This window comes from Lipophrys pholis (genome assembly GCF_963383615.2).
Source record: "Lipophrys pholis genome assembly, chromosome: 16".
Classification (NCBI taxonomy): domain Eukaryota; kingdom Metazoa; phylum Chordata; class Actinopteri; order Blenniiformes; family Blenniidae; genus Lipophrys; species Lipophrys pholis.
The window spans coordinates 8,843,433-8,949,702 of record NC_137634.1 but is presented as its reverse complement, the minus strand read 5'-3'; the positions used below and the strand labels follow the sequence as shown (position 1 = coordinate 8,949,702).

General features: G+C 41.4%; 8 protein-coding genes across 10 annotated transcripts in view; 3 read left to right on the top strand and 5 right to left on the bottom strand.

Moving 5' to 3' along the window:
- The first annotated feature begins 534 nt into the window (after positions 1 to 534).
- npas2 (neuronal PAS domain protein 2) lies at positions 535 to 14,697 on the top strand. The gene is made up of 19 exons (XM_080484002.1): positions 535 to 581; positions 1,676 to 1,830; positions 1,933 to 2,024; positions 2,373 to 2,462; positions 2,838 to 2,958; positions 4,486 to 4,599; positions 4,715 to 4,833; positions 6,023 to 6,105; positions 6,218 to 6,324; positions 6,465 to 6,612; positions 6,771 to 6,855; positions 6,964 to 7,090; positions 8,732 to 8,829; positions 9,396 to 9,692; positions 10,275 to 10,475; positions 10,651 to 10,835; positions 11,037 to 11,129; positions 11,218 to 11,428; positions 12,245 to 14,697. Exons 1-19 carry the CDS (start codon positions 550 to 552, stop codon positions 12,473 to 12,475), a joined length of 2,589 nt encoding a protein of 862 aa, XP_080340128.1. The 5' UTR covers positions 535 to 549; the 3' UTR covers positions 12,476 to 14,697.
- A 2,029-nt stretch (positions 14,698 to 16,726) lies between these two features.
- On the bottom strand, positions 16,727 to 22,716 carry radx (RPA1 related single stranded DNA binding protein). Its single transcript, XM_080483695.1, has 15 exons — positions 21,714 to 22,716; positions 20,928 to 21,070; positions 20,566 to 20,758; positions 20,174 to 20,282; positions 19,548 to 19,648; positions 19,342 to 19,461; positions 19,149 to 19,244; positions 18,899 to 19,063; positions 18,649 to 18,806; positions 18,448 to 18,560; positions 18,312 to 18,356; positions 18,145 to 18,233; positions 17,831 to 18,067; positions 17,162 to 17,344; positions 16,727 to 17,071 (listed from the first exon to the last, which is right to left on the bottom strand). Exons 1-15 carry the CDS (start codon positions 22,285 to 22,287, stop codon positions 16,935 to 16,937), a joined length of 2,463 nt encoding a protein of 820 aa, XP_080339821.1. The 5' UTR covers positions 22,288 to 22,716; the 3' UTR covers positions 16,727 to 16,934.
- Positions 22,717 to 23,394: 678 nt separating this feature from the next.
- LOC308122257 (uncharacterized protein) lies at positions 23,395 to 26,454 on the bottom strand. Its single transcript, XM_080483980.1, has 3 exons — positions 26,209 to 26,454; positions 25,929 to 26,104; positions 23,395 to 25,664 (listed from the first exon to the last, which is right to left on the bottom strand). Exons 1-3 carry the CDS (start codon positions 26,369 to 26,371, stop codon positions 24,906 to 24,908), a joined length of 1,098 nt encoding a protein of 365 aa, XP_080340106.1. The 5' UTR covers positions 26,372 to 26,454; the 3' UTR covers positions 23,395 to 24,905.
- Positions 26,455 to 26,900: 446 nt separating this feature from the next.
- tbc1d8b (TBC1 domain family member 8B) lies at positions 26,901 to 39,799 on the top strand. 2 transcript variants are annotated; one of them, XM_080483787.1, is made up of 21 exons: positions 26,901 to 27,148; positions 29,172 to 29,282; positions 29,846 to 29,964; positions 30,113 to 30,338; positions 30,624 to 30,864; positions 31,130 to 31,337; positions 31,434 to 31,601; positions 31,697 to 31,858; positions 31,992 to 32,142; positions 32,355 to 32,569; positions 32,853 to 32,970; positions 33,063 to 33,348; positions 33,445 to 33,574; positions 33,655 to 33,753; positions 33,830 to 33,898; positions 34,014 to 34,254; positions 34,340 to 34,405; positions 36,520 to 36,567; positions 36,645 to 36,742; positions 36,825 to 37,263; positions 37,343 to 39,799. In XM_080483787.1, the coding sequence occupies exons 1-20, from the start codon at positions 27,022 to 27,024 to the stop codon at positions 37,257 to 37,259; spliced, it is 3,318 nt and encodes a 1,105-aa protein (XP_080339913.1). In that variant the 5' UTR covers positions 26,901 to 27,021; the 3' UTR covers positions 37,260 to 37,263; positions 37,343 to 39,799. The 2 variants fall into 2 exon arrangements, with proteins under 2 accessions (XP_080339913.1, XP_080339912.1); XM_080483786.1 differs by having other exon boundaries at positions 36,825 to 39,799.
- A 4,146-nt stretch (positions 39,800 to 43,945) lies between these two features.
- LOC308122135 (gap junction Cx32.2 protein-like) lies at positions 43,946 to 48,724 on the bottom strand. Its single transcript, XM_080483795.1, has 2 exons — positions 48,450 to 48,724; positions 43,946 to 46,737 (listed from the first exon to the last, which is right to left on the bottom strand). The coding sequence occupies exon 2, from the start codon at positions 46,684 to 46,686 to the stop codon at positions 45,568 to 45,570; it is 1,119 nt and encodes a 372-aa protein (XP_080339921.1). The 5' UTR covers positions 46,687 to 46,737; positions 48,450 to 48,724; the 3' UTR covers positions 43,946 to 45,567.
- Positions 48,725 to 50,513: 1,789 nt separating this feature from the next.
- Positions 50,514 to 54,433, bottom strand: gjb1a (gap junction protein beta 1a). Its single transcript, XM_080483881.1, has 2 exons — positions 54,282 to 54,433; positions 50,514 to 51,991 (listed from the first exon to the last, which is right to left on the bottom strand). The coding sequence occupies exon 2, from the start codon at positions 51,975 to 51,977 to the stop codon at positions 51,255 to 51,257; it is 723 nt and encodes a 240-aa protein (XP_080340007.1). The 5' UTR covers positions 51,978 to 51,991; positions 54,282 to 54,433; the 3' UTR covers positions 50,514 to 51,254.
- A 3,359-nt stretch (positions 54,434 to 57,792) lies between these two features.
- On the top strand, positions 57,793 to 84,768 carry ophn1 (oligophrenin 1). The gene is made up of 24 exons (XM_080483227.1): positions 57,793 to 58,552; positions 60,293 to 60,388; positions 61,505 to 61,566; positions 62,248 to 62,319; positions 63,957 to 64,058; positions 64,157 to 64,267; positions 64,470 to 64,574; positions 64,675 to 64,804; positions 64,881 to 64,981; positions 65,115 to 65,206; positions 68,092 to 68,170; positions 70,831 to 70,864; positions 70,960 to 71,022; positions 71,568 to 71,642; positions 72,761 to 72,845; positions 73,214 to 73,272; positions 74,760 to 74,865; positions 74,994 to 75,153; positions 78,419 to 78,566; positions 79,384 to 79,680; positions 80,378 to 80,522; positions 81,387 to 81,437; positions 83,331 to 83,379; positions 83,478 to 84,768. Exons 1-24 carry the CDS (start codon positions 58,399 to 58,401, stop codon positions 83,481 to 83,483), a joined length of 2,382 nt encoding a protein of 793 aa, XP_080339353.1. The 5' UTR covers positions 57,793 to 58,398; the 3' UTR covers positions 83,484 to 84,768.
- A 6,134-nt stretch (positions 84,769 to 90,902) lies between these two features.
- The window catches only part of ar (androgen receptor), a 22,739-nt gene continuing 7,371 nt past the window's right edge, over positions 90,903 to 106,270 (bottom strand). For both annotated transcript variants that reach the window (XM_080482784.1, XM_080482785.1), the window contains 5 exons: positions 102,303 to 102,581; positions 98,740 to 98,884; positions 93,947 to 94,077; positions 93,708 to 93,859; positions 90,903 to 93,161 (listed from right to left, as the gene is read on the bottom strand). In XM_080482784.1, the coding sequence (XP_080338910.1) occupies positions 93,003 to 93,161; positions 93,708 to 93,859; positions 93,947 to 94,077; positions 98,740 to 98,884; positions 102,303 to 102,581 (866 nt within the window). In that variant the 3' untranslated portion in view covers positions 90,903 to 93,002. The remainder of the gene's footprint in view (positions 93,162 to 93,707; positions 93,860 to 93,946; positions 94,078 to 98,739; positions 98,885 to 102,302; positions 102,582 to 106,270) is intronic.

The window sequence follows — 106,270 nt, the reverse complement described above, 5'->3', positions numbered from 1 at the left end:
GGACGACTGCCGATGTCTGATTGGTGCTAATCAGTGACTGAGCTCTCGTCTCTCCGCACATCCTGGAACCCGAGATGCATGTTAATACTCGCAGGCCTGTTATAAAGCACATACTTTGACAGGTTGTAGGAAAAAGCACAGGGGTGAATGATCTACTTCAGTTTAGGTCTCTCTGAGTTGTACTGTATGTGCTGGACTTGCTGTTTCACCCATCATGATTTACTTGGACATTTGAATACAGCAATTTTCTTTTTTGTCACCTGGTTAGTACCTCCTGTGCGTTCCTCGACAGAGTTTCAAACCAAATTACGTCCATCCATCCACCTTTTTACCCTCAGGGTTAGGTCATGGGGGGCGGGAGCCTGTCATAGTTTATGGGCGGCACTGAGGCAGGGCACAGCCGGTACACGTTTCCAATCCACCACAGACATTTTAGATTCACCAAGCATCCTAATCAGCAATAATCAGACGTTGATGTGATGTGAAGTTGTTAAAGATACATCTGTCTTTTTTTCTGTTTGCAGCACCAACAGCTGCGTGGACGATTTAATGGATGAGGATGAGAAAGACAGGATAAAAAGGTATTCAGTTCTGTGCGTGTTTTTACACCATTGTGTGTGTGTGTGTGTGTGTTTGTGTGTGTTTGTGTGTGTCACATCCAGATGTTAAACTTGTTCAGTTGCAATTTAGCTAAACTCGTTTAGAAAAGCACATATGGAAGGCGCACATATTGGGTGTTTGTCAATCATTAGTAGAATAAACTTGTGTCAAGACGAGGCTGAACTGTGAGAAAATAGCTTAATCTGTTTGATGAGGATAATGCAAAACGACACGCTTTTCAAAAGGAGGAGTAGTTTTTGTCTTCTCCTTTCTCTCTGGTCTCGATTAATATCACACGGCACTCGTAGACGTATCACAGTTTGAAGATGAACTCCGTAATGCTTTAGTTCCATTCTCATTTAATCGTCTTGTGAAGTTTTCCGGGAGTTATTTTCATATTGTCACAAACCGACTCAACGTCTTTGGCGACAACACAAATAAACAACTAAAAACACGGACGACTGATTAATGCAAAACGAAGAGAACAGGTTGCGAACCACAAGCAGACACATTGCTAGGTGAAACAGAAAGCCTCTCAGAGAGCAGCTTTTATTCAGCCTTGATGAACCAGATCAGATAAATTAGATGTTGACTCTCCCACGTCACAATATAAACGGCAAAGGTATGAAAAAAAGTGGAATTTTATGTTGTAACCAACAACAATGAAAGAAAAGGTTGTTTTATAGATGCGTAGTTCAAAATAGGACATATGTCTTGTGTTCTGTGAATATCTCCCTCCTTTTTTAGATTAATCAGTATTTTTATGGGATTATTCACCTAATCTGTTTTTATTGTGTTTCTTTTTGCACCATCTGTTTTTTTTTTTTTTTGTAACAAAGCGTTCCCACAGATTAAAACAAATCTTTTACATTTCATGACAATGTCGCTTTAATCTCCCCTCTAATTGCTCCACATTGTCCTGATGGATGATTATTATATTCTCAACCAACCGTTATTTCCTCCGTTTGTGGCTTGAGCTGGATAAATACAAGTTTATCCAAATTCTCTGTAATGAGGGAGTTTTTCCCTCGCATTTCCACCGGTGTCTGATTATTTTTGCTGTCGTTTGCTTCAGGGCATCCCGTAACAAGTCGGAAAAGAAAAGACGGGACCAATTTAATGTGCTTATCAAGGAGCTATGCACCATGCTGCAGGGTCAAGGTCATCCACGCAAAATGGACAAATCCACCATATTGCAGAGGACCATTGATTTCTTGCAGAAACAGAAAGGTGAGCAGCTGCTGTGTGCATACGACACGCGTTCTCAGTTTCATCATTTACATACAGCAAGTCTTGATCATTGTCTTTCCCTAAAACCCGCGTCTGTTTCAGACATCACTGCACAGAACGACACCTGCGACGTGCGGCAGGACTGGAAGCCTTCGTTCCTCAGTAATGAGGAGTTCACTCAGCTCATGCTGGAGGTAAGGCTCGGGAAGACGTGTTTGTAGCACGGGCAATTCATACTCGACTCATACTGATCAGAAAATAAGAGCAAGCTTTCTGCCTATAGCTAAAAACTCATGGAAAGATCATGTGTGTTTTATGTATTTTCATCCCAATTATTTTGTCAGTTATTGAATTGCACGTATTTTCCAGAAAGAGAGGCAGAACTCATACAGTTTCAATAGGCAGGTAGAAGAAAACAAAATCCATCGACATATAAATATACTTTTTGCTCCACAAATAGAAACGGTATGTGATATTTACACTGCTTATTATTGTGTAACACTAATGATCTCTCTGTACAAACTTTTTCCATCTTCATTCAGGCCCTTGATGGTTTCTTGGTTGCGTTAACTACAGATGGCAACATCGTATACGTGTCTGACAGTGTGTCCTCACTCATTGGCCATTTACCGGTAAGTGGCAGAGCTTGAATTCATCTCCTCATTATCGTCTGTCCACAACATACCGCCAACATAGATTTGAATAATTTCTATTTATTATCAGATGCAGGTCATTTACTTGTTTACCATCAAAGACCGGCCCGTATTTGACGTCACCTGATCTAATTTCTATCTCCATTTATAAAGAATATTGCTTTAACCTTTACATTTTAGTTTTTTTCATTGACATAAATGAGTATAACTTATATTATTCTGGACATAGCCGGGCTGAAAAGTGCCCTCAGCTCTGAGTGTATCTGCAGTAACTCCCTTTGTTGTGAACGGTTCTCCAGTGTGTGACGATTGCTGTGACGAGACTGACTGTCATTCTTTATTCTCCTCCACCAGTCGGATATGGTGGACCAAAACATCTTGAATTTCCTCCCGGAGCGGGAACACGGCGAGGTGTATAAGCTGCTATCATCCCACATGCTGATGACTGACCCCATTGCTGCTGACTTCCTTGACAGTGAGTGTCCTGCTGGGCGGGCTCGCTGCACACACTGTGTCTGGGTCATCGTGCCTGAGAGTGTCGGAAGCCGAAAGGTTAAAGCCTGTAGATTGTCTCTCAATTCTGGACATCAAAGGTTCCGTGTATTGCAGAAATACTGCACACATGACAGACAGTATCTTTTTTTTTTCCCCCCCTCAGATGTGGCATCAGTCTCTTTTTTTAGTCTATTTCAAAGAATTGTTTTATATTCAAAACCTACTTTACACTGTTGATATTAACCTTTAGTTTCACAACACCTCTGTAGACTGAACTCTTTTATATAGAGCAGGTTCCTGCATTGGGGTCTGCAGTTTATTGGATTGCTGATTAGTGTGTAACTATGTTTAGACCTTTTGCTAATAATAGGAGCAAGCTTAGTATGATAGTTAAGGCGTTAAATCACTGTTATGTTAACTGGGTAATCCAGAGCAATGTAGTATGGGAGGTTTAGAACACTGACCTTAATCCTGTGTCACTATTGGGCTTTTCTGGTTAAGACAGGGCATTAGTTGCAAGTATCTCACCCTTTCCTCAGACATTAATAGCAAACAATTGCAAAGTCATGCAGGCTGTGATCTATATCTCATCTGAATTATGATACTGAAATTAATCTTTTTGATTTATGATATTAAAAAATTTAATTCTGGTTTTATTTCCTAACTTCACTAATAATGGCAATTCTATTTATATATAATGCGATTTAATAATACAGGAACAAAGGCTATTGTAGTGTTACATCTCCCCTTGTGTGGGTCAGGGGTCCCCCCTTGCTTTTGATCTTTGAAAGGAAATAATGAAAAGAAATATTTGGACTGTAAAACTAGGTATTTTGTGAAAACTGTCATTTCTTTTCCTGAATTTGTTGTGAATACAATGAAGATGAATGGAATTTTTAAAATAACCCTTAATGCAAAACCATAAATTTAATAAAAAACCTCTCACGAGCCCAAGTAAAGGTATGATTCTTATTGCCTTTAACAATTATTTTGTCTAATTTTAAACAGCTTTATGAGGAGGGGGGAGCATCCTCCCACACTTAAACGATCCTCCCACCCAAAGAGCTTTTTGTTGATCTTGTAAATGTTCATAGTAGATTTTCATGAAATTCAAGTCTTGTGATCAGTGTACAAGTTAGTAAATGTTTTCACGCCACCGAATTCCTTTCGGGACGCTGGGGCATGTACTTATTAACTTTGCCTGTCAACACATAAATTAGTTCGGGTGACTCTTTAGACATGTCTTTAATTGCATTTGATGATTACATACCTGAATGATTTCCTCATAGCCCTTCTCAGCCATTGTAAAAACAAAAATCACTTCATTATCAAGCACTGAAATATGATTAATATAATATTATACACAATATGGAGCATCCAGAATATACTTTTATTCCCACTGTACACTACTATGCACACTGAACCATGTCATTAACAAGCTTGATGATGTTTTGCACATGAATTTGTGTATGATATTAACTATGTAAATTTAATCTGCTGTTCTCAGGTGAGGCACATATTGAATTTTGCTGTCATCTAGCCAGAGGTAACATAGACCCAAAGGAGCCACCTGTATACGAGTATGTTAAGTTTGTTGGAGATTTCAAGTTTCATAACAATGGTAAGAATTTGTTTTTGATTCTTTAAACATTTACTGAATTATTAACACGTTTCAGATCCTGTAAATGTAGCCTTTTCATATGAAATTATAAAGACAATTCTTGTTTGTCTCGCAGTGCCTACACCTTCTTGTAACGGGCTTGACCTGTCGTTACCAAGAAGCCTGCAGTCATCGCTGGAGGAGCAGGTCTGCCTCATTGCTACTGTCCGATTAGTCACTCCACAGTTTTTAAAGGTAAGGCTGGCTTGGATTGTAACACTTGGGTCTTTGTTTCTTAATCTGTGTTGCCTATGTTTGCCGTCGTTGCGTTGAAGAGAGAACGTCATGCAGCACAGAGAGCGGTCACGATGTGCATGGCAACAGTATGCGAGAGGAATGCTGTCTGAGGACAGACACACCGCGGTCCATACTGACTCCCATCGTGTCACACACACTCTCTCTGGAAATGTCTTCAGGCACACAGACTCAGAGAGTCACATTGTGTACCTTTCAGGTTATTACATCACAGCGAGACATCTGAACCAAGAGGCGCTCCACGGGTTGAAATCTAAACAACCATTACTTGAGAAGTAACCGCTGAAGCCTTTTTGTGCACTACACTTAGTGATTTGAGATATATATATATATATAATTTTCTTTTTACAAACTTGAAAAAAGGAATGCATTTAATGAAGGCTCAGGCAAGGTTTCCTTCTGTTGTTTGTTAGCACTTACAGGAGTGCAGTAATAATAATGGTGTGTAGCATCGGCGAGTGCCATTAAAATCCTGCTTGTTCAGAGGAAGCAGATCTATTGGACAGGCGTCAGCTCTCTCCTTCTGCTCAAATCAAAAATGTAAATGACAACAATGATTTCACTGATTGGCCAGATGGAGTGACTGTAACAATAACCTTCAGACTAAATTACACAAAAATTTATTTTTTTTCCCGACCCAAGACAAATAAATTAGTTTTCTATCGGCTGCCTTCGATGTGTGACAACAAAACACATTTCTTACAGTTTCTCCTGCACATTGCTTTCAGCCGTCAGATGCTTCTGTTCATATTAGATTTGCATATCCAAGGTTGCAGGCTTACAGCAAATTCTGAACTGGTAGTCTCTTTGAGGCTGACAAACAAATATACTAACATGATTGTTTTTGTCAGCGGTTCCTGACCTTTGTTCTGTGAAGCCCCCAAGAAAGGCTGATGACCCCCTTTCCAGTGAAGCCATTTAGCCGGCAGAAACAGTCACTCTTGCAAATATACTAAAGCATGTGCATGTCTAAGGCCTCGAACCCGAGCCTTGAACAAATCGAATGATTTGAAATAATGACTTTTCAGTTTGGTTTACGCAGGAGAGGGAAAAATATTTGGGAAATTGATAATTTCTCACTGTGCTGTGAAATTCTAACGGGACTTTTCCACCCTGTTACTTCTTTCAGGATTTGTGTAATGTGGACGATCCTTGTGATGAATTCACTTCCAGACACAGCCTTGAATGGAAGTTCTTGTTCCTAGATCACAGGTAAAAAAAACAAAAACCAAACTTTTAAATGCTTATCTTCTATATCAATCACTTTATCCAACGTATCCAAAAAAAACTTCTTGCTCATAAATGTCCATGTTTAATATTTCAGAGCTTCACCAATCATTGGCTATCTACCTTTTGAAGTTCTTGGAACTTCTGGTTATGATTACTATCACGTGGACGACTTAGATCTCATCGCCCAATGTCACAAGCAATGTAAGTATCTCCTCCACTTGGCCTCTTTCTCAGTAGAACCAAGGGTCCATCAGGCAAATGTACGAACTGTACTCGCATATGAAGCCATCTGTGTCTCCTCAGCACAACACTGATGTGCCCTTTCTTTTTCTCTTACTTAGTAATGCAGTTTGGAAAGGGCAAATCTTGCTATTATCGCTTCCTGACCAAAGGTCAGCAGTGGATTTGGTTGCAGACTCACTACTACATCACATACCACCAGTGGAACTCCAAACCGGAGTTCATCGTCTGCACGCACACTGTCGTCAGGTGAGCCTGATAATTGTTTCCCAATGTCCTCTGATGTGTGTTTGCAGAGAGATGTGTGCATTCTGTTACTTTCTTTGAATTGTTAATGTGTAGAAGGTTTGGGGGCAGAAGAAATAACAACGCGTGTCACATCATGCTTTGTGTCTGTTGTTGTGCAGTTATGCTGTCGTGCGTGCTGAAAGGAGAAGAGCGTTCGGCCTTGAGGAGCTGTCGCCACCTGAGATAGCTCCATCTTCAGTGAAGGTGAGAGTGACAAGCCCTGTAACGTACAGTATGTGACATCTCCAAGGCCGGTCTTGGCGTCACCGTTGAGTCTGCTGTTGTGCGCTGAGCTTCGCTTTGTGCTCGCAGGCTCAGGAGTTGTACTTGGACATCTGCTCCACATTGGACGCTCCTCGGGACAGAAACAGCGGCGCACGGTCGGTGTCCTCCCACAGTTCTCGGAAGTCCACCCACACAGCGCTGTCTGACTCCGCATGTGAGTCATCCCCTGTACCCTAAAGTGCTAACTCAAGCCCGCATCAGGTCATCAAGTACAGAAATCTTTGTCCTGTATGAACGCTGCCTTTTACTTTTAGTTTAAAGGGACTTTTCTTTGAATTGAATAGGCAGATTCCTCAACAGTGTCTATAAAACCTAAGTTTATGAGAAAATCCTCATCAATCCTTTCTTATGTGCAATCAGTGGTAAAAGTACTGCAACCAAGCAGACCCGACGTCATGTTACACCTACCTTGATTTATGTGGGTGACGAAAGCTTTCCAAGGCTAACTTTAGCGTGCCCTGTTTATTTGAGCTCCCAATCTCTCTGACTCGCTGCTTCTCCACCCACCACCTAATACCCTAAAACACTTCAGCTCCATCTGCATATTCATGAAGAATGCACAACAGCAGAGTCATCACAGGGGCTCCTTATGAAAAGTAAACCCTATGCTACAGTCTTCCCGGAGCCCACACACATACAGGCTTTTCATTCAGTTTTAAGGCATTCTCGTAATGCGGCATCTGTTTGTGGATGTCTCTGCTTTGCGTCTTTCGCCGTGTGTCGGCCAGAGTGAGACAATATCATGAAATGCATCACTTATTGTGGGTTTAAGTCAGCGGCAGAATGAGGTGGCAGTCAAGGGCTTGTGAATCAGCAGTATTGTTATACAATCCTAACAACAAAAAAAAAAAGCACATTTCCTGAGTTGCATTAGGTTTTGTTTATAAAAAAACAAAACTTTATCAATTTGAAAGGAAAACGCTAAAGAGAGTTTAAAGAAGAATCCATCTACTTGTGAGAAAACGTTCAGTACAGTCTCGCAGCGCTGGTCGAAACTGCAATTAAGTTACTTGAGGCAAGTTTAAAATGGAAAGAATTATTCAATATTCCCTCCAACTTGGACTGACAAAGTCTGAATCACTGACCAGTTGTTGATGTTTGATCGCAATGTACTGTAGGTGTAGAGCCTGAGAAATGGAAACAAAAGATATTTTAAATGTAGTTCAATCACTTTAGATTTCATTCTTGAATTTTAATGAAGTGAAAGTCTGCAGCATGTGAACATCACAAATGAGACACTATACTGGTTTGTTAGGACTTTAAGGGGGCAGGTCATAAGCTATTATCGTAATTATTATCTGCTACAATTAAAAATGAGTCTGAAAACACAGCTGATGTACTCACAAAGGTTTTGCCCAGGGGTGTGAAGCACATAGCCTGCGGAGCAAAAAATCACAAAGAACTGCTGTTTATAGTTCATTTCCTGAGGGCTTTACTGTTTTAGTAAGAGAAAGAGTGATTAAAGCTCACTCTTTGCCAGTGAAGTCGTTTTAGCAGGGTGAATTGGTATGAAATGTTAATGCTTGAAGGCTCCAGAAAGTGACAGGCGAGAAGTGACAAACTTTTCAACATTAGCCTTTTAATTCTTATTCAGACCTTTTTGCACTTTTGAATCACCAAAAAAGGACAAAGGGGTGGGGTGGGGGTGGGGGGTGGGGGGGGGGGGGGGGGGGGGGGGGATGTAGGTCTGACTGTACGGTGGAGGGGCTCATGCTTGCATACTTTGACACCCTCTGATCTCAGTGAAGGCATTCTTTACCGGAGTGTGTTTAAAGGTGACCTGTCTCTCCTGCAGCAGCTAACTCCTACACTGAGGCCTGCACACCGTCATGGCAGTCTGCTTCCATCGGGCCCGAAAAGACAACTGCCAGGCATCAACCCAGCAGTTCAAAGGTTAGTTTTTACCGTCCTTATGTTTGTAATCTTCTGTTTTTCTGATATAAAATGTTCAGAAAGAATACAAATCTGAATATTGTCTTACTCTACTATTATAAACCTTTCCCTTCTTTCCTTGTAGAATTTGGCACAAAGACAAAATTCCTTTGACCTTGTTCCCCAAATGAGCCTCTCCCTCTCTCCTACCTGCAGCAAGCACTCCACAATGGTTCGTGTTTGGACTTCCTCTCCTGCCTGTTGCCTTCCTCCCTTGTGTTTGTGTACAATATCTCACTGTTATGACTGTTGCTGCTGTGTTTGCTTTAATCTGCTGCCTGTGCTTTAGGCCTCTCAGTAAGATTTGTTAAGAAAAAACAACATCTGAAAATGAAATAAGTGGTGAAATTTCATCTGAAATGAGTTCTCAGTCACTCATTGCCTACGTGAATTCTAAAACCTATTTTTGTTTAAAAGTGGCTCAAGACTGAACCATTACCTGACTCATGGCAGCTGTTTAAACCTGGGTTTGTGAGTTCAGAAAAGAAAGTTTTTCTTACGTCTCATCCTGACTGTTCTCTTCCCAGCAACAGCAACAACCGCAGCAACAACAACAACCACAGCAACAACAACAACCGCAGCAGCAGCAGCAGCAGCAGCAGCAGCAGCAGCAGCAGCAGCAGCAGCAGCAGCAGGAGCAGCAGCAGCAGCAGCAGCAGCAGCAGCAGTCGTCCATGTATCAGCTGCAGCAGCCTCAGCTCGGCGTGATGAACCAGCTGAAGGAGCAGCTGGAGGAGAGGACACGCATTCTGCAAGCAGACATCAAGACTCAGCAGCAGGAGCTGCACGACATCAAGGAGAAGCTTCATCTTGCTAATCTACAGGTAGTTTTACCTCAAAAAAGTCCATTTGTTTTATTTCAGAGAGACAGATTGATGTTCTCTCTTGTACAACTTTAATGTGTTTTTTTTTTTTTTCTGCTTGAAAATATGCCTAATTTGATTAACACTGAGAAGGCCACAATCAATTATTTGTTTAGATTTTGTTTTGAAATGAAAATGCTCAATGCTTGTGATGTTGAGCTGTGATAGTGAAATAGTCCCACCTAGAGGTCAGATCTCATTACTACATGATCAGCATGACTTGCACTTACCCTGCGGGAGCCACAAACATTCACATAGACACTATTGGGTTAAGAGGCAAGTGGGCGACGCCTCCTTGGATTTCAACTTGTGTCAGCTGAAAATGTTGCAAAGCTTTTAGGTTGCTCAAGATGAAAGCTTAGACTTGTAATTTGGGTTATGAAGAGTGTGATTTCACCAGTAAGTCAAATTCATTGATTGGATCAATGTGTATTTAAATTAAATAAACAGGAACTACAAGAAACAGTAACGAATGTGAACCCATGAGGTTTTTTTTCTTTTTTAGACAAATGTTATGTTTGATATATTCCTGTGTGTGTTTAGATGTTGTTACAGCAGCCAATCCACAACGACTTTGGTCAGACGCAGCAGCAGCCTCAGCAGCAGGGTCCGGGAAGGCCGGTCCAGCAGAGCCAGTCGGGGGTCATCAGACAGCTCTCAGGACCACCAAAAGCACCTTCCTGTGGGGCTCACAGCTCATCCCCTCACTCACTCCTGAGAGAGAACAGCTCGCCCTCAACACAGGTACACAAGCTGAAAGTAACGTCCCGTCTAGGAAACTCTTTTACATTAAAGAGGTTACGCTAAAAGCATTGAGCAACTTGCAGCCTCAGTGTGGATTTGGATGCTGTTCTTGTTTTAATTCTCCTGCAGCAGCCCTCATCAGCTAGGTGTGACCTTCCTTTTGCTCCTTTCACAGGTCCAGCAGAGGATTGCCCGGAGCGGTCAGGCGCAGTCGGTGAGTCTGCCTGTGCAGACGAACACGAGCGTGACCATGCCTTTCTACAGCAACCCCATGATGTTCTCTCAGACCAACACAAGGCCTCAGCAGGAAGCAAACCAAAGACACTCAGACAGCCAGTTCACCCAAGAAGGACAACTAAGGTGAGAAACCTGGAGGCAATATTGTGTAACGCACCTTTCTTCAGCTGGTTTGTGTTTAAATTCCTATTTTGCAATGCACAAGCATCATCTCTAAATTTAACAGGAGATGTGATAAAGATGATTCTTACCCGTTTTCAAATACGGGCTTCTTGGACTCTCTTGAGATTGCGATCTTCCGCTGATAGAGTTTATTTCCTTCAGAATGCTCCTCAACCAACCAATGCAGACACTGGTTCCCACTAGCGGCGTCACCACGCAGCCTTCCCAGTGCAACATGGGCATCTCGCAAACCATGTGAGTCATTGCGTTGCACAAGCGTGTTTGTTTGTGATGCATCACCGGGCGGCTCCTGAGCTCCTTCTCGTCATCCCTCTCCGTGCAGATACACCTTGGAGCAGCAGATCTTAGCCCAGCCGTTCTCCATGCAGCAGGTCAACTGCAACGCCGTCCTGGTGCCCTCTCCAGTCTTCACGTCCCCCGTCATGATCCCACACAACAGCTTCATTACGCACCAGGCACAGTCAACCTACCACACTCAGCCTCAGGCCTCTCAGCACTCCCTGCAGCTCCAGCAGCCCCAGCAGTTCTTTCAGGTATGATGCCTATGTAGATTTAGTGATGCAGCATTAATAGTCCCGTAATAATAACAACTGCCTCTAGGTTTCCAGAAACATAATTTTTCACTTGAAGGTCAGTAATCTCAGAGGGATCCTCATTGTTTTTACCAGAGGCTTTATGTTTATTAAATTATGGTCATGATAGTTATTTCACTGCGTATGAATACCTTGTTACCACAGCAACAAGCTACTGTGCACATTTGCTCATGATCCAAAACCTCAGCTCAGTGATCAGGCCTGAATTGATTTGGTCAGATTTTACATCGGAAAAGATCCAGACTGTGCTTGTATTTTTATTTTTTTCAATTTTGAGTAGTTTTTTTGAATGCACAATAACAGTAACGTTCTGTTTCTTTCTGAGGCAGGGTACTGGTATTTTCACACTGGTTGCTTACGGTTGAGCTGTTTCCAAGTGTAAGGATGATCTAAATGACCTTTGTCATAGTTATCTAATCTTGATTAATATGCACATTGTGCTGATGATCTTTAAAAGTAACATCCACACTGGTTAGAATAATCAATTTGATAGTAGTTCCAAAACCTGTTGTGCCTGAACACTTACGACCTGTTTCATTTACCCGCTTGTCACAAAGAGTTGTGAGCAATTTTAGAAAATCCTTTTCCACTCAGTAGAACTCAGGTGTTGAAGAGGCAGAGTCCTCTTTACGTTAAAACAGCGATTTGATTGAGATTCACATCGTTCATGCTTCCGAGTCTCTGACTGGATTTATCTAATGAGCATGACAAAGTAATCCTGCCAGATTATAACCATACTCTCCTTTGTGCTTGCAGATGGCTCAAGGACTTGTGCACGGTGGATCTACTCCGGCATTCTTACACGCCACTAACGTCCCCCAGCAAGGCACTGTGGGATACATCCAGCAGCAGCAGCCGCAGACGCAGCAGCTGCCTCTGGCGCAGCAGCAGCTGGCGCAGCAGCCGCAGCAGCAACAACGGCAATACCAACATTCCCAAAATCAGACTGGCAGCGTTTCAGACTTTCGAAATATGCTGACTCGGTAGCACTGTGGACTTTGTCGGAGCACCGAGATACGCCTCTGTGATGGCAACGCGGGGGGACGCGGCACTCGGATGTCAAATTTGACATCAACGTCCGCTGCAGAAATTGCTTGAACTCACTCGTAGTGACGGTACTTTTGACGTGAGGCCGAGCCGGACCGTTCAGAGGAGGCCGGCCCGCACGTCACTGGAGTGAAACGTCAGGCGGAGGCTGCGCAGACCCCGACGTCGCCTCCCGGACCTGAACACAACCTCGAGGCGCTGAGCCGTCAGTAAAACTGCTGGAACAAGTGGATTATCAAAGCTCTTAAGAAAGCTCTTTCACGTGCTTACGTGTGGTCGTTTTCGCCGGGAAGAGTTTTTTTTTTTTCTTCTTCTAAGTATCTGTTTGCACTTTGGTACCAACCCCAATCCAAAAGTAGAATATTTATTTTTGCCTGTGAATTAATGTTCTCTTTTTCTAAATTAATAATAATGAGATTACTCTTCACCCCTCCCTAAGAGCATCACCATCCCCGGCAAAGGTTTTTACCTCCAATGAAAATGGTTAATCTGATAAAGGGATCATGTCCATGTGAAGTCCACATTTCAGTGAGCAGACATCAGAATGGTTTCCCAAACTGTGATTTATGGATGGGCAATTCATGATGTCACTAAGAGGGGCTTTAAATCTGCAGTACAGAGATGACCACCATATCAGAAATCAAGTTTGGTAAGAGTTTTGCATGTAACGTGAGCTGGAGTCGTGGGGAGGGCTGATCTCCTAATATTACGAAGGTCTTTCTAGATTTTTAAAGCCTCAATCTGGGACTGAAGAAGGAGTTGTTTGACTATCCCACTGCGTCTCACAAAGAATGACAATCAAGTTCGGAAGATGTCGTTTTAGCGATGCGCGCTAAATGAGCTAACCAGAGAGGAGGAAGAAAGGGAGGAGAAAATATTGTGCCTTCAGTCATGGTGCAGCCATGATGCGGTTTGATGGTCATGTCTGATTACGGCTTTAAAAATCCAGCTCAGGTCTGTTTGGAATACAAAGTTCTATTTTCATAAGGTCATAATTTATTATTTTCAACAAAGAAAGACGTCTAGATTTTGTACAGGGTAAATCACAAATCTCTAAACCCCAAGTATTTAAACTCTTTCTATATTGACGACACCTAAATCATTAAATAATTATATTTGCCTAGAACCTTATGAAAAAAACGATGTCATGTTTATTTATTGTACATTTGCGACATGGTATGATGTTAGGAAAGTAGCTTTATACACAAAATTGTCTTTTTAAGTTACACCTTTATAGGTCGACGCAGGTCTTTGTCCCATCAGTTTAAAACAAAACTTAATTTCAGGACGCCTCCTTTTGTAGGACAACACACTGCCGCACTGGTGTAGGTGTAGTGATCTGAATACTGCGCAGCCTGAACCGCAGCGCCATCCTGTTTGAACGGTCGAGAAGAAAGAAACACACCAACGTTAACCAAGAGAGCGCTTTCATGAGCTTTCTATCCCTAATGCATGGAACTATCACATTTCAGCTGCCACCTACACATTCTGGCCACTATTTCAAAGTGACACAATTTCTTTGCATTATTTAAACTTTTTTTCGATGGCTATCCTTGGAGATGATATTTTGAGGACATTATTGTGGTGAAATAATTTTGCTATATGCGCAACTGCTAATCAGCTCTAGTGGCTCCACTCACAACTCAAAGCATCAATTTTAACTTGAAAAGTAAACAGATGCAAAACCTTTTAAACCCTCACGTTGTAATCCTGTATTGTACTTGTTCTTTAAAGGTACACTCTGCGTGTTAAATGAAAATAATTCAAATGTAATCAACAGAACTTGAGGAAACGACAGTCATGACCCAAGACGTGCTAAGTTAGAGTAACCAAGTTGTCCAAGATAGAAAGGTGTGGTAATACCACTCCGTACCACAAGTTGGTGTAGAAAGTCACTCGACTACCGAAGGCAGTGAGACTGAGGACAGACTGGACAGCACAGCGGCTCATCACCACCTGGGGTTCCCCGGGTCTTGCATACTGTACTTTAAAGAATATGTTGCCAGATTGCAGCGCTGCGTCTACAGTGGGACAGCAGTTGTTTACAAAGCGGATCGGAAGCACATCAATGGAGCCAGATTCGCGGTTGAACAATGTGTTTGCAGAATGAACAATCAGACTGACGTAGAAACACTGTGCCAGTCAGACTTCAAAATTTCAGTAAAAGGAAGAATAAAAAAAAAAAAAGGCCCTGTAATGCTCTGTAAGACTTACTCGCTTTGACTTTAGCTCCTGTTCATATTGGATGAACCAGGCGCAAAACTTACATGTACATTCAGTGCCGTTTTACACTTTTCTATGTGCAATGTCAATTTGAAGAGAAGAATGTTAATTTATACTATTGTAACTGTTGCAGAACAGATGTACGATGTATATAGAGGTGTATAATAAGCCATTGTACCATGTAAATTATATGGAAGTATTTTTTTAACAAAAATGTCCTAACATTCCTTCAGCTCTCGATATCAGCAGTATCTTTTTTTTTTTTTTTTTTTTTCTTTCTTTAAAAAAAAAGGTACAAAATGTGTCCACTGAAGTCAATCATTACACTTTATCTGCATGGGAATGTAAAGCAGAGTGTTTTGCCATCACCAGTCAGTAACCAAACACAGATGCTCTTGAGTGGAGGGTCAGAAATGAAGTAGAGGAATATACATGCTCACAGCAGGAGGCAGCCAAACCTGCCCAGCTGAGTCGTCCACCGCTGCTAAATCTACACACACACAATTCAGCCAAAACGAAAAGAAGTCACGAGTGAAAACTGTGCACAGCCACCGGAGGGGTTCTTCGATGGTTCAAGCGAGTCTCAGCCTCCCTTCATGTATCCCCGCGCTTGGGGTCAGTAAAGGTTCAATTCAGCCAGCAACTCTGAGGTGCCATAGACAACTGTATTTATGTTTTCCTTTAATAGTCAATTTTATTTCAACTACTGATGAAAGACACTTTTTTTTGGGGGGGGGGGGGGTTCAGTGTTGAAGACTATCAGCTGAGTTCCAGTCGTTCATCCAGAGATTTTCCATCCATGCTTGTATACAAAGCGACTGTTGAGTTGTTTGCCTTGCAAATGTGACGGAGGGGAAATTCTGCTCATTAAACTCCACCTAAATTATTTTGCGTTGGACGTTAGATGATTGTTTTTTCGAGTTGCTTCACGGATTTGTTGTAAATAATCCACCCGCTCAGTCAAAACTGTTTTACTTCTGTAGTCGAGTTACAAAGCTCTCTCCAACCGTCGTGTCCGCACCTTTTATTTTTCCCCTTTTCGACTTTCAGAATGCGTTTCTTCTTCATGGGATTTTTCCATTGTGTGTGTGTCTGTTTTTTTTTTTTGGAACTTATGTGAATTTACACAATTTACTTGCATATTTTTGTTTTTCTGATTTGTGAAGTAATGACTCACTTGTGTGTGAAAGTGGGCAGTCAGATCAATGCTTTCTGTGTAATATTTCCCAGGATATGAACAAAACCAACCTGGTATATATAAATATATATATATATATAGCCATTTCTGCAGTTTCAGTGCAGAAACAAATATTGAATATATTGTATAATAGAATGTAAAAAGCAAACAAAGGTTTAGGCTACATAGATGTTATTTTATATGTGTAATAGATTCCATATGTATGTTACATGATTTCAAAATTAAAAGTAATTTTGTAACAGATAATGAAGTGTCTTATTAGAGGAGGTGAGGCTTTTTTGCATTCAAGTTAGTGTTGCACAGTCACTTGTATGGCTTGTTTTCTTTCTGTATTTACCATCAAAATAAGCTTTAAATATACCGTTAACATTGTTTTAAAAGAAATTAACAAATTAAGTTTACATTCTAAAATATCTTGACATTAATTATGATATATTGAATTATTTATAAATCATCCTGGATATTGTGAAATATTTGAAAATAAATATTTTTAAACATATGTATCGTCATTCTGAGAGAAAGCATGAGCAGTGTTTGTGAGAGCGAGTCAGGGGGTTATTTGATATGAAGGAGGAAGGTTTGACATCACCGCATAAATACCTCTAGCAAAAAAAACGATTTAGTTCCAGTTAAAGCAGCGAGTTTCCTTTTCTGTTTCACACTGGATTCAAACATGATTTTAAAATCCGTCCATCAGCTACACTTCAGTACACACAGCGGCAGAGAGGAGCCCTATAGAGTGAGGAAACATAACCTCATACGCCATTTTTCAAAATAATTCTCTACATCTTTATTTATAAATAGAGGATACACACTGCCTGGGTAAAAAAAATAAAAAATTTACTTGCAAATCATTTGTAGAAGAAAGCGGATTCTGCTGGTTACCATTCACTAGGATGAGAATAAAAAACAAAGACATTTATAAAAAGTCTTTGTTTCACTATATGATTCTTGACACTTTCTTCTCTCGTGTAGCTTTTAGTTGAAAGACACTTCAGAGACTTTGTACACTTTGTTGATTACAATTTCCACCTCATCTCCTCCGAGGTGACAAAGATCCAAGACGCACACAAGATGCGTGTCCTCCAGCTCGCCGGCAGTCGCCAGTATCTCGTCTGCAAGACAGAAAGCAAAAGTTCAACCTGAGTCTGATGAGTAACAGATGAAGCAGAGCGGGTCTGGCTTCTAGCGCGAGTTTGGTTTACTTGGCTCAGGAAGAGCTTGCTCGCTGTGGCTGGCTGCGTCGATGAGAGGGCAGAGGAAACCCGATGACAGGCAGGACAGCATGGTGTTGCCGTGGGGGTCCTGAGGAAGGCCGACAGTCCGGGGATCATCAGAGCTCACCACAGGAAAATACGCAGCATCGACGGCTATGCGTTTGTTAATGCCTGTTGGGAAAGATCGAATAAGGATTAGATATATTTTATATGTGTTTCTTATGTGTGTAGGCCCCATACGTTAGGGAGCATTAATACAGAAGGTGCAAATATTAGTTTAAAGAAGTAGGGCAATCTATATTAAATATAGCTGTAACATCGGTAGGCTTTTTCTAAAGGTGATTCAGACCTCAGGCTGGGTGACATAGTTTCCACTGACAGCAGGTCTCCACCTATGAGTGACTCACTGATGACGTAAAAGGAATATAATCACACAAAAGAAGGGCTGTAAGCTGTGGTTATTAGGGATGAATAAGACAGCAGTTTTTTCCCCCCTCTTTGATATGATTAGCTATGAAAGCCTCCATTAACCGAGTAAGTCAGGGTGTCTTCACATTTACTACATAAATAATCGGACACACTTTTTACGACCTCTCTCTTATTCCAGTGACGGGGGGAAAGAAGGCTTGCCTCAACAACAGACTGAATGCAGTTTACCTAGTATGGTTACTTGGTAGAATCCTGAGCAGTTGGTAGGCGGGACGGCGTCGGCAGTGTAGTCCGGGTGCCACCGCGTCGGCTGCAGGTTCCCCCACTGCAGGAGGGCGTCTTTCTCTTCCACTGCGAACCGTCGAGAGATGCTGTCCTGGTGGAGGCCGCCGCCAGTCAGATGTTCAGACACCTCTTGTCGCTGTGTTGCCCAGCTGCTGCTTTCCCAAGATAAAGCATTTGAGTCTGGTGGAAGACAAACACATTAGCATGACAGCAACCAGAAAGCACTCTGCAGTGGAGATGAAGCTCCGGTTACTCACCTCTGCTTTGATTTTGTGCTTCTACATGTTCTTCACTGGCAGAGTCACAGTTGTCGTCTTCGACATCTGCATTTTCATACACGAGTCTTCTGTTGGAGCAGACAAATATGAGCACAAAGCAGTCAAAAGGTTTCTTTAATGCAAATTTGCTCAATTATTTCACTTGCCTTTTAGCCGAAGTGCCACCATTATTCGAGGTCTGTGCAGCTTTTCTGGAAAACATGTCATGTTTTGTATACTTTTGTATGAAGAGTTAAACACCTCCACAATATTTAAATATGCAAGTGTGAAATCAAATTATACCCGATAAGAGCTCTTCGTTTCCCTCTTCCCCCTGAGCTGCAGTCAGAAGACGGGGAGGGTAAACGGCTGTCCTGCTCCGCCGCTGAGGACTCACTGTGTGGATCTGGTACTGCCTGCTCACACACAAACAAATAACTACATATTTGACCTTTTTTACCACCACCACATCAGGAATGATTCTTTTAAACTGATTTCAGCTACCTCTTCATCTTCCGGTTGATGTGAATGCAGGGTTTTCGGCCTTCCCATGTAGCGCACTGCTGTGATTTGTCCCTGAATTGCAAGTTTTTTATGCTCTCTGTATTGCAGCGACGACAACTCCTGCTTCAAATCCTCTGCAGAAACCAGGTCAACTTGAGCTGAAATGATAAAGGTATATTTTCAAAATAAAACAAAGACGAGGTATGTGAATGACTATCAATAGTGTAAACATAATATTTCCTCCACTCACCTGAGGTGTCTGCCACCTGAGTAAATGTTCTCGGGGGACGAGGGTAACAATAATGGCCGCCAACAGCCGCCTTCTGGAGCACGACACTGTCCTTCTGGGTTTTGGTCCACTGAATGAAGTTCTTCACTCTTGGATCACTCACATATGGCTGACCTTTGTGGCTGCCTGATGTGAACACAGGTGTTACACTCAACTTAAACGTTGCTCCCACTAAACTTTAGGAGCGGTTTCCTGTCACGGATGCGTTTACCTGTGACGAACATCTCTGTCTCGCAGCTGCTCGTGAGGAACGGCAACGAGCCCTCCACGTGGCAGACTCGCATCTGAGTGCAGACCAGGTAGGTCACTGAGGAGAGGAGAAACTGTTGCATCAAAGAAGCCAAGTGACAGGCTCGGTCGGCGTGCCAGCAGTGCTGTCGGATTTAAGTCGCCAGCTGACTTACTCGGACAAATCTGACTGAAAATGTCCACTTGAGAAGATGAAAAAAGCTCAAGGACAAAAGGGTGGTCAGATGTTCCATCCAGAGCGTGAACCCAGCGATATGTCCAGTATTTTTCTGGACCTAGAAAGTAAACACGCTCTATCAATAATTTTTTTTTTTTTATAAATTAAACCTACTTCAACTCATTTTATGCAACACTTTCTTACCCTTATTCACTTTGCTCTTGACTCTTTCAACACGACCAACAAACGTCACCAAACCAATGACATCACACGCTGCATTGTTGGCTAGTTTGTCCAACTCCGACCTGTAAAGAGTCACGTATAGAAGAGAGAGCGGTAACAATTGAAATAGAAACTCTATGAGTGTTTCTAGATGAAGAAGTAGGCAGAGATGGACTGGATGTTGGAGCAGGGAGTTTGTGAAACCATGTGAGCAGCCGTGGTTAAACTGGACTGAGTTCAAACATGATGAGTGTTTATGTGGAAGTAATTTTCACACATTAAGAAAATTCAATACAAACAGAATAATCGGGAATGAACTGTTTAGCGAGTTTTATTTTTGTGACATTAAGCCTTGTTAAAGAAATTGTGGATTCGATGGACTCCAATAAACACGGACAAAGAAGTCAAAGCATTTTGCAGCGATGCGATTTATTGTGGACACGCATCAGAGAAGAGACATATTAACTCCCACTGAGGAAGTTACTGTACATTCTATTGTCTGAATGGTAAACCAGAATATGATCTCTTGTTAAAATGATGATCATCTTTGCGTTTCTCTTCGGGATAAGAGAGCACAGTTTGGTGATAAAAGCAGTACAGTTCAGTACCTGCTGGTGAACAGGTAGGAAACATCCGGCAGCATCCACTCAGGCCGGACATTCTTTGGTGGGATCACAGTTATGATTGCAGTCGGGTTGTGACGATTCAGGCAGATTTCTTTAAAAGAGAGGAATGCAATTAGAAAAAAAAGGTGTCGCTTTGTTTCATTCAGACACAGCAAAAATGAGTACAAGCAATACAAAGCCTTTTTAAAAATAATAAAATTATTAGATTTTTTGTATGCATAACTAGTTATTAACTATTTACGTCTTTAAAAAATTCTGTTAATACCTGAAGACTTAGATAGACAAATAGAAGATGATAGTGTCTGATAATGACGCTACAATGTTTTCACACAGACTGTTGAATAAAGTTCAAAATGGAGGATTCATATACGTACCTACAGAGGTAAAGATCTGCATTCTGTGATGGTTCATTTGTGGTCGTGATCGATTTGAATAACTCTGCTTAATGGTGTAATTTTGGAGGTGCAACACGGTGCCAACGGTCAGTCTCTGGTAAAACTCTGGACAAAGTTCATTCCAAAGCACAAGAGACATTGTGCCACTCTGGTCAGCAACTTCTAAATACGCCTGGCGGGAGACAAAGGTGTGAGTCAAACACGTAAGACACTTGTCTTTTAAAAAAAAAAAAACAAGGAAGCCAAAATGCTTTGAAAACTAGAATGATGGTGGTGAATCTAATGAGATGAAGAAGAGATGATATGAAGGCTGAGGTCCATAATTATGTGTTCAATCTCACCTGGTAGGGGTAATCAATCTTGAGCCCAGACCTCCCATAATATCTTAATCTGGATTTGTGAATTATCTTCACCAGGAGAGGAAGACATTTCCATGGGTCCCTAAAGCCGGACTCCAGACTAGAAAGAAGAACAACTCTGGAAACTGTTGAAAGAAAATTTCACCAAATCATCACTGTGGTAATCGAAAGTGACTCTATCCTGTCAAACATATATTTGATCATAATGGAGGGGTGTGAGCTGGTTTCCTGCCTGCTAGGCACAATTCAATTAATTATGTATATAGTTTAATTTGTTTATTGATATAAAATGGAGGTTGCATATCGAGATATCAAAACGAGCCAGCCAGAGAATCCAATCCAGGGAAGAAATTAACTTGAATGTTTTTTTCTGACCTGACTCAGTTAGGATTAAATGGGGGCGTATATAACCCTTCAACAGAAATAACTTCCCTGCTGTACACAATTTAAAGGATTGTACCATAAGATATTTCAGAGAGTTAACAAAATGCTGAATTTATGTTGAGATACTACTTCAGAACAGTTATGCATCTTGGCTACTTGACATAACATAACATAACATAACATAACATAACATGTTTGTAGTGTCACTAACAGTTGAAATCGGGAGCTTTAATATTGTGCTTATGGGAACCTGACAGTAATTCTCAAGAGAACATTGAAAAGTTATTACTAATTAGCTGAAATGTCCTAATCTACACTGCAACGCCCACTTCAGTGATATAAATGTGACATCAACACAATGTAGGTCACAGTTCAGCAGCTCACCATCCAGCACTGTATCAGAAGAGGAGGACCCTGAACACCACAAGTCCCCTTCAGGGGCGTCGTTGTTCCACAGAGACAGGTAGTGTTTTCTGCTCAGCTGAAGGGGAGCATCCCTCTGCAGAAACACGCTCCCCTCCGTGCCTTGTTTCATCAGCATGGGCAGGGAACAAACATCGTTTATGGCGGACAGGATGGTAGACCTGTCACCACCACACCGGAGCTCCTCAATGCACATGTAGCCGTGTCCCAGCCGCCTCTCGCTGTACACAAACGAGCACTGCGTGATGCGGATGTCGGCCCCAATCTTCAGGATGTTTTTGTGCACCAGTTGATTTGAACGGGAGTGGAGGAAACATTTGGCCCGCCACACTCCGTCAGTGACCGTCAGGTCGTAGCTGTAGCCTTCGGCCTGCTCTGACAGGTACCTCTGCAGGGAAATGACAGCCACTGGAGCAGCTTCTTCAGCTTCGAGCCTCAGGCAATTTGTACAAGATAATCGATCCAAAATCCTCCGGAGAAAGGACGTCTGGGGGATATTAGTCACCACCGATGAGCAGGACGAGTTATCTTCCATTGTCGATCATTTGTTACTGAAGTGTCAACAAACTATCCCGCGTTAGCTTGTTAGCTAACTTAGCGTCGATTTCATCCGTTACATGCGTTAAAAGTTTCTCAAAGAAGCAGCACGTGTCTGAATATGGAAATAAATCTCCTTCTTGTAAGTCGTTCTCAAAAGAAGTTTATATTTTACAAAGAATGCACTTCTTTAGCGAAGCTAGAGCTACGGATGGCTAACGTTATAAACAAACGGATGCAGATTGATTACGTCACTATTCGTAACAAAACGTTTCACGAACAACACAGACTGGTTTAACAGACGCGATTAATGCACGTGTCTCCATAACGCATACTCCAGTCCGTCCTCAAAAGTTTGAAAGTAATGCGCTCGGTAAAGTCATGTTTTTGAAATCCGCGCTGGGACGAAAAGAGGAACTCTTGTTCTGACGTCATTCATGCGACGCATGCACTCTGCGCTTGCACGATACAATGGTGGCTGGGTCGTGCGTCAACGACGCCTCCATATTGGACCGGGCAACTTAATGTTCAGTTAAGTTCAGTTATTTGGATTAAAGTGTATAAATGCAACGCCCGAATTTCGGCTGATAATTGTATCGATAAAATAGCATCAAATATGTGGTTGTAGTGCAATATAGTGTATTCTCTTGAAATGTATTGGAGATACAGATTTGCAATAAATACTTTTGTAAATGCACCAGATCAGGACATCAACATGCAGCTCTTGCTTTACATCACATTTCACAAACTGTGTCCCAATTAAAAATAATTTTTACTCACACGTGTTTTTTTCTCCTCATTTTATCACTTGTTTACTCTCTTGTCGTGCATTGCTTTTAAAACAAATTGTGAATCCTGAATGAGTCATGGGCAGTGTTGGTGTTTAGGAACATTTACCTTTGCTATGTAGCCTCTTATTTGAAAGACTGAGATTTATACAGGTTTATGGATAGATGAATTAGTCAAACTGCATCAAAAATTGAGGAGAAAGTTAATTTTACTATGCAGGTATTTTCCATATGGAACAGCCTAGATGTTTAGTTTTTCCAATACTTTTCAAAGGGCTTATTATCCTGATGTAAAATATACAGATTTTTTTTTTTTTCACTTTAAACTTCTTACCTTGATGTTTGTTGTGCAACTTTATTACCTTTAATATGACTGACTGCAATTTGCATTTGTTTCTTTATTGTCTCACCTGAAATCGACTTCTCGGTTGTGTTTGCTATATGTGCAGTAGATGAGCGTCAGCAGGTCATTAGGTCATCAGTTTGGGAAAGCAGGCCGGTACATCAAAAGTGGTGCTGTGGACCGCAGTACCCCCACATCATTAAATCATCTTCCGGCCTGTCTGATGGTCGGCTCTTAACCCCACACATCAATCACAACTACATGGGAACAACAACAGCATGTAAAGTATAATGTTGTCTATACAAATGATAGAATCATGCAGCTACCGGTACTTCTAAGCATTAATACATTTGGCATGTCAGACACACATTAAAAACAATCCCATTTAAATTCTTGTAACTGTTTTTTAATGAAAAACTAAATTTATAGCACCGCACTTTGAACATCAGCAAAGCCAAGAGAAGGGTTAGTGTTATGTCTTAAAGTGAACCCCTGCAAAGTGAATCTGACAGGCCCACATCCCAGTGAACATTCTGGTCAGATCAGAACAGAACAACAGTTCACATAGCAGGCCTTCTCTGATTTCACTCAAGACAACATTTTATGTCATTTCACAAAGTGTCATCTCCCTTCTTGAACTTGAGGTAGCACTGTTGCAGGTGTTAATTTTATCACTGTTTTTGGGCAGAGTGGAGTGGAGATGAAGGAAGCCATTTCTTTTGTAACTTGGATCCACTGAAATGGAAATCTTCTACATTTTTATGATTATCATCCTCAGACAAAAAGGTAGAATAACATTATCCTAAAAATACATGCACCGGAGGTCCCTGAGCAAGACCCTTGCCCCCCCCCCCCCAGCTCCCTCCAAGTGCTGCTCTGTGTGGCTGCTACCGATGGGTTAATTCGGGAAGGAATTTCCCCTCTGGGTATTAATACAGTGCTATAAAAAAAAATAGGTGTCCAGAACATTAGCTCCTGGATGCAGCGCTTCATGGAAACTCATCCAACGCATTCAAAGCAACATGGCAGATTGCCTTCACAAGTAGGACTATAATCCAACAGTGCCTCACTTCCGTTTCCAAATCACCTTGGAAATTGCAGGAAAACTTTGAATGATTGTGAAGAGATGAGTGAATGTTAATACAAACCCCATTTCTTCACCGTCTTTCAGCAGAAAGGCTTCACTGCTCTCTTGTGGTGGAAACATGACATTGACCAACAACGTCATATGTTAACCAGCAAATAAATCTCAACGTGCACACTGCAAACGAGGATGTTTGGTGATGTGTCGGGTGCGATCGGTTTAAGTGTGATGGCGCCATTCGTCAGTGTCGGTTGGACTGAACTGGAATAAATGTCTGTTCATTCAACAGCAGGTGTCTGACGGAGAAATAATTCAGAAATCTACCGTCTGAGAGTAATTGTTAATGTGAAATATACTAAAGATCTTCAGTTTGAGTTAAACATCCCAGGTCATGTTAGTTTTTATGTCTGTGTCTCAAGCTTAGGACTCACGGCGCTCAATGAAGCAACACAGGAAGAGTCACTGAGAGAGGAAAGAAGAAGAAGTAGCCGGCGTGTTTCAGGAGCCGTTAGTGATATTTGTTGTGTTGTGCACGAGGAGGGTTTACTGCCTTCCCTCTCACTTTGGCCTGTCGGAGGGGTTGGTGAGTGCCTGGCAGTACCTCCATCTGCTGATGGCTGAGGTGGATGAAGGGTTGGACTGGTAGGAGACGAGAGGGAAAGGACAAAGCTTGATTGGTTCGGTGCAGGAGTTGGTTGTGATGTCACACTGGGGGAGGATGAGGAGGCTGGCGTCTGTTGTGATCTGGCCATGCACCGCTCTTGAGCATCATGCAGCAACTTTGTAATTGCCCACCTCAGTTGCCATTGCTCAGTTGGATCCGTTATCAGACGCAGCTCACAGGCAACGTGCTTCCCGAAAATCTCTTCGGCATCATTAAAAGAGTTGGATGCAACTTGCCTGAGGATCCGAAGTTTTTCTTCTTCAATTTGCACTTCCCTCTCTTTTGCGCTGCACTTTTCCACAGACTTGTACGCCCTTTTGCACGGACTTGCACGGCCCTGTTGTGGTTGTGGTTGGGGCGAAGGCACTGGACTTAGTGGGCCCAGAGTTGAGGGTGCTGAAGATGAGGGTGCTGGCGAAGGAACGTCCGGTTCATCATTCTCCGCGTCTTGCTCTGCGTTGATGTCTGGTGTGTCAGGCTGTGAATCGTGATTCAGCTGGATAAAGGACAGAAAAAATACATGTATGGACTTTTACATCAAGCATAATGACACACTCATGAGGTAATGCTGTTGTAGGAAACTCGTTTACGGATATGAATAGATTTAACTGGGACCAACTACATTATATGTAAAAACCCACTGTATTCACAAGAGACAATTTCACTGCAGCAGTCAATTGCTGAGCTGTTATATAACTATAATACGTGGAATACATAGTATATATGTGTCTTTTGTGGAATTAACAGACTATAGACATACTTCCAGAGTGCTGAAGGAGTGACGAGGTATTACGTGGGGTTTTAAAAACTCCATGTTCTTCAGGATCCATTTTTGGCGCGGAGTGGCTTCTTTGGGTCCACCTCCGCTCAGCCTGGGATGCAACAGCTTCCCATACTGGGTGCGCAAGGATGTTGCGTGAGTCATGACTTCACCAACTGCGGAGCACATCACTTGATTTAACCACCGAAACTAAGTGCTGTGGTCTATTTCCAGCGGTGTGTGTGTGCGTGTGTTTTGCCAACCGGTTAGGTTTACCAACCTGGAAGCTGCAATTTCGCCGCTATATTCTTCCAAGCTTCGTTCTTCTTGGTGCGGCTGTGGTAAAAGCGGGAGGAAACATCGAAAAGGCAAGGCCTGTCCTGCCACAACTCGACGAAGCGGTCTTCTTTACCATCCCACATACGTTTATTGTGTTTCGGCATTGTAGGTTAAAAAAGATAAGGGCTCAGCAAGAGCGTGTTGATAATAAAAACCGAGAGGATCCGCTTGTGAACGTGGGGTCAGTGTTGTTCCGGTGTCGCGCGGATAAATACGTCAATTCAAACTGCGTTTCCTATTGGTTAGTTAAGGTGACGTAGGCGCAGCTGCAGCCAATGTCTGTGGCTGCAGCCACGATCACCGGAAATATCAGACACGAGAGCCACGACCAAAGATTTCACAACTTCTCCCACGATCACAGTCTTTCGTCTGCGATGTTCTGTATTTTGGGGCTCCGGTTAATTATTATTTTTTTTGGGTGGAAAGTGATAAAAATGGATCTTTTGGTAAAAAAGGTTGCAGAACCCCTGGTTTAGTTAAACATATCATAAATAAATTACAACACATTTTTTAAAATCACTGCGCTAATTCATCATTCAGTTCTCTGAAGTTGTGGAGGCCCCGCCCACACTGCGTGGGAACGACTACCACTCCCAGAATGCCTCGCGGTTCTTGTCGACGTGGGAAGGCACTGGGAGGGATCCGGACACAAACAAATGTCCACGGCGTTTTTTCCTCTGTTGGGGCTCGCTGTGAAAAAGAAAACCGTGACATGTCAGGCGGATTTGAGAGAGAACTTCATGACATCTGAAACATGTGGCTCAAACCAGATGAGATCCTGCTGAAAAACGCCTTCAAACTGTGGGTGACCGAGAAGGATAACGAGTACTTCATACTGCAAAGGAGACGGGGGTACGGGGAAGGTGGAGGCGGCTTGACAGGTAACGACAGCCGTCTCGTGATCTCAACCCCCCCGGGTCTTTGTTTGGGACAGCTGCCTGTCACAGGCACACTTACAACATAATGAGTCATTAACGGGTTAAGTCGCCATGCATTCGCTGAGCTAACGTGCAGTGTGCCGTGCAAAGGGCGGTGCTGCTATGTAACCCATATTAAAATAAATAAATAAAAATAGGCTGATTGCAACAGGTACGAGACAAAATGACACGAGTTGGGTCTAATTAGCTGTTTTTTAACATCGCCTCTGCACATTGCCTTCTTATTTTGTGGTTGGTGACACGCACGAGGCTTCACCTGGTCATTTCACTGTTTGTCAATTTCTGCAGGAGGCACACACACCCAAATCTATTCTTGTAACATACTTCAGTTGAAACCTGCCATTGATCAAAAGCAGATTATACTCAAATCCATGCATATTACTTTTCAGGACTGTGCTGACCTGTTATTTGTTATGTAAGCCTTCACGTTTTGCTGTTGTGTTCAGTTTGTGTTTGTTTTACCTCTTGAAATCAATGCATTTGTAGCTTCACAGCAATGAGGGCAGCTGCAGATAGTGGCTGTAGTTAATATTTACATATTTCCTTCATTCACCCTTTGAAGAAAATATAGCAGTGAATATGCCCAAAGTGATGATATCCCATAGTTTTAAACCCTTTATTGATGAATCTATTCGGTGCAAAAAAAAAGAGCAATGAGAACTCTCATTTGAAAAGCAACAGCTGCTTAGATTTCTATTTTCACTAACCAAACAATAGTGATTATGTTTCTTTTGGTTAGCAAGTCATGCTTGTCAGGAGATTAGATTTCTTGTGGAGGTGGAGTCTCGGCTTTCTCCTGCTTCCTTTGCAACAGAAATATACATTAATATTTATATATATTCAACTTTGGAGAAGAACAGCATTGCTGTGTATGATGTTTACATCAAGGATTATATTTATGTATTTTGAAACTTACTGGTTGAGCACTGATGCAACCCTGTTGGTCTTCAGGTGCTGTGCTTATCTGTGACTTGCTGAATTGTCAGAAATTGTTTTTGCAGCATTCTCCCTTAAAATTATGCAACATGCAACCTGAATTCCTGCTGAGCTTCAATTAAATTATTGATTTTTCTAGTCCTGGTTCTGTGAATCTAAATGCACCGAATCTTTTAGACTATCCACTTGACAGTATAAGTATAGTATTGTAGATTACGGTTTCCAACTACAGACCAGTGTGACAGTCCTAAGGTAATTAATGGCTAATTAATGATAATGAGTAGTCTTCTAGATGAGGGCCAAAGTCCATATATCCATTGTGACTGGTTTAATGATGGTGGAGGTTAAGTACTACGAGATGATACACCGCATGATGCACTTGAAGACCTTTACAGCACAAGAGCGCTTCATATCTGAAGGGTCTTTTATGTGTTAAAGTCCTTCCTGTTCTTTAAAATGTTACATTGGCGAGAACCTGAACTCCCTGGACCCTGTTAGATGAGTGGAGGTATTTTTCTTTTCTTCGTGTTTTTTTTTTTCCATTTCTTGGCAGCATGCTGTTGGAACATGTGGAGAGTGGGTCAGTATAGTGCTGATGCAGTGAATGAGAGCGGTTTCACTGCAACCTTGTTAATTATTCATGGAGGGCATGTCAGAGAGAAGTTGTAAAGGTAACGGATTTCGCTAATTTTAGTTCTGACATTCGTTTCCACTCTCGGTATGGATTTCAACACCTGGTTTGGGTTCCGAATTTTGAAATAAATAAAGAGAAATGCTGAGAGATCTTGCTTAGCCATAGACTGACACCGACAAAATAGTGTAAATAATTAATGGTTTTCATGCTGTTAAATAGTTCAACACACATTATGATCATTTTCATTCACAAGTTGCTCTGCAGATGCAAGAATGAGTTTGATGAACAAAAAAAAAAAAAAACAGGCCTCAGACTTTTTAAAGTTTGTCATGTTTATCTCTGCTTTTATGTTGCATGGCTGAATGTCACTTGTTGAAATGTCTGTTAATGTTTCAGGCCTCCTCGTGGGAACTCTGGATACTGTGCTGGACTCCACATCCAAAGTTGCCCCCTATCGCATTCTGCACCACACGCCAGACTCCCAAGTGTACTGGTCGATAGCATGTGGTATGCATTTGAGTTTTCTTCTCATTCTTGCAAATATTTTATTACGACTATCGAAGAATGATCAAAAACAGTAAAACCCTGCAAAATTCTGACAAAGCTACTTTGTTGTTTAAAATGATGATGATGAGATTTATAGTGAAGCATGCAGTCTGTCTATGTGACCATGAAAGTGTGTGAAGTGGACGTAGTCAGATAACCTGTTGAAGAAGCCATTGGTATTTGCTGTGTCGAAGATTTTCATTGAATTTAACATAAAAATGTTTCCCTCTTCACTCCAGAAGGGACTCTTTGTTGACTTTCTGCTGTCACACGTCCCGATTGTTGGTGTGTTGTTGAGAAATCTACTTGTAATAATCACATTTCTTCTAATCAGATAACTACCTTGATCCGATACAGCATATCGCATTATACTGTTTACAAGATCACTTATCTTACAACTGGGGAAGTTGGATAATATCTGCTTTAAATGTGCATGTACACCGGCTTAATGTTTTTCTTTAAGCTCCAACATAATACGAAAGTCAAAGTTACTAAACTGAGCTTTGTTTGCACTTTGCTGGCAGGCGTCACCAAAGAGGAGATTGTTCAGCACTGGGAGTGGCTCCAGCAGAACATCATGAGGACGCTCTCTGTGTTTGACTCCAGTGAAGACATCACCAGCTTTGTACAGGGCAAAATTAGAGTAAGAATGAATGATAATCAATTGTTTTACATGGGTCTTAACATATCCCACACAGACGGATCGTTATGTTAAGAAACCTCTCAGTTTTTATCCATAAAACGATGATAATAAGGATTTGGTCTGCAGTAATTTTTCTGCCATGTTTCAGGGTCTGATTGCCGAGGAGGGGAAGACGTCCCTGGTGCTGGAGGAAGATCCCGAGAAGTTCAGAGAAGCACTTCTGAGGTTCGAGAAGTGGTTCGAGCTGCCGTCGGAAGAAAAGTTGGTCACATATTATTCATGCAGCTACTGGAAGGGCAAAGTACCGTGCCAGGGCTGGCTCTACCTCAGTACAAACTTCCTGTGCTTCTATTCGTACTTTCTGGGCTCTGAGGGTAAGCTTTTTGTTTTTTGTGACATTTGTTTTCTGTGCTATCACTTCCTGATGTTTTTTAGTGCTCGTGAAGATTCTTGTAACTAATAACAGTCATAATACAAATCATTGTTTGATTTTTTTAGTATAAAAATGCTCCTGGTAATGAAGGTTTCCTGAATTATTAAAAGGTCAATATCACTGATATCAGATGTCAGAGAATTTCATGCAAGTGGCAGATGTGAATTTTCGAATATCTGGGAACATTATTTTGCACTGACAGTTTTCATCTTCATTCCTCTCACAGTGAAACTGATCATCTCCTGGGATGAGATCTGGAGATTGGAGAAAACCTCCAATGTCATTCTGACTGAGAGCATCCACGTTTTGGCTCATGGGGAGGAACATTACTTCTCAATGCTGCTGCACCTCAATGAAACGTTCGTTATCATGGAACAGCTAGCTGACTACTCAATCAAGCGTCTTTTTGACAAAGAGGCTTTCCAGAGGGAGCCGGCTCTCTCAGACCCACTGCAAATTACCAAGAGGTACTTGATGTGTGCTGAACTGCACAGCTTCACATGCAACTGAGCAAATATGAAGTCTGACTTGAGATAAATGTCTTTTGTGTTTGTCTTAACCTCCTTAAAGTGCACATTGGGTCTCACATTACAATATACAAAGCCCACTGATGTACTTTTGTCACTGTAAATACACATTTCAGCTTTTTCTATAACTGACACAAATAATTGGCGCGATATAAAATGGAATTCTTCATTCATGGTGTTATCATCTGCTCTACTTTATCCACAGAGGCCTCGAAGCTCATGCAAAGAGTGACCAATTCCGAGCATTTTTCAGGCTTCCCAAAGAGGAAAACCTGTTAGAGGTGCACGAGAGCTTTCTGTGGGTGCCCTTCAGCCACTATAACACACTCGGCAAGATCTGCCTGTCTGAGAACTACTTGTGCTTTGCCAGTCAGGACGGCAGCCAGTGCCACATTATCATTCCGATGCGGGAGGTAATGTCAAATAAAATCAGTATGACTGGGTCACCAACATAGAACAGGAAGTCTTCAGTTGTGACTGCATTCTCTGCTAATGTTTCCTTCTTCTAGGTTGTAAATGTTGAGAAACCAGATTCCAGCAGCAAAGCATTAACAGTCTGTGTGCGTGGCAAGAGGGCACTGCGTTTCTCTGAGGTGCGGGACTACCAGCGACTGGCAAACACGATTCGTAGCAGGTGTGGGATCACTGCCAGCCCACAGCACTCTGCTTCATCAGAGGTAATATGTCTTTTCATTTTGCAGTTTTACTCCACGATGGTCTCCGTTGTTCATTCTGTAGTTTGCAAATAAAATGATAAATCTTTGTCACGAAGGTCATACGAGGCGAGTGTCAGTCACTCATAAACCACTTTGAAGACAATCCAGAAGACGTGACTCTGATGGTGGGACAGAAAGACAGCAGCAAGGCCGTGAGCACCGAAGCTCTCATGACTGTTTTCCACCCCCAGGATGTTGAAAACCTGGATCCCAAAATGGTAAAAAAGAAAACCAACATAATTCTTTCAATTATCTTGATGTAATTATAACATAGTGCACCTTTACTCTGGTTGTATTCATGTATGTGTCTGTCTAGAAATGCAATTCTTTAATGACCTCCCTGTTAACCAGCTGAAAGAAAAGATGAAGGAACAGTCCTGGAACATTCATTTCTCTGAGTATGGACGTGGTACGAGTATGTTCTTCACAAGAAAGACGCGAGACTTGATTGTTCGCGGAGTTCCTGAGGCTTTGAGGGGAGAGCTGTGGATGCTTTTTTCAGGTTCTTATACACCAAACATCACTCGTGTATAATCATTTACAAATTGGTGGCATGCACCTGTCGTTATTTGTTTTAAATGAAGTTTTGCATAACTCTGTGTTAGCCCTTCAAGTGCTCACTCATGAATCTCATCAATAATTAAGTAATTGGCAGTTAGGGTGGGAACGGCTGAGCATCTGTTTTTTGGATCAACTGTGTTTTGGGCTCTGCAGGAGCTGTGAACGATATGGCCACTCATCCCGGCTACTACTCTGAGCTCGTCGAACAGTCTCTGGGCACAAGCACTTTGGCTACAGATGAGATCGAAAGAGACCTGCACCGCTCACTCCCTGAGCACCCTGCCTTTCAGAGTGACACGGGGATCTCGGCTCTCCGCAGAGTCCTGACTGCTTATGCCTACAGGAACCCTAAAATTGGATACTGCCAGGTATGCAGATTATTTTTCAGGCTTGTTGTTAACCATCGGATGAGCACACCATTAGCGGTAAAATTTGGATAATTACTGTATTTAGCCTTAAGTTTTATATTTGAAGTGTCTTAGAATCTCACAAAAAACAAAACGATCATTTATTAGTTGCAGTTTCCTCAAGAACACATAAGAATATTTTGACACAGAGGAGATTCACTAGAATTAGTAATTTTGGTCAAATAGATGTCTGTTGTGATAAGGACTTGGTTTTTTTAGCAGTGTGTCCTTACCTTCTGTTCAGGCCATGAACATCCTCACATCGGTTCTTCTGCTCTACGCAAAAGAAGAGGAGGCTTTCTGGCTCTTAGTAGCTGTTTGTGAGAGGATGCTGCCAGATTACTTCAACCGCCGGATAATTGGTGAGACTGGAACCTTTTGGATTTAAGCTTTATAATTTTGGAACATGAAATTTACATTTTTTGTTTCACTCTTGTGCCAATATTCCTTTCAGGTGCTTTGGTTGACCAGGCTGTGTTTGAGGATCTGATCAGAGAAAATCTCCCCCAGCTGGTCGAGCACATGACAGACCTGAGCTTCTTCTCATCCGTGTCCCTGTCCTGGTTTCTTACCCTTTTCATTAGCGTCTTGCCCATAGAGAGCGCCGTGAATGTGGTGGATTGTTTTTTCTACGACGGGATAAAAGCCATCCTGCAGCTCGGCCTGGCAGTGCTGGACTACAACCTGGAGGCTCTGGTCGGCTGCCACGATGACGCAGAGGCTGTCACCATCCTCAATAAGTCTGTGTGAATAGAAGAAGAGCAGGATTGGACGTTTTCTGCCTTATCAAATTTGTAAATTCCCTTTTTTTTTTTTCCTCCTGACTGTTATTTTAGGTTCTTTGATAGCGTGACGAACAAGGACAGCCCGTTGCCTCCCACAGTGCAGCAAGCTTCAGTGGGCAATAATGACAAGACATCCCACGTCAAAGTGGATATCAGTGAACTGATACGAGAAGCCTACGAGGTATTACAAGATGTTATGTTTCAGTTGCTGGATCGACTTTGAAGATGTAGTTGATTCACTGCATTTGTGCTCTCTTATAGAAATACGGCAATATCCGTTCTGAGGATGTTGAGGGTTCCCGGAAAAGAAACAAACTGTATGTGATCCAGACTTTGGAGGATACAACCAAACAAAATGTGGTAAGTGTATTCAGATTTATAAATGTTATAGTACTGTTACCACCGCGTTGTGGTTTAATTTAAACTCCGTTTTCAGATTCGGGTGGTGTCCCAAGAAGTCAGATTTAATGCCTCACAGCTTGATGAGCTTTATAATCTGTTCAAAGTGAGTCCAAAACATAATTTGGCATTCAGCATTTTTATATATTTAAAAAAAAAAAAAAATCACCTGAAGTGAAGGAATAAAAACTAAGAAGTTTGTGTGTTTTTTGTTATTTCAGAGGCAGCATTTCCTCAGCTGCTACTGGACAATGAAGAGTCCCGCTCTGCTCCATCATGACCCCAGCCTGGCCTATTTGGAGCAATATCAGTTGGGTTTTCAGCAGTTCAGCATGCTCTTCTCCCTGCTGGAGCCCTGGGGTTTTTGCGCTATCAAGAGCACCCTCTCCCTCTGGTTCTTCCGCTTGATAGACGAGAATCAGGACGGCCTCATCAACTTTAAAGAATTCTGCTGTGCCCTCGGTGCGTCCATTCATTCGATGCATCTCACTGGTGCAGCTTATAAACCCCTATGTTATAACTGCAACGGCAATTATTCTCTTCACAGATACTTTATTCTGTGGATCTTTCACAAACAAGCTGAAATTTCTCTTCAAGCTGCACCTACCACCAGGTGAGTCATCTGCGGAGCAACAACACAAACTCATCTAAGGCTCGTTCCACAGTGGCATCTGTCTTGTAAACCACACAAAAATATTTTTAGCCTCTGACCCGCTGTCTTACTACGGTGGCATGACTGGAGCAAGTTCATAGTTCAAGTGCAGCGAATGCACTGACGGGAATGACACCCGAGCGGCAGGCAAACAGTAGCAGCTCAAACTGAGCGCAAAACACAAGGTCAATTACGTCAGTCTACAGGGCTTCAGAATATAAAACTTGTCATTTCAATAATCCAGTCCAGGACTCAGTGTTAGTTGAATGAGCACATTGCCTGAGGGGGAAAAAACTGTCTTTGAATGTGTGCATGATGTGGAGCTGGCTTCATGACGACGGTGGTAAGAATAGTCGACACCGAGTGAGTGAACTTGCCATGGCAACGCTGGTTGTAAGGAGCGAAGAGGGCATTTTGCAGGGGGCTATTTCTCCAAAAAGAGGACCCGAGCTTGGGGAGAAACTGCTTAAATCACAGCTGACAGCTTAGCAGCAGACGAGCACTGAGTCACCAGTTGTGAAGTGCCAGGACGATGAGCATCAAACAGCAAAAGCCTATTTTGTGTCTCATGGATAGTGTGCATAGCTTCAGCACCAAGGACAGGTCACATCCAAACGAGCGTGGAGGCTCAGTTCCAAGCCACGTTCCAGGCAACTAAGCAAAGCCGTGTTTTGTGTTGTCTTTATAAATAAAACGCTCTGGAGCGGGGCCAAACACTCCATTGATCAGTGAAATGAAATCATGTGCTATTTAGAGCTGAGAGTCTGCAGGTTTTTTTACAGCTGTAAAACGCAACACAGCAGCCATATTCATTCATCAGCTTCCTTCAGACAACTGTGACAACTCTGTTGCATTGCTTGTGTTGTGATTTGTCAGCAAGACAAATTTAAACTTACAAATAGAGACCTGCATACGGCGAGATGCCATCGAAACGATAGACGTGTGGATTATGATATGTAGTACAAGTGTGTTTACGTGTTGCGATTAGCGACCAGAAATGTGAACATCTGATATTGTCTTCCACTGGTGAAGGAGATAGTCCTACGTGGAATGTTCACTGACAGACCTCAGGCTGTGTGGCTAATGCACCGTGAACCTATTAGGCAAATAAAATGACACCGCTGGCCTGTGAGGGTAATTGTTTAATCCAGGCAAGTAAACTGACACGCATGCATGCACGTCATCCGGGCGGGGATGCGGGGAATCAAGATGGGTATATCACATTTCTAATAATAGCGGGGGGCGATAGTAGGATGATAATTGCCACTTTATATATTTTAGGTTCATTCATTCTCAAATCAGGGATTTATTTATTTTTTTTAATATTTTAGAATCTACAGTGCTTGAATCTTTGCATGAATGTAATATTTCTGGGTATTATAATGTTTATAGCCCTCTTTGTATGTCAGCAGCTCCCAACATTTTAGTATTAGGATTATAATATATTCTATTAGGCCTCTAATAGTTAGATATGTGACCTTTTTTTTTATTTTTCAAACTTGAAACCTCCAAGATTTCCTCAAAAAATCATCTCTGATATCTGATTTACACTGGTGGACACATCTGCTCTAAATTCATAATAGTGTACAATTTTAAACTCGTCTAAATCTAATTTTAACCACCCGTCTGGAATCCCGATTGAGAACCATCGAATTAGATTGTAGACTAAATCATAGTGTCAGCACGGTTTGTATTGTGTGAGCTTGACTTGTGATTGTGATTAACAAAACTCACAACTGAACTCGATGCTTCATCCAAAGTTAATTTCAGTCTTTGTGTGGATTTTTCTGTCAACACTCTCTTCTTCTTCTTCTTCTTCCCTTTGAGTGAACTTACAGTCTCTTTTAGCTTTCACAGGTAGTCCTTTGCATTTAAAGGAGCAAAGAATCCAGCAGTTTATTCCACTGACTGAAGACTCTTCTCACTTGAGTAGATTCACTGGTTAGCCTCTTTACTTTCTCTTTCCTTAAATTAAACCTTTCCTCCGTTTCCTACTAAACTCTGTAACAATACTGCTTCCACACATACCTCAAAACACCTCTACCATTTGTTCACAAAGCACTTTCTTTTTTCAGCATTTGAGCTTCCAGAAGATGGTGTGATAAGAAAAAGTCCTGAAAGAGGTAAAAATACCACTGAACATGCTTCGCACTTTTTATGGCCCTTTTAGTAACTACACATTTTTCTATTAAACCGACAGGGAGAGGAAAAGTGGACCTGCAGGCCTACCTGAAACAATGGCAAAATGAAATCCTTAAGAAGGAGGAAACCATCAAAGACCTACCGAGAATAAATCAGGTAAATCAACCTGTTTATGGTCTCATGAGACTATATGACTTTATGTTTTCACAGTAAAATGACCTCCTTCTTCTTCTCACAGACTCAGTTCATCCAGTTCTCCAAGACCCTCTACAACATTTTCCATGGTGATCCTGAGGAGGAATTGCTGTACCGTGCCGTGGCCCACGTGACCAGCCTCCTCCTGAGGATGGAGGAGGTGGGACGCAGGCTGCAGGAGCCGAGCAGCCCGCCTGCGACCAAAACGGCTGCCAACACTGCCGCTGCCTCTGCGGAGGAGTCTCCGACCGAAGAGGCCTCCGCCAGTCCGGGGAGCTCCAACACCTCCAGCTCCCACAACAGTCAGGACGCCGGGTCTGACCCGACAGAGACCGAGTGGTCCTTCTCATTCGAACAGGTTCTCGCGTCTCTGCTCAATGAGCCGGCGATAGTCAACTTCTTTGAAAGGCCAGTCGATATCCACCTGAAAGTGGGACAAGCTAAAGTTGCCCAACTCAAATTAAAGGCCACTAAGTGAGAGAGTACGTAGGCGAATCGACACTTTGCTTCTGACTCAAACCGAGGGTTTGTTGTGATGTTCTTTTCTCCACTTCCATACAGGGCTGAGGATGTTAGTGAAGCAGACGGTAGGATTCACGGCGATAGCATAAATCAAGAGGTGACGCAAGTATGCCAGGCAGAAGATATTCAGCACAGATGAGACACAACTTTTTTTTTTTTTTTTTTTTTTTTTAAGACACCGTTCTGTTTCAGACATGCATCAAATTATGCATTTTCAACAAAGAAGTTTATTTACATTTCAAGTAAGAGTTTACGTAAGCTAATTTTGTATTACAAAGCGCACATTTCATTATTTTCCTTTGCGAACAGAGGGATGACAGAAGAGCTCGTCTTTCCTCTCCATCTGTGATGTCCAGAAGTCCAGGTCCAGAATAAATGATTTGTGCAAAGTGGCAGTTTTAATCTGAATATCTTGATGTATACTGTCTTTCAGAATAGTCGTCACTGCTGAAACGTACCGTAAAGTTTTAGCGCGTCCTGATACTTTGGTGTCTCCTGCTTCTTGTCTTGAACATCGACTTCATGTAGGTAACACAAGCTTTTTAGCCAGTGCAGGCACAGATAAGGATCATTTGTAGTGTTCCTCCAACAAACCAGAAATGTATAGAGATATCTGACTGGAGACTTTAGATATTTTAATCGAGGCATAAAAGATTAAGTCAGTACTAACGTGGAAGAGCAGATGCTCTATCGTCTGTCATGCATTTATCGTGTTGCACACATTGTGACCACAGCATGACTTTACGTGAAACATGCTTTGTAAAGGTAAATATTCTCACTGCTGCTGCAGGTGGTTCACCTGCTTCCCCTCCAAATCTATCTAGAAGAGTGCTGTGTGTTACTTTCACGGTGTCTTTAATTGATGTATCGTTTCCTTATGTTTGGACGTGTAGGGTGTTTCGCTCTGGTGTAAGTGCAGCATTTTGTAAAAATGAAAAAAAACTAAACAATGGTCACGACAATAGACATTTGATTCTTGTATTTTTTAGACTTATGTTGGAAGTGTAATATATGAGCTTGTGGACTGTTGTGGACAACGCAAACCTTTTTGAAGGAAATTCAGTTTAATCAAATCTCAGGGTGACATTTGTGTAAAATGAAAAGGAGAAAAGGGATATTTTTCAACCTGGGATATATAGATATATATATATATATGAGTTATGCATAGCCTCTGTCTTATCTGTAACATCAAAATATAGAGCATGTGTAGCAGAGTTACAGGATTCGCCACTTTATGCCAGCGTTCGACAAACAGCAATTACTGCTTGCAACTGAACGCCACATTTGAAGGTTTATTAAATGCTGTTGTTACTTTTTTTTTTTGCCGGGGGGTCGGCATTTTATGCTTTTTAATTAACTTTTTGCGTCTGCCTTAGTGAGTAATTTGCACAGTTGTTTGAGAATCACAAGCAACGGATATGCTTGTATTTCAGCCAGATGTCCGAGTCGTTGGATACTGAAAGGTCAGTGGGCTGCAGCTTGTCGTCTCCAGGGGCCAAATTTGCTGATTTTTTTAAGCTTAGCCTCTGCTTATATAAGAAAAAGTGTGTTTGATGCTTCGTTTAAGTGCAGCTTTGATTTTTCTGTTTGCTGGAGTTTTGTTTTTTGCTCAGATGAATGTGTTATTTTCTTGATTATGTATTTTTTTCACCTTGTATCAGAGGGCCTGTCACAGCTTATTTCATGATGTGATTATTGAGGGTTGTATAAACATTCAAAAAAGAATATGCATTTCTCAGTGAAGATAAGAAAGTAAGATCTGTCACTGTGTCTATGACCAATTAAAACAAAAACAAACTCATCTTTAATGTCTTATTAATGTTGAAATTGAAGGCTTGATTACCAACTTTGTTGCAGTGTTGAGCTCAGTCTGGTGTTTACATCCAGTGGATAATACAGCAACTGTTTTCATAATTTGAAACATTTACATGTGACCATGGTTTGACTGTTTCACCATGACTCTTTACAGTCTTGAACATGGTTATACGTTGCAGCTGCAGAGGATCTGCACACATCCTGGATAGCCAATTTCTGTTCTTTCTGGAGATTTCGGATCATTTCAAGGAGTCAAGTCTGCGTTCAAAAACGTTTGATTCAATGTTTCTCCGCCAGAAATCCCGAAGGGTGGCGGTTAAAACAAACTCTTTGATGCTCAATATTTCCTAACCGTATTTCTAGAGGCAGTTTCTGGAAAACAGGGCTTGATGAAATGTTTTCTTTTTTCTCTTCTAAGTTTGTGGTTTTTCTCTTGGTGGGGAAGATAAATGAAAGGAGATGACTTTATAGGAACAGAGTGAAAAATCAGAGGGGTGGCAGAGTTCATCCCTCTGGCATGACAGAGCTGCTGCTATTAAGCATCAGACTGAACGCTGCATTTCTGTAAGCTTCATCAATGAATACTTGTTTTGTAGACTATATTAAGCTCAGACATTTCTTTTTTATTTGCTTGATTGTTTTTTTTCATTTCCATAATGATGTACCAGAATAAAGAATAATAATGGTAAGTTGGCCTTTTTCATTACTTTTTTCAACCTTTCCTATATATATTTTTTCTGTTGAGTTACATTGCATGTGAATTATTATTTTGAAACCTCAGGCTTAAATCTGCTGTGTTAGTTATTTAAAACAAAAGAAGCTTCCTCACACTATCAGCTCCAGGCAATACAATGAAGCTGGTGTTAAATGACATGCTCTTAATGCCGCATATCGGCTGTGAAATGAGTTTACAATCAAGTGACGAAATACCAATTTGAAATTCTTATTGGCCAGAAAGTGCCATTGTATGATTTAAAAAAAAAAAAGATTTTGTATGGCTGATGAATCATCAAATGATAGACCTGTACAGCTTCTTTTTCAGGGTGTTTATATGAGCCTGTGTGTTATCCCTGTTCAATGGTAAAAGTTGTTACAGTTGTTATTGGTCGAGGTGGGAGCACCGTCTCCAGTTAAATTTTTTTATATGCAGTTGACCAAACTGGCTTCAATGACCCTCAATCATTAGTCACTGGAGCTCAGATAAGCCTGTTTTTCCTCAGCACGCTGTCAATATTTATAAATTATTAATAGCCTGAAGCATTACTGCTCAAATAATGCAGTTCATTGCTTTCACTTTACCAAACACAACAATGATACTAAAACAAAACCATGTTGACAGGCCTTGATATCGCTGAATTCCCCTTTTACCAGAAAGTTAAAAAATGTATATGTATTTTATAACTCACACTTGGCGGGGTGAAACAATTTACTCTCCCATTTACTGTCACAGACTGTTCCCTCCCAACAGCTGACTTCCCCTCCAACAACAAGACCATAAATATCTGCAGTCTGGCATGTTCCCTTCCAGATCTGTTCCCAAAAAAGATTTAATGGTTTTCCGTCTCATTCGTGTAGCAACGTGACCCACATCCAGTTTAAATGTTTGTAAATATTGAACATTTCCATTAAGTTATTATGATGATGCAACAGTGCATTTTGAAGGTTGCAGCCATCTGGGGAATAAATGATGCGTCATACGTCGTTATACTTTGTCTGATTTAGCCAGACGAGGGTTTCAGGCGGGCACAGGAAAAACATGCAAACTCCACTCAAAAAGGTTTTACTAGCAAGCAGTTTCCAACCCGGAACTTTGTCTTGAAGCGTGAAGTAACATAACAACTACCTTTAAAACCTCCTAATCCAAGGGAGTGACTTGTCATTTTACTACACTGACGGCATCAATTAATTGAGCACGCAGCGAGAGATGAAATAAATATTCTGCCTCAGCGATAAAGATCAAAAATTTTAATGTTTAGCTGAGATGAAAGTAGAAAATTGTCGTTGCCATTACCGGGCCATAATTTGAGGCCCCATGGAGTTGCAACAGAGAAGCAGCAGAAATAGCCTCTATGAAAAAAACATGAGATATCATGTGCAGACCATTCATCACTTACAGTAAAATGTTCCCTCCTTGACTTGTCGCGCAGTCTGCGCCGTCCGTGTGATTTACGAGAAGCAGTGGGACTCTGTGACAAATGGGCTCTGCATGGAGCTCGCACTATTCTGGCTTCGGAGATTTGGTTGCACACGGTTGACACTCAGAGTTCACAACCTTAAACCCTCTCACCTGTTCAGTTAGGAGAGATCTGGCTGCCTTAGGGATTTAAGCAATCTGCTTCACCTGAGTGCAGTGAAATGCAGGATTTTGTTTTGGGATTACTCAAAATGTAAAATAATCACATAGAAAAAAATCTTTTGAAAATAAGAAAAGAAAAACCCTGAGCACCATCAAGCAACGCTACAGCGTTTCACTCAAAGGGCCCATTAGAGCTGTCATGCTGCGGGGCCATGAACAGATTATACACTGCATGATTGTTTAAACAGTGTGTCTATTTAAAGACAGCACTTTTATCGGATATTTGTTCATGACTTAATCAACAGCAAGTCAACATGACTTTATTGTTTTTTTTACACTGAAACGCCAACATCATCACAGTCATAGATGTGGAAGCACAGACTTTGCTCCCTTACCCCCCATTTCAACGCTCCTCAAAGAGTGCATGCTATTTACAGCCAGCAGAGAAGAAGCCTCTGAGGCTCAACCCTCACCAGTCAATGGAAGTGTATGGTTCGGAAACTGCTTCATCCACAGTCAGACTTTGTGCGCCTGATGCAACTGGTGGAAACCAAGCAGGTAATGGGAGAGCATCGCGACGCAGCTCTGGACGTGTCCACCAAGTAAGAAAACTGTAAAAGGAGGACACAAACTGACTACTTGATAATGCTTTGTAATAAAAAATTTAAAAAAAACTCATTGGGCAGCATGACGGTCCACTTACAGCAAGACTGGTTCAAACCCACTGGGAACTTGTGCCCATGTCTGTGCTATATTTGCATGTTCTTCCTGTATCGTCCCGGTATCTTTTATATACATAAAAAAAACATACTTTTGGTTAGTTGGTGACTCTGGATTGGTTATCTGTGGTACAGTTGATAAAATACGATGCCTACCGGCGTCAATATTAGAGGTTCAATCCCTATTCTCGGCCTGAGTTAGGGTTTTGTTTGTGTGTGAGAGTGAGACAGAGAGAGAGAGAGAGAGAGAGAGAGAGAGAGAGAGAGAGAGAGAGAGAGAGAGAGAGAGAGAGAGAGAGAGAGAGAGAGAGAGAGAGAGAGAGAGAGAGAGAGAGAGAGAGAGAGAGAGAGAGAGAGAGAGAGAGAGAGAGAGAGAGAGAGAGAGAGAGAATGGCTGAATCTAATGAATCACTAAGATTACTACTCTACTATACTACTATAACGGTGCTGGACTGGTAATTGTCTGGCATACCCTGTCTTGCATTCTGTTTTTGGTTTAGATGGGCTACAGCTCCAGGTGACCATAGTTTAGACAAAGTTTAGAAAAATGATGAACGGAGGATTTGGGGAAAAAAGTTCATGCAAATTTAACAATTCCTTAACAATTGATCTGATTGGCTTCCTCACATAAATGTCACGAGTTTTCACGCTGTAGCTCAGTTGTTAGTGAATTTATCTGGTATATCATTTGTAAAGGCTCACTGAAGACCACTGATGTATGTATGAAATGTATGTCAGAAGCATGTGACATGTGCCATGCTTCAACACGTTTTCATGCCTTTTATAATGATAACATCGGTATCTCGGTGACAGGTTTGGGAAAAAAAACTCAAGTCACATATGAGCAAATAAGAGACCTTTCCATTTTAAGTCCAGACACACTTTTGCAATCAAGAAAAGCTTCAACAAAAAAAGTCAAACAAGAGAATTCCAATTTTATCCCAGATAAGTAAAAACAAGCTCTTGTGTGCTTGGGGAGGGGCTAACTTTGTCTTTCCTCACTTTGGTTTCATCCCCTCCAGACAAAACGCACCAAAAAGTTGTATTTCAGAACCCGATTAAAGCAATGATAATAACTCTCACACATAGAGAGTGAAGCTCACACTAATCACCCTAAAGTCACTGCAGACACGTGTAATCCCAGGCAAACCAACATATTTTGGATGATGCTGGAGGGAATCTCACTTTGAATCAATCTGGTTTTTAAGCTGATGGGAAATATTTGCTATCAAATGTGTGCTGATTAAAATGTTTTGTTTGAAGTGGAAGTCAGGTGGACCGATCCTTAGACCTCTTACACGATAGCTTATCTTATAATTTCAATAGGTCATTCACGCTTATGTTTATGTTACATTATTAGTTGTGAATTTTCTTTCCTCAAGCCTACCAGGGCACCTGAAAAAATTGATTGTTTAAAAGCTGTGACAGCACAAATCTCTTTGCCTACGAGTACATAAGACCTTTAAAAGGCGTCACGCATATTTATACTCAAATTTTCTGAATTGATGCCCACTTGAACCCTGAAATTCTGATTCTAGAACTGTGACCATTTTTAGAGACATGGGATGAATAATGGATTTGCATGGCTGGACTTATTTGCGTCACAAAACCATCAACTTATTGAACTCAGAAGTAGATCAGCTGCCGATAAGCTGCAAAAAAGCTGCAAATGAGCAAAGCAAGAGACATCAGAATTTACCTGCGGCGTGTTTATGGTACGTAAAAAAATGAAATGAGATCATGTACAGCCCTTCAAGGACCGCAGTGTGTCTGAAAATTCCCCAAAGAGAAGCTTTAACAACCCATTTCTTTGCTACACGTCAAAACGGTTTAATCAAAATACACAGAAGTACGTACAATAATTGGTGTTTATGCATTTGAGCATATTGGAAGACCACTTTCATATGTTGACATTTATTGCCGAAGTGAAATATTTAGCAGCAACAACCCACAACAAGGCAATACAACTGGTAAGAAGTTTGTTTCTGTAACACTTTTAGGTCACCCAACACATTTTTGGTTTGTTCGATTCTTTGCGAGCATTTATTTAAGTAGAAGTCTCGTAAACAGAAAACACAAATCACTTTGGATGAAGGATAATTTCTGACATAGTTAAAGAGCAAGTTGAGTGTGAAGTCTGTGAATTGGCTCAAAAGAGTCACTTCCTTTGTTGTTCACTGCGATATGCAGCCGTCTAGAAGATAGTGAGATTAAAGTAAAATCTGTTCCAAGTGTCATCATGAGAAGCTCCTCTTTCTCTTTAAACATCATGCTATTTGTTCCCCCAGACTTATTTATGGATGTGAGAAGGAAATTGATTGATATGACTAAAATATTGCCCTGGGAATCATTTTTTTTTGGTATATGTGGCACGATCAACATGTCCTGTGACTGTCCCTGTGGGGCACAAATGGCGTGTGCCACAGTTAAGCACTCCCAGCGGGAGAGAGCAGTAACTCTGTTGAGTAGGTCATGTGCCACTGTTAACATCTTAAACTGTCTTTTGGGGCGTTTTGTTAACCACAGACTTGATTTTGTTTTGTCTCGAAGCTCAAACTGAGCTGGAACAGACTCAACAACCCGGGACGACTTATCGTCTGTTTGAGGATCATCATTCTGCAGCCACAGCCCGGAGATCAAACGGCATACAGTGGAGGAGCCCCCCACACTTCAAGCCCATCGAAAGCCGCTCAGGAGCGTGACCCAGAGCGAGTTCAACATTTTTCTGTGCCACTCAGAGGGTGATGCACCATGAATTTGCCCCTCAGGATCAGACTGACAACACAGAGGCCCACTGTAATGTTCTCAAGCATTTTCCAGACGAGCCACCTTAATGCTGGGGCAATTTCAAAGAGGTACTTTAACAACTACATAGACAAGAAATCCACTCACACTCACAAACAACATCATTGATCCGTATCACCCCCTTTTCCCTGCATTTGACTCACTGATGCTTGTAAACCTTCCCTGGAATGAAGTTCAAGCTGAAAGGCCTCAATTTTGTTGTGGTGAGAGAAATCTGTTGGGAACAATTACGTCTCATGTCCATGAAGAACGGAGCATCCTGAAATCGTTCCACTTGTGGCAGAAGTTAAAAAGTAAACAGAAAATTTGCTTTGAAAATAATTTTCATTGACTGTTCATTCAGTCGATGACATCCAAGTCTGCTTCTAATGGATCTTGGTAATACTTGAAAAAGGGCCTCTCACATTACACACTTTTAGTCTACTCAGTACTGCCTTTGTCTTCAAATCGTGTCCTCATGAACACCTCCACCACATTGACCTGATCACTAATAGGAAACGTAGCATTTATGACCATTTGCTTAGTTGTTTTGACCCTGATGTCACCCGCTCTCGCAGATTCACAGATTACTGTAATACACAGCGACATCTCTCAGTGGTCCTGAGTCTCAGATTAAACCCGTCCAGTTTCTAGATCTTCAGGTCACTCTGTTTGCTTTTGGTGCTTTTGCTGCTTTTGGTGCTTTGCTTGCTCGACTGACTGTTGGCGCACTGAATTTCAGCGGCCTGCTCAGACACGATGCTGGCTGTTTCCCTCTCCCTATAACGGTCCTCCTCCTCCCTTAAGCGGTCCTCCTCCTCCCTTAATCGGTCCTCCTCTTCTTGACCCTTCCTCTCCACTGCCAGATTGTCTCTATTCTGCTTGAACATGGCTTTGCTGGTGTACGGGTTAAAAGGAGAGGTGGGGTCTGTAATGCAGTACTTTGTGTTCGTAGGGAAAGGCTCAGTATGACTTGTAAAATAATTGTAACTCGGGACGAAGGGTATTACTGCGTCACTTAGGGGCTTGGATGACTCGTCTGAGGCCTTTGATTGTCTGTAACGAAGCCCATGGTGGCATTTTGTAAAACCTAGATGATACATTTCCACCAGGTTGAGCAGCAAGGAGATGGAGGCCACGGCCAGCATAAAAATGATGAAGATTGTCTTCTCGGTGGGTCTGGAGATGTAGCAGTTCACCACATTTGGACAAGGCCAGCGGTCACACGTGTACATTGGCTTGAGCTCGAAACCATACAGGAAGTATTGAGCCACAATAAAAGCCACTTCAAACAGGGTTTTAAAAATCACATTGAAGATGTAGGTCCGGAGCAAGGCGCCTTGCAAATGCACGTGGCCCTGGCTGTCCTTCACCGGGGCCTTCTTGATTTTAGAGCCGTGTGACTGCTGCTGCTTCTCACCGTGCAGGGCCAGGTCCTTCTCTTTCTGCTTCTCCTTGTCCTCCATGCGGACTAGATGAAGGATGTGGCCCAGATAAATGAGAGTCGGGGTGGAGACAAATATGATCTGCAGCACCCAGAAGCGGATGTGTGAAATGGGGAAGGTCTTATCGTAGCACACATTCTGACAACCGGGCTGCTTGGTGTCACACGTGAAGCCGGACTGCTCGTCTCCCCACACCTTCTCGGCAGCCGCTCCCAGCACCATGATACGGAAGATAAACAACACTGTCAGCCAGACTTTGCCCACGACGGTGGAGTGTTCCTGGGCACTCTCCAGCAGCTTCCCCAGCAGGTTCCAGTCCGCCATGCTGGTTCACTAAGTTACCTTCAGCTCTATTGGCAAAACCAAATGAGAAGCCTTCAAGGAGAAAGAACAATATTTTAGCAAGATGGAAAAAGAAAAAAAACATACAGTTATGTTGGAGGCTATGGCCAGAACATTTACAGTTATTTTTGACCAAACAGACACTGTTACAAGCTGTATGTTGATATCTTCAAAAATGTGTATTATTATACACTTTTGTTTTTGTGTTAGTCTGACTTGAACACAAAATGTAATTCTTCATTGTTCAGGGACACGCTACTAACCTACTGAGCTCAGCATCACGTGAGTAACAATCTCTTATATTTCTTTGTATTTTATCAAGCAGTTTTTCAGAAGTTTGTTTCAGAAGAACTTTTTTAATTACTGCACTATGTCATGAAATATGTCTTCACTTTACACATAAACACAAACATATGTGCACACCAAGAAACTTGAGATATATATGTTTTTATTCGGACCATCAGACATTGGATCCTCTCTGATCAACCATAAACTAAATGATATAAAACTGACATGTTGTGATTTATAATTAAAACAGTCATGTGGAAAAAGTCAGCACACTCCAACATTTATTTCACTTTAAAATGCATAAAATTTGAATCACAGGCTCAAAAATTAGAAACTTAACGCAGCGTGACATAAGGAAAACAGTTTGATTTAAATCTCAAACGTTTAGCCGCTGGTCTCTTTGCTGTTCATGTGTGGGCCGTCTACAGGCCACAATTTAAACTACTCTCTGCTACTACTCAAAATCCCCTGTTGGGGCTATTGGGACAGCACGAGATCCACAAAATGATTTCTTTACCAACCACAAAGTGTTTTAACAGAGTCTACAGAGAGCTTTTACGACTGTTTGTGTCAATGTTTATGTTTATTGGCAATCATGCTGCATGAATGGAAGGCAGAAAATTACGAGGTAGAAATAGTTTTTTTGATTTCTTACTTTCGAATAAGCCAGTAAATGTGCCGTACATTTCAATCACAGATATCACCGAGTGCAAAACTCATCAATCTAACCGTGATTGAAACTGATAAACAGACGAAGCAATAAAATCCAATTAGATGCGGCATTAACTCAGAACTTCCCTGGCACGCATATAATTAGAAATGCAGTATTTATTTATGCTGATGACGCAGTTTGCAGATATCCCTCATCCAAAGAGTTCTGTACTACAGAAAACCCAAATCAGATGAAATAACTCATCCGTCATGAATCCTTTATTTGTCTTCCTAAAGGTTGTGCCCGATGCAGCGTGTGCTGATAAAAAGGACCAAGACACAGCTGACTGTGTGTGAGCGAAAGCCCCGGAGCAGGCTCGCTCAAAACTCTCAGCCCCAGCTTAGATCTTGTGACACTGTACCCAACAGCACTCCCTGACTCCAGAATTAGGTTTCTAGTTTATATTTCAGGGCCTATTGGTTTCCACATGGCAAAGCGAAAAAAAAAAAAAGTAAAATTAAAAATAGTTGTACTTGTCCTTCAGAAACTGGTTGAGCAGTCGATAGAAGCACCTGTTTGAAACGCTTCAAAAGACTGCGAGCCAGTCCTGACGGAAACACCTTCACACAGTGGAAACTGGTAGAACTGTACTTGGTTCACTTGAATTTCACACACAAGGCAGCGCAAAACAAGAACAAATCGGTTTGTAGAAGTCGCACTCGAAAAAAGAAGTTACATTGTTTGATTAATAGGTAAGAAATCAAAAGTGCACACACAAGGTAAATGTTCCCAAACAAAGACATACCTAATAATGTTGCTTTCCATTGGAGTCTCTCAGTGATTGACCTTCTTTACTTCACAGAGAGAGAGGCCACGTTCCTGTGAGCCGCTGCGAAGGCTGCAAGCATCAAGATAAAGCCCTCTCTCGCAAAACTCTTTTCACTGGGGACTTTATGATCTAGCCTGTTGTCCTCCCTCCCACTCTGACCTTACTCAATCCCAAGCGTTAAAGAAACTGCCACAACTAAACCTCTATCTTGTCTTTGTGCAATCTCAGTGGAAACACTCGCCGTCTGGAGGGAAGTCTATGAAAGCGTCTCGCTCAAGAGGTGTTTCTGTTGAGCTGAGTGGCAGCTGAGGAGCCCAGTGAGGACGCAGGTTAGGCTTACATGTTAGTGTCTAAATATAATTCCTGGAGAAGGGAGTGGCTTTTATGTTGCCGGTCTTCGGGTGATCTGACCCTTGACTGTGTGGAGTAGCTTCAGACACCTCAGTGCCACTGTGAGGGATCAAAAACAAACAAGTTAGTTGGAATAGTGCTGGAACCAAAAGGCAACTTTGTCATGTTATTTACTCTGTACTTCTCAAAGCTCTTTGAGTTGAAGCAAAGTTTAGCGAAACTATTCATACATTCAAACTGCAGTACTCATATTTTGTGATCCTTTTTTTTATTCTTCCACCCGACCTTTTATTACACCTCAAAGAAATTAAAGTTAATAAATGTTTTTTTTTTTAAGTTAAAACTTTGAAAATGTTGACACATTACTGTAATCATGTAGTATTCTGTGTACTTTCCAAGTATAAATTGACCTTTTTTAAATCAATCACCAAAAAAGCCCAACAATTAATATTCCAAACAGTTTATGAACTGTATTTTTCAGGCAACATGTTTATTCTTTCAACAGAAAGTAACTTTTTTTATAAAACAGATGTATGGTCTGAACAATATTTCATCGGTTAATTCAATTGAAATGCATCTAGTTGATAAGCAGTTTACAATTATATGAAGACATTTTTTGAGAGGAATACCTTTAATGTCAGTTGTAAATATACTTGAGTGCTGATTTTCTGGAGTCCTTCCAACTCTGTGTCACACCGAGGCTTTATGGTGATTTTAAGGATAAATCAATTTTATTCCATAAGCGAGTTGAACAACTACTGTATTTGTTATCTCATAACTAGCTGAATTATAGTTTTTTTTTAATTATAATATCATAAGAGTTTATTCAACTATTTATTTCTGCTAAAATGTTAACATGACAAAAAGGACTACTTTGAAAATACAGATGAAAAGTTTGAAAGTTGTTTAACGTTGTGAGGACACTCAGTGGAAACTTCTAGTCTAAAAGTAACAAAGTAGTGGTATATGTACAAACTGTACTAAAGTTTTAGTGGCATTAGATACTTTCAAAAATACTACCTGAAATACAATGTAATTCCTGTAATGTGAATATTTTCCTCTCTAATCATAGCAGCTATATCGCTCTTAAAGAAAACAGCACTTTCATGATGTTGCTGATGATGTTTCTATAATTCAAAATGAGTCAATTTTACAATTCTTTTTTCACAATCACAACTGTTTCCATTAAAGCATCGATCTCTAAAACATCCTATTGGGTGACCACCCGGTGTGATAAGAATTCAAGCCATGCTTTAACTTTATCCCCTGGAAGTCATCGCCATCGTTAATCAGCGACTTGAACTACAAGAATTTGTTTTCTGTGTCCGAGGCTCCTCGTCAGTCTGACCTCAGTCGATGGCGGTGTGCGATGACGTGTTCCATAAAAAGAGAAGTGCCCTCATTCCGCAGACCGTGTCAAGTCCAGCTGTCGACGGGGTCAACTATTGCAGCCCACGCTCTGACCCCCGTACAACGCAAAGGCTATTGATAACCCTGTGAGAACTGTGGTGCCAGCATCATTCATTCATTCATTTTTTTTTTTTTTTTTTTTAATTGATCTTTTGCTCTGGTCGGTCAAAAATCCCATCAGATTTCCGTTATCATGCTGGAAGGAATCGAACCAAAGACATTTCACAAGTCAGTCCAGTCTGATGTTTCTCTTGTGTTTGTTTTGTTTTGTATTTCTTTAATGTGTCTTGTAAAAATCGCACAGTACATGTACTACAATTTTATTCCCTCGCACCCACGACATATGAACATCCAGCTTCAACTTAAATACACTGAAATACACGCAAACATGAAAAAGCTTTACACTTCAAGTTTTTGCTTTGTTTCTGTCAAATGGTTTTTATCTAAAGTACTGAATCTGGACAACGTGAACACGGTTACATGTAACATCTATGAATTGCAACATTGTGTATTAATGACATTGCACCAACAACCACCGAAGGAAAGAATGAAATCAACACGATTGAGGGACAGAAATGATACTGACATTAAACCAAGGGATGATCTGCATGACAACATTACAAACACGTCTCTGACACTATCTGGTAATTTCAAGTAGCGTGTGATAACGTCAGGCTTAACTACAGCTTATTCTTTTAATTTCATGATCAAAAAATGAAAGGAATCCATGAAAACTGAAAAAACGTCAACGATTATTGCTTCCGTCAAATGTTACATCATTTATCTTTAGTTGGTCAATTATCAAACTATTATATTGTGTCAGTGCATTTGCTTTTGGCTCTTTGTAGTTATCAACAACATTTAACTATTTACACACACTGGGTCTGGTTGCTTCTTCTTGTTACGAGGATTAAAACTCACTGGAACAATCACGATGACTTCATATTATGAGGAACAGACAAAATCAAAGTTTGAAACTGAAAGGTCAGGCATGCACAGATTTAATATCTGGATGTTTAATTAATATGAGCAAAGCTTCTGTTGGATCCAGGCCCCCATAGTCGAGTCTCCAGCCGTGTGCAAATGTTTACTGCAGGCCTTCCCCACCAAGAAGACGACCTCTGCGATGTTGAGCAGGATACAGACGCCGGACGCAGCCAGCATGAACACGGTGAAGACCGTCTTCTCGGTGGGCCTCGACACGAAGCAGTCCACCGTGTTGGGACACGGGTACGAGTCACACTTCACCAGCCGGATCATCTTGTAACCAGGGTAGATCATGTAGAACATATACATGAAGGTCACCTCGAAGATGATGCGGAATACCAGACTGATGACATACGTCCACCACAGCGCCCCTGTGATTTTCATCTTCTGGGTTTTGATCTGCTCCAGGTCTTTGGGATTGGTCCGCCCCGACAGTTTGTAAAGCCTCTTGTCGACGTGGCGGCGGTGGGCCACGTGCATGGCCACCAGAAGAGCCGGAGTGGAGACCAGGATGAGCTGCAGCGCCCAGAGGCGGATGTGTGAGATGGGGAAGAAGTGGTCGTAGCAGACACTGTTGCATCCCGGCTGCTGGGTGTTGCAGGTGAAGCCGGACTTCTCGTCCCCCCAGACGCTCTCGGCCGCCACCACCAGGACCAGGATGCGGAAAATGAAGAGGACGGAGAGCCAGATGCGGCCGATGCCAGTGGAGTGTCTGTTCACGCCGCTGATGACGGCATAAAATGAGGCCCAGTTCATCTTTGGTTCTGGGTCTGAAAAAAAAAAAAAAAAAGATTTACACATGAAAGTGTTATATGGTGTGTTTAAATTCCATATCTTACTAGGCTGCAGCATCTTGTGTTGCAAATATTCACTCGTAATCACACTATATTAATATCAATAATCATTCAGTCATCTGAAGTCAAGGGAAATGGATTTCAGGAGAGAAGTGCTGCCGGATAAGGATCCCAGACTGATACGGTGAAGTCTCATTTCTTACTCTTTGTCATTTACAAAAACAAAGTTTAGAATGGTTTGATACAGAAGTGAGACATCAATTCAATTCAATTCAATTCAATTTTATTTGTAAAGCGCTAAATCACATCAACAAACATCTCAAAGCGCTCTTACAATGATAGAGGACAACAGAACCCAACTAAACCCTTCCAAAGCAAGCAGCGATCAACAATAACTATGTCGCTATTTCACAACAAAAACCCATTTAAAGTCTTTCAACAAGTTCACAAAGCAACACATTTGCAATGTGCAGCACGGGATGCCACAAACTTTCAAACTTCCTGTAAATGTTTTGAGATAATCTGGAAACTTCTCCTCTTATTCTATTTTCGCCGTGATTTGTCAAAACCAAAAAACCAAGTCTCACTAACAGTATGTCAGCAAACTGCTGGCATATGAGTGAGCAGATACATATTATACACAATTCAATTTCAATGAAGAGGTTAAAAAAATAAAAGCTTTTTTTTTTTGTATTTTGTGTTAAAGGGGACAAAAAATATATCAAATTGTCCAGAAAACACCCTTATTTACAAAACTTAAACCTGCATCATTTTCTTACTTGATGCATTATAAAACATCATCTCTCGCTTGAATTGTTATTTTCAAATTATTTTATATGGAGAGGGGTTTAGGATGACAGTGTGAACTCACATGCAAACATAAAACCTGTTTTGATCAATATATAAATATTATATATTAACTATCAGCTCCTCATTGAAGGGTATATTTATTACTCACTTCATTTAAATATTTCAGCTGAATTGTTTAAAAACACGTAAATGAATTTATGCATTTTTATAAATTACCAACACCTGTCAGTTTACATAACAACCATTATATTTGGATTAAAGAAAATGAGTTTTTCTTGAATAAGCACTTTCCACAAACTGCCAAATTGTTTTCTGTTATTTTCAGTCATAACAAGCATTCTTCGTCATTTAATTTATTTATGTCTGGTCTTCCAGTCACAGCAAACTGAAAAGAAAGTTTCAAAAGAATCAATTGGCGTTGCAATGAAGACTAAATAATTCAGCACCATTATAAACAAAGCTGATCATTTCTATAATGCATTTATGTTTCAATGTAATTAAGCTTACAGATTTTTTTTCAGTGCAGCAACCTGCCGTTTATAAGAATAAGTACCGTGAGTATTCTGGGTCTTTAAAGTGTAGTTTCACACAAACATTAACTTGAAAGACAAAAATCATTTCAACCAATAATAAATAAAGAAACATATAATTTAGCTTTTGTTTAGTCCCAATTGAATTTCTTGAGTTTCATTTAACCAAATTTGTGAATTCCAAATTTCCCGACCCCAAAATTTCAATTTACACTTGATACACAATGATTTTTTTAAATTCTCCTCTGTGCTGATTCTTTACCGGTTGCTCTGTGATCCCTACATGTTTGCAGTGTCCTTCAAGCATATAAATGTCAGAGTTGTTACCGGGCTCAGCTGGAGGTGTAAGAGGCATAGGAGGCAGCGTGGAGGACAAAGCTGACCCGCTGGTTTGGCATGGATGTGAGTCCAGAGGGGAGAGGAGCCTCTCTGCCCTCCTCTGATTCTGGCAGCCCACTTAAGAGTGAAACACTGAGGTCTGGCACCATGTGTCATGTGACATGCTTTTCACCACTGACCATGGTGTAGCATGCAAAGGGAGCATCTTTTTTTTTTTTCCTCCAAAGAACCTGGGACTTTGAAACTCTCCCAGGCAGAAAAATGAGGTCAGAATAGGTGTTGATGAGCAGTGGAGGAGAACTCATGCAGATCTAGTATACAGCTAAAGAAAGATGGTAAAACTAGATTCTGAGACAAGTTGTAATTCTACACATCAACAAAACCAACAGGAACGGCAAAGATTTTAGCTTGACTGTCAGTTTTCAGCACACGTTGTTCAATTCCTCTTCTATTTTTTAAAACCTTCGACTCACACCATTAAAGTTTCTCACTTTTTTTTATACTTATCAGCAACAAAGTGAATTTGCAGAACACACATCCAGCCTCGAATCTCCATCACCAACGTGAAACATGTAAAATGATCTTACCTTCAGCAGCAGTTTTGCATTAGATACATCCAGAAACTTTTAAGTTGGCATTACCAGACTTTTTTTTTTCTCTCTCTCTCTCTATCCGTGAGACTGTGAACAAGAGTATCAGAGCACCATGACTTTGCATTGCTAATGATTTCTCTCACACTAGCCACTACCCTGCACTGGAGAGGTCATATGCTTCTGTGCAAAGAATTAGCATACAATAGCCCCATTTACTGCGTCCAAACAAACAGCTTCACAGTCCCGATCAAACGTTTTAATTTCTGTCCAGCTGAGGAATCCGTGTGTGGGGGGCAGTCTGTGCTTTTGTCCTTATTGTGCTGTGTGTCGCTGAGGAAGTGGAGGAGTTTTTGACGCAATCTGGAGTAAAACGCAAAGGTCTGCGACAAAGAATGGCCAGCGAAATCTAAAGATAAGAGGACAAGAGTTTATTATCATAACACTCATGTCTCTCTTCAAGTTTTTTCCCCCGCTCAACCTTTATGGTCCATGCTGTTGCCCACCAACCATTTATCCACTGATTATGCTGTCCTCTCCGTGTGTCTCTGCTGAGTGGGACATTGTGCTCATGCTTTTAGTCTGCGTGAGCTCTTCAGCTCATCCTTCTGAGAACTGTCTGCAAAATGTTGGTACAACATTACTCATCGACAAACCCTTTCTCTGCACTGGACACCACAACTAAGTACCGATCTTGAACCTGAAATCACATGTCAACCCCTCAAAACATGCGAAATGCTGTCAAAGAAGGAGTTTGATTCCAATGAAGCAGGTCGGACCCACATTAGTGTAGTGGTGCCATAGATGTCACACACACACACACACACACACACACACACACACACACACACACACACGGAAGCACCCCTGGAGGAACAGGGTGAACATGAAGGTCGCCATGAAAAGGTCGTGTCACTGTCAGCCGTCGGGGTCCAACCAGGAATCTACTTGCTTTGAGGCGGCAGTGCCAACCACTGCGTCACCGCGCCGTGACAGATCCCCATGCAATGCAATTACATTTGATTATATAGAATTTTCCACAGCTTCTAAAACTGTCACAGGATTTGTTTTGTTCTTTTTTTTTATAACTGTGTGGAGACATTTTTCCATGGTTGGCTGCATTGACCTGTGCAACGTGTTTTATGATTTACTAATTAAGTGGGAGAACCGGGCTGCAGTGATTATCAGCCATGGACACATGGATTAAACGACTAATTGCATTCTGGACAGATGTAATACAACGTGTGGATTCAACTAAAGAATCTAAAAGAGTGTGGGCATGCCTGCAGCCTGACTGCTGTCTCCTGCTTCATTGCAGTCTGCATGTTGACACCTAGTGTTCATCAGCTGTTACTGCAACAGACTGACAAGCGAATCACCAGCAGTGAAGGTTTAAAGATTTGACAGATTAATTATTGTATGAATTATATAAACATTAGGATAATAATGTGTCTAAAGTAAGAATGCCAGACAATGAGTTATAAATTGAAATCAGAGGTGGTACAAGACAAGTAAAAAATACCCCTGCTGATGGAATAAAGTAGTACTTTTGGTACTATTATAAATGTGTTTTATATGTAGTCAACCTTACTACATTTGTCCTCAAACCCCAGTAGACTATGGATGAGGGCAGGTTACACCCTGGACCGGTCAACTGTCCATACAGGGCAAACACAGAGACAACCATACACATGTTTTCTTTTTCTATATATATTTTTTAAAGTGTTTAAAGAAGAATGTGTCTTTACAGCAAAGCCTTGGGAAATTCAGAGAGGAGAATCTCTGGATTTAATGGAAGGCTGAACATTGAAAGTATGTCATTGTGCTAAATGAAAATCTTTTGCTTGCTTTATTGACTCTGAATATTATTTATAGGAACCATTATCAAGCAAACTAAATCAACATCTTATTTTTTTCATGATACTACGTTTCCTTCCATATTAAGTTTGAAAGACAACCTATTAGAAATATAAAATCTTAAGTTGTGAAAACTTCTGTTTGCACAGTAAATCAAGCTGTCAGGAAAATGTGGAGTATTATTCTTAGTGTCTTGTAAAAATGTAATACCGATCGTAGTGGAAGTGGAACGCTTCAGTAAATTAACATTATGCTGTTCACTCCTGAACGTCGCAGCATTTTTCAGTGACTCATCACTACACACATGTTAACACAGGCCTGCCACAAGAGGAACATGTTTGCAAATGTGACAAAATAGAAAAGGAAGTGCATGATCAGCGGCTACTCAACAGAGTGTCCTCATCAATTCTCCTCAACACTTCTGATAAGTTGCATGATCACACAAGTTCTACATTATTATATACATTTTGTGTTTTCAAATGCATGCAAGAGTCATATCGTGCATAAATCTATTGAAGCTGCTTGTGCAACAAGTCTGTGACTAAATCCTGAAAGCAGCACCACACCCAGTGACGTGCAGGTGTAGAATGTGCAACAGTGGTAAGGTCACATGGGTTTTGTGAACTGCTCAGCTGACTGTATTGCAGTGAGTCTGAGCAGTGTCACAAACTATACCGAAGACAATGTATTTCCAGCATTCATCACATGATATTATTTGTGGAGCTTTTTGAAAAGATTTGAAAAACAAAGTTGAAAAATGGTGCTCAGGTTGGTGTGGTAATTCCCCTGCTGGATGGTCCAGCTTTTTCTTTGGGTACCTTTCACATCATTTCGGCCTGAGGTTGGAATCCCAGCTATGGTGTTTTGGAACAGGGCTGGAATACCCACCTCTGAATAACAACAAAGCGAGAAGTCATCCAAACAGATATGTTGCATCGTGGACCCCACCACAAACATTTCTGAACCTAAAGAAAATACCAAAGAACTAAATTTAGACCTTGATTCCAGCTGTGCAAACACACAGAGATCCTGTGATGTTTCCTGGTACTTGGAGAGTTCCTGTGGTCGAAATGCAGCTGTGGATAAGACTCTACGGTGTTGTTATTGATGTAGAAAACACATTTGACAGAAACGAGAATTACATTATCAAATTATAAAGTTAGAAACGACATTTGGATATATTTGTGTGAGATGACAAATTAATCAATCTATGCAGCCCCTTTGTGAGCGTATGAGTCAATATCCCGAACTCCAGAATTACTGGTTTCACAGGTTCAGAGAAAAGTCATCTAAACCACATATACACTTCATTTAACTGAAAAAAAGGAACTTGGACAAACAAACCCTATTTATCTTTAAATGAATTTCACTTGTATAGTGCTTTTCCACTGCTTGAGCAGTCCCCAAAGTGCTTTATATTGATAATCACATTCGCCCCTTCACACACACATTCACACACAAGTGGAGGCGACTGCCATGGGGTTCAGTGTCTTGTATCTATCTATCTATCTATCTATCTATCTATCTATCTATCTATCTATCTATCTATCTATCTATCTATCTATCTATCTATCTATCTATCTATCTATCTATCTATCTATCTATCTATCTATCCAGCTATGTGTGACGCGGCCCCTTTAAGAACCTCCTGGGTGTGGAAAAAGGGGACGTTTTTTGTGCGTCTCTGGCCAACTGGTCGCGTCCCTTTCCTTTCGTGTTCCCGTTTTCAAGGGGCGATATGAGAATAAAATATTTATTTCTTCGGTTTTAAAGATCTATATGCCAACCAGTTCTTTTCTAATAGTTTGAGAGGCGTATTAAACACATAAAGAATTGCAGCTGGTTTTCGAACCAGGACAAAAGATAGACGAAGGTGTCACACGAGGGCGAACTATTTTGGAATGGAACGCGTCCAGGAGGGATTCTAGCCGCTCTTCTGAAAGCGACGCAGAAACGAGGAAAAAGTGCCTAAGAGATCCAGGATACGAGTAAATTTGACCGTAACCAGCGGGTCAGGCCAGGTTCAGAGAGGACTGGGTACTAGCGGAGCATCTCCACGGTCCGGGTCGGTTCCTTGTCCTCCCCCTTCCGGCTGCTGCAGGCTCCCCCGGACACTACGGTTTGTGCTCCAGCGGACAGATGGGAGAGCGGAGCCTCCTCAGCCGAGCTGGAGTGAGCCGTGTGCGGCTTTAGACGAGCATAGGCAGCGTGTCTTTCACAAACAAGTTTCCATTGTCTCCGACCCTCCTGCCAAAAGATGGGACACCCTCCTCTGGAGTTCAGCGACTGCTATCTGGACAGTCCCGACTTCAGAGAGACTCTCAAGTGTTACGAGGTGGAGCTGGACAGGACGAGCAAATTCCTCAAAGAAGTCATAAAAGACGGCAACAGCGTGATAAATGCAATCAAGGGTGAGCATGCTGACATATTGACTTTCCCTATCGACTTGTTTTTTTTGCATGTAAACATGATGGAGTGATGAGGATTGACAGCATCAGCAGGGCCCTGTGTGAGTCCCTGCAGGGCCAATGAGGGCCAGGAGAGCCTCTTCCAGGGAGGTGCTCCAGCTTCCCCTGGGGGAAGAACACCCACAGCGCCTCCCCTGAAAGGATCCGACGCAGATGTGCAAGGACGACCTGCAGACCTCCACTCCCAAAGCACAAAATCACTTGCATTTCCTCAGGATCTGCATCCTTCCACGTGTTGCTCCTCCGACTGCTTACTGTGCAATAGTGTGTGTCATCCTCCCAGCAGGGGGTCAGAATGACTCACGCACAAAGCCAGTGAGATTTATAAACGAGAAACAGATTGTCTTTCACAGATATTTTTTGATGATGAAAGTGAGAACTACCTTTGAACTGTGCTAAACCTTTAGACAGATGGAGTGTAATGTAATCCATCATGATGTATTACCAGGGAGACTCTGATTGGCTCCAAATATCTTTTGCAGCAGAGGTAAACAACCTCAAAGATACAGCTAGAGTTTATTTAGATCTACTTTCACTGTAAATAGAAACACAGGCTAACAAAATCAAGTTTGTGTGTTGATGTGAAGGATCTGCACCAGCCTGCGTCCACAGACAATCCGTCCTTCGTTCTCTAAGACGTTTTGTAGGCACCTCCTCCATGAACTGAAAAGAACTGATGCTGCTTAAAAGACAACTCCTCTCCTTATAATCCACTTTACAATAAGTGATAAGAATGTCCTTTTCTGCGAGCACTCTTGCAGCTTTCCCCCACCCTCACCACACTATGTACGTTTTTCTCCATGTATGCGAAACAGGAACTTTTTGTATGCATCAGGAATACATTTGTTAGCCCAGGTTTAGCTGATTGAAAATGAACAGTTTGGAGTGGGACGTCCGCTGAGGAGATATATTGAATAAAGGATGTTGCAGCTGTCAGGAGGAGGAGATGAAGATTAAATGGAGTATGCCTTGGAGTCAGGCTGAGATGGAGGCACGTCACATGAAGGGAGAAACTGAAGAAGAAGACGATCCCAGGGGAAAACACTTGTCTTATTTGTCTTGTTCTCCATTCCCCAACGTGCTTGGATGACAAGCTGTTCACCTCCAAAACAGAAACTGTCACTGTAGGTAATGCAGCAGAGGACGCGACAGTCGGTCTATATTTTAGTCAGAGGTCACGAGTACTTGTCGCTATAATAGGCTGCAACAAGAATGAAAGTACCATTTTAGTTGGATGTAAAAACGTGTGGGACTTCATGGGTCTTCTCACTCAAGCCCAGAATGTTGTTCAAACAAAAGTTACAAAACAAAAGAATTATAGTCAGTTTGTGGGAAAGACTGCACAAGCCAAGTTCCTCCTGTTAAATGCTCGACTTTATTGATGTGACAAACTGTTTTGTTTCAGTAATGGAAGCCAGACTCCACAGTTAGAACGTTTTGTGTCGACCACATGCTGACTGCTGCTCTGGCGCTAAATACTGCCAAGAAGAGTCCTTTATTCACACTTTACAAACACAATGTAAAGAGACAAAAAAAAATAAAAAAAATATTCTCTGCTTCATTTCGTGAGAGGTGACCAGAATTCATATTGAACAGTTAGTAAATGTATTATAATCATAGCTAATATTGTTTGACGTTCATTCAGATGTTTTTAAAATGACTGTGTCTTGTTTTTTTTACCAGCTTATTCTTTGGCAGTCCAGAAGTTTTCTCAGACCCTCAGCGTGTTCCAGTTTGACTTCATTGGTGACTCCCTTACGGATGATGAAATCAACATCGGTGAGAAACTGCAGACACAATGCCGAGCAGACAAACTACGCCGCAATAAATAAGTGTTAATGAACATACATTTGGAGGATGAGCAGATGGTCGTCAAAATAATCTTTTGGAGCTTCTGGTAAACTCCCATGCTGATAAATGAGGTGTCTCATCGGCTCCTCTCAATGCAGAGAGATATTAAGAGGAGTCCCATATCTCCACGCTCTGGGACTAAACTCCGTCTCTCAAGATGTCAACACAGAGCGGGTTTATTAGAGGACACATCCAGGATGTGGGAGCAAACGACCTGCCAGCATTCTCCACCTCAACCCCTTCGAGTGCCTTTGGGATCAGTGTTTGTGTTGCCGAGACTGACCGACACGTCCACGTTTACCGACTTGTTAAATGCTGGTTGTAGAAGGGGATCCATCCTACAGCGGCGCGTAGGAGCAGGCCGATGCTCGCCATGCGGAGACGCCAGGCTGTCGTAACTGTGTGGTTCTTCCATATACCAAGGCTCCTTTTTGATACATGAATAAAAAAGAGAAACGGCCAATAAGAGTTGTTTCTTCAGACGTGAATCGTCTGCCAGGATTTAGCACATTCTTCATGGGTGCTGCACACATGTTCAGCTCTGCTGCTCATCCCACAAATGTTCTTTTTACAAATGTGACATAAAGAGTCTTTCCTATGGTAAAGATTTCCTGCCAAAAAGCGTTGCTAGGATAAAGAAATAATAACATATCCAAACACAGATGTCCTCAATTTCTTCAGTAGCAAATTTACAATAGTGAAATAATTTTCATGAAGGTTTCAAATTAGTCATCCTAAACTTGTGAAAGCGTTTCACTACTGAGGTGCCAAACAGTTTTGCCCTATTTCATTTCCAGCGTCTCACTAGTAGTTCCTCACTGCTTGAATGTGAGGTAAAACGTAAACATAGTCGTATGTGAAGACAACTGTATTAAGTTCCATGTTTGCAAAAGGTAGAGTGTTTGTGTTGTGCTGCTTTTTTTGTTTATTTATTCATTCATTTTTTAATTCCAGAAGAGTTTCTCGTGTCAGACAGTTCAGATAACAATGTGCCAAGTCGTAAAGTCTTCATTCCGCTCGTCATCTTGGTATTTTCGTTTTCAGCTCAGTCCTTCCAAGAGTTCGCGGGACTCCTGCAGGAAGTGGAGCACGACAGGATGATGCTGGTGGGTTATCAGTTTCCTCCACACGGACTCCGTGTCCTCGTTATCACATATCAGAAGCTACTTTCACACGTCCTGCACTGACGATTGGATATTTAAGAAGGAAACCTATGACATATTATAGACAAACAACTTCCTGCGTTGGTTTAACAGCCATTGTTTTCTGTTAATCAAGTGGTGTTTTGCTGAGACGCACCAACACAGATGCTGATTGTGTGACTGTGTGGTTTGAACAGAGCAGCGCTGGTAATTATTTTAGTATCACTTCCTTACTTGGAGATCTTCTTCCCTTTTTTTTTTCTGATCGTGGTTCCATATTGCTACCATGGTGCCGCATTTCCTTTTTGTCTTTTGGCTGCTTTAATTGAGCGTGAGCAGGACGATGAGAACATTCCTCTGAGAAGCAGCTGACTCTCTGACTTAAGAAGAGGCAATTCCTGCAATCCTGTTCGACTGCATGTTCCTCGTGGCATTGTTGATATTAATCCAAAGGTCACCTGGCAAATCTGTTTTTTTGAGAAGTTTTCACTTCTGCATCTCCTGAGATTGATTCAGAAACCTTATTTACACAGCTCCCACTCCAGAGACTTTTAAACTCTCATAAACATGTTAAGGTTTGGGATTAGTAATTTGCATGCTGCAGTTCAGTGCAGTAACTGTTGCTCTGGTTTCCCTCTCATCCAGGTTCAGAACGCATCCGATCTGCTCATCAAGCCCCTGGAGAAGTTCAGAAAGGATCAGATAGGAGCAACAAAAGTGAGTTCCTTCTCTCATGGCTCCACACCGATGATGTGGCACATTTTTGAAACACCTTTTAAGTCGACGTTGGAAGCAGTCCAGTCGGTTCATGTCAGGTTCCGTACACAAGGAGTCGCAGTCTGACTGCACGGCTGAAGAAGATCATGTTTCTTCACTGTTGTTGTTGCATGTTGTTAGGCGTGTTAGTTTTAAGCAGGGATAATTATTTACAACACACAAGATGATAATTCACTGAAATACGCACTACCTGCATAACCCAGACATATCACACCACCATGGACAAAAAGGCTGTTTAATAAGAGATACTTACGAAATGACGCATATAAAGAGGCTAAAACTTTCTGTTACCAACCTGCTGATGCGTAGCAGCGCAGCTGAACAGGCTGATAATATGAACAGCTCTGATGAAGCTGAACACTATCATCTTATCATTATTATTATTATTGTCATTGAGGTTATTGCAAAGCTGCATTTCTCACATGGAGCTTCGCCGTGGTGCAGCGGTGACTTCCATTGCCTGGTTCAAAGTGAAAGCCAAGTGGCAGGTCACTCATGGTTAACCTGTTATTAGGGGTGTGTAGAGTTACAGCACACAAGAAGCATAACATTTTTTGAATTACTGGCATTGTTGTTGTTGTTGTGTTTTGCTTCAGTGCAGCAATCACGGACTTCCTTGTCTGGTTTCAAAATAAAAACCATCCAACGCCTCTCCCAAACCTAAGCTGTATGATTGTATCAACCATATGTTCAGTTTGGACTTTATATCCCCACATCGTCGTCTAAAAATGCCTCTGTCTCGCTATAATAATCTATCCTTGACATCTTGTTATAAAGATCTTTGTTTTTCCATATAGATCATTTTTCATATTTGTTATTATTGTACAACTCTCCAGTAACAATATGTGAAACCACATTAAACATCTTAGACGTAGTGAACACAATAATATCATTCATCCTTTAATTCTCTACATCAGTTGATCCAACTTGAGACCGCGGGATGCTGATGCGGCTGATGACGGGTTAAATCCTGGTGACACAGGTCACCAGTTCATCAACGTACAAACCCAGAGCCACACACTCACATTCACATCTGCAGTCAATTTCTTTACCGAGTCACCATTTCACCTCAAACAGATGTTTGATGCACATAAGAAAAGAAAAAAACACACAAACTCCACACAGAAAGACCCCAAAACTTCAATTCAATAATTCAGTCATTTTAAAATGTTTGTATGTGAATCTGCAAAACATTCACCGTGGGATTATTTATTTCTCTGTGCTCTGTTTGGGAACAAAAGGAATTACATAGGGAGTTCTTTTGAAATTCTTTTTAATGACAGTTATCGTGGAGGACGTCGGAATGAGAATATCTTGGAACAGCTTGGGTGGCTGTTGGTTGTATCTATAAATGTGACAGATATATATATACCTTAACAGAGACGACAAAACCCAATGCAGTTCATCTCTTCTCGGCCCTTTTAAGAACAAGTCTTTGTTTTTTACTGAACAATGAGCTGCATTAAAAGGTTTCGGGTTCACAAAATTAAGAGGCACATAAAGGTCAGTAAAAGCTTATTGAATGAAAAGCCTTGATTTAATCGTAATCTTTAATATTTATAATTCTTTCCCTGCAGGAAAAGCGAAAGAAGTTTGAGAAAGAGAGTGAAAAATATTACTCCCAGTTAGACAAACACCTGAATCTTTCCGCCAAGAAGAAAGAGAGTCAACTTCAAGAGGTCAAGTGAAGCGCAAGTCCATTTCAATAGTTTAGTCGAGAACTGAGAGCAATAATGTGTAACATTTCCCTTTTTTTTTTTTTTTAAATTCTCTAAAGGCTGATGACGTTGTAGAAAAAGAGCGTCTGAACTTCTACGAGTCGTCGGTGGAGTATGTGTACCAGATCCATCAGGTGCAGGACAGGAAGAAGTTTGATGTGGTGGAGCCGGTGAGTGCGGCTGCAGTCTCTCCATGCTTCCTCTTTTTCCCGCCACACACACCTGTGAAACAGGGGATCTGTGAAACCCATATTGCACACGGTGGGGGGGGGGGGGGGGGGGGGGGAGAAAAAAACTAATTTTTAATTGGCTGTGGTTACAATGTTATGACCGTTGACAGTTTAAGATGTAACTTGTGTTTGTGTTGTACAGGTACTGGCGTTTCTTCACAGCGTTTTAACGCTCAACAACCTGACGGTGGAGATGACTCAGGACTTCATGCCTTACAAACAAGAACTGCAGCTCAGCTTGCAGAACGTAAGCGTTGTTACCGGCAACGGATGAAGCCATTAGAGGGATTTCATGTCATTTAATCAGAGTAATCTGTCTCCAAAATGCTTTCTGATTTCGCCCACAGACAAGGAACCACTATGAGAGCACTTGCGAGGAGTTGGAGGAGCTGATGAAACGAATGAAACATCGATCGCAGGTCTGTAAAATGCAGACTTTCCTGCCAATGGAGGGCTATCTGTACTGCCAGGAGAAGTGTGAGTATACTAGATATAATAAATCAACTTGTTTGACGTCCCTCTGATGAAGTCTGTCTGTTTGTGTTTTCATCAGGGGCGTTGGGTATGACGTGGATCAAATATTATTGTAAGTATCACAAAGAGGGGAGGCTGATGGCCATGGTACCTTGTGAGCAGAAGCCAATCACGAAGCAGGTTGGTCACTCACAGGAGTTATGTGATTGTTAGAACAGCGAAACACAGTTTCTACCCGGTGGCTGCTGGCGCTGTTATCGCTGGGTTCATCACGCTCTCAGACCGCTTGTTAACTCGCTCTCTGTCCCCGCAGGGCCCCACACAGCTCACGCTGAAATCCTGCATTCGCCGCAAGACGGAGTCCATAGACAAGCGCTTCTGCTTTGATGTGGAGACTAACGAGAGGTTAGCGCGAAGCAGATCTGAGGCACAGTGCGACGAGGCTACCAAAAAGCCCTCTGGGGTAAACAGGTTCAGGCAGCGAGGTGAACAGGTGGTTTACAAGGACAGAGTGTGAAGGCTAAATGGATCGTAGCCCAAACAATCCCAAAGCAGTGGAAACAGATGGCAAACTCACTGGTTTCAGGGGAAGGAAAGCAACAAGCTGATATTTTCATAAGCAGGCCAGTCGGAGAAAAATCTATTTTAATAGCTACTTGAGCCACAGGCTGCTGCTGCTCTGGCACCTGACAAGAGTTCGTCTCCTGAAATCAGTGGCAGCGCTGCAGAGTTTTAAAGGTTTAAACGCAGCTTGAGTTATGCATTAACGCCAGACTGTCCCTGTGAGCGTTGAGCAACGTATCTGGGAAAGGAACATAATGGGGACCTGGCTGTTTGATAAACTGAAGGTGGCAGTGCTGGGTTGTGTAGAAAAATCAATGCTGTGAGCTCAGGATGTTTTAAAATCAGATACAGTATGTGAGTTCTCCAACAGTTTGAATTCTAGTTGCTATAATGCTAAAGATGATTAGTTTTATTAAGCAACAATAGCTTATTAACAAAGCACTATTTTTGCTAAAATCAGATATCAGTATCAAATCAACCCTCCTATTCAGGTTCTTGAAGCAAAAACATCTTAATGATGCAGGTAAAGAATGACATGATAAATTCATATGAATATTTATCTTGTTTGGGCTATACGCCAAATTTTCTCTTATGTTTTTTTTATCAACTTGATTACTTTGGAAGCCTCCAAGTTTTGAACTTCCTTTTACGTAGCATAAACTCAGGTTGTAGAACATGTTTTGGTTACTTTTGAAGGCGTCGTGTAGGTCAGGGGTGTCAAACATCAGGCCCGTGGGCCAAAACCGGCCGGCAAGAGGCTCTGATCCAGCCCACCAAACCACCAAGCAGATTGTAAGAATTTCAAAGAAAACAAATGTTTTTTTTTTGTTTGTTTTTTTTAAACATTTCTTAAGGATAGTGGACACAACACAGAGACCCGAGCTGAGATATCGATAATGCTACCATGAAAGCTTCATTGCATTGGCCTTAAAGTCGTGCTGTTAGGGTGAATGTGAAAACATGCATAATGCAACAGTTATAGGAGACTTTATTTTTTTTTACATTTTACTGTAATTTGCAGTAGAAGGTATCATTAAAATTGGCTTCATGTTGAGATTGTAGTCATTTTCTGTAGTAATTGTTTGATTTTTGGAAAATATAGACATTTTCATAAGTTAACTCTGCGCCACAACAAAGAAAAACCTTATACAATTTCAATTTAGTGGTTATTATGGCACTAATTTACCGGTCCAGCCCACTCAAGACCAAATTGGATCGTATATGTGGCCCCTGAACTAAAAGAAGTTTTACACCCCAGATGTAGATGTTACTCAGACTGCATGTCTGTGAGTTGAGAGGGATGCAGGTGGAAAAGTGAAGCTGCAAAGGAGGAGCGGGAGTGATGATGGAGGAGTTAATTTACCTGAGGTTAATCATGCAGACAAATGGACGGTGTACAAAAGACGAGCGTCAGTGGTGACGTGTGACTGTAGAGAGACCTACTGTGGCGTTTGGTTTGGAGACAGTGGCACCATGTAAAAGGCTGAACTGCAGTGGCAGAAATGAAGGTGCTGAGATTTTCACTGAGCGTGACCAGAATAGAATAGAATAGAATGGAATGGAATAGAAATACTTCATTAATCCCAGAGGGAAATTCTTTAAACCATGGATTAAAGGATGGATTAAAAATTAACCAATCAGAGGAAAAGCTAAGTTTGAGTTGTTTAGAGATAAATCCAGAGTCCAGGTGACTGAAGGGAACAGCCAAAAGACAAATAACAACCAAATACTTTATATTATATAGATATATTCTATCACATAAGGTTTTATATTTGATACTTGATGAGCACAATAGCAGAACAGGGGTACAGTGGTTAACATTGGAGCTCTACAGAAAGAAAATCCAGGTTTGAATTCCAACCGGAGCGCTAATGTGTTTACTCTGGTTTCCTAAATAAGTTTTCTTTATATCTTTGATAATAGTTTTCCTCTATAATAAAGAGTAACGGCGGTTAGTTTAATTAGTTACTGTAAAGTGTTTTAGTGATTGTCTTTCTGGGTGTAAACCCAAACTGCTCTGGCGACTTGCCCGGGGTGTATCCTGCCTTTTGTTCAATATCGGCACCGGCCGTTGTGACTCTTCCCTGGATTGGGTGGAGCTGAATGGAGGTGCTCGGATGGACAGATCTCAGACGTCAAAACAGGATTCAAACTAATTGCACAGTTGTTTCCGTTAACAATTGATCGAATAGCCTACACGCTTGAAGAGCTGGCACGCGACCATGTTGATTCTGCGTGAGACAGATTGCAGCTCGCGATGCTTGTCTAATTTATCTCAGTTCCATGCTGTTGTTGGCCGCGCAGTGATAAAGTGGTTGGAACTGATGCCCCGCCGCCAAGAAAGAGCCAAGTTCGTTTCCAGGGCGAGGCCTCTCTGTGTAAGGCTTCCTTCGTCTGTTTTCCAAAGTCGTACTTGTGGGGTAAATTGGATGGGAGAAAACCCATCTATGCACATGGAGAACGTGCAAACTGGGCATGAAAAAGATAAGATCAGACTTCAACCCTGGATATTCTCGCTGTGAGGCGAGAGTGCTCCACAGCACCATACGGCCCTCCTCTGGAGGTGTTCTTGTTATTTTCCCCACCGGTACGATAAATTGGGACTAATAACTGCTCGGAGAGGCTCTTCAGAGTGGTTGGATATAGTAGCAACGCTACCCCCCTTTATTCGAATAATTAAATTGCAACCTTTTTCCCTTTTAATGGGTTTGTTTCTGTTTCCATAGAAACGCACCCGTCACTTTCCAAGCTCTTTCAGAGGGAGACAGAAAGTTGTGGATGGAGGCCATGGATGGGAAAGAGCCTGTGAGTTTATTTCTTATCGTTATTTTTTTTAGTCTAATTTTCTCTTCAACATTTTACTGCTAACATGCTTTTGTTATTTCCTTAATTAATAATTGTTGGGGATCAGGAATTTGGTCTTTTGCAGATTTGTAATTAGATTAAAAGTGCTTTAGTCACCAAATCCATTTGTAGTGCCCCTGTAAGGAATAAATCACTTATGTCCCTGATGTCTTTTTTCACAGGATGTAGACATTATTACTTCTCTAATACAGATATATGAGAAATAGTTTGAGGCTTGCTGGGTTACATGAATTCATCAGTGCAGCTAAATGACGGGACGTAGGTAGTTAATGGCCTTTTTACTGCACAGCTGAATTTATACTGATTTTTTTCTGCATTTCAAATGATGTTTAACGGTTAATGGAGCCCTCGCTGCAGAAACTGGCAAGTTGTCTTATGTATTCATCAGATTTGAGGCAATAAAGCACTATAGTGCCTCACTGGCAAAAACCAGCACATTGTTAATTCTTCTGCTGCAGTTTTCCTTCTCAGACCATTTTTAGGATAATTTTTCTTGCAGTAAATAAACTTCCGGAGGATGTGAAAATACCTAAAGGCATGCTTTTTGGTGCCATCTTCCTGTGTAACTTCCCCTTTAACTTCTCTATGTTATGAACATTTTGTAAGTGTTTTGTTAGTGGTCTCTACACTATTTGCTCCAGTATTGTGAAGCCTGTAAACGGCAATCTAGCAACGTCACTCTTAACCTGCTGAGGCCTCAAGGCACCGTTGTGTGCATCCCATCGCCACTTATTTGGAGTGATATTTGTCTGCTTCTGCCTTTAAGCCTGGATGCAATGTGATTTCAACTTTTCACACGTACATTTCCTCAGAACACGATCTATTGACTGACAGAAACACACATCATTTCAAAAGAGAAAGTAGAGCTCAAGTGGTTTCGGATCTAAATGGGTCAAAATATTTTAGCCTTCTTCACTCCTGCCACACAGCAAGTCCATTGCCCGGTTTGACTCCAACCGTTGGAGCCTTTATATGTGAAGTTTGCATGTTCTTCTTTTGTTCCATATGTTTGCCTGATGACTAAGATTTCTTTCCATATTCCAAAACATGCATCTGCGGTTAATTGGTGTCTCTATGTATATATTTTGCCCAGCCGGAGATCTGTTTTCATTTTGCTTTTCATACAAAGATAAGCATTTACATTTTATATTTATATATGTTCATACACTTATTGACATGGAGAAGATACCTGGGCTTAAAATATAATTTGTTTCAGTTGGATTTTCACCAGTTAATCCGTCAGTCAACTTCAGTTGTTTGTAGACATAAACTAGTAAACGTCATATTTTTGATGTTCAGACCTGTTGTTACCCCCCTCCCGTCTTTTCTTTCTTTTCTTTTCTTTTTTTTTTACTGTTGTCTCACATTATATTGACACTGAACAAAATAGCCAAAGAGTAAATTAAATAAATTAGCCCAGGTTTTTCTACAATCAAAATAATGGCTCCACGCTGCCCGGTTAGACATGCATTAGTTGTAATTTCTGTGATCAGGACTACAGAAAGCCCCACATCCTCTCGGTACAAAACTGGGCTGACATTCTCCATTGCAGTCTCCATTTAAAGTTAATTCTGGTAAATGTTTATCAGATCCCAAACTCGAGAAGTTCCATTAAAACTTTTGCAAACCATGTGGCAATAAGGGGAAAATGCGCTGCACGGACTTCTCCGAAATCTCCTCAGCAACTGGACATTTTGACAATTTTCTTGTTAGTCGCAAAAAAAGGAAAAAATGAAATCAAAGCAGTCATTCAGATGCGGGGTCTCAGTTTTAACTGTTCGTAATGCCTTTCTCTGGCAGCGCCATTATGTCTTCATCCATATCTCAGATTTGTCAGCCCTGAAGTGTAATGCTGAGCCACTGCTTCATTCTGACTCGTTGAAAAAGTAACTCCGTGGTTCCAGTGAAAGTACAAAAAGCAGAACAAACTTCACTTTTCTCACAAAAGATGAGGGGGATTAAAAAAAAATCTGGACGTGCTGGGTGATTTAAGAGCTGTTGTTCTTTTCTCAGTTGTAAAAAAAAAACAAAAAAACGATTAGATTGTGGTCGTCCACTCTCCAGCCGACTGTGACAATAAACACTCGTCCTATTTAAGAATCCTTGAACAAGACTTTACTGTGTCCAGCCGCTCTGTGGCTGGCCCCGACCTCTGACGTCCATCAGAGGGGAGGGCAGGGAGCTATTTTAGGGGCAAAACTGAACAAAGCTCTGTCACATGTGGGTTTTTTTTTCTCTTTTTTTCTCAAATCAGTAATGAATTGGCTGAAGTGAGATTGTATTGTTGGCCTGAGTTCTTGGTGACTGAGCCTGTAGTCATGGAGCAAAACCACTCAATCAGATTAAACACATCCTCTTTCCCGCTCAATTTTCATTATTCTTTAAATTTTCAACTCACATGTGAGTTTAAACCCTGGAAGCGTCCACTCAGGATGTTGGGTTCAGAGGAGCAGATTAGTTTCCTCCAACCACCATCAAGTATTTATTTCTCCTCTCATTTAAAAAGAAAAAGACATGTCCATTAATCACGGTGCGGTTGACGTTTTTTTCCACAAGCTCCATGGTCTTCACTTTCCTTTTTACATTTGTTTGCATTTCAGATTTATCATTCCCCGATTCACAAGCAGGCTGAAAGTAAGTCGGTCACCATGTCTGAAGGTGTATCACACACACACACACACACACAACAAACACACATCTCATCAGCCATTTCTCTTAATTGTTTGCAGTGGAACTGAATGAAATTGGATTCAAGTTTGTGCGAAAGTGCATCAACTTCGTTGAAACCAAAGGTACCTTTTCTCTGAAGCCCCACACTTTCTTTGCTTTATTTATCCCACTCGCCCTTGAGGGGGCAGGCTTGACTCACTTGTTGCTCTTCCTGCAGGTTTCTCTCTGGTAGAAAAATCTCTTTATTCCAGTCCTAGTAAAAAAAAAAAAAAAACACGCAATTTCTGAGCGTTAACAATTCTGAACCATGACAAATCTCTTCTGCAAAAGACTTATTTTGGAAAGTCCTGCTAATCCCACTGACTAATTTCTGTCATTACTTCTTTCAATAAATTGAAGGGAAAAAAAGATCTACATCCCCAACTCGGTAACCTGAGCACATGCAACCTCAAAAAGAACAATTCCACAACCACATTGTTTCTTCATTATCATGATTCATCTCACAGAAATTCCTCAGGATCATCTGCATCCAATTTGAATCTGAGCTTTTTTGAGTGAAACCTGTGTCTTAATTCTTGCTCCTGCATGGAGAAGCATGTGGTACATTTCCACTGCTCTCCATTCGTCCAGATTTCACTCCCTCTCTCCGCTCCTCTCCTTTCTCCAGGAGCCACGCAAGAAGGAGTGTACCGAACAGTTGGCAGCAACATTCAAGTGCAGAAGCTTCTAAACGCCTTCTTTGGTAAGGAAGTGAGCTCGTGAACATGTGCTCCGCTTGTCCATTCACTTTATTTGCCTCGGTTGTACTCGTTAACCTGACTGTACAACGTCTTTGTGAAGCTTGACCGCTCTGTTGTGCACTTATGAACCAGACAGACCTTTTCTTTTTGTTTGACTTTCATTCGGGGCCGCTCACCGCAGGCATTACAACGTTACTGTTGCATGTTTAGCCGTATCAGACGGTTGTGTGTGTTTTGGCTGGACAGCCAAAGTGTGGTCAGCCCTCTAAATGCCAACATGTGTCACGGACTGGCCGACCGAAGTGAAGCAACTGACCGGTTCAGTGTTGTGATTACATATATCAATTTCAGAGTAAACAACCTCATTCCAAATTAGAAGTCCTTAAGCTTTTCCTGCTCTAACACAAGGCTTTCTACTTCTTCCATCCATCATCTCCACCTGCTTTATGCAGACGAGGGTCACAGGAGGCTGCAGCCTGATAGCCAGAAAGGCAGGGTACACCAGAGACAGGACAAAAACACAATCAGACGTACACACGTATACATTTCATATTGCTAATGTGTTATGGGTACAAAAGATTGTCCTGTTAACTTTGTTAAGCTTAGTTAAGACTAACCAACCTTCACCTCAACCCACACAACAAAGGGTTAAATCCACCACGCTGAGTCACTGAGTTGAATGTGAAGAAGTTGGGTCGTACCTGTAGAAAGCCCGCTGAAGAGCATGCACCCTCTACACTCAATCCTTCACGCTGGAACGTTGACAGCATCGACCACTTTACCACTTTACCGCCCAGGCTCATTTTTGTTTTTAATTCCTGCGAGGCCAAATTATCATATAATACCCACAAATTACACAGTTCATTCATAGACGCCTCCCATTAGAGGTTTGCCAGGCACGTTCCACTGGGAGGAGGCCCGGGGATCGTCCCAGGACCCTCTGGAGAGGTAATTCTGAGGTTTGGGAGCCGTTTGGGGTCTCCACAGAGGAGCTAAAGGAGGTTTTGGGGACAGATGTCTTGGCTTCTTTGCTCCGCATACTGCCGCCACGACCCCGTGTGGACTAAATAGGAAAGAGATGACTGAAATCATTCATAATAATCTCATTGTGCTCTCACAGACCCTTCGAACCCTGCAGATGTGGATCTTCACAGCATTGACTGGGATGTTAAAACTGTCACTAGTGCCTTGAAGTTTTATCTGAGGTGAGTTTTTGTGGCAAAAGACACGTCGCAGCCTTCATTCTCACATTCCTTCAATCACGGTGCCTGTAGATCATTTACAGTTAAATATATTTCCAATGAGCAAGAGTCAAACGGGTTCATGCAAATCCGGATTTTGAGGTATCTTCCAAAAACCCATCTGCTTGCATAACGTGCACAGACTGGGACGGGCTCCATTCAAGCTCTTTGCTTTTTCCAGATTGAAATATGTGGCCTTGGCAGAGGTTGCACCCTCTCAGTACGTTCTAGTGTAACTGTGTAACAAGCGGGTGCTGGTTTTAGTTTTTCCTGTGTTTGATGTTGAGAGTTGTTTCCTGCACTTGTGTTTACTTTTGTGCCTTTATCCTCAGGAGTCTGTCTGAACCTCTAATGACCCACAGTCTCCACCGAGACCTCGTGTGTGCTGCAAGTAAGACATGTTTTGAAAATTATCAGGAACTACCATCTGAAAGGTTGTGTCGCAGCGTGTGCCTCCTTCTCCTCTATGATCAACCACCACTGAATTGTGTTAGTGATATCGAAACAGTAGATGGCGAGGTGTGTCGCTGTATCCTCTTGAGCAAATTCTGAACTGTATCGGGAGATAGAAGAGCTGAAAACATGTCCTGACGTGTTAACTCTGCAAAAGAGAAAAGCTTTTTCTTCAGCGTGGCTTGTCATTTTTTCCCCCACAGTCGGGATCTGAAGTATGAGCTTGCTCCGCATCTTGGTTGACTTTACAATCACTTTAGCATGTTTTTGCATTATCTGGAAAAATGTGTGGATACGCAGCACACAGGAATGCACCATACTGCGCCGGCTTCTGCAGCGAGTGAGGCAGCGCGGTATCACCGTGGACGCTGAAGGAAATCCGAGTCTCCTGATTGTTTTTGCCTGTCACACGACATTATCGTAAAACCGAGAAGACAATGAGTTTAATAGCATCAGCCTCATTCTGTCAGGATGTTGCATTAAGGCTGCCAGTGGTTTGGGTTTCCTGGAAAATGCCATTCATGAGTTGAATGAGGGGACTCGTTGGAGACTTTCTGCCTTTGTTTCAAGTCTTTGCAGTGGATCCATATTCGGCTCCATATTGTTTCATGATTACAGCAGAACAAATATTTGAAAACTGGGATTTATGTATCAGTACTAATGCATCTCAGCTTTCGATTGCCATATTTTTGTAATTGTTGACATCGCATGTTGCATTGTTCAGATTTTTGGTCCACACGGAGCAGCGTTTCGTTCACACGAGTACACGGAACATCACAAGAACTTTGTGCGTTTCAACGGCTGGAACCAGGGTCTAATTTAACGTCCAAAAACTGCCTAGTCACTTACGAGCACTTTCTCATGGTTCAAAACTTTGGGGGTGGGGTTCTGATTACTGACCTCATTGTATTATATCTATAATCAAAAACGTCCCACTGTGAACCAACTATTTTCCTCAATTATCCATTGTGAGTTGATCAATTGGAAGACAGGAGAATTTATGATGTTGTCGATCTTGTTGTCGCTAAGGCTCGTCTCCTTTTCAGTGTTGTCTCAGTGAACCCGTTTACAAGGCAATAAAGCGTGATCAAAAACAGCCCGAGTCGAACCTCCTCTGTAGTTACAGTAGATCAAACCAGGATGCGGCCTTCTTTGCTTTTATGGCGTTGTTTTTGTAGGACTTTGGTTTCCCCCCCCCCCCCCCCCCCCCTCCACCACCACCTTCACTTTGGTGTAGTAGTGCATTTGCATTTATTGCCATCAGCTTCAACAATGAGCCAAAAACCTTCTTTGGTTCCATGAAGAGAACATTTAGTTCCAGGTATTTTTACGTGGAAAATGTGCATTTTTTTAGAAGGAGAAAAGAAGTAACTATACCACTAATTGAAACTTTAATTTGATCACTTTTTGTTGTCTTTTCTCCAGAGTCAGACAATCCTGACTCTCGACTCAGTGAGATTCACTCGATCGTCTACAAACTCCCAGAGAAGAGTCGGGAAATGCTGGAGATGCTTATTAAACACTTGGTCAAGTGAGTACTCGTATACTCTGTGGTGACTCAGCCTTTTCATTGCCTGTCATACTGAAATAAGCCCAACATGTAAATGCCTGTTTCGAATTACACAGTATTCATCGCCAGCCTGGCTTTTTTGTTGACAGCGTGTGCAGCCACAGTGATGAAAACCTAATGACTCCGTCAAACATGGCGGTTATCTTTGGACCCACACTCATGAGGGCAAAGGAGGATACGGTAGCGGCCATGCTGGACATCAAATTCCAAAACATTGTGGTGGAGATTCTGATCGAAGAGTACAAAAAGGTACAAGAGAAGTCATCACATTCCCGTCCCTTTTTAACGACGTGTTTGACATCGTGAGAAATTACTTTCATGCTGTGGGTTACGTGAGATGATTGATGCCAGTTATTTAGCGAGAGGGTTTCCCCTCTGGGGAGCACAGAGGCCACAGATTCAGTTTTACATACATCTCTTAGAATTCGTCTGTGTCTGAATATTCTTTTTCACATTTCTTATTTCGTATTTTCCTGAGATTTTATGTGAAATTTCCACATTTTGTGAATAAAATTTCACACCGTCCGAAAAGAAGAAAGAAACTTTCAACAAGATTGATCTTCTTACTTATAACTTTATTGATAAAGCAGATTAAAATGGCCTAACTGACCAAAGTGCTGTACACAGACAAATAAAACACAAAAATAAACCTCAAAAACTATTTATGGTAACTATTTAACCTCTTATGTTTTTGGACTGTTGTAACTAAAGCCAAAGCCAAAGAGAAACAACTGTGTCTTAAGAGAAGATTTAAAAACAGAAATGAATACAACTAATTCAACAGTTTCTACGAGTGAAGAAGCACGGTCACCTCAGCTTCCTATTTTATTACAGTTTATTGTTGATATGTAAACTTGAGAGAGTGTGAACACTGGAACAGGTCGGACAGATACTCTGGGGCAAGGCCTTGTAAAAACAAATGAACCGAAATCAATCTCAAAACATCTGGGTAATGTGCACCGGCAACAGTCGCACGGATGTCGTGACGCTCTAAATTGAGCTAACTTTGATGAATTCCTCCGATCCTGAAACATGCATTTAGGCATCAAAATCCTTTTCCCTTCTGTTTTGCCGATAACGTTCCAGTCGCTGTGCACTGAGCTCAAGGTGACCTCTGCTCCATCAACGCGTCCCCCACGGCTGCTGCTCAACTAAATGGGCTAGTCACACCATGATAAATAACACCGAAACGGTCTCTCAGCGTTGCATTTTTCTCTTCATTTAGCTTAGACGCTGTGAAAAATAGGCTGTAATAGGAAAGAAAACACTGATTTCATCCACCTTTTGGCAAATTACGTAATAATCCACTTTGTGTTGTTGATTTTCGGTTTTATGAGCCTGTTAAGTTCTGTGATTCCTTCCAACGGAAGTTCTCCACACGTCTTTGTTGTTGGGGACAATTACACTTTCTGCATATTGATCATTTAAATGTATGATGAGGCAACATGTAAGTAAGTGGATTTTATTTATATAGCACAACACAGAAAAAAACCAAAAAAAAAACCTCACCAAGTGGCTCACAATAAAACAAAGTACAACGTAAAACACAGAGTTAATTAAAAGCTTCTCGGTATCAAATTGTCCTCAGCTGCCTTTAAAAAGAGTCGATGCATACTGTGGTGCGTAATGACTGCGGGAGAGAATTCCACAGTCTTGGTGCCACTGCCTGAAACGCCCGATCTCCAAGAGTTTTAAACCAAGTGCGTGAGAATAACAGCAACTTTTGACCCAACTTCTCCCCTGTTGACCTCAGACCTGAACAATATGGTTTCAGCACGTCAGAGATGTGTTAGGAAGTTTGACCATGTAGGGCCACGGAAGTTAAGACTAAAGACTGGAGTCATGCGAGATCTTCTTTTGGTGCCGGATAGAAGTCTTGCCGTATCATTTGTCTGAAGGTGGTCCAAAGCTGATTATTTGAAACAAATAAAAAGGCAAGAAGAGATAAAAACGATGATAAGCATCTACCAAGTTCAGCTTTTGTCACCATCAGTCTGAGTTTTGAGAAACTTCCCAAATGATAAGAGCAGCTGCTTGGAGTGGCTCTCAAATGACATCAGTCTGTCCAAGACGACGCCCACATTTCTCAGACTGGAGTTATCTGAAGAGCCTAAACAGCCATTTTGTTGTCCGATGTCCGATTGTCATTTAATTGCTTGATTTCTATCAGGCGCTTTTGGAAAGAACAATATGTCAATGTCGTCAGCCGAGACATTATAAGAAGTACCGTCTAATAATTTGGCCAAGAGGGAATATGTTCAGCAAGATGAGAAGAGGACTCAGACCAGATCTCTGAGGTACCCCAGATTGGTCTCTCAGAAACGACACGAATAATCTACACAAACAAATCAATGTGAAATGCATCCCGATTTTTAAGAAAATAATGTAATGTAATGGAGACAGTTTTAATTTAAAAACACAAGTACAAAAACATAAATGTAACAGTCAGGCCAGTTAAAGACTTACCAGAGATTTCAAATGAATAACATCTAATTACGACTGGGCAAATTCTGCTTTTTTGTTCTTCTTTTGGATCTCACAGAGAGAATATCTCCGGTTTGAGTCCAGTTGAGAGCCTTTTTCTGTTGAGTTTGCATGTTCTCCAGCCGCCCGTGACGGCTGTGGTTCAACTTCGGAGGAGGGGGTTTGATAAACTCAGTTTCGTAACTAATGAAGCCCTCAGATTTGAAGTAAACCATTTTCAAAACTTCAAGAAAATTCGGTTTTATTTTATCAAGCAATTGGACAAAGAAAGTAAAGTTGTTTTTCTGTCGTCCCGGCAAGAGTAAAATATGCAGTACAATGAGGAGAAACAACTGATGTAGTGACTGTACGAAAGAAGAATGGTCCCTAACGATACAACTTCTTACAGACACTCGGAACAAGTGGAAATTGTAAAAAAAAAAAAAAAAACTCCCTAAAGTGATGAAATCCAGAGGCCAGCACCTTTTTTGAAGATCGCTAATGAGCATTTTGTGTCTCATCATTTCAATCTGTACAGACAAAGAGAGCCAACACACAGTGTGTTGTGTGCGCTGAATTATTTTCTGGCTCCGACCAGTTAACTGCCTGAAGACTGCGCCATGTCCAGCTGTGTGGCAGCTGGTCCCGGCCAAAACACACTCCTGCACATTACATTATCCGCAGAAAGAAAATGGCGGATTAATTGTTTTCCTGCTTTAAGTTTCTGAAAGATTTAGCAAAAGAGATTGAAAATGAGCTCCGGACTGAAGCAGCCGTTTGTAGCCGAGTGCATCCTGACGTGATCGGGTGCAGCAGAGGCCTTCGTTTGTCGTCAGTCTAATCTCGAAGTGGCTATTTTGATCTTTGTTCTTGCTTGTACTTTGTTCATATCTACTCGACACAACAGAAACATTTGACTTCTTCTCCCTTTCTTCTTTGTCGTGTAATTACTTTTTTTTTTTTTTTTAAAAACAAAGTTACAGGCTGTGTGTAGCTGAAATCGCACCCGCTGAGCCAAATGCTACTGTAACTTTTTTAAATGTGATTGCAGATCTTCAGTTATATGCCAGAGGACAGCGCTGCCCCACCTGTCCCTCCTCCGCGGGTCACCCCGAGAAAGCGGCAACCCATCACAATCTCCAAGCGGCCGGCTCGTGTTTATCAAGCTCTTAGTCACGACCACTTCCAGCACACAGAGAGTAATTATCAGCCTCTCTTGTCCTGATTGTCGTCATCATCCTCATCATTATCCCCGTCCTGTCTGTGGCGAGCATAGAGTAGATTATTTTGAAATGTTTTGGTTTTTTTTACCCCCCAATTTTTTTTTTAGAAAGACTTGTACCACAGCGTACCTGCGGGGTCATTTCTTGACATTTTCTAAATGGGATTTATTGTAGTGTGTGTGTCAATCAAAACAATTATTACATATCCCTATACTTGGAATTTGTTTGTCAAATCAAATTCAATTAGGTTTCTTTTTTTTTCTCTCTCTCTGTTCTGTGCCATCCTAAAATGTTGGTAGAAAAAAAACAAAAACCCCTGTGGTTCTATTTATTTCTTTATTTTTTAAATTAATTCCAAGTGCAAATAAAAGTATCTACATTTTCATCTCACGTTAGTGGTTTTTTTAGCGCTCGAGGCTAAATCATGTAATTTTCTGTCTGTTTGAAGTCCTAGTTAAGTGGGTGTGACTCCATCCTCTCACAGACTTGAATAGGGCAGTTAACAGCAGCATTGTGTGATATTCTTAACATAATGTTTGCTTTTGCCTCATAACCAGCCCGGCGCTGTGAAGCCAGTGTTTGTCTCACAAGTAAAAACTTCTGTTTATGTAACGCGCTTCACCAGAAGTCGAATTACCAGTTCAACTAAACTGTAATCTATTTTCTTCACACGTGTGCGTGTGAGACCTTGACTACATTAACATTTGTATCGGATCAACGCCGCAGAGGAAAACATTTACATTTGATAGAGGCCTGTCTTCGCTGTACAGTTGATTCGGTTTCTTTGTAACAGACGGCCAGAACGACACCTCCAGTAATGATGGGGACGCCTCGGCGGGCCCCGTTCGCCTGCAGCGGGCTAAACCCGTGGGCTACGCTCCACTGGTCCCCAGAGAACCGCCTCCAAGACAAGCGCTGATGCCCAAACCGAGTCTCCGACAGGACAAGCAAGCGGACTCGGAGAGCACAAAGCAAAAGCCGGATTCTTCTGCCGCGGCAGTGAATGGGGAAGCGGGAGTCTATGTGAGCAGGGTGGCATCCTTTCAGAGCAGGAAGCCGCTGCTAAAAGGCACGCCAACCAACAGAGAAGGTATGAGGAAACATCTGCCGCATATCTGCATGAAGTCTTCCTGTTTAGACTCACTGGTAGATGAGGCCTTTCTGTGTGGAGTTTGCATCGTTCAGGCACCTTCGGCCAATCAGAGACTCTGGGTGTCGGGAGGGGATCGAACGTGATTTTTCCATGAGAATCACTTTAATGCGTGGAAGATAAATGTAAAAATCTAATGTTGCAACTGTAGTTTAGGTTGATCATTTTAAATGTTCTATTAATGTGGTGCACTGTAGGGGCACTTGGCAGATGTTAGACATGTGTTTGTGGCGGCCAGTGAAGACGAAAAGCAGAGACTGACTCACTTCCCTCAATTGTTAAATGCCATAAAATTTGCACGCAGACTTTACGGGTTGTCACTGCTAAATTAGCATTGCATGTATTTTTAGCTGGTGTAACTTGACGTTAACGTCTGCAAAGGTTCATTTAGAACCTGCCAGCTCATTGCATTTGATTCCCATTCTTCCTTTCCCTTCTTACTATGGTAATATTGCCTTTTAAGCAGCATCAGAAGAATGTTTTCAACACCAACAGCTTTGATAAATCTATTGCAGGCTGCCTGCCAATCACCAAATGCCAAACGAGAATCTGCAGCACACTGGTGAACTCAGCGCGGGTTAACTTCGTCAAGTTTCCCCCCGTCTCCGCCACATTAACCTGCCGTGTTATTTTTCAGGAGATTCTGATGGTCTGACGAGAACCAAGTCGGAAAGACATGCCATCAGTCGCCCCCCCGTCCGGCCCCCCGAGCCCCCGTCCAGATTCCCCCTCCCACAGAAAACCCCGACCGCAGCCAGCAGCGAGGGCACGCCCACATCCTAGTAAGTGCTCTTCAGACATACAAAAAGTGTCTCTTTTTTTTTTTTTTTTTTTTTTTTTTTGCACATCCATTTAGGCATGCAAATGCGGGGTTAAGAGAAGAGGTCCAGCACATATTCAACGCGAGGTGGCATTTTTACGAGCAAAACAATAAAACGTGGAGTTTAAGCAATCCTAAAATCCGGGCAGATTTGCAGATTCCAGTGTCTGCGTATCAGGAAGCCATTAGTGGCTTTGTTAAAGATCATCAGCTAAATAATAAAAGAGACGTAGCAGTGGCGGCACCGTCAGAGGGACACAATTTAGCAATAACGCGGCGAAACCACACATCCAGGCCGTCACTACTGCAGGCTGCTGCCAGAGATTTATCACAGTGTCGTCGTCGGGATGGTTTCAGGGCCGCTGTAGCTTGAAGACGGGATGAAAACCATGAGCAGCCCCCGTGAATGACTTTATGTATCGAGCAGTGTAAACACTATTAAAGTTAGTATAATCATTAATTTTATTAGAACTTTATATGGTGATAAAACGCATTGTACACCGAGAGTCTGGAGAGTTACACGTTTCCCTGAGGAGCTGCTGGAAGTCACCAGAGGAATGAAAAGGATATTATTGGATGTATAAAGACACCACTCCTCGCGTGTGCTAATTCGGCTAAATACGCTTGTGTTTGTTCGCAGTCTGTTTTGGCTGCCTCCAGGGGGCCAAAAAAAAATGACCCAAAATCGAGTTAAATCGTTTTTTCCTGTTAGCTTCAAATTGCAAAATGAGGAAAAAAGATGTTTTTTATCTCCTTCGCAAAATATTCCTACAGGCAGCTTTCAAATCTTGACTTGTGTTCTAATCTTTCTTCTTTTCCTCTGCAGCGTTGCATCCAAAGCAAAGTTTTTCGAGAATGCCTCCAAACAAGTCGGCAGGTTTGTGAAAGGCCGTTTTTGTATTCCTCTTAACCCTCAGGACACTCCTCACACACACACATTCTGACAGCATATCATACATTAAGTAAGTTATCACTCTTATGATGACCATGCGGGGATTTATTTATTTTTGGATTTCACAGCTGTAGAACTGTCAAAGAAAGTTTCTACTTGAGAGATCAATATCAGGAAGTTTCCCAGTATTAGTGTGTCGTTTTTGTTTTTGCAATGTGACATGTTGGTGAAGCTTGTCAGTGGACGATAGTCCTGCAGAAGTTCTGCCGGACATCGTTAGGATCTGCCATATGGACACAAAGACGTGTGTGTCTCTCTCCTTTTTGGGAGATTTAAAAAAATTATTTTGATGTCATCAAGTCAGCGGTGACCGGAGGGGAACAACGTTGCTTCAGTTGCTTTATTATTTGAAACTGAGTCGTCTAATTAAGCGAGCAAATGTTAACTAGTATTTTAAAGCTGTTGATTTTTCAGACAAACGGTTCCTCTGCTCTTACATTTGGCCCCTGGTTCCTTCTCGCGATGCACTAAAACCCCTGTGACGAGCAAAACGACACGTTTCGCTCCTCTTGTGATTTGCATGCACAAGCCCAGCTGTCAGCCCTGCACAGGCAGCAACAGAAGCTGTAAATGTCAGAATGTATCAAAGGAAGCTTGTCTCTTTGTTGTTGTTTATTCTAACATCTATTCACAGCGCTTCACTTTTTCCACATTTTGTTATGATGCAGCCTCGTTCCAAAATGGATTGAATTCCCCCCCCCCCCCCCCCCCCCCCCAAATTCGACACACAATACCTCGTAATGACACGGTGAACAAAGTTTTCTTGAGACGCTTTGAACATTTATTGAAAATGATACGTTTACATAAGTATTGACAGCCTTTGCTCAATACTTTGTTGATGCCGTAACAACAAGATCAAGTCTCTTTTGAATATCAGGCCACAAGCTTGGCTCACCTACCGCTGAGCGGTTTGGCTCCTTCCTCTTTGCGTCACCTCTCAGGCTCCATCGGGTTCAAGTCTGGGCTCAAGTCCTTTCGTCCGATTTGTCCTGAAGCCTCCTTCGGTGTCTCGGCCGTGTGCTTCAGGTCGTCGACCTGCTGAAAGATGGAACCGTCGCCTCAGTCTGAGGTCAAGAGCGCTCGAGAGGAGGCTTTCATCCAGGATACATTGCTGCATTCATCCTTCCTGCTATCCTGACGAGTCCCCCAGTTCCCGCCGCTAGAAAACATCCCCACAGCATGATGCTGCCACCGCCATGCTTCACTGTATGGATGGCTTCCATCTGGTTCCCATCGGGTTCTTGGTCACCTCGACTCAGTCCCGACTTATCCGATTGTCGTTCTGAACGTCCTCCATTTACAGATGACGGCGGCCGCTGTGCTCATTGGGACCTTCAAAGCAGCAGAACCGCCTCTGTTCTCTTCACAATCAACTGAATTTACCGCAGGTGGACGCCAGTGAAGCTGTAGAAACATCTGAAGGATGATCATTGGAAACAGGAAGCACCTGAGCTCAATTGTATTTTCACACTGTGATTATGGGGTGTTGTGTATAAAATATTGGAGGGAGAAAAAAAACAAAAACTTTAATCCATTTTGGAATGAGGCTGTAACATAACAACATGTGGAAAAAGTAAAGCACCGTGAATTCTTTGCAGATGCACCGTATGTGTTTGAGGTTAATTGAAAACACTAAATTGCCTGTCGATGTAAATGTGTGTTTGCCCTGTGCAGCTGGGACCGACTCTTCCCCCGTTTTATCCCACATTACTTTTGACATCGATTCAAATTCATGCAACGTAATTGAAGAACTCATTGTTTGTCGACGGCATAAAAAAACATAAATAACTGATATGGAATTTCTCTCTTGTGGTTTAGTCCGTCGACCTCGCCGCCATCGTCGGTGTTGACAAGTGTAAAAAAGGAGGTGAGATTTCGTAGAGTTTTTGTATTTTGTTAAGTTTTTTTAGTTTTTTTTCACTGTTCGTTCCTCACAGTTTGACTGTCGATGTTTCCTCTCCTCAGAACTGACGTTCAGGTGACTCGGACCACATCTTGTGACCTCGACAAGCCAGCTGAGGGGGGGGGGTGGGGTGGGGGGGACCACGTTTGCACGTACCCAGGTTTATACAAAAACGGATATTTCCCCCTCTACATTTAAAAAATAAAATAAAATAAAATAAATCTTCATTGACAACGACCTCCATGTACACCTGGTCCAGAGCTACTATGAGCATGCCAAACCTGTAGGGGGCAGTGTAACGAGAAGCCATGATAGCCAATCAGGATCCTGGAGGGGAAAAAAACAACGTCATGAATTGTGACGTACATATCATCCTGCAAACGGAGACCGGGAGCTTATCCAGATCTCCACTGTGGCCAGTTTTCAGGAATCATCGTTTTGTGGTGAGTCGTAGCTGCGTGCGGCCCAAACGCAGAGAAATCTTACCCTTTTTTTATTTTTTTTTTCCCCAAAATAACCGAGTACGTGTAAACGTGGATCAGGTTTATGAAACAAAGAGGAAAAGGTTCTCAGTTGAACTGCACGGTTTCATTTTGGAGAATCGTGCTGTAAAGCGACACTGTAGCAAACCGTCTCACACAGTAACCGTTTGTCGTTCCAAAGTTAAGCTTGTTTAAAAAATAAAACGGAAAAAAATGTCCTGGTTCCACGCCAGTTTTGTCAAAACAGAATTAAATAATAATAATTTTAATTCGAGTTTACTTTTTAAGTTTTTCTAAACTAATCACTGGACTGCTTAAAGATTTGTTAACACAGCCGAGCGAGTTAAGAGTCCCAAAGAAGACTAATCGGGTCAAACATTGCTTATTTAAAAATGTGAATGTTCGGAGCCGACGTGAACTTAAAGTAACTACTGTCCGTGCAAACAAACCGCTTGACACGATGCTACAGTATTAAATCCTACAGGGCACAAATAAATGTACAGAGAAAATCTTAAACTTACCTTAAAGCATTTTAGTTGGTTGTAAAGAATCTTGAGGGAAGTTTTTTAGTTGTGTGTGTGAGAGGTAACCTGTCAACCTAATGGGAGTCACAAGTTGAGAGGCATTACAGCAAAGTATTTTATTTTTTCTTCAGTTAGTGTCTGAATTCACACTGAATGTTAGTTTAATAGAATGTTCTTGTTTTAATGTGAGGTTGTACAGGAAGGACATTAACGTCTGCCTGGATTTATTGCACCTCGTATAAATGATCTGGGGCCAACAAGGAGAAAAAAAAATAATAATCGAAATGAAATCTGTTACAGTAAATAAAAAAAAATAACACTCCACTGTTTGTATTGTTTATAAAATGTTGACTTTATTTTTCTCTTTTTTTTTTGGTTAACCAAACTTGGATACTGCAGATGTTTCAGTTTCCTAAAATTAAAATAAAACATGAAACAATTACGTATTTTATTTTTTTTATTTGTCTGATCTTTTGACACTGATTGATGGTTTTTTTCCTCTCTTTTTACGACTCGTGTTTCACATTTACCATAAAATAAGGTTTATTATTGTGGTTTTCCTCATACAGAGGTCGTAACTCAGAGTTAAGATCATAATAAAGGTTTTATAGGGAATTATCAAATTTGGGACAGAACTTGGTGCCAAATCTCTTTACTAGAAAGTAGGGTTAAAAAAAACAACTTATGTAAGACTCTCCAGCTGCATCACACGTGTTCATCCTCGCTGGAGTTCGTAAAACTATGTGACCAAGGCCACAAGGCTGACATCAACGTTCATTGGAAAACTCCGCTTTAAGGCAAATTAAGAAACAAATTCAATCAGTTGCATCCCACTGACCTTTTTTTGCTTTAAGTTGACAAACATTTGATCGTTTGCCAAACAATTGACACATAAAATTTTCCGTCGGTTGTATAATTAAGGTTAAAAGAAAGACAATAAATAAAAAACAGGCCCTGAAATGTGAAACAGGTTTCAGGTCGGGTGAAAATAATTAGAGGCTTGTTTGGAGTGAGCCTGTTTTATTTAAACCTCTGACGTTTGAGCTCTGCTTCTCTCCCCTCGCTATTGAAGCCTGTGGTGTCCTTGTGCCAAGATATAAAGAGCTGTTTAAGGGCCTTCAGAGGAGAGGAGCCTTTGAGTCTCGCATCATATCTGATAACATTTCCAATGGATTTTCAAATAAATAACACCGCTCTCAGAAATGGTTATCAGCAAGCGGTTAGGGCTTTCAACAAGTGCGGTCTTGTCCAGGACTGACCCCGACATCGAATCCAGCCCCAGAGCGGGAGGCCCGATGCCATGAAGTGTCCAAGTCTCCCTACGTTGGGATCGCATACGCTCGGACCAAAACGTTATTCAAAGATCTGATTTGAAGATACGAATACCAACAATGTTCCCCTTCGTTTTGGAGCGCCAAGCCATTCTGAAAATGTCCAGATTAGTAAAAGCTCATTATGAACAACCTGAAGCGCTTTTGCCCTCCCAAGTAAAGAAGAGGATCTGAGTCTCTCCAAAACTTGTGTAGATCGACGAGTTGTTCCTGCAGCGTTCATGGTGCATGTTTTTGTTATCTAGTTCCAGCTAGTTTTCACTGCAGCTGCTTGGATTCGGGTCTCAGTGTTGGGTTGTGTCTGTTTGTTTGGTACCTCTGGGTTAGACGAAACTCTTGTTATTAGTGGGAAATCAATTAAAAACGCGTCAACGTTCAACTTCCTTTGGTGTCATTTCCTGCAAGATAGGTTAAAAAAAAACAGACCTCACACACTCAGACAAAACATAGAGGTTAAAAGAAGTGAGCAATGTTTTAATGCCTGTGACAAATTTGTATTTGTATTACTTTAATATCTGTGTAATTGGAAGCATGTTGAATTATTCCATTTGCCAGGATGTTAAGAGGAAGACCCGACCTTAACAGCAGCAGGGTCCAAATATCTACGAGTGAATTATTAAATGCCGTGGGGCATTTTGTTGACATTTATTGTAAAAAAAACAAAAAAAAGATGGTCACATTGAAATGGTGACACGTGAATGAATCTAAACTCAGATTTCATGACAGCTCATTACTCAAAGCTGCGTGTTAATTCTGTGTCCTAGTCAGGAGATCCCGACAGTCAAACTGCTTTTTTCATGTCGGCACTTTGAAAGTTCCTCCTAAAATAAAATTAAAAGAAAAACAACCCTCACAGCATCAGCCGTCCACCGGAAACCTCAACCAGACTTCAAACAACGCTCATGTGACTGTCAAGTTTGAATGAAACCAGACCAGAGGGAATGAGACGTGCGAAATGGTTCCTATCAACATGTTCTCCATGGTTGTCTGCGTCCAAAAGCTGCCTGCAGTCGGACATTGTATTTATTTTGCCGTCGGCTCCTCCCTCCACATTCCAGCCTCTCCTCCTCAGCCTGACCCTTCTCATCTCCACCGGTCAGCCAATACCTGGATCCCTCCTGACCGCTGCTCCCCTGCCTCCACCCGCTTCACTGTTGGTGGAAAATCCTGAAATATTAAAGCCAAGCGAATGATTGGGAAATATCGGAGCGAGCTCACAAAGCAATGTGTGTTCCCGCAGAAATAATTAGGTGATAATATTTTCCTCAGGTGCAGACTGATGTGCAGGACCTGATGGGTTTTATATTTTCTGGCTTTTCATCATTTAAAACCAAACTCACAGGAAGACATGAAAAGACAAGTGAGTACTAGAGTACTATGGTCCCTCTGCTTTAATACTACTCAGTTACAAGTACAGTTGTTAATTAAAAAAAAAAAGAAAGTATGAACTACTTATTTGCATTTGTTTCTTTTGATCTACATAAGATATCTACATTCAGGCCACGTCTCTCCACATCGAGTTGCACGGTTTGGTAAACAGATGTAACTATAAAGCAGGAATTCTCTCCTTAGAGGAAAGAATAAAGAACAAAAATTAAGATTAAAAGGTTTAAATATTAATTTAAGGAGTGGGCATGCTCAGAATCTACTAATGGGCATATTTAGTAACTTTTATGGTTTCATCCAAACTAACAATGACAAACTGAAGGAAATACTATGAAATATGAAACATTGTCGTGCCAAAATGTGGAAAACGGCACAAATATAAGCAACATGTGCTGAGAAGTCATATCTAATTTACTTTATTGTAAATAACAAGGAGCATTTTTAAAGTAGAAAAGAGGAAACATGTGGGACTCTGGTAAGTTTTACATCACTTTATAGGAGATTCGATTGTATAATTCACGTGTCATGACACATTATTCCACTGACTTTAAAGTATAAAATATCCTTGAAGGACACCTCTGAGTTCACTGGGGTCCAGTGAAACATTGAGCGTTGCAAAGTAAATCAGATGGAGTGAAGCGATTATGAGCATGTTACAGCCCCCAGGCCGTATGGCCTCGCCTCCGCCTCTGTGTGTGTTCCTTCCCTTGTGCTGTTTGACAGGAAGTGACCTCACCGGCTTCCTCCGCCTCCTGTCCTGATGTGGAGCACTTTGATTGGAAAATGACTGCAGATTGGCTCATCTCCGCCCACCAGCTGAGACTATTTAAACAGCTCCAGCGGAGCCCTCATGGCGGCTGATGCAGGAGGTGTCTGTTCAGTCTGCCTCGGTGTGTGGGTTTGAATTGCGGCGTTATCTTTTAAGCTCGGCTCCACTCTAAACCTTTCGATATCCGTGTGAGTCAATGAGTCAACGGGACTCATCGTCCAACAGTTTGGTGAAGGTACCAGCTGTTTAGTTTTGTTTTAATTAGTGGTTTTGTTTGTTTTCATTTTGCTGCTCTTTTGTTTATTGAGTTTGTGTTAGTTGAACTTTAGTGAAAGGCCTTCTAGAGAAAAAAAGCTGCCTTTTTGTTATATTAAATCAAACATTGTATAGTTATTGGGCATTACCTGTTTGGCCCTCTGTATTATTGTGTCTTTGGGGTTCTGTTTGATTATTAACTACCGGTAAAACCCTCACTTCACCCAAACTCACCCAGTGCTTGTTACTTCCTACACCTACATCCTTCTCTTAGCAGAGCCGGGTCGTAACAGAGCAGAAACAAAATATGAGGAAAAACTAGAAGTTGATCTCGGTAACGCCAGCAGATGTATCTTGTTACTTCCTCAATGATGAGTACTCTGTAGTACCTGACATGCATGGGTCTTTGAAAAACCTGGGAAATGCAGTTGGGCTTCGGATTGACTCAAACTATTTGCTCTCCTGATCATCCCCCGTGCTGTTTCATGCTGTTTATGTGAGACGAGACTCCAAACTATTAAACGAGTCATTGTGAGGTTTTTCTGGCTCAAACTTTTTTTTTCTTTTAAAACTGACCTTACTATTTTGTTTTTACTGCTTTAGCACTCTGATCACACGCCACATGACCAGACACTTGAAGAGGTTGAGAGTTTAATAATTTCGGGACAAGCAACTTCAGACGGTCTAAAAGAATGAATCCCCCCACAGTAAAATAAAGTCATTCCACCCGTTAGAGTTGGGATTGTTTTAATTGCCTTTAAAAGACGATGCAACTTTACATCTTTGAAAAACACACATATTGAAAAAACACAGGTCACAAAAGATAGAAATCATACAAGAGATGACTCCAAAAAGTCATTTGTTGAGACACCGAACCAGACGACACACTGATCAATATATACAGTTACTGTAGCATGTACAAAGAAGCTTGTTAATATGCAGTACATTGCGCGCATACCAACTGCCTTCTGTTGACAAAATACAAACACTGTTTGATCATATGAGAGTTAAAAACTTCCAGGAGCATGTATAAGGCTGATTGTGGCGCGTCATGCACTCGAACCCACACGCTCCCGTAGCCATCAAGCCAGAACAGCATTAAAACAAAACAAAAAAAAAAAACTACAGCACTGTTCAGAGGCAAAGTTAATTAGACAAAATGTGCTGCAACACTCTCACAATATCGAGGCAAAGTAAAAAAAAAGTTTGATCATTTCTGAGTGGTAAAATCTGGTCAACTGCACAGTGTACTTAAGGACAAGCTTCAAAAGTTTTTTGTTTTTTTTTCACTTGAGAAATGAGTTTATCGGCATCTTTTATGTTTTATTGTGACTAGTGGATCATTCTTACACTTCAACATCAGTATACTGTTCGTGTTATTAAGGGATTATAGTTGTGTCCAATAGATTGCCAGTATTATCTCAGTAGCTGCTGGGTGTGTGTAAATCAGCTACAACCCCCCCCCCCCCCCCGTTTCCCCCCACCCCACCACCTTCCTCCCCCACACCCCCACAAAAAGCCCAACAACCTCAAAATTGGGGCGTCGTAGTCAATTCATCACGATACTGTACAACAAAACGTCGTCACGTCTGCTGAGAGACGATCCCATGCAATGAGCAACAGTGACACTGTGATAAACAGGTAGTCCAAAGGGATATATGGATGTCGGCGCAGCACTTTATGTGAAGCTCAGAGTCTACACGTACGGTTATACGAACACATGACGCATGCATCTACAAGCCGGTAAAAGAAGGGACTTCATCTTTAAAAAGTGTTGAAATTTACACAGAGTTATAAAAAAGTTGCAGAAAATTATCAAACAATTCAGAGTTCCCAGTGAAGATTTCGTCTGCTACAATTCTATGTCATGAACTGAAAAAGACACGTTTACAACATAAATTACATTCCGCATCATGTGGACCAAGTTGTATGCACAAACAGGGTCTGGTTTTTTTTTTATTAAATTTTTTTTATAAAAACTGATAGTTTCAGTTCCACAAATTAATACTATGCAGCTCAACTATCTGGGATCAGTTATCTTCAAGGCATTCCAGTTTATTTTTTTTGTTTTTTTTCTGGTCCTTTTCCTTAAAGTTTTGGCAGAACAGATCAAGGACTTTTCACGCTCAACACATGAGGGCTGTCCACTTCACTTGGCTTTCATTTGGTAATAATTTGTTGACTGGTTGGTCCATGATTATGTCTTTATCTAGGATTTCCTGGCACACTTGTTCTAGTTTACATTCATGGTTTGTCTGGATAAGGTGCCATCCTTTCCTCTTTGTGTCCGTCCCGCTGCTCACAGCATGGCGTCCTGATGGCTGGGTTTTCCACTGGTGATGGTGGCGGACGTGCAAAGAGCTTTGCCTCCTCTACATCATGTCTTTTTTTAAATTTTTTAAAAATATTATTATTCTTCAAGTGCAAATCTTTCACATCCGTTACTTTTTGCCAAACTCACGATTGTGACATCATAAAGTCAAAAATTTATACTGTCCAAAAGGCACTGTATTTACACAGACAGAGCTGGGCATGCACAAAAGTACACAGGTGCGTTTGGGAAAACGTTCAGTCCACCATGAATTCAAGTCTTTACGAAACACTGATCAAGAGCTAACTCCCGTAGCATTTGGAAAAGATTGGCAAATCATACTCATTTATAATTAAAGTCAAAATCTGATATTAAGGCTGTGCCACAGAAGAACAAATCTCTACGTTTTTTTATTTCAATATTTTTTTTGCTTCATGTCAGCAGAAGTTCAACCTCTACATTATTATAGCTCAAAGTTTTGAAAAACAATCCCCAGACTGCAGCTCTAGGGAAAAGCTGGAAAGTGACAGTTGCATGCATTGTGATCTGTGTAGGTGTGCGATCTGAGTCAAACAACGTTACGGTGCTAAATTACATTAGAGTGACGTTACAAGAATGGACGTGATGAATGATATCGTTATGATTAAAATCCACGGGGTGAGGTTCTGGTTGTGTGACTGCTACCACACACATGATCGGCACCGTTTTCCTCCGACGGGGCGAGAAGCTTTCACCTTGTTGTGCATTTTAAATCCTCCATTCAACTTGCCAGTGCATTGTGATTTCACACAGTCGACATTCTATACTTGTGTAACATCGCACAACAATTGGCATCTTCAACCACCTCAACAGTTATATTTACAACGGGGACAACATCGGTGATAAGAAACATGTTGCATAAGGCGGAGGTCTGCAACCATCAAATGAACATCACCAAGAGCCCCAAAACTAACTTCAAACTTCGCCTTGGCTGGATAAAGCAGTATGGAAGATGGATGGAAACCAGAACAGGACGCATGCCGCATCCGAGAATGTTGAAAAATGACATTTGCTTCCTGCCTCTTTTTCCGTTTTAGATATTCCATCATGAGCATTTTTTTTGTTTGCTAATTTCTCTCCACTCATCAAAGGCGCAGGTGAACCAGCAGCAGCGGCCGTGGGAGCAAACTGAGGCCTCTCGTGTTCGTGATGAGCTGACTGAGGGCTGGCGGTCAGAAACTCTGCATTATTCACCAGCAGTAGGAGGCAGCTGGGCGGCATAGTAGGAACTGTTGTGTATTTTAGTTGCTGAATTACTGAAACAAACTATTATCCACGAGTCACATCTTTCACCTTGACCAACTGGCTGCTGTGTAACAAAATAACAAATACAAGCGCGCAGTGATACTTGCATGTAGTTTGATGAAGCCGCAGGGAGCAAGAGAGACGCTCTAAAACCACGGGTTGCAGACCCCTGCTACATGTGGTATTGCCAATAAAGTATTTAATGATTACAATTCCATATCAGTAGCCAGCGCTGTCACGACTCAGCGATTTCTCTATCCAGCTGTAGTTTGTTCGATTTATCAGCACTTTGCCGTCGGCCGGCACTTTCTGACACTGAAACGCGCTGTCGTCACGCTCCTCACAACAGAAGGAAAAAACTCCACAATCAACTGACTAAAATAATAATTTCATCTGGCAGAACACAGGCGTTTCTGGACTCCAGCTCTTCTCAAACAATTAGTTAGTGTTGGGGTATGATTTAGGTGTCATGTCACCATGTAGTCTGGGTGCTTTGCAAAGGGCGAATGAAACGCTGGAGGGCAGGGCTGCTTTGTGTGTTTTGCTACAAACTCATGACGTGTTGATCCTCATCGAGTGCGTGTGATACTCCTGTCAAACAGCCACACTAAGACAAACTACCCCCTAAACGCATAACAAGTTGTATTTATCCCTCTGAGGTTCATGAACATAAATAACAGATGCACTGGAGGCATCCATAAAAACTTTTTTAGTTTTCTTTTTCTTTTAAAGCTGATTTTCATACAAAGAATTTATTTACTTCTATAATGAAATTTTTATTTGGTCTTGGAGCCATTTCCTGTTATTGAGATTTAAATTTATGGTGTTAAAGTGGGTAATTAAGGTCACATGCATATTGGAAGATCCTGACCCTGGTACTACTAGATTTCTGTGATCATGATTCACAGACTCACTGTTTGGCAGCATCTGTAAGCCATCTGAAAACACAAACGCTCCCCTTCAGAATCATTTCAACGACAGGTGATGCCTTATAACTCAGCAGAGAAAAGCTTTTAACAGTTTGAAGAAACATAAATCTCAATTGCGGTCAAAAAGAACCAAAAAAAAAATAAAAATAGAAATCAATGAAAAAAAGATTACAGGACAGTGAAAAAGCAATTCGACTAAAGAAGTGAGGAAACAGTTCAAAGCCTTTGTTTAAGTTTATGGAGGCAGCAAGGATGAGTCATTTTCATCGGAAAAAAACAAAATAAACTAAAAACAGGAAACAAAAACGACAACCTTCTACTTGTGGAACAAGATTGGTTTAGCCAGACCCGCCAGGATCTTTGGTACATGTACAGAGATTATTTCTCCGATCATCTCTGGAAAGCTGACTTTCGTGTGGAGCGACTGAGCCTGGACAAAGAGGTCAAATGTAAACTGGTGGAGCTTCTTCACTGTCTGAAACACAAGAAGACAAAGATGTGTTACATCATTTGAATGAAATTTCCTACTAGCAGGGTTTTGACAGAAACTCAGGAAATATGAGTCATGAAAACATAGGGTATACACATGGCGCAGCCGGTCTGAAAACAGGTGGCCTGGATTAGAAAAAAAACCCTCAGCATCTAAAATTTGTCCATTTGGATTTTATTTTCACCCTGAAGAGCAGCTATTAGTTTATTAAAGTATCAGATTCTCCTTACGTTATTGTGACTCAATTGTCTTTATTCAATTTTTTTTCACAGCCTATCAAAAACACACTAGCGCCTTTAGTATAATTGCCAAGAAATGTTTCTGTGTGATGTAATTACAACTCTTGCTTTCCAGTCTTTTTCCAATCTGTCAGACTTGGTGAACTGCACATGCTCACATACCCTGAGCTTCAGGAACTTTAACAGCGGAATCAAGGTCCGATCCTTCCATTGTGTTTGTGGGCGCGATTATGTGAACGCAGCGACAGCGAACTGGAGAGAGATTGTTAAAAAAAAAAACAGCGAATCTCACCATCTGCAGAGAGTCCAGGAGCCGCGTGAGCTGGTAAAACCTCTGAGAACAGTTGGCCGTCATTTGATAGTTGATGACGCGGTCCAGTTCGTTGATGTAGGTGAGACGCAGCTCGTCGAAGTACTTCTGACTCTTCAGGCCTTCGACGGGAACTGGTTGGAAAAGCAGTGAAAAACCGAGACGCTCAGTCGATGCATAATCAACTTCCGGGACACGGCTGCACACAGGAAAGTACTTACGGATGCTGAAAAGGAGCAGGGCCTTCATACAGAGGAACTCCTCCTGGGTGATCTGCAGCAGCACAAACTCCTGGGAAAGATGTCTCATCCGCAAGCAGTGCTCATACATCGTGGAAATGTGCATCCGAGTTCTGCAGACAGAGAAAGGTCAGGGTGAGAGGTGTGAACTAATGGGGACGTTCAAATCACAGGAGGTGACGGATAAATTGCTTTACGCCGCCGTCGTTTATTCTGTAATAAATGACTAGTGAAGAATAAAGAATGTCAGAGGTTAAATCCATATCTATCACCGCGGTAACAGGGACACCGGCGCTGAATGAGATTATAACAATAGAGATTTCTGCTGTGTCATCTTCGATATCTCGGGGCAAGGTATTAAAAATACACAACTCTGTTATAGTGGAAACCCACTGCCTATCTTTGTTTAAAGTTCATGATAAGATCCAGATGGATATTTAATGTTCACTTCGAGCGAGCGGTGGGTGAACAAGAGACATTGTCATCAAAGTTTGCCATCTATTCCAACGCAAACTCATTCTGCCTTTAATATGAATCAGGGAATAGATGGTTTGTAACATATTCATTCTTATTCTGTGAAGATGAAGGTGAAATGAAGCACATTTCAGGAATTAGAATAGAAATGTCACCAAAAGACCTGAAAATGGAGGGAAAAAGAGGCACCAAATAGAGCTGGATGTTCTCTGGAAATGAATGCAGGGCTTCCGATATGTGATTGTATCAACGTATAATACGCACGGACCAGTGTATAATCCTGCTCCTGCACAGTTTCCAAATAAACTGAAGAGATGGGCAGGGAGCAGCACTGTAAGTGCAATTTTCGTCCTGATTGATCATGTTTCAGACACTGAAGAAACTCTAGACACTAAAGCACAGAAGCCAAACAGACCCGTGTACACCTGAAACAACCAACCAGTCGGCCAAGTTAAAATAAAGATCTGAGTTGGGAAATATGCTCATTGACATTCCTATTTGCAGTAAGATAAGATTGTAGGAATCTGAAACACAGTGGATGTTAGAAAGTCATTTGAGAACTATTGGAGAACTCTTCCCCCGGCACGCCTTTACTTTTTGATTTTTCAGCCCAAATCAGTGTATATAGAAGTTTAAATGCAGGGTAGTGCGACCATTTATCTTCATTGGAAGACACTGTTTTTGGAACTAAAAGTAATGTGATGAGGACAGATTAAAACTATGAAATGGAGCACTGTGTAAAACAATGAGTGATACATGAGACAATGTGAAGGCAAAATACAGTCTTTATATAAAGTAATTTGTTTAGCTTTGAGAATGATAATCAAGTTATCATCTTGACATGAGACACGGGGTGCTCAGCAATGAGCTTTAAACTGCAGTTTAAAGTGGGAAAAGACATGTGTGAATGTTACAGGCTGGCCTCATGCTGCAGAAACTCTATATTTGGCATTTTTAGTCTAAAGGCGAGCAAAGCTGTCTGGCTGTTTTAGGCGTATCCTCTATTTGCTGCACAGATATGAAACATTAATAGAAACTTGTGCGGAAAATATTTCCCAAAACACTTCTCAAAAGGTCAGGTACACTAGCAGCTGAACATGTCATGTAACCCCTGCATCTGAATATATTCCCCACTGACTGTCCTGCTGATAACTTCAGTCAATATCCACTCCCCTGGTTCTTTTTTTTTTTTTTTTTAACCCATTAAACCAGAGGAGTCTGGGTCCGATGATTGTGCTGGTGTTTAAAGAAGCTGAGGTACAGTATATAAGAACACCTCCACTCTTGGTGAAAAAAAAGCCCATATTTTTCAGTCAATCCTTAATTCCCCCTCCAATTACGACGAGTGTACTCCGGGTTTTTAACCACTTTTAAAGCACAGACTTGAATTGGGAGGAGACGGTAAGCAGCAAATTTAGGAGATGACAAGGAGCACTTCAGTCCATTAACGCTTTCTGCCCACATTTCTTTCCGTTATCTTAGATTATCCACATTTCTTGCTTATACGGTCTCCAACCAGCCCCAGTTTAGTCTTCAAAAGCCGAGCTGCTGCGCCACACCTGGAAAAACAACCAAGTAAATTGGCCTACATCATGATATCTCTGGTTTGCAATAATTTGAAATCGGGTTGTAGATAAAATAACCCAAAAAGGAAAAAAGTCGTAATTCAATTAGTGCAGTAGTATTTTCTGACATTCAAATGACACTTTAGGGATCCTATTAAAATTAAAATAATCTTTTCAACAACTGGTGCATCTCACAAAAGTTTCACGGAAAAGTCTGATATGTTTTGGCAGTTTTTTGGACTTTCTTGATTTTAATATTGATGATTATATGTTTCTCACAATATTGAAACGTGTCATCGCGAATTTGAGAAAAGATATTAAGAATCGACACCACAAATCTCTCAATTAGGCACGTTGCACATTAGCACTTTCCCGGGAAAGACTGCTGACTTGACAGCTGTCCGGAAGACATCCAATAACACCCTGCACACAGAGGACAAGCCACAGAAGATGATTGCTGAAAGGGCTGGCTGCTCAGAGGGCTGCATTAAAGCAGAATCATGGAAAGTCGACTGGAAAGGCAGAGTGTGGTAGGAAAAGATGCACAAGCAACATGGACCACACTTTCAATTTATAACACGTTCAAGTCTGTGTGCGTTTGCTGCGAAACAAGTCCTGAATGCATGGAAACGCCACGGTCTCTGTTAAATAATAAAGTTTGATTATTAGTCAAATATTAACATCTGAAGAGGGAACTAATAATCGATTAATATGTTAAGTCTGCTATTTCAGATGTTGAGTTGTGTTAGTGTATTCTAGAGCAGTGGTCTTCAAAGTGCGGAGACGGGTCTCCCCTGGTGGGTGGGGGGGGGGGGGGGGGGGGGGGGTTGGGGTCACTACACTTGAGGGGGGGATATATATTTCAGGATTTGGGAAGATGCCGTTTTGCCTTTTCCCAACATCATTTGTTTTCTTTTGATTTGTAAGAGAGACAGTAAGAAATCAGTGGAGGATAAAACTATCACTTTGTGAACAACACACAATTCCCTAATAGAATTCATTGTAGTGGAGTGTAAGTTTTAGAGTGAAACTATAAGTTGAAGTTAAAAAAATCTACATAAAGACTTACCAGATGCAGGTATTAAAAAAAAAAAAAAAAAAAAAACATCTGACGAGTTTTTTTCATGTTTAATTTCCTATGGATCTAACTACTGTTAACAAAAAAATATCTTAGAATGTTAAAAACATTAAGAAGGAAAGCGGCGAGTTGAGGGGGGGGTCACCAGGCGGTTCAAGCTCCCCGAGGGGACGGCTCATCCTCCCACACTTCTACACTTCTCGACAAATACTTTGTTTTTTACTTAATTCACTTCACTTAATCATCGCATTTCCCAACAAATGGCTGCCTGGATAGTTCAAAGGAGTAGTTAAAACAAATGTTAAAAAACATTTATTCAGTGAAAGTTTGCAGAGCACAAATGGCTCTTTTCAGCAAGACCTTTCTCAAAAAAAAAACCTAAAAACTGCACAATTGCACTCATCACAACCGAATGTGGAATGGAACATGAACAGATGTTTCCCAAATCAACATACAAGTTTCTTGGCTTCTCAAAAAGCTGCTCATAATCATAAGTCTGTTCTGTCATCAAGGAAACTCCACATAGATCATTACTCGAGGGCTTAAAGCCTCCGAAAGATCCCGGTCCTCCAACCCTGTGAAATCAATGCATTTTGATATCAGAAGACTGGTGGAAGTGGAAAGACCAACATCTGGCGGTGCGTGACGCCTGTTCGACTGTCAGCACCTTCCGACATCAAATATGCACAAAGAACCGATTCCCGGAGGTGGACGGTACCGTCGACGGTGAGCCTGCAGCCGCCTACTTGTTGCGTGTCGGCGCTGGCGGCGACACGTTTAGCATTGAGGCGATACCGCAGATTTGAATTGCTTCGGACAAATGTAAATTCTTTGTTGAATATTTTGCACACGGCTGTGCTTGTCATCGTGCTCCCATCACACACTAGAACTTTCCTATCAGCTTATCATGTCCATTAGCCTGCCATTGTTCTGAGCAGAAAGAAACTCCATCAGGTCCACTGAGAAACTTTCAATAAAAAGAATTTAATAAATGCGTACTTTTTTAAAAAATGCTTTTTCAGTCAGAAATTGATTCATTATCCCAGCTCCTAAAATATGATTAAATATTCAAATATATTCTGCGGGATTATAACATCCCGTGTCCTATATATATTCAGATCACATAGATATTATCAGGAACTAACACTTGATTTACATTGCCTCCTCGCACATATTCACAGTAGTAAACATTTAATAGAAATAAACAAGTGTTCAGTGGTTGTAGCCATCCCCCACTCACACGCAGACAGACCCCCCTCATTGTCTGAAATATTCATATTCAGATCTGAGTCAGGCTTCACTCTGCCGGGCCGCGAGAGTCTGAATGCCGAAAAATGTTCCCCTGCTTTAATTTCACCGTAACAAAAGAACACCTAAGGAGGAAATTGGACGAACAAGGTCCTAAAAAGCCTGCAACCATCTCTACTTTACATTTTTATTTTTTTTTTTAATTCTGGGTATGTCTTTGTGTTTGTGCAATAAGAGGGAGGCAAATGAGAGAAAGATGGAGTGAGATAGAGATGAAGAGAAATAAAAGCACCAGCTTGCTCACTTGGGGTGATCTCTAAATATAATGAGGAGCACAGCACGCCGGTCACCCCCTAATGAAATCCTTTTAGTGAGCATAATTGAATTTAAGAACTCAGAGGTGTACATACTCGTTGAACACGAGGTCCGGGGCAAAGTAAAGCATCCTGCCGTTGGCGTTCTTATAGGACCTCCATCCCAGTGCAAACACCATCACTCCCATCCATGAATGTTGAATGACAGTCATCTGGTCGTCCACATGGAGATTTCTAAAACCTGGGCACAGAGATTTGGAAACATAAAGTATGACACATTTTGTACTCGTGGAAGAATAAATTATCTTTCATTTTCCCGTTAACGTATTTCGGGATTGTGTTCACTCAATATCCATGAAATCAGACTGAGGGAAAACAAATTAGGTATTGTGGAAGATCTTTAACTTGTAAAGTTCGCAATGTTGAATTTTTTCATCATGCGTCTACGTCATCACTTAATGATGTCAAGAAGTTGCATGGCTGCTCTGAATAGCTATGCAGACGATAGTCTCAATATTCTTGCAGCTGAAAACATGAACAGAATAATCACCAATTCATTCTTGTTGCCAGACAAATGCAGGCATTTTGAGGCAGAACGGATAACAGGAATAGAGCGAGGGAAACGTGAAATAAACCCCCAAGAAACAGACTTCCTCCCACTGAGACCCGGGCTGCGTAGGACGGGCTGCGTCCTCCCACTGGCCAGCCTGTTTCAGAGTGCCGGCAGGCCAGGAAATAATCCAATGACTGAATTGATGAAAGGACGGAATGATGTGGCGCAGTGGCCGAGCGAGCCACCAACGGCAACTCTTCCACAAACTTAAATACAAATCGAAACTTTTCTCAAAAGATCCCCGAAAAAAACAGAAAATGACCGAAGTAGAAGAAGAACTTTCTGTTTTGCACCTTTTGTTTTTTTTAAAATATCGTTAATAACTTCCTCCATCAATATGTTCAGATCAAATGTTAGGTGCTGGTGGGAGCTCAGCGCTCCTCCTCAATTGCTCTGTGGTAGACATAAAATAAGGAGACAAATTCTAGTGAAAAGAGGGAAGCAACAAATCAGGATCTGGAAGGAGCAATAACACAATGACAGAGAGCAAAATAAAGTGTGGTGCAGCGGTGCAGGTTTATTGCAATTCAGTATTTAAGTCTTTGTAGTATCATTCACGGGAAACTTGGCCACAGAATCTATTTATTCTTTTTATTTAAACAAAACCACCAGGCAATAAGCAAGACAACTCAGAGTTGCAGAACAGGTTCCCACCTTGATATATCTGCTTTATAATCGCACTAGATACAAATATTTTCCTCTTGGTGACCCAGAAAGAAAACACGCAGTCGTTTGCACTGTAAAGTGAGTTGATATAAAAGTGACACACACCGATGACAATTGTTATAAACCTCTGCTGCAGCAGTGCAGAAGAAAGCACAAAACACTCACTTTAATGACACGTTGCTGCTCTGTACTTCTGCTGGTATTGATTTTCAGATTTCATGAGTTGTTTGTGAAGCCGTTGGAGGGTCTCACACCAGACTGTTTGTACGACACGCTTGCAGTGTGCGAACCGGAGCTGGCCCCCCGGTCCGCGCGGAGCTTTCATGCTCCAAGCTGGCCAAACAGCCTGCTGGGAGATGCTCAAACAAGCACAACCCCAGTTCAGTTTTTTCCAGCCTTGCTGTTTGAAAACACGTCTTCATGGCCATTATTTAAAATGTATTTATTTTACTGTGTCTTATCTTCTTAAATACTCTTGGGGTTTCTTTATTTTTCTTCCCATCAGTGAGTGTTTGTGTCACACTGTTTTCTTTATCAGCAGCTTGTTGGTTTTACGTGGAGCACTCTCAAAGGCACTCACCTGAATGAATGCTGCTTTGCCTGATCCCGTTTAGGCAGACATGTTTTTTTAAGTAACCTGAGCTCAGAGGACAATACTGATAACTCGTCACAGCCATTTCTGTGTTGGATTTAGATTTCAATCCTTTGATCCACGGAATCCGCAACTTAATACTCCGCCAAACATGCAAAACCATCATTCAATCTTGTTCCATTCATTCATTTATTTGCTGGACGTACACCGGTGAGAAGAGAATAACTGAATGTGTGTTTGCAGGTGAAGTGACATTTTCCTAGGTGAGAAGAGATTTGAAAAAAAAAAGCTCTCACAGCTTGTGTCAAAGGCTTAATCGCTTACATTATGGGAAAATATGTTGACATCAAAAAGCATTTGAAGTCTAGTTTGGACAAGTGAGCTTAATTCTTTTTTTTTAATGTTTAATCATAGTGACCGAAGCCATTGCCATATCACAATGTGTGTTGTCGGTGTATTGATCATGCCTGGAGGTCGCAGTGCGATGCTTCATCCTATATTAATGTAAGAACCACACATGGCTTCACTCCATTCTAAACAGCTACAGCGCAGCAGATTCATCCCATTTATTCTATAATCTGACATATTTAACCAGTTTCAGCAAACATTTGTCATAAATTAACTTAGGCTTACAGTAATTGATTGAACAAATGGAGTCTGCAATTTGTGCAGTTTTTTTTTACTCATTACAATATTTCCCTTGTTTGTCCAGTGCCTTAGTGATTACATCTGTGATATTTCTCTGAAAATGGCATCTGTTTTAGGACTGAGTGCCTAATTTTAATTTCACTAATTTGTTGGAAATGTGCGGACTGCAACAAAACAAATGAATAAATATTTCTGATGGAGTGGGCACAGTCATTTAAATGTGATTAACTGATCACGTGGGCGGCTTTATACAGTGCAAATGGCAATATTTTGTCATTTCATTCATTTGCATGACTAGTCTTTACATTTCCACACATTAATGATGGTGAATTCAGTAAATTATACTCAAGACATGATTTTTTATTTATTTTATTTTTTTAATTGGGCTGCAAAATAATTGGTTTCAACGTATGATTTTGACAAGAGAGATAATATCTGGCTGATTTCTCGTCTTAAGACGGAGTGCTATCTTAATGAAATCATTGTTTTTGTAAACTTTTCAATTCGGCTTCAATCTGTGCAACAAATCATCAAACTTGCTACATGTTTTTACAATCTGAAACTAACAGTGACACAGTTTTAGGTACACGGTCCAGCATATATGATGAAAGAGCTGCTTGAAAGTTTGGACATGAAGGTCTTCGTATTGCCAATTAGACAGTTGTGATTATTTTCCCCTGCTTTTTGCCCTCGGTTCTTTAGAGCATTGATTCGGTTTGATCTCATCAACACGCATAACAGGCCGACATTTTTATTGAAAGCGCTCCAAGAAAGTCGAGAAGTTTCTTGTTCTGCGGCAAACGGCTGACAAGCAGTCACTTGCTTATAAGCAGAAGTGAACCCAGAAAGGTTGACAACTCCCCTGAGAAGTCGAACGTGAGCAAACAGAACTGAAAAAGCGAACTTAAATTCATATGGAAAACGTAATTGTATGCTGATTCACGCACTCTGTCTGATAAATGTGTAAATGAGCAGCTCTTTGTTATCAACTTAAGGGGAACAATATGTAAGTGCAGCTTTTTATTACTAGTTTCTGCCCCAGTCAGCTGGTCAAAGCGCAGGTTTCGGAGCGATTCTCCCCTGTCCTCGAGAGCATTGGATTGATGTCACAGATTGGCACTGCTTCAATAAGTCACCTACCTGGCAATCCTTTGGCCCATTTGACCACCTTGACCAGTTGTCTCTCTCCCAGCTCGTTGAGGCTGGTGAGCAGCGACGCAGCCGAGTCTGGAAGACCACAGTCGTGCCCGGCGTTGACCACCTCCGGCTCGATGGACTCCAGGATGTTGAGGAAGGCGAGCTGGGAGGTGAAGTGGAGGCCCGACTTGGGTGAGATGTTGTTGATCACCTCCACTGGTTCCTGCACTGAATGCTCCTCTTCTGGATTTTTCTGCTGTCCGATCTTCTTTAGTTTACGTGCTACAAACAAGAGCAATCCATTGTAAAAATTAATTTTGGTAATATAGTATTTTTTTATCAACAATATAACAGTGAGGAGAAATTCAGTGGTTTAATCCTCACGGTGTATGGCTAACTAACGCTGCTTAAACAGATTAATGTATTTGTGGGTGATTTGAAGACCTGAATGATGATTTTGTCTGGTAATCCTGTTTTAATCCATTCAGAATAATCGTGGGATGTGAACTGAACTATAATGTGATGATACCATTTAGAAAAAAACAAAACAACTGATGAACAATAAATGAGGAGAAATTACAAATAAGACAACTGGGACAAAAACACACTGACTGTTTAAGTCATTTGAACAGAAAGAGAGAAAAAATACTGTCAGCAAAATCTACAACTACTGAGCTGTGAATTAATGCGATCCTACTTTTCAAATCATCTGTCAGACATGTTTCATGCTGCAACCGCGGGTATTAAGTAAACTTCTTAAAGAAATATCAATTTTACTCAACAATACTCAATACTGACCTACTAATAGCTTTAAAGATATTGAATCATATTCCATTTGCAAGAAAACTCTCTGAACAGATGAGCCTCGTCTGATGGAAAAGCCTGCCGTCACAGAGCGTTAGTCCTCACTGGGTGATGTGGGAGCTGAGATTATTTTCTTTCCTTTGCATTTTCAGCTATCTGAAAAGACATCTATCACCAAATCCGTAAACCACTCCTATTTAGTTGATATTTCTGATTCTTGATGTCAAAAATGAGTGTAGATTTGTATTCAGAACAACCTAAATCAACCAAAACTGTACGTTTGTTTTTGGTTTTATAAATCTGGGTCTGAATCAGTTTTCTTTCCCTCATAAATGCCGGGATTCCTGCGGCAGCTGCTCCATATGGCAACCTCCACTTAGAGGCTAAATTGGAGCAAGACCCTCGATTTGGTGGAGTAGTCTGTCATGTATAGGAAGCAGCATTGCAATCAAATTGGAGTAATTGTATTCTGCCAAGCAGCTGCCAAATACATTCCTCTTAAACAGACAGGTTTAAGATGGGCAATCATTCACTTCACTCAATCACAGGCTGTTCCGCTCTTCAGCTCGGCCTGTTATTTCAGAATGACAGCTGTGCAGGCCGGTGAGTGACACAAAATACAAACGGTGACAATGTGCCGAGCGCACTGAAGAACAGACACTTCTGCTGTTTAGGCTATTTCAAAGTGCAACCAGACCTCAAATTTGGCCTAATTTCATGCTCCCATTCATAAACAATTAAATGTGCCGTAGGTTTGGGAAGGAAAAACAAAACATCCAAATATTCTAAACGTGAGGCAACATATCATTTCTTTAATCCATTTTTAGTGCTGTTGACTGACAGTAAAAGTAAATGTTAATCACTGTGCAGTCAGTCTCCTCTCACAGCTCCTCTAAATGTCTCATTAAAACTGTCGCCCGGCTCTTCAGTTCAGTTTGATAAATATTGAATTGCCAGTTTTAGGCACGACTTAAGACCCTCTCAAAAGTAACAGGGTTGAGAGAAAATTGCAGATTGTACAAGGCGGATAATTTGTAAGTCTCACATTCCCATTTCTGATCCGATAACAAATATTTCAAGTGAAAGTGGTTCATTAAAAATTCCTTCGGGAGATTCTCACACGGCGGCACAGGCAGGCATCTGCTCTCTGCCGAGTGCAGTGTAAATAGGTTGGGTTGAACTAACCTCAAGATCTCAATAGTTGAGCCGAAGCCAATGTAAACACACAGAGATGCCAAAAAGAGGGATTCAAGCAAGACCGTATCACACTCATCGATTGACTCCAAGGAGAGAAATGAATTAGTCGAGATGTTGTCGAGAGTCTGTATTAGGAGCTGGTAAAGGCTGATCAAGAGAGGGAGTTTTGGTGCCAGTTTTTTAATTTTTAATTTTTTTTTTGTTTCCATCTAAGACTGACCTCAAGTGAACAAGCTGCAGACTGTAACAAGCCCAGTCGCTTTTAAATCAAACTGCAATTTGTGAAATTTATTGTCCATTTTGAGCTCAATAAACTTGTATTTGTGGTTTACTTTCTTCCATGTCAATTTCATCATCATCGTTTTCATTACCATCTTTAACATATTTGTCTTGATAGCTTTAAAAAAACAAACAAAATACAAAAAGCATGTGCACAAGGGTCAGTTTTGCTTTTTTTCTCCCTCTTGAAAAGGTTTGAGTAATGTGAGATTTTGTAAGACCAGCTTGGCGCTCACTCTCATTTCGAGGTTGTGTGAGTCATTGCAGCATTATTTCACTGATGTAAACTGTGTTTCTAAAAGGGTCAGCAGGTGCAGCAAAAGAAGCAGAAAATGCCGGATCAAACCCAACATATCACTTGTCAGATTCACATCTTACTGACCTTATTACTTGTTCCCAGGCCACATAAACAGACAACATTCCCTCAAAAAAAAAAAAAAAGTCTATGTTTGAGTCCTATCTGTGTTTGTATTGTATGAAGGCGTTTACACTAGAACACTCTATGAAAAGAACATCATAACATTACGCCCTAACCCTAACCCAACACGGTAAATATGGATAAATAGGCCACAACAGACCAATAAACTTAAAGATGTCAGCGTGATTGTGGAGAATGATTCAGTTAGAGTATCAAAATGATGTTGTGATTGCTGATATTATGGTGCCAATGTGGTTTAATTGCATTACAAGCATCCGCTTTTCATACTGGTGACGTGTCATGACCTCTACAAAATAGCATGCACTACTAACTGGCATGTACATGCTTGTAATAAAACTTTGGTTGGGCAAATTCTGGTATTTCTTATTTAAACAATCCACCTTTTAATAGTAAAAAAACCAAAACTATCACAACTTAAATCAGTATGATCTGCACATGTAATCTAATACACAGCCCTGTTGTAAGATATTTTTTTTACTCTGAAAAAGATCAGCTGCTCAGTTTATTGACATTTTTCTCTTAAATGACAAGTTAATCAAGCCAAAGCAAGCTCTCTTGAGCTATTGAAAAGGATATATAATAAGTCTCTCACTACTTTGCACTCAACCGAGAAGAGGTGGAGAAACAGAGTAAAGCAATCATCACTTGCAGCTCATCATGTTTATTCTTTTCACTTTCTTTGAGTTCTGTGGTTTTGTGTCGGCGCTGTAATACGACACACAACCCGAGTGTAAAGAGACTCATAAAGAAAACATCTTTAAATAGTTTGAGCTCTTTTCCATTAACAGCAGGTAAAAATATTGCGTTTCTTTTCAGACCTGAGGATCCTGAGAGCCCCCACTTGGCCTGGGAACACTAACTTCTCCATTAAAAAAAAACGTTTCAGCAAGTTGGTAGGGAAAATAGGTTTGGCAGCAGCCTCGAGCTTGATGCATAAGTCTTCTAATGTCATAATAAACTTCTGGGACCCATGCTCTGTAATTATAGTAATGAGCATTAGCTGCTTTTCTGACATCAAATGCAGAATAAACTATTAACCGGGCTTTATATGCAATGTGGAACTTTCAGCTTTGCACTCGCTGTCTTTATAACTGCGTGCCTCTGTGCATGTGCGTGTGAACAGTTATTTATTTATCATAGTAATACAGTTAATCTTGTCAGAGGGTGTTTGCCTGGCCAAACCAGAATCACCCACAGCCACTTTTCACCCAAAAGCTGGAGGAAAGCGGTGGCTTGTGTAAATCATTAACTT

What these genes read in the sequence shown, in the direction of transcription:
- radx (XM_080483695.1), bottom strand. Translation starts at nt 22,287, where the DNA reads ATGGAAGATAACTCGTCCTGCTCATCGGTGGTGACTAATATCCCCCAG. An exon ending in GCAGATCTTTACCTCTGTAG is followed by an intron (nt 20,283 to 20,565) that starts GTACGTATATGA and finishes TCTCTTTTAAAG; the next exon opens with AAATCTGCCTGAATCGTCAC. An exon ending in ATCAACCGGAAGATGAAGAG is followed by an intron (nt 18,561 to 18,648) that starts GTAGCTGAAATC and finishes GTGTGTGAGCAG; the next exon opens with GCAGTACCAGATCCACACAG.
- LOC308122257 (XM_080483980.1), bottom strand. Translation starts at nt 26,371, where the DNA reads ATGCCGAAACACAATAAACGTATGTGGGATGGTAAAGAAGACCGCTTC. An exon ending in GGCGAAATTGCAGCTTCCAG is followed by an intron (nt 26,105 to 26,208) that starts GTTGGTAAACCT and finishes TGTGCTCCGCAG; the next exon opens with TTGGTGAAGTCATGACTCAC. An exon ending in ACTCCTTCAGCACTCTGGAA is followed by an intron (nt 25,665 to 25,928) that starts GTATGTCTATAG and finishes TCCTTTATCCAG; the next exon opens with CTGAATCACGATTCACAGCC.
- gjb1a (XM_080483881.1), bottom strand. Translation starts at nt 51,977, where the DNA reads ATGAACTGGGCCTCATTTTATGCCGTCATCAGCGGCGTGAACAGACAC.
- ophn1 (XM_080483227.1), top strand. Translation starts at nt 58,399, where the DNA reads ATGGGACACCCTCCTCTGGAGTTCAGCGACTGCTATCTGGACAGTCCC. An exon ending in GCTTCTAAACGCCTTCTTTG is followed by an intron (nt 71,643 to 72,760) that starts GTAAGGAAGTGA and finishes GTGCTCTCACAG; the next exon opens with ACCCTTCGAACCCTGCAGAT. An exon ending in CCACTTCCAGCACACAGAGA is followed by an intron (nt 78,567 to 79,383) that starts GTAATTATCAGC and finishes TCTTTGTAACAG; the next exon opens with ACGGCCAGAACGACACCTCC.
- npas2 (XM_080484002.1), top strand. Translation starts at nt 550, where the DNA reads ATGGATGAGGATGAGAAAGACAGGATAAAAAG. An exon ending in TGCTGCTGACTTCCTTGACA is followed by an intron (nt 2,959 to 4,485) that starts GTGAGTGTCCTG and finishes TGCTGTTCTCAG; the next exon opens with GTGAGGCACATATTGAATTT. An exon ending in AGCCCCAGCAGTTCTTTCAG is followed by an intron (nt 11,429 to 12,244) that starts GTATGATGCCTA and finishes TTGTGCTTGCAG; the next exon opens with ATGGCTCAAGGACTTGTGCA.
- LOC308122135 (XM_080483795.1), bottom strand. Translation starts at nt 46,686, where the DNA reads ATGGCGGACTGGAACCTGCTGGGGAAGCTGCTGGAGAGTGCCCAGGAA.
- tbc1d8b (XM_080483787.1), top strand. Translation starts at nt 27,022, where the DNA reads ATGTGGCTCAAACCAGATGAGATCCTGCTGAAAAACGCCTTCAAACTG. An exon ending in CTTCAACCGCCGGATAATTG is followed by an intron (nt 32,971 to 33,062) that starts GTGAGACTGGAA and finishes TATTCCTTTCAG; the next exon opens with GTGCTTTGGTTGACCAGGCT. An exon ending in ACCTACCGAGAATAAATCAG is followed by an intron (nt 36,743 to 36,824) that starts GTAAATCAACCT and finishes TTCTTCTCACAG; the next exon opens with ACTCAGTTCATCCAGTTCTC.